The following is a 144,179-nucleotide window of genomic DNA, read 5'->3' on the forward strand; positions in this document are numbered from 1 at the left end:
ATTAAAGCTGCAACTGGGATGTATGAGCAGCTGAGGGCAAGAAAAGGTGTGGCCTCTGGTGGATTTCAGGTGTTAGGGCTGGAGTAGTAGGTGGGTTAACTTTCAACAGGACCAGTTTGAAACCTCAGAAAAATATGAAAAATAATTCTCCAAGAAAGGCAAAATCATGAATCGCATATCAATTTAAAATAAGGATGTGTTGGGGCTCCCGGGAGACTCAGTTGTTAAGTGTCTGACTCTTAATTTCAGCTCAGGTCATAATCTCAGGGCTATGAAATCGAGCCCTACTTCAGCTCTGAGCTGGGCGTGGAGCCTGCCTAAGATTCTCTCCCTTCTTCTCCCTCAACCTTTCTCTCCCTCCTTCTCCTCTCTGTCTCTGTCTCTCTCTCTCTGTCTCATAAATAATAAATAAATAAATAAATAAATAAATAAATAAATAATAAATAAATAAATAAATAGATAAATAAAGCATGTGTTGAAAGTTTTATTTAATTAATCATTGTTACTTTTTAGCTAATAAGAAAAACAGAAAAATATCATGTGGTTAAAAATAGAACTCAAAGTGGCACACATTTATGGTCAGATAAGAAATGCTGAAATGAATTTAACAAAGAAGTGAAAAACTGGCAAAACTAGTCAATATTCTCAGGGCGATAATTAATTGCATTCCATCAGACGCAATTTGCATTTCTATGAATAGAATTTTTTTTGCATTACTTCCAGTTTTCTATAAATTAACATCTATCTCTGTGGAGTTACAGAACAGCCCACTCAAAGACAAAGCCAAAGATGACCCAGATGGAAAATGCTTATCAGGATACCTTCTACATTTCAAAGTCTTTCACAATTTTTACTTATAGGAAGAAAATACAAACAATTAAATCTGAAAGGGATAAAAATAGACTCTTTTGGAATGGACAAAACAAATTAAACAAAATCCTTAAAACAGATGAAATATAATAGAGTGGAGGTTCTAATAATATTCTAAAACTGACAGTATGGAACCATTATGAAGGACTAGGGTGTATGGGGGCAGATTGGTAATTCTCCAAAGTTCTCCTTGGGAGAAAGGGCAGGGAGGGTAGCAGATGAACATATTCTAAAGTGAAGTGAACATATTCTAAAAATATTATCCTACAGAATTGGGAGCAAGTAAGGAAGAATGGGACATCTTGAGAAAATACAAATATCTCAATGGAGTAGTTACTATTTTCTGTCCAAGTCATAGTAGAAACATACATTTTGAATACTGAGAATAGGGACAAGGAAGAAAATTCAAAGCAGCACACATTGATGGTCATTCTAATCTTTCTCCATTACGTCACTCGGACCCCCATGTAGCTATATATTGTCATTGGTAGCCTTAGCTCTAACTTATTGATGAAGAGTCTTTAGACTAAAGAAGGAATGTAGAGCTTGATTTCTTTTATGAAAAACATCTGTTCTGAAGTGCCTTATCGTGAGGCCAGGGGTTTGGGGTTTTGGAGTTTCTGTTTGGATTGTTTGGGTCTTGGCCGAGATTTTACAAATTGTTCTGACATGAAGAAAATGAATAAAGTATGGTTGTCATATCCTGTCTTGATGTTGTTTACCTTCTGCTTACAACTCACACTTATTGGTCTCCAGGTAATTTTAGGAGCTAGGTCTCAAGAAGTGGAACTAATCAGGGAATCAGAGTGACAATCTCACAAAAAAAGACAAAGTGAGTTTGCTGGATATACATGTGAGATTCAGGAAAAAAAGCTAAGAAAAACTCAAGGAATATAAATGATGGCTTTAAGTTTGCAGCTAATGCAAACTGCTATAATTTGAATATAGCTTCTGCTGGTTAAAAGATGCCAATATTGAGTACTATGGCATTTAACATCAGGGAAATGAGACTCAGGCACAGATGGGTTTTCAGGCTTCAAGGGAACAAATCCTTAAATTTAAATAACTGTGAGAATAATTACATAGTTTTGCTGCAAGTTACAAGGAACACATCACATTCTTTCAAATAGAGCTCTTTGTCTGCTATAATTACACCTTCTAGAAGAGTGTTGCAAAAAATACTGAAGCATATCTTCCTCAATCAACATTACCATCATCAACATTGAAGTTTATTTATTAATGTTCTCATGCAGGCTTCTGTGAAAGAAACTATCCCAAGCAACCCAAATAAGAGCTCTGTTTAAAAATTATCATGTAATTATAAAACTTTATATGTCTAAACAATAAGAATGACCACAATTCATATAAATTAGTTAATGTACTTACATAATGCATGTTATATATTATTTATATGACAATAGTATCAATCAACACACATTGACCCTGATATTTTTCTGTCTTTATTTCATAGGGACAGAGTCAGGCTAGGTGTTTACTTTCTCTAGGAAAACGTTGAGCATTCAGGAGCATCTGGAACCCAGATGTGCGGTCAAGCACTGAAGGTCATTCTGTTCCTAAGCAAAGGGAGGAGAAATATCCCCTGAAACTGAAAAATTGGAATAGGCTTCTCCACTACAGTTTCATATAAAGAGATTTTCTTCCCCGTCAACTGGAAGTCAAGTAAAATACCTCCCTAAGTGTTTTGTTCTGTTTTGTTTTGTTTTGAACAATTCTATTTTAAAGAAAACATCTGATCTTTAATTTTCTCAAAGGACAAAGAAGAAAAAGTAAGGATTAGGCAGACAGATCCAGCAAAGGGACCCCCATAATGTATGGAAATGTGCTCAGGGCTGTTTGGGTAGGAAATCCCAAGATCCCAGAACCTGAAGTGGATGCCTAGGGGATAGAGAAAGGTGATATCTGTGTGTGTATTCCCCATGGCCATGCAGATTCCTCAGCTTCTGGAGTAATTTGTAGCCAGTGAATTGACAAAATGTGGGGTACAAGGAAGGGACCCTTTTACAGAGACTATGGTTGGTAGTGTTTAACTACAGTTCCTATTGGATTCAATAGGCTCAATGCAAATATATATATATTTATATATATAATATATATATAATATATATAATATATGTAAAAATAGATTTTTAATGAAATTTAACTAAACCAGAAAATTTTAAAATTAAAACAACTGTCATTTAATAATTACTTACCTACTTTACAAATTAAGAAATACATTCACTCAAATACATTATTTGAGTGAAAAAAAAATACAATAGAAACACATTCGGCCATGTATCTGGGCTTTCATCAGAACATTGGATTGGTCTAATATCAATAACATCAAGCTAATCAGATTGTATGAGCTAGAAGTACCCAAACACTAATAATGTTCTTTGATAAGCACATATGCACATGTGCCTTTGAGAAGGCACATATGCACTCTATGGGTCGGGAGATAAAATGGATGAGGATGCGAGGACTCATCAGACCAGTGAAGTTTTAGTGGTCTGGGACATATCTATTCATTGGAAAGCTAAAAAATATATATTGCCTATCCCCTTTATACTTTGAGGGGAAAAAAAGCACAATGCCTGATGGTTTCCTTTAGGTTCTGGCCCATTTACTGTTATATGGAAGACAGTTATCTTTTAGTGAACTCAGAACAGGAAAGGACCCTTTGGTAGGACCAGGCTGTGGTCCAAGCTGCACTGCTATTCCGCCAGAGGAAAATATGGATGTGATGTAAAAAGATGTCACATGGAAGTCATGGCAAACCCCAATAGGAGAATCACAACGTAGATGCCTAAGATTTTGTAGCTAGGCCAAGTAGTCCACAGCAGAGATTACGGCATTCTAAAAATCAACTCTTGACTTGCCTCTGGGTCTTAGTAGAAATACAGCTCCTGATCCTGATACATGAAGAGATGATATAGCCAGGACTGCCCCTAGAAACTGGTTTTTGCCAAACCTATAAAGTTCTAAGGTCATGCAGACCCAGTAGCAGTTCATCCCAAGATAGGGGCTGTGCACTGTGGGATCAGGAACAAGACACAAAGCACAGGAAAGCTGCATGAGCAAACAGCCCAAGCACTTTCTAACTACCATTCACTCACTGCACCAGTAGAAAGGCGGTGCCTCCTCTCAGCTCACATTTATGGCCATATGGCTGTCCTTAAAAAAACAAAGAATTAGGGCCTAGCAGTCTGAGCTGGATTATGGAATTAATTGGCTTGGCCTGTGATTACCAATCAAAAATTGACTTGTGGCTGCCCTTTGGCCTCCTTCCTCTAGGGTGACCCTGAAAGGCAACAATGAAGACCAATATTCCCAGTGAGAGGGGCTTTTATCATTCCACCTGGTAGAAAGTAAAGTAGCCTCAAGGAAAAATATATTTTGACTCAAAGGTAGTGCTTAATGACCTGGCTAGTTGGGCAGGGGCCTGTCAGAAGATTCGAATATTGAGGCAAGGAAATGGTGGGAGACACAATGGAGGATGGAAGTAGGTATGTGGACATGGAATGCAAAGATCTTGTATCACTGACCAGAAGGCATCCACAACCAAAGAGGTGCAAACCACCACATAAATGGAATGACCAGGCCAGTTGACATCACCTGCATATACCATGGAGCTCCGGTGTTGGCACAAGGGGTGTATCATGGAGTAGCCATGGTGGCGAGAATGGAGGCTATGCACCCAGTCCAACTCTAACTCTCCTCCGTCTTGCTCCTCTCACCCCTCACCACTGCTGCTGGCAGCATTCCTGGTGAACTCCCTGCAACCAAATCTCCATCACAGAGGCTGTTTCTCAGGGAACCTGGACCAACAACAATGCTCTTCTGTTCTCTTGTCCTCTCTCTCTCCACCTCTCCCTCTCTGGCTTCTTTCCTTTCTTCCTTTTGCGTGTGGGCCAGCATCTTTAGACTCTGAGGAGCGGGAGCCTACTGGGAAATGTTTAGTCTGCATTTAGCAAATAATGACATCAATCACTTGGTGACCTCACACTGTGGAGAAAAATGTTATTCTGTTGAGAGCAGGACTGGGCAAACTTTTTCCTGTAAAGACCCAGGTTGTAATATTTTAGACTTTGCAGACCGCTTATTCTCTATTACAACTACTCAGTTCTGTCATTTTAGTGCACAAGTAGCCATGGAGGCTATGCAAACAAATAAACCAGGCTGTGTTACAGTAAAGGTTTGCCTCTAAAAAGAGGTAGAAGCTGGATTAGGCCTATCAAATCACAGTCTCATTTTAAAACACTGGAGATAGAGTGGGAGTGTAACTGCCTAGTGGGGGCTGGTTGTGGGAGTGTATCCAACTAAGATCCAAGTTCTAGAAGCTTCTGTACCTATCATTACACAAAATTTCCTTGGTTCCCTCCTTTCTCTCTAGAACTCAAGTCATCAAACAAAGACTGTTTCATCACTCTCTAGACTTTATCTTTATTGCCCTTCCTCGAGGCTGCTGCCCCTGAACATCTCTTCTGTTGTAGGGAATAATAGCTTTTCTAATATGAGTGAGGCTGACTTAGAACAGCCCAATTCCTCCATTGATCAACACGCGGAAACCAAGAACCCAGTGTCGTCACCATAATGAACTTGCCAACAGAAAGAACAGCAGTGTGAAGAAAGAAAAGGTCACATCTTGTCAGACAGTCTGGCTTTGCTTTAACTCTTTTAAATATTTGGAATGGCTGGTACATTTATATAGTTCCAAATCCAGAAAATATAATCAGGTACCTCTACTTGATTTTTCCCTTTCTGTGTGGTTATCTTCCCATCCCCCACTAGGCAACCACTGTGTCCTTTGAGTGTTTCTTTGTTTTGCTTAGGTTTTAATTAGCTTGCTATTGTATGTTGTAGTCACTATTTCTAAGGTAATGAGCTTTTCATTCTTCTCATTGCTGAGACTTCATTTTAAATTTACAATTTGGAAGTTTCTGTTTCACTTACTGGAACAAAGGATCCTAATGTGAAATGAGAACTAAATAAACACTTGTATAATGCACTTGTAAAATGCACATGTGAGAAGCAAAGTCTTAAGTTTTTTTATATTCATAAGTCATATTTACATGAAGATGGAAAGATCATTCGATTTCCTATGACTTGGGTAAAAAAATGACTTAGCTCTGATATGCAGAGAGCCTAGCTGAGAAAATCCTATGTGAATGAATAATTACAGCACATATGGCTGTCGAGTTGTGGGTTCTAGAAGCAAGTCTATACACTCGGGTGAAATGGATCTAGACAATATGAAAGAAGAAAGGCAGTCAGGAAGGTGACTGTCCAGAACATATGAGGTGTGACTCTCCCTGAGCACTGAACTCAAGTCTAGGCAGGAAAGTTGCCATGCACAATGTCTTTAGTTAAATAAATCTTGGAAAGGGAAGAAAATCATGCTAGTTACTATCATTGCAGTATAAGACCAGCCCTAGATCCACAGACTTGAGGACAACTATGTCACTGAGTATAGAATGTTTTTTGCTTATACTACATTTTCTAAAGTCAGTTAATTTATTTACTGAATGGAAAACAATCCAAGTTAATGATGGTTGATAAATATTATTTATATCTCTCTTGGATTTTAAAGTCATCTGATCCAAATTTCTATTTTAAATACCCCGAAATTATGCTCTAGTTCTGAGAAAATAAAATAAAAATAAATTTAATAAACTAAAAAGAAAATGATAGTTTTCAAGAAAGCCTATAAGAGAGCAAGGCTTACCTTTTCCAGGACCCAACTCTTAGACCTTATCATCAATCCGGATTTGCCCTGATGAAGTGGTGATAGAGGTAATTAGCTTGATCAGGAAATTCAGGCAAGTATTAGCCCGGGCCAGAAAAAAAATGTGTGTACCATATTATATTCAAGAAAATATGATACAATCTGATGATGAAATGAACTAAATTAAGGTGGTCAGAATTTTTTTGTTTAGTTTTTTTTAAACACAAATGAGTTAGTTACAGGGATATTTAAAACATGTCCTCTCTCCATGCAGGTCTGGCTGGGAGTAAGTTAGAGGAATGGCTTACTAGCCAATTAATAAGAAAAGAACATATCTATGATGAATTGCTAAGTGAGGAAATTGTATTATATATTATAATAATATATAATAATATAATAATATTATATATTATTATAAATATGTATAGGCTCGAATATGAGATTTTTTAAAATATCTAATTTCTTTTTCATGCTGTATACATTTCCTATATTAAAAATAGAAAAAAATGATGAATTATTTCAAAAAGGTCAAAGCATACCAACTGAATTGGCTTTCATTAATGTTCCCAGAATCAAGTTAATTCATTGTAGTACCCTCAGAAAGATTGGCACCGGCAGAGGGTAAAGAATTCTGAAAATAATCTTAAGAGTTTTCATTTTGTTAATATTTGACAATTCAGGAAAAAAAAATTACCCAGCATCTCTAGACCATTCATGTAATTGCACAGACCTGATAACACAAAAATTTCACACTAAGTCCTATTATCAAAAAAGATGAGCTTGCCTTCTGAAACTGATTAATAGATTTTTCTTTTCATCTGGAAGATACTGTGTGTTTGGAGATTAGATAATAAATCAAACCTTCTTTAATTTCTGGTCTTGATGACACCCAATTGGATTTGGAGGGAATTTCCAAAGATTTTAAATATGTTGGGTGAAAAGGAAATCCTGACTCAACTTTTTCTTTATCACATCATCTCATGTTCTTATACGCTTTTCCTGAAGATAAACTGTTTTGGGGCCAGAATGAATTACTATAAACATCTCCCCAACACACAATTTTAATGAAACATATTCCCTTCCCAGCTAGCACTGAGGCAGTCCGGGACCTTTTGTTTCCCTGCCAGCTGTTTGCTCATCTTCTCTTACTTCCTAGGCAGCTTTCTCTTTCCTTCCCTCCCTCTAATCAGATTGCCATGGGTGCCATAAATCCTTAGCTTTGCTAGTAAAACTGTCTCCATATTAAGTTGTGCAATAAACTTGTCAATTGATTTCCTTTAAGTATAATTGATATAAATGTCCATTCAAACAACAAACACTAGGGTACATGATCCACCTAATATATAATATTTTTCTCTAAATATTTCTATAAATTTGTACACTAATTAAATTATGTAGTCAAAGTCATATATGCCATATTAATAGCATGTCCTTTCTTAATGGAGAAATGTATAGTCTAATGCACCTTCAAAAAAGGCTATGAGCTGAGTTCAAAATATGAGAAAATGAGGTAATTTAATGTATTATGACACCTTCAGTTTTTTTCATGAGGTGAGTAGGACTAAGAACAAAATAAGTAAAATAAGTAAATAACTATATTAAAATATTTCAAGAAAACTCTTTAATACTAGGATATTTGCTTAAGTCTAGTAAATGTTCTCTAATCATACAAATTTGAATATATTTATTAACTCTATTTTCAGCTTGCTATACTAAATTAACATTGGTTTGATGTTTTTGAACTGCTTCTGGCAAAATTCATGATTTGGATGAAGAAACTTCAGATGTCTCAAGGCAAGTGGAAAACAGCACTTTGCATCAGTATCTTTTGTAACATTGTTTAAAATTTTCTACACATTACTTAATATTTCATAATAAAAATTGATCCATACATTTCAAAAGAACTCTAAATAACAGGAAACTGTCTATTATCTCAAATAAAAGTTACTTTTTAATATGCTGATAGGTGAAAACTATAATAAAATTAATCTTCTATAGTGTATATTGAGCCAGCCATCTTTTCTAATCACACACACACCCATCCTAATGGAACCCTACTCTCCAACTTAATCTTTTTTTTTTTTTTTTAGATTTAATTTATTTATTTGACAGGAAGAAAGAGAGCACCTGAGCAGAAAGAGGAGCAGAAGGAGAGAGAGAGAGGGAGAGAATCTCAAGCAGACTCCTTGCTGAATGTGGAGCCCTTCTCTGGGCTCGACTTGGGGCTTGACCCTAACATAATGACTAGAGCCACGATCAAGATTCCTGTACTTAACCAGCTGAGCCACCCATGTGCCCCTCCAACTTAAGCTTAACTGCCATTCCTCAACTGTAAATAAGGCCTCAGGTTGCCTACCCACATCTCTTCCCACTCTGCTCCTGTGGATTAGGTCCCCCAGCCATATTACCCTCCTGCTTAGGCGGAACAGGCACAGTTTCCCCTTATACTTGATTAGCAGTGTTCAGTTCCCTTCCAGCCCACACAATTATACAGTCCATCACATTCTTCTACTGGAACCGGGGAGCACCCACACTCTACAAATTACAAAGACCGCTTTCCACATTCTCTGATTGTTTACCCCATTCCCAAGTTCAGAACAGTGTGGCCTCGTGTGCATGCAATAGTCTCTTGCCCAGGACTGTGACTATATGTGACCAACAAATTACTGTCAATCTTGTCTATCCAGTGTCAGGTACCATGTGTTTGGTCCTCCCCATATGCACAGGGCAAGAATCCGCCTCTCACCAATGGTTGAACAGAGGTACTTATAATGATCACAGAAAAACAAGTGTGCAATAGAAACCTCCTAAGCAAACTGGGACATACGATCAACCTACTCAGAACATTTGCCATTGGAAATTACACTGAGAGGCCAAATAAGGACTAGCTGAAGAACAAGTTCCCAATCTGTAGCACCAGACAGAAAGATTGAGTTATTTAGACTACAACTGCAAAAAATCACATTTTTGCCTGACTGTTCATTCATGTATTTATTCACTCATTTAATAATTTCTCTATTCCCTAAACTATATTTTTGAACATACAGCATATATTAGATACTTTACTAGAAATTGAAAGTGCAGAAATGAACACATAGATCCTGTCTTTGAGGACTGTTTGAACAAAGGAAGGAAAAGAAAAGTTCTTGCCATGGGAATCTGAAATTCTTGACACATGTTCCCATAGCACTTTTTATTTATGGCATTTAGGAGTCTAGAACGCTTTTGTCCAATAGAAATCTACATAAGCCACAGAAGTAATTTTACATTTTTTGATAGCCGCATTTTATAAAGGGGAAAAAGGAGTGCCTGGGTGGCTCAGTCAGTTAAAAAGAGGGAAAAAGGAGAAATTACTTTTAGTAGTACAGTTTATTTAACCTAATATATCTAGAATATCATTTCAACATTTAACCAATATAAAAATTATTAATGAGATATTTTACATCCCACAAATCATACAAGATCTTCAAAGTGTAATACACATTTTATATTTCATGTTGTACATACATACATTACATGCATATCACAATTCAGGTGCTAAATTTTTACCGAAACTACTTAATCTTCACTTAGATTTTCTTTTTATGTTAGTTTATTTTTTATTTTTGAGAGAGAGAGAGAGAGAGACGGGCAGCAGGGCTGAGGGCAAGAGAGAATCTTAAGTAGGCTCCACTCCCAGCTCAGAGACCAACATGTGGCTTGATCTCACAACCTAGAGATCATGACCTGAGCAGAAATAGAGTCAGACGCTTAACCAACTAAGCCACCCAGGGGCCCCTGCATTTAGATTTTCTAACATTCACTGTTGGAAAATAGGTTTAGATACTCAGCACATTCCAAACATATGTAAAGTAACATAATATTTTAATAGTTTCTCTAATAGTTTTGATATTTCTAATAGTTTTAATACTTTTTCTAATGCTGAATTGAATACAACTCATTTTCCTTTAATATTGTCCTCCATATTGACAAAACTGATTTGTCTTTATTTAGAATTGATTAACCAAAGTGAAAGCACTTCAGATTCAGAATAAGCCTGTCCAAGTATATTAAGAAATTCTTGTGTCAACTCAGCATTATTAACACAGAACCCAAATGGGAATTGCAAAAATTGAAAAGTAACTTTAAATTTATTAATACCAATTAATTGTCTTCAGATGTTTCTTGTAGTGTTTAGAAATTTGTATAACATTAACTACAATGAATTTTTTTTGTATTCATGTTAGAAAAATGTGTAATATAATTATTACTGATTTGTATTACGGAAAGTTTCATACCTGTCAAGCAAAGTCACAAATAAGCTTTTCTTTTCCCTTGAGATTTCAAACTGATCTCATTCAAATGCAGTATATATTAGAGAAAAAATGAAAATCATACTCTTAGTTTGTCTTTGATTGCTAAACATTTGGCAAACATTCCTTTTGTTTAGGAAAATCCTGAACTGGAGTGATGATACAGTGTATCTTTGTGAAACTCTTTCATAATCAGACCAACAAACATTAGCAACAATACAAGATCATTATACCCATTGTCTTCTATTTCTTTCAAAATTTTGTATGTACTGAATGATTCTAACGACTCTATCCATGACAGTGTTTACAGAATCTGCTTCAGGAAACTGAGGACAATTTTTCACAAATATTTTCAATTTGTATCATACCATTGAACCAAACAATAGAGGGAAAATCCATTGTTTACTTTAAAATTTGATTTTTTACCTGACAAGCTAGACCCTGTTCTACTATGATTGAAACCAAGTCTTTCATACTTGCAAAAAAAATTTTCTGTGATGAATATATAGGATTTTGAAATATCTGTGCCACAGTTGAGTGTTTTAGGCCACAAACTAAGAGCATTCCTTCACAAATTTGGAAGTCTTTTAAAATAAACTGTGTCCAAAGTATTAATCTCACAATGTCTCATGTCATACAAATCATCTAACAGTAAAGAAAAATACTTTAAAATTATCTAACTATTGAAAGAATCGATATTTGATATTAGTAGAAAATTTTTGTATTCTAAAGGCAAGTGCTTGGTGGCTAAAAGATCTTTAATTTTTTTGTAAAACTCCACATAGTTTTCCTCATAATTTTCTACCAGACTTTCTATAATTGAAAAAATAATTTATTTACCATCTTTATATCTAAGAGTAGGTTTCTTTTTTTGGTGCAATTAATCAAATCATTTTATAGTCTAACAAAGTATAGCTTGTGTCTTATTGAAAACTATTTTTAAATGTTTTCTAGCCATTTAATTCTGATTTCAAGTAACTTATTTTGTTGATTCTTCTTAACTGTTGTCTAATCCATTATATAGTTGTTGAAATCTATTGTACATGTTATTCTATTAATTTTTTTACACAACAAACACCTTTTTAATTTTGCTCTGCCATGACAAATTGCAGGTGTTATTCACCGTAAAATTTGCAACATAACTTTTTCTAGTTTCTTTTTTTCTATACTGTCTGGCAGTAGTACTAGCTTCTGTATTCCTACTCAGTTCTGCACCAATAAGGTACTTATATTTTTAATTTAAAACTTTGCCCATGCTTATTATTTTTAACTAGCAGCATAATTTAATTATGTTATAATCAAAATCATAATTAATTACGTTAATAACAGGCGAAAAATCATTCTAACTAATTTAATCCATTTACTACAACCAGACTGGAGATGTGTTTATGTGTAATAATAGAAATAATGCACACACCTAACACATGTATGCTACAATAAAATATCTCAGATAATGCAAAGGTAAAGGTGAAATGTATTCCACCAAAAAAAAGTTTCATGTAATGGAAAAATATTTTATAGCCCTAAAGTTTTATATTTGAATTTTAATTTCCGTTAATTAAAATTAAAAATTTAGGGGGATCCCTGAGTGGCTCAGCGGTTTAACGCCTGCCTTTGGCCCAGGGCGCAGTCCTGGAGTCCTGGGATCAGGTCCCACATCAGGCTCCCGGCATGGAGCCTGCTTCTCCCTCCTCCTGTGTCTCTGCCTCTCTCTCTCTCTCTATGATAAATAAATAAATAAATCTTAAAAAAAATAAATAAAATTAAATTAAAAATTTAATTCCTCAGTTGCAATAGTTACATTTCATTGGACAATACAGACTAAAGACATTTCCATCATTGTAGAAAGTTATTTTGGACAGCACTGGTCTAGAGTATGAATAATAAATAAATTATAGGTTATATAGGCTTTTATGGAAGTCCTGGAAATGGAACACCAGGAATAATGTTATTTCAATGGAAAATGTACTCCAGCTCCCACACATCTTGTCCATGACTTGAGGATCGCCTGGATAATCCATATTTAATAATTTGTATTGATAGGATTACTGAATATAAGAGTAATATATTTTAGGTCTAGAAAACCTGAATATAAAAATAACTGGATATGCTTTTGCATCATGTTTCATTTAACAGTAAAATATCATTTTCTCCTGATATCAAACATTAGCAATAATTTTTAAATCACTATCTTGTCAGTTAACTTGGGCTTGGAATATCTAAAATAATCCATTAAAATAACTTCCCAATATTTTCACTCTGAGAAAACCAAGACAGATTTTGATCACTTCTTTCCTTCCAAGCCAACTTTTTCTTTTCTTAACTTTTTTTTTTTTAAGATTTATTTATTTATTTTAAAAAGAGAGAGAGGTAGAACATGAGTGGGAGGGACAGAGAGAAGGAGACAGTCTCAAGCACACTGGGAGCTGGGTGCAGAGCCCAACTGGGCTGGATCTACAACCCTTAGATCAAGACCTGAACCTAAACCAAGAGACTGACACTTAACCAACTGTACCACCTAGGTACCTCCATACCACCTTTTTGTAAAAAACAAACAATAATTAGTTTTTTATTTGTTTGTTTTACTCAGACTCACATTTCTTTCCTTCTTGGGAGGGTCTCGTTTCAATTTGGTTGTGTGTTGACATTTTATAAAACAGATCAACGCATTAAGAAGGGTTAGACTTCACAGTTTAGAGTTCTCTCACAAGACAGATTCATTTCTTTCTCCTAAATTATCATATGCCTTTCAGACCACCAGGCTTCTTGCAATTTCTTAGCAGGATGCTAGACAAACCATGCATTATTTTTCACCATGACAGTCTCTGCAGGCAAGATTGTGCCATTATCTACATGGTTATTTATCCTTTGTCATATTTGAGTGATTTTGCAAAAGAAAGGGCTTATGGGAAGGGATTAGTTACCTCCTACTGACCCTGGAGCAGGCAGGATGGATGGGAAGAAAGAGGCAGTAGGATGGAGATGCAGAGTGGTAACTTCAGCTGCAAAGTGAAATGTGGTGATCTTAAGCCCTTTTCTCAAGGTTCCGACAAATGGTTGGTGTTTTTGCTGGACAGAGGAGAACCCAGTTGAGGAGACTTTGTTCTGGGCTACTTCGACTGCTTACAGCACAAGCCATCATGCACCTTAATATTTCTGTCTTTTCACCTGGCCTTCACTCTTTCAACTTCCTCAATTCCATCTTGAAATCAATATTTCCATGTCCAGATAAACAAACTCCCTTTACCTTCTAGTGTGGCAGATCCTATCTTTTCATTTTTAAAGTTGTTTGTTGTTGGAAGGATAAAACCTTCTGCGCTTCATTATCAATTAGGAAAAAAATTAACTTTCCGTTGTTGACAAAACAGTTTAATTCCTTAACTGGTATGTAGGTGTGTCCTTTATCGTTGTCTAAGTGGAATGAGAAAAACTTATTTTCCAGGTCACCATACTTGTATTTTGACCCTGAGCAGTAGGTATTTGTCAAAATTAATGATGACCTGAGCCTAGAAGTATAAATGAAAGAAGGCAGGAGGGCTAACATCATTTTTTATTTTTTTTTTTTTTTTTTTTTTTTTTTTTTATTTTTTTATTGGTGTTCAATTTACTAACATACAGAATAACACCCAGTGCCCGTCACCCATTCACTCCCACCCCCCGCCCTCCTCCCCTTCTACCACCCCTAGTTCGTTTCCCAGAGTTAGCAGTCTTTACGTTCTTAACATCATTTTTTAAAATGTAAGGCGTTCAAAAGGTCTGAAAAGCATTGTGGGCTTGTACATTCTCTTGGAATAAAAGGAAATTCATACCTATTTACGTACTTTGTTTCTCAACCTTGTCATAGTTAGAAATAAATTCAGGGTTTTTTTTTTTTTTTTAATGGAAAGAAAGTATATTTAAAGTTCTGACAGCTGATAAAACCATGACACAATGAAAGAGGTTTCAATGTATAACTGTTTAGTTGTCTCATTTTACCCTGTATCTTTTTTTTTAAGACTTTTATTTATTTATTCATGAGAGACACAGTAAGAGAGAAAAAGCAAAGACATAGGCAGAGGGGGAAGCAGGCTCCATGTAAGGAGCCTGATGTGGGGACTCGATCCCGGGACTCCAGGATCACGCCCTGGGCCAAAGGCAGGCGCTAAACCGCTGAGCCACCCAGGTGTCCTTATACCCTGTAACTAGATGAGTAAATGGTGCTGGATAGAGGGACTCATTCTGAGTTTGTCAATTGTATCAACCTAAATCACAGATAGACATGAATGGGAATAAATAAGAACTCTCAGAGTCCTGCAATTCCTTTCCCTGGATCATGTTGAAATTTGTAATTAAAGCTGTTTCTTACCTGTCAAATCTGAAAGACATGATGTAGTAGTCTGCTCAGGCTGCCATAACAAGACATCATAGATGAGGTGGCTTAACTACAGAAATTTATGTTCTTCACAGTTCTAGAGGTTGGGAAGTCCAAGACCAGAGGACCAGCATAGTCCTCCGGTGAGAGGCTTCTTCCTGGCTTGCAGATGATCACCTTCTCTGTGTCCTCGCATGGCAGAGAGAGAGAGGCAGCAATCTTTCTGGCATCTCTCTTTATAAAGACACTAATCTTACCATGAAGGGTTTGCCCTCATGACATTGTCTAAAATCTAATTACCTCCCAAAGGCTGCATTTCCAAATACCACAACACTGGGAATTAAAGCCATTACACATAAATGTGAAAGAAACAATTCAGTCCAATTCAAACCTGATATGGTTTCATTCATTTGTTCTATGAACATAAGCTTTCGTGCCTGTGAGTGTGTGTCTAAGTCTAAGGGGTTTTAACGATAGAGGATAATCTGGATCAACAATTTGTTCACTAATTGAAAGAATACATTGCTTCCCAGTTTTAGCCACCTATACAAGCATTTTATCTGTTTGAGTCATTTAGCACTAAGAATGATGACATTCTAATTTTTAGAGTTATACTAAAATAATCTAAAATAATGTGTAGCATAAATTGTTTACAATTTACAGTTTCAAGCAGGAATAGTGCCTGAATAGATTTCTCACCAGGTGAAAATCTAAAATCTATAGAAACTGCTGGAAGCTCCACGTTTGTAACCTTTTCAGGATTACATTCCTTCTGAATTATATTCATCTTGCGTGGAGGTCTCTCCTCCCACGCTGAGTTATGTGGCTTAAAAAAGGAGAAATACAGCAGCCCCCCTCATACTGTTTCCCTTCCTGCAATCTCAGTTACCTGCCCTCACTGGGGTCTGGAAGCACATGCTCCTCCTTCTGACTTATCATCAGAAGGTCAACACTAGCCTAACACCACAGCGCAGGGCCTACATCTTTCCCCTCATGTCATCATTTTATCATGTTGAATCATTACAAGAAGGGTGAGTATAGTATAAGATATTTTAAAAAGAAAGTCAGAGACAACATGCACATAACTTTTATTATATATATTGTTACCATTGTTCTCTTTTATTATTAATGTTTTTTAATTTTTTTATGGTTATTGTTGTTAATCTCTTACCGTGCCTCATTTACAAATTAAGTTTTATCACAGGTATGCATAGGAAAAAACATAGTGTATAGTATAAAGTTTAGTATTAATTATGGTTTCAGAAATCCACCAGAGGTCTTGGAACATATCCTCCATGAATAAGGAAAAACTACTGTAAGCAAAGCAAAAACTAGTATTTTACCCGCAGAAACTTCTATTTGGGATATTAAATTTCCCAATAATACTGGTGAGCTATTTTGTGCAGTAACATTTGGAAGTCTTAATTTTTGTTTCCAATGGATGGGTTTACTTTCTCTTTTATTTTAATCATATATTGTGATACGAATTTCATCATTAGAAATTCTTGGTCTCCGAGCATGTGGGTGGGGCTCTGTGGTTGAGTGTTTGTCTGCCTTTGCCTCAGGCTATGATCCCAAGGTCCAGGATCTAGTCCCACATCAGGTTCCCCACAGGGAGCCTGCTTTTCCCTCTGCCTATGTCTCTGCCTTTCTTTCTGTGTTTCTCATGAGTAAATAAATAAAATCTTAAAAAGAGAGAAAGAAAGAACCTCTTGGTCTCACTTCTTATTTAAAAATTTGTAAAATGTAGAAAATTAATTTTCAACTAATTTAATTGCAATTTATGCTGATTTATTTTTTTAAGATTTTATTTATTTATTCATGAGAAACATGAGAGAGAGAGAGAGAGAGAGGCAGAGACACAGGCAGAGGGACAAGCAGGCTCCATGCAGGGAGCCCGACGACATGGGACTTGATCCCAGGTCTCCAAGATCACGCCCTGGGCTGAAGGCGGCACTAAACTGCTGAGCCACCTGGGCTGCCCTATGTGGATTTCTTTACCAGGGTAAATTAACTTCCTTTTCTTCTTAAATTGCTGTGTAATGATGATCTTTTAGTGTCTATTCCTTGATTTGTGTGTCTCCTTACGCTCTTCAAAAATAAAACTTCCATACATCACAGTGCTGCCAAATCAGGCCCTCACCTAATTTCAAAATAGTAATACAAAAAAAAAAAAAAAAAAAAAAACACCATTGGAAATATGAATAGTCCTTTTCTACTGAGAAATCTGGTAAGATACTTTGTGAAACTCTCATATTACATGGCTTTTGTAGTGTATGATGTAGGCCTGTTTTTGAATGTGATATAAAATCAATCATGGGGCCTTGAAAAAAATTAAAAGAAGAATTACACATTTCTGCAGCTTATTACTGTCAGAAAAAAATGATAAGAGTTATCATATAGTTTAAATTGAGTCAACAAACCTATGGCTCATGGGTCAAGTTCACCTACTATCTGTTTTTGTAGGGCTCATGAGCTAAAAATGGATTGTTGAATAGTTGTGACAGAGACTGCATAGTCCATGAAGTCAAAAATATTTGCTACCTAGTCCTTACAGAAATGATTTTGTTGGGACAACTGGGTGGCTCAGTGGTTTGCCACATGCCTTTGCCCCAGGTTGTGATCCTGGGGTCCCGGGATCGAGCCCCACATTAGGCTTCCTGCATGGAGCCTGCTTCTCCCTCCACGTATGTCTCTGCCTCTCTCTGTGTGTGTGTCTCTCATGAATAAATAAATTAAAAAAGAAAAAAGATTTTGTTGATCCCTAAGTTAAATAAATACTATGACATATCAGTGGTTTTTTGGTAAAAATATAATTCAGTAACATATTTTAGGATGTGAAGTTTAATATACCTATGTTTAGAAACATATTTACTCCTATATTTTTAAAAAATGGTTCTTTCAATCTGAAAAAATAACCCTACTTTGCAACATTTCATGTGCATTTTTCTTTTTAATCTAGTTAACCACGTTTATTTTCCTAGTTATCTGTCAAATTTTCAATTAACATTATTGTCAAATTAACTATGACAAAATATTTTTAGAAACTTGTGCCAGGGATGATGTTATAGTATATTGAGAACAGTATTCACCAACTCAAATTGACCATTTAAGTAACCAGCAATCAACCATAACAAAACCAATGTTTAAGTTACTTATACATAAATTTGTGTCTGAGAAATGTAAAGTAAATATAATGTTAAATATTTATTGGTAATTTGTTTTATTTTTCCAAAGCATAAAAATAAACACTAGAAAATGCTCCCTTGAACCTTTCTTTGAATCTAGCTTGTTACTTTATAGTAAAGTAAGATATCAGAGCAGTCTAATTCATAATATTGGCTTGGAAAATGAGAAGATTCTATATTTATAAGAATGGATTTGGCCTACAATAAGGGGTTGTTAGGAGTATTTTTAGACAAGAAACATATTTTCAACTATGTACTACCATAAAGGTGTATAATGAGCTGTGAAAACTATAGTCATATTTGCAAAGATTCAAACCAAATGGGGATGTCACAATTAACATGAAAATGGTGGAGAGATAGGAAGAATAATCTAGGCTGTCTCAACCCACCCTCTTTTTCTCCCCCAAATTCCTTTATCTGAAAAAGAAAAGTCATCTAGGATATTTTATACAAATGTTTCTTCCTACTTTGCTAACATAGAAATAACCACGAAGGGGCTTTGATGTAATTAATTAGATAGATTTTTACATGGATTTTTGATGTGCATTGAGTCCAGATCGAACTTCAGTCATTTGTGTGGTTCAATAGAATCATGCAGTACTTAACACTTGAAAAATGAAGTGGCTCATTCACTGGACATATAGACAAAAAGGAAAAAAAAAAAAAACAGTGAAAAAACATTCAATAAGCCAGAGTACAAAATTTCCATGTCTAAGCATTTTTTGCATTAAGACAGATGCCACTAAAAAAAGACAGTGTTTAGGCTCTCCCTGGACAATCACACTCTGACCCAAATCATCTGTCTTGTTCTATAGTGAACAGAGGAACAGTGCTGGGAATCTCCAGGCATCATCCTAACAGGGAGTATGTAACACGTCAAGACCCACCCCAATCTGACTTTAGGGCTCAGATCTTTTGATAACAAGGAGCTTCTATCCAGAGGCAAGACAATTTATCCCTTCTTGGTCCCTCTTCCTCTAAGGTAGTACTTCGTAGTTTGCCAGCTTATCTCTCCTTTGATTACAACCTCCTTAGAACCAGAGGAGGATATGAGTGGAGGATATGGGTGCGTGTGGTGTATGTTGCAGAGAGTTCTATCTAATTATTTTTGGTTCAACATTGCTTCTACTGAGGAAAACAAGCTTAGTGACCTGGCTGTGTCATGTTGATCAGTGCAAATTTATCATTCAGCTCATGATATGTCATGACTAAGAGTAAAAACAGACTAATTATTTGTACCTTATATAAACTGTATAGATATAAAAGCAAATATAAACTGGTTTTGTTTTCAAGAGCAGAAAATCATCTTCAAAAGAAAAGTCTCAATTTTCCTGTTTCTTTCTATTTATCTTTCATAACAAACTACAAGATTAGCTAATCACAGCAGTGCAAAATGTCTTCCATAATACAAAAGCCATATATTTGAAAATTATTAGAAAGTACATCCATGTGAAATCAAATAACCAGAATTTTTAGAAATAATACTAAATATAGAAATACTACTATTCATTTAAACACAATTAATTTAATATGAAAATATTTTAATGTAAAAGATGGTTAAATTGAATCTGCAAAGAATTTAAAGTTCCCTTTGTATGATATTCAGAAAATGTTAATCTAGTTTCATTTTTTTCCAGACTCATAAACAGACAGATCAGGCCATCCTCACATTAAGAGAGCCAGGTAGGTCCAAGAGCTGCCGAAAATTGTAAAAGTCCTACTTAGGAGCGCATGTGATAGTTTGTCAAAAACCATTTTATCAAAAGGAAAGTAGACAAGGAAACTGACATTTTAACTTGCCTGCTCTAAATATACTCTGAAATTCATGTAAAATGCAACACAATCATTTTTGGTTGGTTTGTTTAGCTGACTTAAGAGTTGTCAAAAATCACAGCAGGGTAACATGACTCTTGTATTATGCTATCTTTTAAAAATTGAATTCATGCCTAAAGCAATATAGTCAGTGAAGCATGTGCAAGTTTGAATAGTACATCTCATTAACAACATCTTGATATTGTGGCCAAAAATAAGAATACTCGTGAGACACTGACTGAATTCTCTTTGTCATCATCCACTCACATAGCATGACCCTCTGGTGGTTTGTTACCATTTGGAAAACAAGTCTGCAAAATGTCAATGTCACCAAATTGTAACAATGGTCTATAATTCTGAAAACTAAGGTTGGCATAATCAGCTTATTTTTAAATATTAACTACATATTGAGGTATAAATATATTCCAGGTAAAATGATCCAATGAATAAAACATCATAATTAAGCAATATTAGGAACATGATCCCTTATGATATCTTCCCCTTCTTTCTTGGTTGACATTTAATTGGCGTTTTTAGATCGCAGCCATAAAAGCTTATTAAAAATATAAAGCATTCTCATTGCATTTTTACAGAGTTTTTAAATAAAGAATATTTTGAAGGAGATGGGAACTACATTTTTATATTTAATTTTTAGAGGGTACTCCAAAGTTAAGGGACAAGTTGGAGGGAGGAAGGAGACCACAGTAGACATATATTGGAGAGGTTGGAGAGACTGGCTGAAAAATTACAGTCACCTTGGGTGGCTAAGGTAGACATGCCTAAGCCTATGGGAAAGAACTTAGAAGAATTTTTAGAGAAATGCATTACAGTACACAGTAATTCAGATATCATAGAAAAGTCAATGCCTGAGGTCATCTAAAACAAGAGTATTTGACAATAATGGTACTGCATATAACCCAATTATTGCCCATAAAACCCCTGACTGTGGAAAGAGAAATAGCAAGTGGTGTAGACCACAATGTGCCAACAAGTAATGGCAGACCAAAGATAAGTGTCCCACTGAAATGACTCATCACTTACATTAATGTATAATGGCTTATGTGGGATATCTGATAATAACCCACAGTCTCAGTCAGCTCAGGCTGCCATAACAAAACCCCATAAACTGGATGCCTTAAGCAATAGACATTTATTTTCTCACAGTTTTAGAGGATGGAAGTCAGACATCAGGACGCCAGCGTGCCCCAAGGTCGGCTTCTGGTAAGATGTCTCCTCTGGTTTGCTGATGTTCACTTTCTTGCTATATCCTCACATGGCCTTTCCTCTGTGTGTGTGTGTGTGTATGTGTGTGTGTGTGTGTGTGTGTGTGTGTGTGTGAAAACATAGAGATCTCTCTTCCTGTTCTTATAAGGCCACCAATCTCATCACATGGACCTACTCTTAACTCTAAATATCCCTCAAAGGATCTATCTCAAAATACCATCATACTGGGGATTAGAACTTCAACATATGAATTTTAGGAGGACACAAATATTCTGTTCATATACCCGTGTTCACTGAAACTGATGCTTATCGATTAAAATTAAATTAGTGAGATCAACATACTAAAATATTTTTTCCCAGTTTGTATTTCATGCAAGCTGTTTACAACTTTTATTTGGCTACTACTAGTATAAATGTTGCTATCCATATCAGAGTTTTTTGGGTTCCAAATAAAAATCCCTATCTTCAGTAAAAATGTTTAGTTAAATTAAATAGTATTATTTAATTTCTTATTGCTAATGATTTTATTGAGACCATTGTCAGACATTGTAGGATTGCATTAAACTACTACACAGAAGCTAGATTTATGTCATATTTTAAAAATCTGCCTTTGAAAATACATGCATTTCAAGAACATTCCTTAAAGTTCCATAGTGTCTTTAGAGTAGGATTCCAAACTAATTTTAAAAAGATTATGTGTATCTATGACATCCCTAGTTTAATCACACCTGCCCAGTTGGAGCACACAAGTAAAAAACAAAACTGTCTTAAAATTTTAGAGTATTGGTTACTTTAAAACAAAACTTTTTCAACAAAACATTTTTTCAACAAAACAAAACATTTTAAATTATTAAGATTAGTTTCAGTTGTGAATAACAGAAAGTTCAAAATACAATCACTTTAACAAGTCAGAAATTTGATTTCCCTTTATGTGTAAGTCTGGATTTTCACAATTTCAGGATGGTCAAGGCCATCTACAAAGCCCTTCATAGTCGTGAAAGCCAACAAAGTTCCATGAAGACCTTAGACATTCAGACTCCTTAAAACTTTCTCTTTGCTCCTTTCTAAGTGTGGCCTTCATAGTTATAGTCCAAGATACAGCTTCAGTCATTATATCCATCTCCTGTTGGATAGAAAACTTTTCCCTTCTTCCCTTCTAGTGCTTTGGCTGATCTAATAATTAAATTGACATAATACATATTTACAGGAAAAAAGAGAAATTTACTTACATATGTATGAGAGTCCCACAAAGACATGAGACTCCCAGGCACTTAGGCAATTGAGGCTTATACGTTATTCCGAGCTGAAGAAAACTGGGGTAGGGGTCTGTGGCTTCAAAGAGGAGGAAGACAATTCACAGGAAGATAAGAACAAATGCCTGCTACATAAGTGTTTGCCATGCCATGCAGATAAGTCTTTTTGATATAAAAAGTTATCTTTGGGGGCACCTGTGTGGTTCAGTGTTTAAGCATCTGACTCTTGGTTTCAGCTCAGGTCATGATCTTAGAGTGGTGAGATGAAACCCCACCTCCGGCCCTGTGTTTAGTGTGGCATCTGCTTGAGATTCTTTCCCCCTCCTTTTCCCTCCCCCTCTGCTCCTCCCTCTCCTTAAATAATTTCTATGTTGGCAAATTAAACTTAAATAAAAGAAAATATGGAAATAGATAAATAAACAAAATCTTTAAAAAAAATTATCTTTGATAATAGACCTATCTCTTCCTGGCATAGACCCCCAATCAAAATTATTTTAGGCAGTTAAGGGGGAGATAAAAAGCAATTCCTGACCCCAAATGTCTGCAGCTTAAAATAATCCACATGTGCCAAAGTGGCATATTTTGGGGCAGCTTACCCAAAAAACCTCACTTTCCAAATTACAGAATTGAAAAAAGAGAAGACAAGAAGGAAAAAGTGTCCTCCAGGTGTTTCTGAGGGGATGCTCTTAGAAGCTACCTCAGCTCACTTCCACTATAACTCCAGTGGCCAGAACCCAGTCATCGAGACTTGCCTAAGTAGTGAGACAGGTTGGAAAGTGTAGTCTTTATTATTGAAAGCCAAATTTTCTGCTAAGTTTTTTTGAAGATTTTCTTATTTGAGAGAGAGAGAGAGAGAGAGAGAGATAGTGAGAGAGAACACGAGTGGGGAAAAGAAGGAGAAGCATGCTCCCCACTGAGCAAGGAGACCCACGTAGGGCTTGATCCCAGGACCCTGGGATCATGACCTGAGCCAAAGGCCGACACTTAACCAACTGAGCCATCCAGGCACTCCTAAAATTTTTATTTCTTTGGGAGTAAACAAAAGATATTGGAGAACAGCTAGATTAGAATGACTTTTCCCATATTTTCAAGTGAATGTTTTCTCCTTTTGGTAAGACCATCATTTCCTCAGCCTAAACTGCAGTCTTATGCAGAAATAGGAACATGAGATTGCTGAGCTGGACAAAGAAGTAGCACAACTAAAAAAAAAAAAAAAAAAAAAAGGAAGAAGGAGAAGGAGAAGAAGAAAGATAAAATTAGTCTGACATCCGTTTTAAACCAAAACAGCTCAATTGGCAATTTTTGCCTGAGGGGAAGTAGGCCAAGAGCCAATACTGAATTTCCTTTCATCTATGGAAAACTTGGCCTTCACTCAGGGCACAGATTTGGCAGCTTATAACAAGTCTTGAAACCACATTCCATTATTCTACCTGCCAGATCTTTCCCACTGGCAATCACTACCCTTCCAGAGCATCGAGGCAAGCATGAAAAGGGGAATTTCAGGTGTGGAAGCTCTGAGGGCTAGAACCTTGGAAGTCACTCAAGGATGCATTGTCAAAATTAAGGGTTAAAGAGCACACAACTTCTGCTGAGCAACTAACTTGGTTATTTTTAAATTGAGCGCCAAAGTCTATCACCTTTGGTATAATTATCAGAAATCATTCACCAGCTTCTCTCTCTTCCTGGAATGTACCATAATTTTACCACTGATTTTCAATGCAATTTTGAAGTTTTAAGGAAAACATTCTTTCTTTGATAGAGTATGTACTTTCTAACCATTCAGCTCTAAATCTGGATTAATCCTTTTCATTAGTTTACAGTAGCATTTAATTAAATCTCACCGATGACTTGAACATGATGTCCATATTCAGCAACAAATAACGTGAATATTTACTACCATCTTAGGCAGAAATAAGGTGGAACTGTGTATGCATCTTCCTTTCCCGTTTACCTTCTGCTATGGGAACAAGAGCTAGAGTGGCTGTTTTCCCCCATTACTATCTGGTCATAACATGAGCTAAGCATCAGAACCTGCCATTTGAATTTAAAAATATTAAATTCTCCTTCCTAAGTATATCCAAAGAAAGCCTGCTAGGAAAAAGAAGCTCCATGGATCCAGTAAGGGCAGTCAAACAACATGGGATCTGATGTAAAAGCAAAATGGGTTCTGACCATGATTAAGCAAATAAGTATTTTCTTGAATGACTGAAAATTATATCCATGACAATCTCAAAAATTCATTGGCAATGTGGAAGAGTTTAACCCACCCAAAAACGGAACATATATTGGGATGGAGGGGGAAATCCTCCCCCAACACAGAAAAGACACAATAGAAAAAATATTCAGCATTCCTAAATCAAGTATATAGTTTCATCTGCACTAATAAAACAGTTGGGATCAGGAAGGGTGAGATTTGTTAGAAAGATGGTACGATTTGCTGTTTATTGGATATTTTTCTTCACATGAAATATTCTCCTTAAAGTCACACATGTTACCCACAATTTCGTGAATCTGTTGAATTATTTAGTGAGCATTCAAAATAGTTCACCATGACATGCCTCCGTCTTCTGTTTCCTTGTTTTCCTCCCATTGCCATCATATAGATCTTTTTTTTTTTGTAAGATTTTGTTTATTTATTTATGAGAGACACACACAGAGAGTCAGAGACACAGGCAGAGGGAGAAGCAGGTGCCCTGCAGGGAACCCGATGCGGGACTCGATCCCAGGTCCCCAGGAATACGACCTGAGCCGAAGGCAGACGCTCAACCACAGAGCCCCCCAGGCATCCCATCACACATACCTTTTTATAATAATTGCAAATATGCATCATTTCTCTCTTTATCTACAAGGTAAGGAGACTCACACTGCCTATGAAATTGAATAAAATATATCTTTCTCTTAATTTTGATTCACCAGGTTTTACATTTTAAGTTATTTGGCTATTTTCTCATAGGTCAGTAGTTTTCATCTCTGTATGACATCAATAGCAGGGTTCAATTTCTTAAAGAATACTGAGCCCATCTTGAAGTTTTATACTTTGGAACTATTTCTATGAGAAACTAACACGAGCTCCTGAATCCTGTTTTGCAGGGACCTGAGGTTTTAATAATAGTGACTGTGTGAAAATATACCAGGTTAATAATACTCTGGGCTTTTCCTGAGGCAATTTAAAATGAGAACATTTATTTTTATTCTTCCTGTTGGGTCCAGAATGGCAGTGGGTAAACAGCTGGAACATTTCATTCTCTCTTGTTCTGACAGTGGGCTGACAGTGGCTACTTATGTCCCAAGCAAACATTTCACTGGACACTAAATGAGCTAACGAAGTCTTGCTCATTAACAGCTTTCAGTCAAGGAGAATCAACCTGATGCGCCCTAATGAGCCAAAAGTTGGGTGGGAAAGAAAAGTGTACCTTGGGGGAAAACTCAGCAAACAATAATTTCTAACCAGCACAACCACCCGGAAATAACCAAAGTAAGCAGATTGCCTCCCAGAAATAAAGGAGACAAAGTGAAACCTGTAACTTCCCTAGAAGAAGAAATGCGTTTGCAAATAACTCATTGAACTTTTGCTTTTATGGCTTCTTTATTTCATTTTTTAAATTGATAAAGATGATCAAAGAAAATCCTCAGAGGATTCTTGGGACAATCAAGTAAGATAAAATGGTAAAGTACCTTGCAAATATTAAATTCATTTTATCAAGTTAAGAATATGAGGATAGAAACCTTTTTGCCAACACGATGAACACAGTAAGCAGGTGGTATGTTTTTAAATGATTTGGTAGCAAAGAGCCTAATTTGGATGCTTTCCTGAAAGTCTTCCTATTCCTTACTTTTGAAAAATCAACCCCGCCCTTGTGATATTCATTATGACCAACTAGAAATATTCCCACTTGACTATCCCTGTAAGTGTATTTATGTTTCCCTCTGACTTGTATTTAGGTTCCCAGGCCATACAAAAACTTCTCAAAATTGAGAAATATTGACCCCCTTTATCATTTGACTGAACAGCAGGCACAAAATCAATTCACATTCTGTCATTAAAAGCATGCTGCTCAGCAGGCTTCTTTAATCATATATATTTATTCCAAAATCTAAGCACTGTAGCAAAAACATAACTAAGCTATAAATGATGGTCCTCTTCTTCCACCCTGATACACTATCAGCTTCACCTTGCCCAGCCTTGACTCACAGAAAAAGAGAATATGTGTTGTGTGTACAGCAGTAATATGTTTCTCCTTACAAAAAGACATTTCAGTATTAAAAGTGGCTCCTAGCGATGAGAAGACCATTTTGAAACCACGTCATATTATGCCATTCAGATAACTAAAGCTCTCACTCAATGATATTCTAGAACTTTTGGTTATAGAGAACGGGTAGAGAAATAGGACATATGGATTCTGTTCTCTTCCTAACTACCTTTCCTATTATCCATGTGATTTTAACGGCCTATGTATGATGCACAATTGTGTCTAGAGAGCTTTTCATAGAACTGATAAGACTCTGGCCACTTCCGTCCACAGTGACTTTACCCCCACTCCATTCTCATCATCATCATACCACAGCACTTATATCATAACTCATTTGACATTTATTACTTACTAACATAGATTACATTTGTATATTAAATTAACATAGATACATAAAGTAGACTAATAGCCTGATTGTCTAACTAGAATTCTGTTTGTTGAACGAATAATAGATTCAGGGACCTATTGTAGTTATCTTCCCATAGGAGACACTCAGCGAACATTTGTTGGTAAAATTCATGATGCTGATAATATGTTCCAAACAAAAAGAAATATATGAATTCCACCAATCAATAAACTAACATAGTCCAACCATTTTTTACTTAAATTTAAAATAATATAAAAATACTATATATGCATTTCAGCCTCCTTAAAAATTCAGTTACTGGGACACCTGGGTGGCTCAGTGGTTGAGCATCTGCCTTTGGCTCAGGGCGTGATCTCTAGGTTCTGGGATCGAGTCCCACATTGAGCTCCCTGCATGGAGCCCGCTTCTCCCTCTGCCTGTGTTGTGTCTCTGCCTCTCTTTCTGTCTCTCATGAATAAATAAATAAAATCCCGCCCCCCAAAAAGAATTTAGTTACTAGTTTTATTTTCCCCTTAATAATAAAAAAGATAATGAAAAAAAAATAATAGAAAGATAATGTTACTCTATCTACAACTCTTTTAGAAGACCACATAGTTTTGATGGCTCTGCCTTGAGTAAATATTAACCAAAAGAATCTAAATCAAAGACAAAAATACTTCCTGATTATATTGAAATTTATTTCACTTTTGAAATGCAAACTCGCTATTAACTGCTATATAATCTTTCTCCTATACTGTTACTATCAATATTTTTGTGTCTAGGAAGCAAATATTGCTTTATTTCTTTTTCTGCTCCCTCTGTGTCCCCCACAGCCACAGATATAATAGATTAGAAATTAGTTCATTCTGTCAATTGTCCTCAAGCAAAAAAAAAAAAAAAATGTATGAGGAGACAAGCCTTCATGAAAAAGCTTGAAAGGCACCTGATTACTCATCTCTTCACAAAATAACAGTCCTGGCCATGTGTTATCATCATACCTAAAATGTTATCACTATGGATTGATTTAGTGTATCCATTGCCTTGTCCAGGAATCTCCTATTAGGGAAAACAAATTAAGGTATACTTTTATTTCTCCTATTTTCTCAAAGAAGATCAACTTTGCCACCTTCATGTGATTCTTAAAACACATGATTTCACCCTTAACTGTCATGCTGGAGACCTGCACACAATGCCTAAGTTAAAGAGTAAAACATCCAGTTGGCCACCACTGAAATGTCATAAAACCCAACTAACAAAAACAATATGAATTGGAGGTTTTTAAACAAGAGTTAGAATCTACATAGCCACTATTATCTTCAGGGCTCAAATCAAGCCATGAGAAACTTGCTTAACTGGACCCTATTATATTGGCCGCTCTGGAATTACTCCCCAGTAAGGTGTGTGTTTAAAGTAGGCTCTGAGTTTCACCAGGGAAAAAATACCAAAAATAGCCTATCAGGATTGGTATTTCCATTTGCTGAAAAAATTTAGATGTCTAGGTTTATTTCACATAATTCTATTAAATACCAAACCAAACAAAAACACATTATTTTAGAATAAATACTAGGAGAGACTTTGTTTCCCTTGAAAAATGATACACATTTTATTCAAGGACATGGAGAACTATGTAAACAGTCATTTTTTTCTTACTGCTTTAAAACTTCCTAAATAACCAAAGCCAAATTCTCAGGGCAGCAATAACACCTGTATGAAACCTCATGTATTGAATAAAAATGCATTTCATTTTTCTTCTATGTCATCCTGATAATCCATTCTGCTTTATATTTTCTGTAGTGTTTTTCACTGAATGTACCTTCAGTTGCCTCATATTTTCTGTAGAATGAGGTGTTACACATCTTTTAAAAAAACAAAATAGAATTATTTGTTTCTTGATAGAAATTATGTGGCCAATTTTTGGTTTGTTTTTTCATATTTTCTCATAAGGATCCAGTATGTAAAGAAATCAGGAAGCAAAGAAGTGGTGGATGCAGGAAAGGCACCTGGTGAATATAACTTCCAGTATGGTCTTCAATGATACCTCTTACCTCCTGGTATTTATGTCCTCATGTGACATCCTCCACTGAGTGTCAGTGGGACCTACTACCAATTGAATATGGCAAAGATGGCAGGATATCATGCCTGTGATTAAGTTACATAAGATAGTGACTTCTGCCTTCCCAGCAGGCTGTCTCTCTCTTATTGGTTACTTATAAGTTGCCGTCTTGGAGAGGAACTGAGGGTGGTCTCCAGCTAACAGCCATCAGGAATGCAAGCCCTCAGCTTCACTATCCTCCAGAAACTGAATCTTGTCAATAACTATAAAAGTAAAGTTGGCAGCAATTCCTTCCTCAGTCAGTTCTTCAGATGAGACCTCTCTATTGGACAATGTTTTTTTGTTTTGTTTTGTTTTGTTTTCCCTCTGAATCAGAATGGAATTCTAAGCTATTATTTTACCCATTTTTATGTAATTAATAGTGAGATTATTTCTTCTTTGTTTTAAACCATGTGTTAGACTATGCAGTTTAGTAGGATTGCCATTTTAAAAACCATGTTTGTAAATAGTTATTTTCCAGATATCAGTAGGATCTTTGAACACATGGGTAAAAAGGAGATAAAGCCATTATGTAGTGACCAGAGAACTGAAGGACAAAAAGTAAATAAATATGAAATGGATTGATGGCATGCTTTTTTTTCCTCTACTTTTACAGACTTTCTGTAAAGCAAATGAGAAAGAGTTTTTTTTTTTTTGAATGAAGATACTATCCTATATAAATAATTATATTTCCTTGGTGATTAATAAGGTCTTTGAGCCCTAATTCCATCATTAGAAATTATTTCTTTTTTACAATCCAACATAACTGAAGTGTGCATCATATTAAATTCCTAGGAAGTTACTTATTTTATTATTCAATATCGTTCATCATATATAACACTGCCAAAAAATGTTTCTGTGTTCTTTTTTCCCCAGGAGCAGCCAAGATTTATTAAACTCTATTCATTGCAGTCAGCTCACTGTGTGTCACAGAAATCCTACTTTCTAACTAGTTCATACTATTTTACTGCTTCTCTCTGACTTCTTCACTCTCTTTACAACAGACCTCAGATTGCAATGCAGTTAAAATTAATGACTTAGTCAAACATTGAGAAGTTTGACTCTGTGTTCTTTGCTCTCCTTTTCAGCCTCTGTGGGAGATTTGATAACTTCTGTGCTCTAGAAACTTCTAATTAAGCATGAAGAAGGCTGGTAAGTCACTGTACTGTAGCAACAGTGATCCAATGTTTTTTTTCTGCCTAATGATCCTAAAACACATTCAATATATGTTCTTCATCTGAAATCTTAGCATTGGTCCAGGCATATTCATTGGTATTTGGAATGAATTTGCACAAATTCTCTTTGCTCCATTTCATAGTTTACTTCAATTCCTTTCTTTTTATATAGATCAGTGAAACCCTAGAAGATTTACTGTGAGTAAATACTCTAGATGTGGGATTTGTTGGATTTTAATGCCAGGCAACTGCTGGTCATATAATCAGAATTATCTACACTGAAGTAGAAACAAGTTTACAAATTATCTTTCTTTATATAGTTTCAAACCTCATACTCATTTATACCTATATTTCTAGTTTGATAGCAGTTTCTGCTACTTTAATTTATATCCTGCTACTTTCATAAAAATGTTTAATTTACTGGAATGCTCTTTGCAACCAAATAATAATAAAATAGAAATATACACATTGGACAGATCATGAGGTTACTAAACCCTCATAGAGTCCTGGGTTACTTATCCAGCCTCAGTCCTCCAGTTATTTGCTATCACAGCCCTTGCAAGTTCTTTCTTGTCACTTTTAAATACTGATAATTAAATTATGGGGAAATGAGAAAAGAGAAGACAATTACTTAGGTAAATGTCAGTTCCATGAAGAAGGTCCTGAGGCAGCTGATTCCATTGGAGAGGATTCATTGAATCAAGCTTTCTCAAAACGGTGGTCTCAGCACCTAGAAAAGAAACCAATTAAACAGAACACAATGTGGTATATGTGGTTTGAGAGATGTCACCACAGACCTCACAAACACAAACACCACACACTACCACTAAGGCATTAGTGATACATGTTGCCTGGGACTCAGATTTAATGGAAGTGCATTAAGTGACAATAAAAAAAACTTTCATAGGATCACATCTTGAATCTCCAAGGTTAGTAGTGGAAGGTGAGTCACAACATGGGAATTAAGATTTTATTTTTCCAAATAGACACTTTGTGACTCATCTGTTCCTACTCTTTCCACTGAAAAGATTAAAATGCTTTAGGAAATAATTAGATTTCATAACTGTGACTTGATGGTTAAAATATTTAGGAAGTAATCAGATTTTATAACTGTGACTCCGTCATGGCCTAAGAAATCAAGAGGCTCTAAAAGATAAAGAAAATATACAAATTATGTTTTGCATCACCTCAAGGCTTATGTCTTCCCTAATCTTTAAGCCCCAATGAGAGAGCTTAAATTAAAGCATTAAGATAGAGCATTAAAAAAATCAGTGAGTGGGGTAAGTTTTATACTTATCATTGTTTGTACCCTGACTATATGTCCAAAGGCAGGAAAATATACCTGTCAGGAAAAAAAGGGAAAAAAAGTGACATCAACACACATGTTAAGTTAGATACAGAAGGTCAGAATAGAGAGTAGGGGTGGAAAATAAAATGTAGTGCCATCAGTGGTTGCAATGCACGTATGTTCTCTAACCTTTCTATCAAAAAAAAAGTACCCTAGATTTTTGAGAAATAAAAATAATCAATAAGAAAAAAGTTCCTTCCAAATAATTTTATGTAAAATATTCATGGCAAGGAAGGAGAAAAAAACCAAATCTTACCCACAGCTTTATTTATTGGCCTACAATTGCTTCCATTATTCCTATTTTTCTTCCAATTAATCAACATAAAACTGAAGTAAATTGACAATTACTGCACAAATTTGACTTACCTTAAAACAATGTAGGCTAACGAATAACTATACCAAACTTTCCTCTTACATAACTCTCCCGAATAACTATACCAAACAATATTTTGTATTGCTCAAAGAAGTTTTTGAGTGATTTCATCATGTTGACCTTTGAGATCCACAAAATTCAATTAAGCAATGAAAAAGTCCACTATCATGTTATCATAAGAAAGTCAGTGACTTAAATAATCAAAAGAGGTCTAGCTTTACCTTTCTTTTTGATTAACGGTTGCACAGAAATAAAGACATTTTTCTTCAAGATTTTTCAGTCAGTACGAGCTACAAAACTTTCCTTCATTTTTATAACTATAATAAAAAGTATGTTTGGAATCTAGTTAAAATATCAGACAGCAGGTCCTCCTCAAAATGGATAGATGTGAGAAACCTCAGAATTTTTTAATTAGATTCAATAAAAAAGAATCACAAACACAAATTATTAATTCAATTTAATACCAGTTAGAATGTGGGCAGGAGGTTGGCATGAAAGGAAGGTAATATAAATTGTTCACCCAAATACTAAAGCAATCAGAGCCATTTTGATAATGAATACGCCATTACCGTTTTGAGGCAAGACCATGGACCTGCATGCTAGTATCACCCCTTTTGGTCTTGAATAATGTTAAGAAGAGGCAGTGTGGTATTGTGATGAGGAGCATAAGGTCTGTGGCCGCAGGGTCTAGTTTTGAACTCTGGCTCAATTAGCTGTGTTATCTTGGATAATTTAATTGATCTCTTTGCTCCTCAGTTTTCTTATTTGTACAATGAGGGTAATAGCAGTACCTTATAAAGCTGTCAAAGAAGTCAACATTTATAAAGAACAACTCCTACTTTAATAATATAGTGATTATTTCCATTAACTTGCTCTTTCTTTTAGTGTGTGTGTATTGCATACATACATTGCTCCCAAAAACATGTACCCCCTCTGCACAAAGAAACATAATTAAAACTCCTTGAATTGTATAAATACAATATTTATAGCTCATCGTTGATATGATTTTTCTTTGTAGAAATGATATTAGCGTAGTGGAAAATACCTAATTGTTGTCTTATCATATGAATAAATACAGTATTACTTACTTTTGAGTTAATTTTGCAGGGAACCCTACCTCCAACACACACACACACACCCACACACACACACACACACACACACACACACACACATTCCATCTTTGAGACCACTTATGTAAAGGGAGCAAGAAGGCTTCTGAATTATAGTTGGTTCAGCTTTATTTTTTTATTTTATTTTTTATAAATTTATTCTGTATTGGTGTTCAGTTTGCCAACATATAGAATAACACCCAGTGCTCATCCCGTCAAGCGCCCACCTCAGTGCCCGTCACCCATTCACCCCCACCCCCGCCCACCTCCCCTTCTACCACCCCTAGTTCATTTCCCAGAGTTAGGAGTCTCTCATGTTCTGTCTCCCTTTCTGATATTTCCCACTCATTTTTTCTCCTTTCCCCTTTATTTCCTTTCACTATTTTTTATATTTCCCAAATGAATGAGACCATAAAATGTTTGTCCTTCTCTGATTGACTTATTTCACTCAGCATAATACCCTCCAGTTCCATGGAACTGGTTCAGCTTTAATACTACAATGACTTCATTCAATATTTGACAGTTTTGCTCTGAATACTACATATATGAGCTACGATTCTGGAATTTTAAATTCATAAAATTTTCATTTCATTTTTCAATAAAATGTTAGATTGACATTTGAAAGTTGTAGAAGCTGTAAGTTTGAGGGAATTCTGTCTAAATATATATGTGACTGCACTATTAAATTTCTTTTGCATATTCCAATTAATTTGTCATATCAAGTGTTTACATATTCCAAATTCTTTAGAGAGACAACTTCAGCAAATTACTGGATGTCAAACACTCCTGTTTTATCCAGTAGACTTGAAATAAAATCTTCCTTATTTTTTTTTTCAAGAAAAGTTGCTATTTTAGAAGCTTAGGACAAATCACTAACAAATAATAAAGATAAAGTATCTCTGAAATGTTTATATGAGTCAATAAAAAATATGATTCCATTTAAAATAAATCAATTGACTGACATCTTTTGAAGAATACAGATACAGCTTAAAACTAGGAATACATACAGGTAAATTCCTTTCTATTCTGATTTCTTCCTGAATTTGAAACAGACTGAAAAATCTATTAACACTTTTTTTTAAGAGTGCCCAGCAGCATCTTAATTTTTAAGTAATGGTTGCCTAAAAAGTGCAAACATATAAACAGTTTAAATGCTAAAGACGGGAACTGCAATTTCTCCCTACCAGTGCAAGTCTTTTCACCAGATTCCTTTCTAAACCCTAACAAAATGCCATCTTTATAAATCTCTCAAACATATGCTGTACTAAAAAACAGATGCCTTGATACTAAAAATACATTTAGAAACAGAAATTTCTGAGTCTTAAGGATGATACAGTAGAACATCTCAGTCACAAAAATGACTTGTACCTTGAAAAAAAAGGAAATCAACCATTTTTGTTAAAATATAGAATCCCATCTTATTTTATGTGGTGAATTTAAATCACTTAAATCAATAGAGACTCAGTTGCTATTGATGACCTGCTAATTTAGAGTAGAATAATTAGGCCTTTGAACTATTCATCAAGGGGAAAAGCAAAAAATTTTTTTAAAAATGTTTCGACTCTGTAGGACTCATATTCAGACTTTTATTAGTAACAAAATCACCAGAGAAAATAGTTCAAAATATAGAAGCTACGTGGTTGCAAACCTACGATTGCAGCCCATTTCACTGTATTTTTTCAACAGTTTGATAGATTTTCAGAAATCCACTTTGTATGATTGGGCTTTGCTTAAAAAAAATGGAAAAAGACCCTTGTAATTCTCAACTTAAATGTATTTTTACAGTCCCTATAATTCATTCTATAAAACTGTGAGAATGTCGGTTTCAATTCTTTTCAGGATATGTTGAAATAATCTTCTCCCTCCCTTCAAATCTTAAATGAAATGTCATTGCATTATAAGGCATTTTCTTCTTTCTGATTCTCCCTGTGTCTTCTATCTTTCCTTCCTTATTTTAACTGTGTGTGACTTACTTGGGTGGGAGGGAGTGGGGGAGAGAACATTCTCTGTTGAGGACTGTTTTCTACCCAGTACGCCACTGCCCTCTCGTGGTTCAGAGTCTAACAATTGGAGGCTCTCACCATCTGGAAGGCAAAAGACACCATTTTACCCTCCACCAAGAGACAAGGAATATTCCTGCTGAGTTATCACAGTGATTTCTCCTCACCAGGAGAAAACATGGTTTTGTATTTAGCCAAATTTTTTATGCTTTTTGTCCAATCATTTAAAAGTACTTGGATTCTTTTATTACATGACTTACTCTTTACTGCTTTCCATTTTTCTTCCTTCTTTCCTCCCTCTCCTCATCCCTCTTTGTCAGCATAATTCTATTTAGTGAAAGAGGACTTGTGAACTCTGGGTAATTAAAATCATAATTAGTTATAAATTGCTTGTAAGTAATTTCAAATTCTTCCTCACAAAAATTTCAATTGGCATATTCAATCTAGACGTTACGTTGGACAAAGTCCGAGAATGCAGTGCCCTGGGTAAAATTTTAAAACAATGAGTCACCTCTCTATAAGAAACTCATATTTGTGTTCTGATTATTTCCATAAAAGTAACCAGAAGATCAAAGGGCAAAAATACACCCCATTTTACCAAAGAGAAACTCATACAAAGCCTCTTATAGGGTGTGATTTTTAATAACACTCCCTTTTGTTCTCAAAGTGAGTTGATTTTATGTAAAAAATTGTGTGATCACTCTGATTAGCAACTCTTAAATCTTACTGCTTAAATCCCTTAAGAGCAAACAGTGCTTTTCCTTTTTTACCCTCTGAGCATTAATGAGAAGTAGCAAAAATACTAAGACAAAGAGAAAAGCAAATTAGCAAACTGTCACCAGCCATGGTCATTTAATTTGTGTTTCACTGTTCTATATTTAAGTGTTCATTTCCAAAATATTTCTCTAGACTAGGATAAAGGACCCTGGAATTGACACTTTTAACAATATATAACATAAATCATCACCCTATGATAAGCAATGTAAACTTTCATCTATATAAATCAGTGCTCTCTAATGAGCAATACAGATTTTCATCTGCACACCCTTATTTTTGGTAGGCATGTTTGAGAAGTTGCGTGTGAGAGGGATAGGCAAGAGCTACCACAATGACTTTATAGGTTGTTATGTGTCTGTACATTGCACTGACCTTTCTAAATTCAGTTGACTTGGCATTTACGTGAGAGAGCAGGACCATCTCTCACTCAGTACTGTCACTTGCTCCCAGAAATTGAGTGTCCCCAAATAACTAACTAAGAGTTTAGAGCCTCATTTGAAAAATAGAATCTAAATATTTTGTTTCTTAGGGACACAGACCAGTTGTGATGTTCTCAACACCATCACCATTTCTCTACTAATGAGAAGACCACACTTCATAAACTCTGATGTGTTTACTGAGAAGCCACTCTTACAGGAACCAGAAACCCACAATTTTTAACAGCAGCTTATCTCGTCTCTGCTGCAGAGTGGTATATGTGATCTCAACCTGCACTTCTGAAGGTTTGAACCCTTTCTGGCTTGAGAGGGACTTGGTGGCACCTATTGTTAGAGCCCATGGTTCTGGCTATTCCCTTCGGATCATTAAGTTCCCATGCATCACCTCTTTCCCACTCAGGCCTCTGGGTTTTCATGGACTCTCTTGTACAGCAAATCCTTCTTTTATTTGCTGGAAATTTCTGAAGTCCCTTCACATTCCCTGTAAAGAGCTAGGATTGGGCTGCCTCAGGTTCATCTGTTTAGGCCACCAAATCAAATACCATCCTTCCCTTCAGTGAATATAATATATATATATATATATATATATATATATATATATATATTTTTTTTTTTTTTTTTTTTTTAACTGCAGAGAGGAACTAAACCATCAATTAGTAAATCTGGCATTTTACCATGCAGATTTTTGTTAGCATGAATGTGGAACAAATGGCATTTGCTATTATAAACAGATTTAATAGAAAACAGAAGAAGAAAATGCAAATCAGAGGCCTAAATACTGTAAGTTCACAATCCAAATCCACATGAAGACTTTGCTCTTTGAAACAATCAGTTAGAATATAAAGATGGAATATGAGTTCAAAATAGCTTGGAAGTACATTAACTCTTCATTATCTTTCAGTTACTGATATTTGTATGAGAAGGGAAAACAGAGAATTATGTTCTTACTGACTCAAACTTGACCAAGTTTAATGCCTTTAGATAGACAAACATGAACTATGACAGCCACAAAGCTGAATGAGATTAAATTGAGTTTGTAGAGGAGAAAGTTCTTCATAAATCCAATAAATAAATTAATGGAAAGAATGGTGAGTGTGCCAATATTGAGTATGTGTCAGGACAGATTTTTTAAACCAAAAGGGACATGAATTTAAGATGTCTTTCAGGTTTTATATCTTCTCTGATGTCAGTTTGTCATTAGAACAAATTGTCCTTAGGCTAATTATACTCTTACCCCTTGCAAAGAATTTTAAGATCAATTTTCTGCTGGGCTGAAAAATCCAGAGTCAGAGACTAAATGAAAACAACAGCTCTCTAACCTGTAAATGAGAGCACATTTTATAACATTAAAGAAATAATACATTTATATGCAAGCAGCTATTTAATAAAACTTTGATTTAATATACAACTACTCACTTGTATTTAGACATTTTATATGTAATGAGCTTTTCAAACTATAAAGTAATACAGACAACAAGTGGCAATCAAGTAAAGCAATAATTATTTGCAAATACCAAAGTCTTTCTTCCTGCCTTTGATATGTTTAGAGCTGAAGTGGCCATTATGTAACTCTGATGGAAAGGCCCAGAAATACTGGTTCTGACACACTGAGTCCTACAGCAGAATCAGGCCCTGCCCATCTCTAGGATTCTGTTATTTGGGGAAAAAAATAAAATGATTTCTATTTAATCTGCTATGAGGAGGCTTTTCAGTGACTTGCTGCCAAGCCCATTCTTCAATGATGCCCAACTTCAGGGTAACTTAGCAAGATAAAATAGAATTTCCAACTACCTGATATTAACATAAGAATTGGAAATCTATCCAGGGATAGGCTGTAGTCTAAAGCGCAGGAGAGGAAGGGCAGTTTGACATCAAGGAAGTATGTTGGCAAAGGCCCAGACTTTGGACTTCACATCCTCTACAAGGAAAGGAGAAAATAGGAGCAAGCGAAGCAAGAGCTGGGCAGGGTCTCCTGTGGCTCTAGAAGAAAATGCAAAAGTAATTTCATTATCAGATCTAAACTAAAGGTCAGAGTCAGGGGAAGGGAAGAGTGCTTCATGTGTTTGGCCACAGAAGCCTTCAATGACCAGGAGAATTAGAGGTGATGAGATATAAACCTAGAAATTCTAAACCAGTTTACATACTATGGAAATAATCAGTGATACAAAGCATAAATCCTACTAATTTGAAGTGCAAACAACTAAAAATAGTAGTTTTGGCATTACTACTATTGGTTTTATCAGTGATCAATGAGCAATAATCCATTTTGTCCATTAAATAAGTCATCATTTTAAATCCTTTTAAAATTTTATTTATTCATTTGAGAGAGAGACAGAGACAGAGAGGATGAGCAGGGGGAGAGGCAGAGGGAGAGGTTGAGGGGAACCTGACTCTCTGCCAAGTGGGGAGCCTGACACAGGGCTCTATCCCAGGACCCAGAGATTGTGATCTGAGCTAAAGTCAGATGCTTACCCAACTGAGCCACCCAGGCACCATCATTCTGAAGTTTTGTGTGCTTGTATTATCAGTGGGGTGGTTGGATGACTTGAGACTGGTTTATAATGCTGTAACACATTCCTTCAGTAATTTCAAATCTCCACATCTTTCCTCACACTGTTGCTTTCTTAGAGATTGGTTCCCCGCTCTACCTTCCACAATATACTTCAATACTATCCATCCAGCATAGATAGTTTGTGATCTGTTCATTCTCTAAATAATGGTAAACGTACCCTCTAGTGTAAAAAATGTGGATGGAATTGTGATGACTTTGATATTGCCTTAGCCTTTCCAGAAGGTCCTTTAGCTTTTCATATGGGGTTCCAATTGCTCTTACTATGTGTTCAGAAAGGAACCTACTACTGTTAGCACCTCTAGCAATCTAACAGGAAAGTATTAGAGACACGGAGAGCTTTTGTTTTGTTTTGTTTCCAGTGGGATGTCATGCCACAAAACTGAAATTGCAATGCAAAGTATATAAACAGCTTACATTCTAGTCTAGCTGGTAGGAGACAAAACAAAACAAGACAGGGAATTACATAATGGAGTGGCAAGTGCTACAAAGTGGGAGCACACAGTGGCTCTCTGGGAGTTCACAACTACAAGACCTAACCCAGCTCTGAGAGTTCAGTAAAGATTTCTGGAAAATATTACATCTAGGTTGATAAAGAACACATTCATTGATGTCAATCACATCAAAGGGGTTTGGGAACAGTGAGCTGGGTAGAGGAATCTGTTCCCGCAAAGGCTCCTTGGTCAGAGAAAGTACAGGATGTTGGGGAACTTAAAGATGCAAGAAACAGGAGCACTCAAGCTTACCTCAATCACCAGAAATTTATCATAAATGTAAATAGAAAGTGAAAAAGTTAACAAATATTCTTAAGTGTCACAGGTCTAGCTCTCATAAAAAATAATATAACATGGTTTAGAGAGAAGCATTTGAACATCACGGATTTATTAACTTGTTCCCATCTCTATTCTGAGTACCAGAGCTACAGTGATGACAAAAGCAAACAAGGCTATATACTCCAATGGAACTCACTTTATATTAGCTAACAACCAAAAATGATCAAATCATACACACAAAAATTAAGTGAACAAACACATCTAGAATATCAATGGTGTGCTGGAGACTTAAAATGGGCAATGTGCCAGACAGCGAATGGATAGTTACTTAAGACTGGGTGTGTGACTGAGGGAATCTTTGAGGGGTGACATTTAAGTTGAAAACTAAATGACAAGATGGATCCAGCCATGGTAAAATTAGAAGGAAGAACAACCCAGATAAAGGAAATGGGCAGAAGTAGTCTTGGCAAGTTAGAGAGACAAGAAGTAAGCCTTTGTGGTGGCCATAAATGTCACAGAGTAAGAAGGGCCAAGACTCGGTGGTGTAGGCAAGGAGTGTGGATTTTATTTAAGTGTGATTAGAAGCCTTGAGAGGGGTCACTTATTTAATTTATTTATTTTAAAGATTTTATTTATTTATTCATGAAAGACTCAGAGAGAAGGGCAGAGACATAGGCAGAGGGAGAAGCAGACTCCGTGTGGGGAGCCCAATGCAGAATTCTATCCCAGGACCCCTGGATCATGACGGGAGCCAAAGGCAGACACTCAACCATGGGCCACCTAGATGCTCTAGGAAGGTTTTATGAAATAAACAGAATGATCTGACTTACATTTTCATAACGGTCACTTGCCTGCTGAATGGAGATTGAATTGAGAGGTGAGGGGTAGGGGAAGTAGAGGCAGAAGTTCTGTTATAATGCTATACATAGAAAATAATTGTGGGTTTGGAAGAGTGGTAGTAGTGAAGAAGAAGAAGAGAAGGGGGTTGTTTGAGACTTGTGCAGAGTGAGCTCTGGTGGATTGGATGGAATAGGAGAAAAAAGAACAAAGAGTAAGTCCACAAGTTTAAATTTAGGAAACTGGTGGTTGGTGGTACCTTTACCTGGGATGGGCAGAGTGATGGAGGAGCCCAGTGTGGGATGGAGAATGAGAGACTGTACACACAGCTTTGCTATGTGGTTATCTTGAGCTCCAGTGTGTTTAACTTGAGCCTCTCTTAACCATCAATCAGGTGTCTGTGGAGCTATAAACCCATGGTCACCTTGGAAATATAGCTGTAGAATCATGTGTTTCATGATCTTGATGATCCAGCAACTCTGCAACTTCTGCTGTTAAATTCCTTTTAATGAGCAGATTTCAACATTTCTCTGCTCTGTTCTTTGATACCTGGTTGCTCATGGTTTATTTTACCCCATGGCTTCTCCTCAATTAATACCTTTTTGTCTTATTTCTTCTCTCCATACTGTCTGTTGAATCATTCTGAAAAATCCCATTTTAATTCTTTGAATGCATTTGATTGGTGATAGACTCGCATATAAAAGAACCTGTATTGGACAGAGAATTTATGAACATCAACCTCATCGCAATGGCTTTGATTTCAAGACCTGATCTCTGGTTCAGTCATGTGTACCCAAGGTGGTACAGTTAGATGGCGGAGCACATGGGAACCCATGGGAAGCCATTAGCTGCTTTATTCAGAGATGTCAGACATATGAGTGCCAATTGCTATGAACATCAGTATGGATAAATCCTAACACTCATCTCAATGACTCTTCCTTTTGTCCTCATGTTCCTAAGCAAAAATCACCTTCCTCTCTTCTCCTCTAAACATAATAACATTTGATTTGCCATTTACACAATAGAATACTATAATGGAAGTAATTTAGTCTCAGCTTCTGCTGAAGCCACAAGACAACTGATTTCCACTTTCCTTATGAGATTCCAGTATTAAGCCAGAGAGAATGCATCACATGCATCAAAGAGCTACAAATTCCCTAAGAGAAGTGAAGTGAGCTTCAAACACCTCACAGGCCCATACTACATAATGCTAGCTCATGATACTGTTAACCCAGTAAGGACTTTTCTGCTCTTCCTTCTGTCTTCCCAGTGTCAAACACTGAAAGGGTCAAAAAAGGGTTAGAAATACAGGTTCTTTTATATGGGATTCTATCACCAAACTCATTCAAAGAATTAAAATAGGATTTTCAGAATGATTCAACAGACAGTATGGAGAGAAGAAATGAGACAAAAAAGGTATCACCGTGGGGATCGGGGTGTGTGGGGGAAGGATTGAAATAAAAAAGAAGCCCAATGTGGCCTCTGTCTCACTGAAGGAAGCCAAACTTTAATAGGCCTAAACTGGTAAAGTAGAGCCATTTTATCTTCAAATAAAGTTTAACGTTTTGATTATTAATTAATAATAATGGGCATATTGATTACTCATTGAGGGATTCTTATTAATGAAAATGAGTGAGAAAATATGGTGACTTGACATAATTTTCAGACAGTGGAAGACAGGCTCCCTGGAATAAATGTAAAGGAAGACAAAAATAAAGTTTTATGATAACATCACATGAGTCCTGTTTGTGCGACACACAGATACATCTGTTTTATCCCTGATCATATTCAGCCTTGATTTAGTATGTTCTTCTGTCTCTTTCCATATATATATAGCCTATATAGAAAGGATATATATATATATATATATATATATATATATATATATCCTCTCTGTACTTTTTTTTCTCTCTGTACTTTATTTTATTTATTTTTTATTTATTTATTTATTTACTTATTTATTTATTATTTATTTATTTTTTGAGAGAGCAAATGAGTAAGCAGGGGTAGAGGGGCAGAGGGAAAGAGAATCTCAAGCAGACTCCTTGCTGAGCATGGAACCCAACTCAGGGCTGGACCCCATAACCCTGAAATCATGACATGAGCCAAAATCGAGTGTTCAACTGATTGAGCCACCTAGGCACCCCTGACTCCCTTTATTTTAAACTCCTTAGGAGCATAAGGCTACTACCATGCTTCCTATTTTACTAAGAAAACAAGCATTTAAAAGAGTGCTTCCACAAGATCCCATCTCTTCATCTTTTCATAGAATTTCAGCTAGGTATGTCTGACCCTCCATGTCACCTGTTTTGAGGGAAGAATTTTATATGCTCCTTGTGAATGCTAGATTCTGTGGTTGTTCAAGATCTTGTCACCTCTCCATGACTGAAGGATGTGACTTCAGCAATCTCCTCTCCCCTGCTTCATCATTTTGTCTCCTTCTGCTGGATCATCTTTATCAGCATAAAAACATGCAGTTGCTTCTTCCTTAATTCTTCCCTTCTTATTCTCTCTTGAACCTATTCCCATAAAAGTCTTATCCTCTCCATCAAAATTATTCTTGAAAATGTTACCAAAGAGCTTCCTATTGCTAAATGCAGAGCTCAATACTCAGTCTGCATCTTACACCAGCTGTCCAAAGCATTTGGCAGAGTTGACAACTGCTCCTTATGGAAACTCTTCCAGGATGGCATGCTGACTTTCCTCCTCCCATATTCACTTCTCCTTCTCAGTCTCTTTTGCTACCTTTTCTACCTCCCCAAAACCTTAACCTTTTTTTCTTCTAAGTACACTCCTTAGTACTTAGGATGATATCATGCAGTCTTAACTATTATATGAATATGCAATTCCCAAAAATTGTATTTCCAGAATAACTCTAGTTCAGACTCTCCTCAAGTTCAGGTTCATATATCCATCTCCCCACTTTACATTCCACTGGGAAGTCTAATAACCATATCAACATGTTCAAAATCAACCTAATAACCTTTCCTAAAGCTTGATACACTCATTCCTTCTTCATTCCTGTTAATGGCAACATCATTTTTACAGTTGCTCAGGCTCTAAAGCCTGGATTTATTTTTATTTTCTCTCTTTCACATGCCACACTATTTCAGTAGAAAATTTTATAAGAGGTATCCTCATCTATTACAAAGCCTGGTCATATTTTACCATCTTCACCCCTAGCAAGCGTCAATATCAACTCTTGACTGAATTATGAATAGCCGCATAAGTAATCACCTCCTGCTTCTATGTTTTCTTCCCCTTGGTCTTTTTAAAAATTTTAGGTGAGTCAATTAGAAGAAAATATTCACAAACTCCTACTTCATTTTTCTTTTTTTTTCTTTTTTTTCTACTTCATTTTTCTTATTAAAAATTAGCCATATCATGTCACTCCTCTGCCTAAAACTTTCAATGATTTTCCGTATCATCCAGAACGAAAGTTAAAGTTCTTTAAAGTGTCCACACGATCTTTTATCATACTGTTACTCTCCTTTCCAACTCTGCTTTAATTGCTTTGGCCACTTTGCTGGACCCAGAATCGGGGGCATTCTCTGGCCACAGGGCCTTTGTACTTATTGTCTACTCTGCCTGAAATGATCACTCTTCAGATATTCTCCTAGCTGGTTCCTTTAACTCCTAGGTTTTTAACCCTATGCCACCTTCTAAGAGAAGCCTCCTTTGTTTACTCTATTTGGAATTGACTGGATTCCCAATCCCCTTGCCCGCTTTATTTTTCTCCATAGCACTCCACCATCTAGCATACTACACTTACTATTCTTGCTTATTGTTTGTCTCTCCACTATAATGTGAGCTGCATCAGAGAAAAGATTTTGTTAAATGATGGCCTGGGTCCCCAGTAGGTCAAGCACATGGGTGCACTCAAAAAAAAAAATATCTGAAAAAGAAATCTGTCCATTCCCTTATCGACCCACTTCCCATACACACAGTTACATAGATGATTCCTAGAAAAGTATTTTGTACTTAAAAGATGCTTAATGAACGATAGTTGACTTGTATATTGAAAGTAACAACATACTATAGGATATATATTATGTACTTCCTTAATTGAATTTATACTGACATTGAGAGTAAGACAGCGGGTCAGAATCCAAGAGTCACTATGATTTTATTCCTTAGGCTTCTGCCCTCTCAGAAAGTATTGAAAATTGTGGGAGTTTTATATATCTTTCAAAGCAATAAATCATACAGCACAAGTAATAAACTACATGGAATCATGCATTGTATTCATGTCTATCTTGATTTTGTCTATTTTGGTAAGCTTTTTTGTTTAGTTCATTAACAGGCAGTTTAATCATCATTGTACATCATTATGTGGCAAAACTAGGAAAATATCTACCACAAATGTTTTCTTCTGAGGGCTTGCCAAGGATTTGTAGGCAGTAGATAACTATTCTTACCACATTTTCAAAGGAGCCTTAACTCCTGTGTATAAATCTACAGCAGTCAGTTCAATAAAAATATGGAGAGAGAGAGAATGTCTTCTTACATTTTCTCTCATTCAAGAAGAATGTCACTTCTTACAATTGAAGTTGGGAAGGAAATGAGGCAAAGTAATGAGTAAGAGCAATCCATGTGTTCACAATACCATTTTCTGCTTATCCCTAGAATCATAGTGCATTTTTACTCTAGGGTAGCAACGTCTTTTTACTTTTATATCTTTCTTAGGACTTTTTTCTTTAAGTTCTATTTTCTGCTGATGTATTCATCTGTATAAATATGTAAATGGGTGTTCATACATTATTAAGTCACCTCTTCTATGTTGCTTTTTTTTTTTTAATAGTAATTAGGTGCCTCCTAAAGACTCAAATATTTAATGCAAAAAATTTTTAAAAAGAGTGTTTTAGGCATATTGTCAGGGAGATGATTGGAAATTTTGTGGCAAGGATCATCTTTCAACCCTCTTTTAATCATTACCTCATATGACATTATCATTAATAAAGCTGCAAAGTGTCTTCTATATAGCTGCAGGAGAAAAAAATAACTCATAGGAGTCAACCAGAGGGCATTCATTTGTTTGTTCGTTTCAGTTAATACCTGAAAGTTCTGTGGTTAAAGTGCTTTACTGATTACAAAGCAGTTTTATAGACTTCTTATTTGATCCTCACAATCACCTAATTTTTGAGGAAAACTATCTTGCATTAGCAAATAAGAAAGTTGAGACCCCGAGAGTTTAGGGAGTTGACTAAAATCACACAGTTTAGGTATAATTGTTGATACACAAACTTGTATATTCTAATGCTAAATTATTGTCCTTCTCACTATATATATTTCAGATTAGCATTTTCAATACACTAATATGGTGGAGTATCAAAGATGAGTAACCATGGTCCCTACTTCCAACAATTTATAGATGAGTGGAGTTTTTTAATTCATGAAAGAGTATGATTTTGCAAAATCATTGTCAATATGAAGTTGAATGATATAAAAATCTAAAGATCTTCATAATCAGAATAAATGAAACAAGACTATTGTGATTACACATGTAGAAGAACTTCTTTACCATATAAATTTAACTAAAAAGCTAATAGCGAAGTAACCTTGTCAAGTACATGGAATCTGTCCTTGAAAATCATGAAGAGAAGAATACAGAATTCTTCCTGGAATGAGAGTGATATTCACATCTTGGAGTCAAAAAGCTTCCTGTGAAGTTTAGAGAGACCTAGTCTTCAACAGCAATAAGTGTTTTATTAACTTACAATAGCCCCTTTCTGCACATGCTAGATCACTTGGCATGCAGGCTCAATAACTCTTTACGCTTAGGGACGAACTCTGTCTGAGATAAAGAGATATGAAGACTCCAGTAAGTAACTCAAGTGAATTCTATACCAAGTCATCTTGCTTTTAGTTCTGTGCTGACCTCTTGTCCCTTGACTAACAAGGAGACAATGTCCTTTTCTTCATCCACTTGTGGATATCAACCATAGAAATGGGTCCTTGTCTTATTTTCGTTTCCTATAAGGCTGGAGAAGAGACTGCTTTTGTCCATCCTCTCAGAAAATAGGGCCTGCTTTCTGAATTCCAGCTGACCACTGGGATCCTATTCTCAGTTTTCACTCTTGCCGGAAACTACTGCCTCCCTGCCTTTGTCTTTACTTAAGGAAAGCCTGAAGGACTTTTAGCACAGGACGTGGCACACAGTAGGATGATGGGTATTGAAAGAGGTTATACAGCAAGAACTATGTCAAGATTAACATGTCTTCAGTGCAAGTTAGATTGTAGTAGACATAGACAAATTGTTTTTAAAAATAAATTAAATGTTCCAGATTCTATAATGAAAGGAATAGAGTGACCAGATTTTGGAGCAAGCAAGTATAATTTTTTTAAGCCATGATTTCATACCTGGATGACTGAAGACAATTTTGTAAAGTATCATGTAGGAGAGAAAATCTGAAACTAGCCAGGGAACAAGGTGTTTAGTGTGGTTGGAAGCATCCTGCATTGATTGGCAGTTAGACAATATGATTTCTAATTCTCCCTGCACTCCCAATTAATGTGTGAACTTGGTCAAGGAAATTTGCTTCTGTGCCCTCAGTTTTTTAACCAAAAAGGGGACTGAGCTCAGTGATCACTACCATCCTCCCAATTAGTTTGAGAGGAACTTAATTTTACACTTGTGTTGGAGGTGACAGTGAAACAAATGACCTGTGTGCAGGAGACCACTAGAAATGCAGAATGGGAATGAGAAAAGCAGTCAGGGAGATAATTCTTAAGGCTTGAGAGAGTAAGAACATAGAGTGAGAAATGGAAAGACAGGACAAAATCTTAAGAGATGCCCACTTTAAGAGAAAGAGAAGGAGGTAACAAATGAACCATAGATGAATATTTCAACAAGGAAAAACTAGAATGGTGGAGGTGTAAGTTTCAAAAAATAGAAGAGAAAGATAATTTCAGCTATTCATTCATTTGGTTTTAAAACAGCATGAAAAGTTTGGTGGTGTTGTGAATTCAACAATGACCTCTGAACTTAAACTAGTACGAAAATTTCGATAGCGGGCCCAATTAAGATAAAAGCTTTAGAATTCACCGAAGATAAGCTTTGCTTTACTTTTTCACTAGGTCATTTTAGGCATCACATTATAGATGTTACCGTTTGAGGCATCTGTGTGAATGAAGGTGGTCTTTTATTTATCACCTTTAGAGACGCGGCAGTGATTGAAATCTTGCCTGAGACCATGAATTTTTCATAACAGCCATGTGGCCATTCAGCCCAGAACTCTAAATCTATAAGCCTCAGCTGTGATCCAAGCAAGGTTAAATGGAAATAATACTGGACAATATTTTACCAAGCCCTATCATGCACGCACATACCACCTCTTTTCATTTCTTTTTTTCATGCATAATTATTCATCCTACAGTAAAAGCAAATCAGTTACACAAAAATATAAACTCACTTTTCATGTGCAAGTGGTAAACCCTTTTCTGAATTTTACTGTCTTCACTTTTACATACTACTCTTTTTTATACTTTAAATTCTATATTTTATGTGGCTGAAAACATAATTATTATCATATGAAATCTGTATTTTTTGTTTTCAATGACAATATGACACACAATTATGTACATAAGCATATATATACATATATATATACACACACAGATATACACACATACTTTTATAAGAACTTCTCAATTTCAGCCATATTATGCATCCTTAATTTGTAATTTTGTTTTGTTATTTATATCAAAGTTACTAATATCCTTGTAAAAATACTGGGACTTCATTTATATTTTCTGGTTACTTTCTTAGGTAATTATTGTATCTAACATGGTATTATTTGGTATAAAATGCGAACATTTTATATGACCCCATTAAGTGTTTTTATATTGCTTCCATCCCTTGAAATCGTATATCAAACTACACTTTCGTTATTTTAATAAATTGGAACATTATTTCTCTTTTCAACAGTTGGTCAGTTATGGTGAATAATCCCTCCAATTTACTCCTTAGACCAGTGGGGTTAACCTTAAGGCAAGGTAGATGTTTTGCCTGTTGGAAATCTTTAAAGTTGGTTTCTTATAAATACTTAATTCAGCACAATAATTACATTAATTGGAAAAAGATTAAGTAGATTTAAGCAGAAAAAAAGTGCAGTATGGGTCAGTAGAGGGCAGCAAAGATCAGAGAAAAGACATGAATTCAAATGCTGATTCTTAATCCAGGGTAATAAAAGACTGAAAATTCTAGAGATAGCAAAGGACCAGTGTTTTCTCCAGATATTTCTGTGAATCTTAAAGTCTTGGTCTTGTATCATCTTGGAATAAGGAGTTGCACTACCCTGTCACCTTTTGGAAAGTTGATTGCCACTTCAATTTGGTTGTCAGTGGACAATGAACATACTCAGGCATTCTCAAGAAATGAAACTATACTTTTATGGGTATTTTCCCAACAAATACAGCAGTTCCAATTTTTTAAAGAAGGATTGAGAAAAGGGTCAATTGAGAATTTCTGTGGGTTTTCTGCTTCTTCAGGGATACCAGATATTTCCTAACAATTGTTGCTTCCCCATTTACAGCAGTAAAAATGAAACAAATTCATATCTCTTTAAATATGGAGTTATTCTCTGCATCCTTAAGAAACACAAATGTTTATAAAGGCAAAAAAATGGGGCATCTGGATGGTGCAGTCAACTGAGTATCTGACTCTTAATTTCAGTTCAGCTAATGATCTCGGGGTCATGAGATCCAGCCCTGTGCAGGGCTCTGTGCTCAGCTTGGACTCTGAGATTCTCTCTCCCTCTGCACCTCCACTGCCTCTTCTCTAATATTAGTAAATAAATAAATCTTTAAAAAGTAATAGTAGTATAGGGAAAAAAACCCTTATAATTTTAGTGTCTATTTCTATTTAAAGAAACTATTTTCTTTTTTATCTTTGAAATGTATCAATAGGAAAACTCAATAATAATCTAACTTTTCCTTTTTTAATTCTCAATTTGATGTATATACATATTCACAGATTTATTGAATAAACATCCTCTCTTTCAACGTCAGAAGGGGATTCTGAAATTATAACAAATTGTGCTTGTGAGTGATATGCCCTATTCCCATTCTACATTTTGATATTCATACTAAAATGCATTGGAAGTCCTAATTCTTTAGTATTAATCAGTGTTCCTTCTAGTGGTTTTAAGATCCCAGAAAACATCAAATTTCATAGGTGTTTCTTTGGAAAATAAAACTCAAAGAATAACCAAACACTAGAGTTGTCAATTAATAAAATAAAATTGTATTTGTTTTATAATATCACCCTTCTAATATTGATTTTGGCTGTGTAATATTGACTTTGTTTAATGCCTACAGAACACCTTAGTGATGTTGTAGCTTTTTTCCTTAGAATTTATAAATTAAAGGAGAAACAAAAAGTACTTAGATGCAAGTAGATGTGTTTGAGGCCTAGAACTGGCTGGTCCATTTGGAAATTGAGAAACATAAAAATTCAAAAATAAAAATCTCTAGATATCATTACAGGTTTTCAATTTATGCATGAGGAGATAGAAATAATATTGATTTGAAGACTTCTTTTTTTTTAAAGATTTATTTATTTCAGAGAGCATATCAGAGGGGTGGTGGGAGGCAGGGAAATAGGAAGAGATTCCTCAGGCAGACCCTCCTCCCCACTTAATATGGAGCCCTGCCCTATGCAGGGCTCTAACCCAGGAACCCTAGAACATGACCTGATGGACCAGGAACCCTAGAACATGACACTGAGAATCAAGAGTCAGAAGCTTAACCAACTGAGCCATCCAGGCGCTGCATGAAGCTTCTTAAATAAGACAAACTAGAACTCAGAGACTGTTTCTTCCCCTCATGTTCTCAAAAGACCAATCATCAAGCCCTGATACTTTTATTTTATAAACATTTCTTGAATCTTTCCTCACTTTAAAGAGACCTAATTATGTCATCTGTAGTAACAATGGTCACCTGTAGTGACTTCTAGCAGTCCTCTTGAAAATGCTATCAGAATGCTAACAGATACCATGATTTTATTCCACTGCTTATGTACCTGTAATAAATCTTTATCCATCTACAGAATGCAGTCCCAATGCCTTAATATGGCATATAAGATTATCATTACTTTTGCATTTGAAGTGTATTCCCATTGATTGACCAAAAAGAACTCAATGCCCAGTATTCTTGGGTTTAGACAGTGTCAGTACAAAAGCAGAATTATTATTGGGAGTTATATCAAATAATTTAAAGTCATAATTCTTTTTTAATATGTGAGTTTAATGTATGTCTTAGCATCAGGGGAAAATCTAGTAAAAAAAAAAAAAAAACAGAGCAGAGTAGACAGTGGTCATGAAAAAAACTGATGAGGAAAATATCGTCCAAGTTTTCACCAGAAGCAATATAAAGGGACCTGTATTGGAGATTCGTAGATTTAAATACAACAATGCGGCCCTCAAACGGTATTTCTGTCTCTTAGCTACATTCCTTTTTTCTCACATTTCCTTTTCAAAAAACAATCATCAGCTCTGAAAAAAACTAATTCCTTGAGACTTTTATAAACAATGAACAGTCATGGTTGGGCATTTCCTCCGAAGAAAAGATGGGAACCAAAACAAAGCTGCTTTCATCTTCTGTTTGCGCTTGGTAAACTAGCAGTATTAGTTAGAAAAGATCTATCATTTGTTTCTTCATCTCCTCATGTGTCCAAGCACCCACAGAAAGTGTTTACAGAACAAAACTGCTCCAGAAAATCAAGCTATTGCAACTGGTAGGATTAATTAAAACAGCATGAGTGAGGAAGAAAAAGCAACTTGTTAGCTTCCCAGGAAAGACGCAAGGCCAGATTAGCCAATCTTCCATAAATCTTAAAATGATAAAGATACTAGCCTTTTGGTGGACCCCGGGCTTCTGAATACATTTTTTTTTCAACCATGCTTGATTTTCACTTTGCATGAAAAAAATATTCTTAATAGTAGAATGGCTTTTAGTTGGTACAACAGCAAAGAACATTTCCTTTCTGTTATTTTATACATTTTAAATATTTAACTGAACAAGGTTAGTTCTCTCCTTCAGTTTGATCATTTGGTATCACATGTGATTATTTGACCCATGACATATGCCCCCCAAAATACTAATTTATAATAATTTAATATAATTCTAAAAGATACTAAAATAAACCAGTAAATAATATTAAAATGAATCAATGCAAAAAAAAAAAAAAAAGGCTCCGTGCTAGGTATAAGACATGATAAAGAAAATAAATTATGAGGTACTAGACTTCAATAACTTAAGTATAGTTATTTAATATAGTATGAAAAGACATGAGCATGTGAAAAGTCAAATATTATAAAACCCCGATATGAAATGTCATAAAGCAGTGGAACATTAGGTGATAGAAATCCTGTTCCTATTGAAAATTACTACTGTAGTCTTGAGTTGAGACCCATGCCATTCACCAGCTTTGTCTTTCCTTGATATTTAATATATTCATTCAGTACAATGATCTCAGCACTTGATTATGCTTATTTCCATTGAAAATGCTACCATTTTGCCTCTCTTCTATTGAACATGAGATGGCTACACTCACTTTCCTTAATAAGTAGATACATAGTTATAAATTCCTTTTGGTTTCATAATTTATATTAAAAATTCTTAACTCTTTATGGTTCCTAGTTTATTAATTTTACATTTTTACCACTGAAACTCACAATTAATGAATTTGAGTCCTTGTTAGATGATTTTCAGGAAGATTTGAGGAAATGGGTCTTTGCTATGGATTAGATGCTAACAGGAGGCAGGAGTAATTCTGTGATTTTTTTTTTTTTTGAAAAATAATTATTTATTCTGATACATTTATCTGGAAGGAAGACTAGACTGAAACTGAATATGTAAGTGGAAAAGAAGCAGCAGATACTCCTCTTGGCCAGGAAAAGGGAATGGCCTGCTCTTTTATGGCTTAGATAGTGTTTATGTTTTTTTAATGCTCAGATATGATTACTAGTGATCTTGCTTTTGTCTTGATTTATCCTGGTCACAGAGGGGTTTTGTCTGATAGTGATGTTCTGTGAACAAAGGCCTAATTGCAAATGTCAGACCAGCTCATGGCACCAGCCTAGAGGATAGTACCAGGCCAGTTCCAGATGTCAGGGGCTGCTTTCTTTTTCTCAATTTCCCCTTTAGGCTAAGTGAGGTTTTTCTGATCAGAGTTTTTTTTCTGGAAAATTTAGTAGTCATAGTTGGTCCAGGATTAGTCACTTGCTCTTTCTGTTGCAGAGTGAGTTGTTGAACAGTCTTGTGTGACAATTGCTACATAGCAGCATTTGAAACAGGTCAAATATACCTGCCAACTGTAGTATAGGCAATTATTAGATACAACATGATCATCAATCCTTGACAGACTTCTTGAAGCCAGGGTTCTAGATTATCAAAGCCAGGGAATAGAGCCACATACGTTTGTTTTAGAAAGAGGTAACTTTTTTCTTAGCTTAGTCATGGGTTCATGCATTTTTCTTGTAGTATAAGAGATACAGCAAGAACTTTTCCTGCAGTAATTAAGAGAAATCTTGGTTAATTAAGAGAAAAGGGAGAATGATATAAATTTTCCATGACCCTTACTAATGAATTTAGACTAGCTTGAAGGGCTTTCAGAGTAGTTGTATTATTTATGGTTTTGCTACAAAGTCAAATTCTGCACTGTTTTGCCAGTTGTGTTATCTCAAATGTGAACATTACAGTTCACATTTGTCTGAAGGAGTCAGTTATTCCTTCTGAGAGTTTTTTAAAGAAGCATGTATTCACCTTCTTTTGGAGACTTATGGGCAATTTTTTTTCCCCAGGGAAACATAATCTGATAGAGAGATGATAGTCTTCAATAGCTAAAGGTCTCTAACAATAATTTTGAATATAATAGACTAGAAAGTATGTGGAACGCCCAATGAAGTCACTTAGGGGAGAATGTAGCTAAAGAGAAGACGATCCATTACAACATTTGAAAGTCAGATAAAGAGGAAAGAACATCAAAGTACATAAAAAGAAAGTTCCTGCTGAACTAAATTTTTGAAAATCTGAAGAATATGATGCTCAAGAGGCCACAAGAAAAGGCCAAAAGGAGGACAGATTGGGCATATGGTCAAATGCTGCTCGGAAATCAAAATAAAGAGAGAATGACCACTGGGTTGTACACAAGAGAGGCCAAGTTTACCTTGTCAAGAAACATTTCAGTGACTGGAAGGGACAAAAACCATTTGAGTGAAACAGTGATTGGAACAATAATTAGCTGGAAAGTATAATTCTTAAAAATTCCAGGTAGCATCAAATTATAAATGAGTCTAACAAAAACTCCACAAAATCCATATATTAATAAAATATTAAGTAAAACTACCGAAGTTATAAAAGACAAATTAAACAAGCTATAATTTCTAGTGTGTTTATTTTTTTTATGAAATGACTCATCATAAATATATCAATTTCCCTAAGATAATTTATTCATTTAACTTGGTCCTAATAAATTTGTTCCAGAACTGTTCATGAAATTTTGCAAATGGATTCTAATGTTTTTTTAGAAAAAAGTTAACTCGGGGGCTCCTGTGTGGCTCAGTCAGTTAGGCGTCTGCCTTCAGCTCAGGTCATGATCTCAGGGTTCTAGGATTGAGCCTGGGTTGGGCTCCCTACTCAGTGGGGAGTCTGTTTTTCCCCCTCCCTCTGCCCCTCCACCCACTTGTGCTTTCTCTCTCAAATAAATAAATAAAATCTAGAAAGAAAGAAAGAAAGAAAGAAAGAAAGAAAGAAAGAAAGAAAGAAAGAAAGAAAGAAATTAACTTTCAACAATACCCAGGAAAATCTGAGTCAGAAGAATGAGCATAGAATACCCATACATACATACATACCCCCATACATACCCATTTTATAATGTGTAAAACACATTATAAAACAACAGGAAGTATTAGTACTGTCAATAAGTAGTCAATATAACAAAAAACCATAATAGTCTTAAATATATATGAACTGTTGATTACTGGTGAAAGTAGCATTCTAAATCAGTGAGGTAGGGGAGCAGAGTAGATATTGATTAAATGGTGCTAGGATTGGAGCACAATCAGTTAAGCAACCAACTCGGTTTCAGCTCAGGTCATGATCTCAGGGTCATGAGATCGAGCCCCATGTTGGCTCCCTCTCTCAGCTCAAAGCCTTGCTCTCTCTCTCTGCTTCTCCCACACACTCATGTTCACGTGATCCCTCTCTCTGTCTCTCTCTCAAATAAATAATCTTTAAAAAATGTTGCTAGGATAACTGCGTAGAATCTGGAGAAAATAAACAAGCTGGATTCTTTCCTTCAATCTTTACACTAAACTTCAGAAAAAGTTTTTATAAGTAAGAAATTTAAACCACAAAATATGGAATAAAAACACTGAAAAATTCTCTTTTATCCTTGATTTTAAAAAGTCTTTCTAAGCAGGGTGCAAAACCTTTCTAGGCATGGTGCAGAATCTATTAAAGAAAATATTGATAAATTTGAGTTCACTAAAATCAAAAGGTTCTCCATAGCAAGAAAAAAATTTTAAAAAGCAAAATATAAACTCAGTAACTTAGATTTTTAAGTAACACATATGCTAATCAGCTAATTCTCTTCATGTATGTACTGTCGAATCAAATCAGTTGGAAAATTATCAGCAACCCACTTTTTAAAAATTTGTACACATGAATTCACAGAAAAAGATAAAATTTTGAAGATCTCAAACTCAGTCATAACAAAATAAATGTAAATTAGAATTTATATTCTGACTGCCTACTGAAACTTTATACGCACTGAACAACTCCTATCTGCAGTACTACCTGGTGCTTATAGGTAACAGTACAGTACGATGTGCTTCAAAATTTGTTAAGAGGGGAGGTCTGATGTTTAGTGTTATTACCACAGAAAAGAAAGGGATGAATACAGGGACACTTTGGGAGATGTTGGATTTGTCTATTAACCTTATTGTGGCGATGGATTCCAAGTGTTTGCATATATCCAACCTCACCAAGTTATACACATTAAATGTGAGCAGTTCTTTGTATATCAGTTATACCTCAATAAAACTGTTCTTAAAACCTACACTTGGCTATCAAGCTTTCAATTAATGCTCTTGGCAAAAAGCAAAGCTACCTAATACACTGAGTGAGGAAGGGCATGGGAAAAAAGACTGTCTCATACAGCATCGGTACAAATATGCATTGGTACGAGTCCCTGGGAGGCAATTTCAGAACATCTATCAAAACTGTAAATAAACATATCCATTATTTGATAATTCCACTTTTAAGAGTTTATCCTATAAACATATGCCAGAAAATATAATTACAATGATTTTCAGAGTGGCATTTATAGGATAGCAAGCCATGAATTTGTTTTTTGTTTTGTTTTGTTTTTTTTCTTTTTTTTTTCATGAATTTGTTAAAAGGAATGAGGCATACCTACATACACTTCCACAAAAGACTTCCTTGATAAATCATTAAGTGAAAAAGCAAAATGTGCTATACTTTGTCCAAAATAACAAAAACATAATCATTTCAAGAAAAAGAAACCAGAGCATTGGAGATCAATGATGGAAAAATTGCTTACTTTGGTACTGTTTAACATTTAGCACAACTTGAATCTTTACCACAGTCATGTGTTACTTTGTCAAAAATTTACATTAAAAGCATTTCGAGTAAAAAAAAAAAAATCAATGGAAGGTAATGGTTTGATGGCAATGAGTAGGAAATATTACCTGTAGTTTGTTGAGAAGGATACAGAGAAACTAGATTAATATGGGTCAAAGTTTTGTTTTTGTTGTGATCATGGTTGCTCTTTAAAAACAAATAGTTTTCCAAGGGTCTGTTGTATACCCATCAGAATAAACCTGTGGGTCTGATTATATATTCACGAGAATGAACCAACTGGGTGGGAAGAAAAGGTGCCTCACACAGAGGCAAGAGGCAAGCCCTTGAGAAGGCCCAAGGGATTCAATTCAGGTGAGCAGAATCATCCACCTGTGGTCAGAGCAGGAGTGCTTCCATTTTAACGAGCAGAATGAACGAATTTGTTAGACTTGTATGTGTCAAAGTGACAAAACTCTGGTGGAGATGTTAGCCTGGATGGAGCAAGGAGACATCTCCCATTTTCACAGGTAGAAGGTAGAATTAGGGATACAAATCCCAGCAAAGCTTTTATATCTTTAGGAGCAGAAGAAGAGGTTCTAATAGCCTGCATCTAATCAATCTATGAGTTGGAAACTAATAAATCATCATCTGAAGATGAGTCTTGCTGGAGAAGCTGGCGGAACTTTGTGGAAAGAAGATCGAGGGTCACGTCCTCATCTCCAGTCATGGGAAATTGAGTAGGACTATGAGACTGGTTGAAAGTGTTCTGGGAATTGTGGTTAACTTAGAGTGAAATGACAGTTATTACAAGGGATGAAGATGATAATAATGGAGATTAATCTGTTTACAAGGGAATCTGATGATTCAGCTTGTAATCTAAACTAGGCTGAACTAAGTGAAGATGGGGGTGAGGAGGCCAAGATGATGTAGTGGTAGGATAAGTGGATTGAAGACGTGAATTAATTCAAATAGCTGTCCTGGGAATTAGTAGAGAAATAGAACCAGAAGGCTAAAAAGTCAAGCTAGAGTGAAATGTTTAAAATAGAGATCTTAATCACAGCAGAGTGGGTCCGCAAAAGTAGGTGGCTGCTGTGGATCAGTGGAAAAAACTGGAAACAAAGAAGGATTTTTCTATTCCTCATGTTCTAATAGATTTGACAAGTAGTGTATACTGAATCTTATCAAAATACATTTTTAGTCTCTTTTGAAATAAGCTCTTTTTGTCTCATTGAATACATATTTTCTTATTGAATATTTATATAAAATATTTTATGTTGCTACTTTTTAACCATCTTTCTGTGAAATAAAAGTATGTGAAAATAGTGATTACTTTCTTAACAATCTGTTTTATATAATTCTCTAGGATTTTATTTTGAATTTTCACATTTACAAACATAAAAATGATTATGCTTTCAGAACAATATTACTTTCAAAGGCTGTAGATAATTTTCTATCCTTTTCTATGCTCCTGACCACATGATTTGGCATGGAAATGTTAAATCTGGACGTTGTAAATTTGTAATAAATCATCTGTTGTTATTTAGCTTTATGTGGAAATAATTATTCAATATGTATTTTTTCATTTTACTTCCTATTTCTTGGCATAATTTAGAGGTTTATTACTGCCCACAAGATCATTTATTCCATAGAATTTTTTTTTTATTCCATAGAAATTTTTAAAGATATTAGTATTGGGGAGTATACGGTATTATCCTATAATTTTAATATCCTATTTATATATTTTTGTATTCCTTCCCTCTCATGAAAATGTCAATTTTATGATTACAGTTTCTAGAAATTTAACATTCTATTTTTCTCCCAAAGAATTAAGTTATGTTTCCTTTGCAATTCCACTATTTTTTCTTGTTTTTTAACCCATTTATTTGAACTCCTTCCTTCCTTTTTTCTTTGCTTCCTCTGTTCTTTTTGTCTCTTTTTTTTTTTTCTTAAGTGTGACTTTAAATTGTTTTCTGGACTATTCTGTGTTAAAGGCTCATTTCATTTTTGTGTTATTGTTTAATCATGGACTCACATCTGGCTTTGAACCAATTATATCAGTTTTGTAATGTAGGGTTCTCATTTTTATGATTTTTCCAATGGCTTATCATTATCTATAATGATTATTTTATTTTTAAATATTTATTTATTTATTGTAGAGGGGATGGTGGGACAGAGGAGAGGGAGACAGAAACTTAAGCAGACTCCTCACTGAGCCCAGAGCCCCACGTAGGGCTTGATCCTACCTCCGCAAGATCACAACCTGAGCTGAAACCAAGAGTCAGATGCTCAACCAACTGCGCCACCCAGGAGCTCCTATAATTTTAAGGAATTTTTTTTTTTTTAATTTTCAAATGTCAGATTTAGAAGAGTTTGAATTTTTTATTTGCTTCTTTTGCTTTGCAAATTATTTACTTTTTGAATTTTGTATTACATGGTATCAGAGTTTTATTTTTATGTGTGTTAAAAGAACTGACCTGAAAATTTTATGTGAAGAAGAGCCTGCAAGTCACTGTAATTCTTTTGATGTGCTTGGCACTGAGATATTTCACTAACACAATCCTAGTTCACGGATAGTCATAGTCTCTAACTAGCAGTTTACCTTTTCGTTGAATTGAATTTGAATTCTTTATTATGGTAGAGGTTTTGTTTGTTTGTTTTGTTGTTGTTTTGGTATGTTGTTGGCCTTTTTTTTAAACAAAAACTTAGGGAAAAAAGCACTCTGGGAGCTGGTAACTTTTAATACCTTGGGCAGAAAGAACAAAGGATAGATAAAATATTATTATCACTGAAGCAGGAATTATCTTACTAAAGGGATTTAAAAAATATGCAGCGTGGCAATAATTGTTGCACATAATTGCTGATGTTCTGAGAACAAAACAATACTGCTAATATCTATATAATGCTTTGAATTTTATAATTGATACTTGACAATTATACTGTTTAAATTCCTCAACCAATTATGACACGGTTTGTTTTTAAAGCCTGTAATTATAGTCAAGTCATGAGAAAATAGATCACTATATCCATAAGTGATAAATCCACAAGACAGCTCAAAGATATTACACATCTTCATGCTATCATCTTGAGAAGCTGCAATACAAACCACAAACCCTACATGCCCTTGAGGTCCTCTGTTTAGGGGTAGCCCTGGTTAAAGGAATACTTAGACTGATTTTTAAAAAATGAATTCTAAAAGTCTGAAGTAACTATGAAAGAATAGCAGATTTATGTATTATATGTGTGTTTCTTGTTAGGAGACATTTTAAAGTGTTACTGATAAATAAAAAAACTGGAGTGTCCCAAAATGTTACAGTACTTAGTGAAAATTGAATTCGTACAGACATCCTAAGAGAAACTTGAATAAACTGTCAAATTTTAATATAACTTTTTTTTCCTTAAGAACAGACATGTTTTATTCAGTTCCTGCCTCTAAAGTTGTTTTTATTTGGTTATTAATTCAAACTTACTTCCTTCCCATAAAAAAATCCATTTCTCATTTATTCAGAACCATGCACTACTATGAATGCATTTGAAAATTGCTTAAGTATATAAACATATTCAATTTTGCTGAGTGTTAGTCCATGTACTAGTCTAATGAAGTCACAAAAAAGACTTACTCGTTATCTTCATACATTTTTGCTGTCTCTCATTCTCCTTTATCATCATTTTTTTTCTTTGGCCCTTAAACATTGGTATATCCCAGAATTCCAGCCTAGTGTCTTCCTCTTTCCATCTAATCTATTATCCAGGCAAGTCCATAATTCTGGCTCAGTTATTTCCCACATAACTATACTCTACATAGTATCTGACCATCTTTCAAAAACACAGGTCATATTATTCAACAATCTGAGGCTTTTTTGACCAACCACTATGTAGGCACAAGGCTAGAATGGAGAAAACAGAACCAAGTGAAATATTGATCTCAACATTGAGGAGCTAGAAGTCTACTGGATTATGTAAGTCCCCTGCTTTTAGAAATTCTCAATGATTCTCCATCACTATAAAATATGTCTAGATTTTTAAGGCCAGCACAGGTTATAGTTCACCCTGTAATGAACATTGTGTTCTCTCTCTCTCTCTCTCCCTCTCTCTCTCCTCTCTCTCCCTGATAGCAACATTTTGAAGTCTTTTGGAAATCAACCCCTCTTCACTCAGTGCACTCACTTTATTAGACAAGGAGTGACTCAGAATTAGCCAATCAATACACTGAATTCCCTATACCACAGTGATTAATTTAAGAGTGTAAATATGAGCAGGTTTTGTCAGAAAGCACAATTTTCTCCTCTTGGTCACAGATGTTGATAGAAAATAAGCGATGACCCAATGTGATCCAATAAGAAAGAATCCTGGGACTTAAAGAAGACACAAGCCTTTTCCACTAGACTTGAACTTGGGAAGATGTCACTTGAAGTTACTTTTGTCTAGAGTAAATACAAAGAGAGAACCTATCTGAATTATTAGGGTTTGACCAGGAAATGGAAAAACTATAAGCAACATGTAATAAGGGATTTATTATTAATATTAGACATTACACAATTGTGAGGGGCTATTGAAGAAATCTATGGGAAGGACAGTGCCTATGTGTCTGGTGAAAGGCTTAAAATTGACATTTAAGAAGTGAAACTTGGCATGAAATGAGGAGAGAGAATGAGAGAAAACTGGAACCCATGAATTCTTGTTGGAAACCACAAAGATAAACTAGAACGCACAAGGGCAAACTGGACCCTGAGCCTCTCTCTCACCCAATCTTGACATCATAGGTTCCCTGATGAAGCAGATGATGCATTTCTTAATGCATCATATGCTCTACCTGGATGCAGAGAAGCTGAAGGATGAGATGCAGCAATAGATAAAAGAGTTATAGGGCACATGGCTGTCCCATATCTGCAAGGTAAAACAACAATCCACATGTGCAGTCAGCAGCACTGCTTGGCACCCTACACTGATTCTCAAAGCTTAATGCCTACAGCTTCACTTCCACTTTCTAAATCTTATGCATTTCACTTGTGGCACACCCTAACCCAGAATCATAGAGAAAAAAACCCTGTGGTTCCAGTTAGCAAAAATGGTACAAAACCAGCACACTATCTCAAAAAGGAATCAAGGGGAACCTGGGTGGCTCAGTCAGTTAAGCATTTGCCTGCCCTCAGGTCATAATGCCAGGGTCCTGGGATGGAGTCCCATGTTGGCTTCCCTGGCGTTGGCTTTCCTGCTCAGCAGGGGGTCAGCTGTTTGTCCCTCACCCTCTGCCCCTCCCCCCATTCATTCTCTCTCTCTCTCTCTCTCTCTCAATCTCTCTCTCAAATAAATAAATAAAATTTTTAAATAAGTAAACAAGTAAATAAAAGAATCAACATAGAAAACATGAATCTAAAACATGAATAAAGACAGCTTGATTATGTTAAAATCCCCCAAGATCAAGCAAGTCCTGGACTTTTCATTATGAGTTAATACACTTCCTTTGTGATAGAGCACTCTGCACTGTATTTTCTCTCACTTATCAAAAGATACGAAAGCTGGCACTACGAATGGAAGGTTGCCAACAACTGACACCAAATTCAAAACTGACAGAACCAAGGAGAAGAGAGAGCTCTCACACTTCTACTGGGGGAAGATAATAGTATTTGAGGGTTCTAGAGGTTCTAGAGGGTAGAAATGGTTAAATATACACCTGTTTGAGCATGGTGCTCAGAAATTTCCCTACAGAAACAAAAGCATTCCTGGTTTCGATATGAAAAATGTGAGATTTTGGAATGTGGGTCTTGTTCCTATGGTTCTCTAGAAGTCCTATAAGAAGAAGACAAGTTTACATTGAAATTGTTGCACTTAAAGGCAGACAGGAGTCTTCGGCCCAGGGTGTGATCCTGGAGACCCAGAATCGAGTCCCGCGTCGGGCTCCCTGCATGGAGCCTGCTTCTCCCTCTGCCTGTGTCTCTGCCTCTCTCTCTCTCTTTCTCTGTGTGTGTCTCTCATAAATAAATAAATAAAATCTTTTTTAAAAAATGCAGACAGGAAAAAAAACATGTCATTACCAAGAAATACCTTTCTCCCCTGAGACCTATTCAAGGTCACTGAGAAATTTAAAAGATTAGAAAGCTGAATTCTGTCTTCCAAACTACAGTTACTGCCAACAAAAGCAGGGATGTAGGAAACATAGGAGGAAATAATATTAAAACCTGTGAGAAGCCATTTCCATCAGTTTCCTCCAAAGAAGTTCCTATTTTAAACGACTTAGAAAAGAGAATGGTTACCCCACCTCAAAGATGCCACATGACCTATATACTTAGGAGCAGGAGTCAGAGAGGTTCTATCTTCCACCTCAGTCAATGTGGTAAATTGTCCCAAGTCAGAAGCAAGGTTTAGACAATTAGATGAAGGGGATGGGCAGGGCAATGTGGCTGGAGAGGATGAAGAGAAAAACATGGGAACTACATGGGATTCTACTACAAAGACTTGCTTGAAGGGGATGCCTGGGTGGCTCAGTGGGTTAAGTGGCTGACCCTTGGTTCTGGCTCACATCATGATCTCTGGGTTGTGGGACTGAGCTCCATATGGCGTCGAGCTCCCCACTCAATGCGGAGTCTGCTGGAGATTCTTTTTCTTCCTCTCCCTCTCCTTTTCTAAATAAATAAATAAATAAATAAATAAATAAATAAATAAACTTTTAAAATCTTAAAAAAAAGAAAGATGCACTTGAAGACATTTCTGGCCTTTGGTGGTAACTCATGGAATAGTTTGGAACACATAGACAAGAGAGCCCATTAAATTTTAAGAGAGTTGTCCTGTTAGCACTGGAAAACAATAGGCTCTAATTACCATCTCTAAGGCACATGCCAAATTCCTAATCCTGTCCCAGTGGAAGGGGGTGGGGCGAACTCCACATGTACATCTTCCATTTGACCACTGAGGAAAACCAGGAAGAAAGAAAGAAAGAAAGAAAGAAAGAAAGAAAGAAAGAAAGAAAGAAAGAAAGAAAGAAAGAAAAGAAAGAAAGAAAAAGAAAGAGAGAGAGAGAAAGAAAGAAAGAAAGAAAGAAAGAAAGAAAGAAAGAAAAGAAAGAAAGAAAAAGAAAGAGAGAGAGAGAAAGAAAGAAAGAAAGAAAGAAAGAAAGAAAGAAAGAAAGAAAGAAAGAAAGAAAGAAAGAAAAAGAAACCAACCCAGAAAAGATGAATCAGGCCAACCGATTCAGAACTACTGACAAAACAACTCCTTCTAGCATTAAAGCAAACAGGGTAAAGAACCCTGTTTGGGTTTTTTCGTTTCTTTGTTTCTTTTTCTTTTTTAGCTAGGTATTACATAGGGTATGAATTCTTAGCCACTGTATTTTATTTCTCATTTGCCTCATCCAACAGAAGTTTTATTGCAAATATTTCTTTTCTCTGTCATTGTGCTTTGCAAATGATAAGTTATTGTATTCTATACAGGTATATTTCATACAGGTAAATTCCCTGTTAGTTTGCTGGACCTTGAGGAGCTATATCCAGACCTAATGAATAAGAATTGAAATTAACCAGAGGCATAGATCTGGACCTGGATACAGTAACTGGGAACAAGGAATTTAAGAACAAGATTGTGTTCATATGAGGTGGCCAAAGGGACAGACTATTTTGGACCTTTGTTGTTTTTCAACTGCCATAACCCATGACCTCTGTTATTCAAGTGGGGCTCTATCCTTAGTGCCAGGAGTGGGGTATCACCACACGATTGGTCAATAGTATACTGATCAGAAGTGGGAACCTGATGAGATGGATCCAATCAGAATGAATTACAAGGATGGGAGGGAGTGATCAAAAGAGGTTTGATCTCTTTCCCTCCAGATCTGAACTGGGAAGAAGGACAGAAAATGCACACCCACGGTAAAGAGAATGTCTAGAAAAATATGAACCCAACAGAAGCAGAGCTGAGCAATACAGAGAAAGAAACTAAATCCTACTAATCGAGAAAGGCCCTGAATTGAGAAGAAACTGAAAGCTTCCACTTCTCTAACCCTAGATTTGTCAAGAACACAAGCAAATTATCTTTTCAGCTAAAGGTACTTGAGATTGAATTTACTTTCACATTTAGCAGTAAAAGAAATCCCAACTAACCTTTTCAATTTGCTTCTCCCTCCCCAATCCACAATTTTATGCCATAGTCACCCAAAGCATAATCAAATCTCACATTTTGATTTTGAAGACTTGGCTCTCGGAAGGCTTTTGACTGGAATCTCCATTTTCCTTTCCTGTCTGGAAAACTTCTTTCTACCCATTAAGGCTAATGTACATGTTGCTTCCTTTGTGGAAGTCCTCCCAGACATTCTGAATGGATTAATGCACTTCCACAGCCATTACCATTTCTAAGTTGACGCCTAAAATGACTGGTGTATCTGTTGTGTGTGTCACTCAGATACAACAAAAAAATTTTATTCATTAGCTGATGGGTTCCTGTTTCTGATACCCTATTAGTTGCTTTGGCTTTCTACAAAAAATTACTACAGGTACCCCCTCCCCAACACACACACCCTGTTTTCAAAAGTCAGCCTTATATTACTTCACTTTTACAAAGACCTATATTTAGTACCTGTTTTCTCTAACTAAAAGAAATCCGAAGAGGATTTTGGCTTTTACAAAAAAGATGAAAAGCAAAAATACCTTTCAGCATTTGTTTTGCTGCCAGCCTTTATAGAGGCAGCGTGCATCCCAAGCAGCAAGTGTGGCCCCACCGAGCTCCTTCCCTGGGAACCTGGCATCTCAGCAGCAAGCTCCACAGCTTTGAACTGTATCTATGAGTATCTGTGCTTTATCTTGATTTTTTGTTTTTGTGCATCCATTAAAAAGATGTGTCCCATGGTATCAGACAAGCCTAAGAGGGTTTATTTTTTTAGGTCTGGTAATGCTCAGAAGTTTTTCCATATAAATTAGTGATAATTTCTTCTTCGTCTTATGCTTGAACAGTTTCCTAGGAATGCTCTACTTTGGGATAGCACAGGGGGACCCTGCACGTAGGATTGAAAATAATTTGTAACAAGGTACTGGCAGTCGCAGTTAAACTGTCATTTCCAAAAACTATATACCGTTGGTAAAATCATTTTCTAAATGAAGTGTATCACTTTTTTGTTGAGTAGGAAAGTTATAATTCTTAAATAACACTAAACTTATTTGTAGTATTTTTGCATGAAGTAGAGACTCAGTGAGTGTCAAATCCTAATTATATTTAAATGTGTCCTTTTCCATGCTAAAGTCCCTCCAGAATTGTTTCTTTTCTTTTTATTGACTCCCATTTCAGTAGGTACTTATGTTGGCTGAAAATAATAATTTCCAAAGGCCCATAAATAAGAGTATTTTAAACCTGACAACACTATTGCTAAGGTTATATTTTAGATGCCTTGTATTATGTGGCTGTCCTATCTGATGCTCAAGGGGAAAAGTGACATAAATACAAATGGTGATTATCAAAACTATTTTAGGCATTATCTTGGTGACCAAAACAAAGAACATTTATTTTTAAATGGGGATGTTACAAAAAATATCATATCCTTTGTTTCCTTTCATTCAGTAAGTTCTAGTGTGGTGTTTTATAAGCTATTTTTCATATGTTTATGGCACAATGCTGTTTTTATTAGGAAATGGCCTGCTGGCTGAATGCCCATTCATTGTATCCCAGCATTTTCCCTTGGCTATATCAGAGCAACTTCTTAGTTCACTACTTCCTCATTAATTCTGGAAAACTCATACCATGAATAACATATCATGAACCCATGAACCCTTTTATAACTTGACAATTGCTGGAAGTGTTTTATTTTATAACAGCATTCAAGAATATCCTATTTAAATAGCAAATTATGGATATTGTGGAAGCCCAGTCTATAAGTCTCCTAATTTTCTTAAAGGATAATAATTGGGACTTAAACCCTGTGAGTTAGGTACTAATAACGTGCAAGCCTGTTTCCTTTTTGAATGGTTTCTCATTTGTTGGATATATTACCATAATTTTTTATTGCGAAAGATAACGTAAGGGATCATTTTTAAAGTTTGATGGTTCCTATAATTTATGAGGACAATTCAAATCACCCAAGTCCTAAAGGTAAAACTGGAAAGCTTATGAATATTTAGGATAGAAACAATGTCAAGAGAAAGAAAAGTGTGGATTAACAGAAAAATGAAGTTTTAGCCTATTTATGCATAGTTCCTATCCATTCACTCCCCCATTTTCTGCCTTTGTATCAATTTGAATCCCATTCTTTGCTGAATATTTACAATGCATAGTAAGAGAATGACCTTGGGCCCTGGACTTAGACAATCTAAGTCTGATTTCTGACCTCCTGCCTATGTAACTTAGTTTGATTAATTAATTTTTCTAAACCTTAATTCCATTTGCTAAAAGATGAGAAATTGACTTTGCTTACAAGCCTATTATGACTCTATTAGAGAAAATAAATAGAAAGTACATTGTAAAAATAATGTCTGATGAAAATCAACAAAGAGGAGGTGTTTGTAATAGGCCCTCAGCCAACAACATCAACAACAGCAGTATTTTTTAAAAGATTTTATGTATTTATTCATGAAAGACAGAGAGAGAGAGAGAATGGCAGAGACACAGGTAGAGGGAGAAGCAGGCTCCATGCAGGTAGATCCCAGGTCTCCGGGATCACGCCCTGGGCTGAAGGCGGCGCTAAATTGCTAAGCCACCCAGGCTGCCCAACAATAGCAGTATTTATCAACCATGAGTATACTTAGAGCTCAGACATCTTTACGAATGTTATCTATTTCAGTTATCACATAAGGTCTAGTAGTTACTATGACCTTGTGTTGTTGCTGCTGTTTTGTTATTTGCTATTATTACCCCAAGTTTAGAAATAATATACTTCACTAAATTAATTTGTAGATTGGGAGAAAATCTCAGTTATTCAGAAAGGAAAACAAAACAAAACAAAACTTAGGAGGACCACACACATTCCCTCCCTTCCCCTCAAAAATAAACTCCCCAGCTCATAAGCACCTGTCCTAGTATAGGTTCCCCCCGCTGTCCAGAAGAAAAGCATATCTATGAAACCTTTGTAAACCAAAATAGCATAAGGCTAAGAAGCAATTACCATGAATTCATATAGCAAATTTTTTTAGCATTCCCAGATCCCCCAAAATACCTTCTCTTAGGCTTTTCTGATACTGTAGGACACGTCTTGCTAATGGATGCACGAAATGGAGATAAAGAGATGCTTGTACAATTCAGAAGTATGAAGCTCGATGCTGAGATGCTGAGTGTAGCTCCCAGGGAGGGAGCTTGGCGGGGAACACTGGACACACCTTTTGCTTTTCGCCTCTTTTTGGTGAAAGTGAACATCCTCTTCAGATTTCTTTTGGGTTAGCGAAAACAGGCACTAAGTAAGTAGGTCTTTCATAAAAGTGAAGTGGCATAGTGCCAACTCTCAAAATGTAGGAGATGCCTGTATCTACACCTGGCTCTGTTACTGCTCGTTCCATGCAAGGTACACATCGTCTCCTGGTCTTCACTATTCCCCTACTTTGTCCCTTTCAAATCTCAGCTACTCCCGCTTAATACATCTCCCAGATGAAAATCAATATTGGTTCTTCCAGACATATATTTATTTGTTTTGGTAGAAAAAGCTTCAGACTGACCATTAGCCAAAGATTACAGAGAGATTCATTGGCTCTCTCCAGGCATGCCGCTGTGGACTTTGGGGAAGGTCGTCCAGTCGATTTGCCATTTTCATCCATCAACCTCATCTGTTTACCGCTGACCTACAAGGGCTATAACCATGTCAGAAGTGCCACAAGAAATATTCATCCCTGGAGACCCAAGAAAAAAAAAAGCAGAGAACCCATTTCTTTGGAAATCGATGAGCCCCATTCTTGGTCATCAGTTTTGAACTTGACACAGCAGAGAAACAGAACTGTGGCTCAGTTTTTCAGCTACAGCCCTGCCACTTGACAACCCAGAGGGCAAGTTCACCCACCTCACTGGAAGGGTTTGTGCCCAGATCCCTCCATCCTCAGTGAGGATTCAGAAAGGTCTCAGAGAATCCTTGGTACCCCGGGCACCAAGCCTCATGTGTTTTACAATTGACATTAAAATGTCAGTGAACTTGACTGAAGGGAAATCACAGGACACACGTGTCTGTGCATGTAAGTACACATAATACCAAATTAAATAACTAACCATTCTAATTTATAAAGTCCAAAGAGTAGATTTTGTCCAAATTTGCCAGGGGAGTCGGTTTCTACTGTTGTTAAGAACAGACGGTTTAGCCCAGGCTCTATAACTTAGTCTCTTTGAGACGTTGGGCAATTTACTTAACTTCTTTGTGCCTCATGATATAGGATAATTATACTCAGAAGTTTGTTTAGAGAATTAGCTTTATCGGTATGAGTTTTGAAAAATGTTGTAAAACTTTCGAGAATTGTTAGACAATATTACTTTGAAAATATCCAAGAAATTACTATTATTCTATACCAGTTTACATTGTTAAGATTTAGAAATTTTAAAAATAGATTTTCTTTACATTTTAAAAGACAACAGTATTTAATTGTAGAAAATATAAGCCAACTGTTTGGCTAAATGCAGAAATCTCTTTTGAGTTTGCATTTGAATATGTTCAAATAGGATAATACATTCAGTCTTCCAATAATTCATTCAAATAAACATTTATTAAGCTGCACAGGTGCTGAATTTCAACTTTTCGTATATGCAAATTTTGTTTCTGATTCAGATTTTCTGCAGCTAGGTTCTTTTCATAATTCAGGTATGAACTCAGATTTCTCCTCCTTAGAATGGCCTTGCTTGATTACCCAACCTATTTTTGCTCCTCTAAAATTCTCTAAAATATTGCCCTGTTTCATTGTCCTTACATTCTCAATTACAATCAAAATATATCTAAATTATCTGCTACTGATTTAATCTGTCTTCCTCTTTCCACTCTTGCTATTTTTATTTACTGATACATCACGGGGGCCCAGAATAGTTCCAGACTAGCAGTAGTAGTAATAATAATAATAATAATAATAATAATCAGCTTACATTTATGCTTTTTGTGCACAACTTACTTTGTGCTCTTCACATTCTTTGACAATTTAATCCTGATAACAACCTTGCAAGATAAATGCTATATTACACCCATTTTACAAATGAGGAAAAGGAGGCAGACAGTGGTAAAGCAAGTGCCCATAATCACACAACTAATGACTTCTTAACCACTATTCTAGTTTACCTCTGAGTAGGCATTTAACACATAGTTGTTAAAGAAATGACTAAATATCTTAGGTTTGGGTCAAAGAGCTTTATATGCAAAAGTCAGGCCATGGGGCACATGAGTCTACAAGAGGAAAATGGATATAACAAGTTAATGAGCAAGATAACACCTTAAACTTATACAGTGATATGTGTCAATTATATCTCAATAAAAGTGAAAAAGTAAGCAAGATGGATAGACTGATTCAGTGAATCCTATAGATGCTCTGAAAGAGGCTTTTACAGGGCACATAGAGAGTATAAATAAGAGCATGGCATTTCCTTTGGTGATAACCTCCAGTTCCTAAGGAAGACGATGGCTAATTCTATTTTGAGGGAGAACAGTGAATATGAGGGTCTTAAATTGTGCAGCATTGGGAATCTCTAAATGAAACATTATAAAACATGGTAGAAAATGCCTGAAACATATAAGCTATCTTGACAACCCCCAAAAAACACCACATGAGGTTTGTTCACATTGCTGCACCTCAGTGGCTCTAGCTGAATATGGTTCAGCTGCAAGCCAAGCTGTTTCCATGGATATGTGAACAAATGACAGTGTGGAGATGGTCTGGAACCATTGCTAAATTCTTGGAGAATAAATGCCAATGAGCATTCCTCCATTATAAGAGATGCAATCTTTGTAAAAATTAAGCATAGGAAATTGCATCATTTATTTCAAGAAAAGTAACGAATTTAGAATTTATAACCATTGGTCGTAGCTGTCACCAGAGAGTAGAATTTAAAATGTTCGCTGTCATTAAAGCTTACAGAGTTACTATAATCTCTGGTTTAAATATTGTTCTTTTAAAATTTAGGGGTTTGGTTTTCATAATTTCAAACAGCATTAATAAGTTGTCAAATTTTGCAAGGTACTTTATAATGAAAAATGTGTATATGTGTATATTCAGTTTGAGGACACTAAGATGTTAATATATATCAACCATTTAAAGAAGAAATAAGGAATAGCACCCTGGTAACCATCAAATTTTTATCCTCTTTAATCACTGACTTTTAAGGCCTTAGTTGGCATCTTATAATGTATTTCTTATATAAGGTAATTTTGTCTATAAATTTAATTTTATTTTCAAATTTCATTTTTACTTTTTAATTTTTAAATTAATTATCAAGTTTACTTTGGATCACGTACTTTAAGAATATTATTCTTAAATAATACAGAGGACTTAAAGTGGTTATTTGGAGAGGACTCTGTTTACAGACTGATACTGTAAACTTCTCAACTTCTTCAAAGCCTAGGAAACTAGAAAGCTACTGTGCATACTGTCACCTAAATATGTTAGAATATGTTTAATTAGAATATGTTGAAGATGAGAAAACCTTTTACATGTATTACAATTTATTAGGTAGAATTTAAACTGTCTGACATTATGCAAATATGAATTTACTGTGATTTTTTAATGTAATCCTTGAGAAGCAATCTTGAATTAAATTGAATTGAGTTTTGGAGCATCCAGGGGCTCAGTTGGTTAAGTATCTGACTCTTGATTTCAGCTCAGGTCATGATCTCAGGATTGTGAGATCGAGCATGTCAGGCCCTAGGCTGGGCTTGGAACCTATTCAGATTCTCTCTCTCCCCCTCGGCTCCCCAACCTCCAATCCCAGCCCCACCCTGCTCATATACACGTACATGCACTCTCTCTCTCTCAAAAAAAATAAATAAATAAATAAAATTGAATTGAATCTCAAATTGAAGTAATCTTTAAGGGGTGCCTGGGTGGCTTTTGGCTTAGGTTGTAATCTCAGGGTTCTGGGATCAAGCCCCATGTTGGGCCCCTGCTCAGCGGGGAGTCTGCTTCTCCCTCTCCCCCTACTTGTGATCTCTCTCTCTCTCTCTCTCTCTCTCTCACACACACACAGACACTCAAATAAATAAATAAAATCTTTTAAAAAATGAATTAATAGATAATTTTTAAGATACTTCAGGAGGAAAATATTTTTTCATATGAATGTCATTTGCCTTCCTGTCATTAGTAGTAAGTGTTACAGCTTCATAATTTGTTTATTTTGTCTAATACAGTCCTAGAAATTTTCCATCCTATAACCAATCAGAAAAAATTTTTTTTTGATTGAAGGATTTTTTTTTTGACAAATCAAAATGACACAGCAAGTTAGATTATCATGCTGAGCTTGGCAAAGTTGAAGATTTCTTGCTCTTAGTAAGCAATAAAAAAAAATGTATTTTTTCCTGCTGGAAGTTGTCTGGGTTAACATTAGGATAAAAGAATCTATAACCTTAGAATGTACTTCCAATTATTCCAAAAGTTTATATTATATTAAGGAAAAATTCTCTGGCATAAAAGAAACAATTGTCACAAATACATATAGTATCCTGAAAATATTCCATTCAAATTCCTCATTCAAATTTGCTCACTTATGTATTTTCATTTTATTCTTTAATTGAAGTTACATTTTAAAAAATATTTTAATGGAAGCTATACTTTTTCTGTCAAATGTACTTTATTTATTTTGTCTTTTCATAAACACAAACTTCTACTTCTGTTATTTTTTCTTTTGTAAATTGAGCGTATTTATTTTTTAATTTAATACATGGAGGTTTTAAAATTCTACATAGAATCATTGCTGACTTGATTCACCGATACCACTTTTTATTTTTTATTTTTTTTAATTTTATTTATTCATTCATGAGAGACAGAGAGAGAGGTAGAGACACAGGCAGAGGCAGAAGCAGGCTCCTCACAGGAACCCCGATGTGGGACTCGATCCCAGGACCCTGGGATCATGCCCTGAGCCAAAGGCAGACACTCAACTGCTGAGCCACCCAGGCATCCCTGATACCACTTTTTAGAGAGTACCACTCCAAGTTCTTATTATTTTTATTTAGTCACAGTGGTGGTTGCCATAGGTGACATTTTTGATAGTTAATATTGAGTAATGAAAAATTGTTGGCCACAAAACTTTAGGGAATTATTAGTAAGATACTCTTTGAATCATATCTAAACTATAGACTTAACATTTTTAACACTGTTTTCCATTCATTTAACAAAAATGTACTTTATGTAACTCTGCTAAGTAATAATTCTGGGTGCTTTGCTTCCACAACATTGTCTGAGTAATAATAGTGACTATTTATTATTATATCTTCAGTAACTGGAACTATTATTATGGTTTATTGCCATATCCTTAGGAATGAAGAAAAACTTAAAAGTATAATTAATAAATGCTCTATGGTCTACCTCATAATACCACTAGGAATAGTTCTAAGTTGTAAGTTATTTATTTTGATAGATGAAATTTTTGTAAATTAAAACATAAAGTTTATACATATGTATATGTATTGTTTTTAGTTATTTATGTAATTAATTCCCCTATAACTAGACAATTTTTTTTTTAAGTAGGCTCCCACCCAGTGTGGAACCCAATACGGGGCTTGAACTCACAACCCTGAGATCAAAGACCTGAGCTGAAATCAAGAGTCAGACTCTTAACTGACTGAGCTATCAAGGTGCCCTCACTAATTTTTTTTTCATTCTTGGAATTACTTTTACAAAGCAGAAAATAAACAACCTAATATATATTCATGTAATTATTGAATATAATTACAATCTCAAAATATTAACTTTAGAAAGCATGAAACCATCAAACCTCCAAGTAATCTCAATGTCCAAGCCTTTATTTTGACTTGAATTCCTTTTTTTTTTAGTAAATATTTTATTTATTTATTCATGAGAGACACACAGAGAGAGAGAGAGAGAGAGAGGCAGAGACACAGGCAGAGGGAGAAGCAGGCTCCATGCAGGGAACCTGATGTGGGACTCGATCCTAGGTATCCAGGATCACGCCCTGGGCTGAAGGCGGCGCTACACTACTGAGCCCCCTGGGCTGCCCTTCACTTGAATTTCTTAAAAGAAGATGAAGCTTTTCCTAAATCTCTCAATACTTGACAAAAATAAAATAAAAATTCAGGTCTCCTACTTTCAGAACATATCCTCTTTACTGAAACTTTTTTTTTTCTATCAAGGCTTTTTGGTTAAAAAAAAAAAAAGTCCACAGTATCCACAATATAAAACAAAATTGACACTATATTTTAGATTTAAAGCAATGAACATGAAGGAAATGGGATTGACTGCTGGGCAAACCCCATAATTGGAGTATCTTTTTAAACTTATTTTCTCTCAATCTAACTGTTCCTGTGAAATATTAATGCTAGCTAGAGATGGTTAGTTGTTTGCCAAAGATTCTGGGTGGGGTTTGGTACTTCCGTGTAAGGAGGATTAGTGTTGTTCCCCAAACCGGCTGACCCTTCATCCAGGGGCAATCACATGGCCAAGAGACAATGTGAGTAGAAATGATAGTAACTAATCCTTCTCAAACTTTAGTTTACATTAAAATCACCTGAAGAGCTAGCTGAGACATGTTTCTGGACTCTGTCTATAGAGTTTCTAATTTAAATATATCTAGAATGAAGCCTGCGAATTTGCATTTTTAACCACTTAGTAGGTAACGGTGACGTTGCCTGCCTATGACCCACATTTTGATGTACATCCCTACTACTTTGCCCATGTCCAGAAAAAAAAAGTGTTTTTTTAATGAAGTCTTTAGTTTTTAGTTATAAACAAACAAAAAGTAATTGCCCATTGATTTACAATATGATGTGTGAATACATTCTCCGCTACCACCAATGTTAGTTATAAAAGTTTTGGACATTTACAAATTCAGTCTTAAACATGGATATTTCAGAAAAGGAGAATCCTGTTCAACCAGGGGATAGTTTCATGGAAAACATTGTAGGAAGGAGATGCAGAATAAGAGCGATGAATTTAGGGCATGATTTATCATCAGAAAGTTAGGCCTAGGAAAGCCTAGCCAAAAGAACGAAACGATGCAAATAGAGTGAAAATATATATATTTTATGGACCTTGGAAGATCTCTACTGACCACCATGATGATGGTAATTACTTTTGGATGTAAAATACAACAACGAAGCCATTCCTAGTACACTTTCTCTGAGCTTCAGAAAATCACAAGCATGTGAACCCAACTAACCAACTTTAATGCAGACTCTCATTTTCAATATAAAAACAGTAAGATGTACCACTGGCGTGCCAAGAATAACACTTTGGCTTAGGAAACTCTCCTTCCAGGGTCATATAATGCACTCAGTCCACTTTCTAGTTTATGTGTGACCTGCTCAAGGCTCAATGGCCTCATTCCGCACCTTATCCTTTCACCTCTGGCAGAGTGTGTAAACAGCTTATCCAACCCGTCACTCCATCTCCATGGTTTCATCCCATCACTTCAATATCCTTAGGAAAACAAGGACTCCTAGAGTAAAATTTGATTTCACAATATGCTTGCTATTCCTAATCTCCTTTATCTGCTTAAACCTGTAACTTTTCAAATTAGGCCCACTCGGGTAGCTCTCCCTTAATTAACTTGAGATCACGGATTAGACGCTCCTATGTAATAATAATTGAAGATGGACAAAGGCAGTTTGTGTATGTCTTCCTTGCCCTACCACAGAGCTGAGAAATCTATCAAAAACTTAACTCATCATTTTCTCCCGAATCTGTGGTAGGTGTATCATCATTTTGTAGATGCGATATTTGATATAAAAAGTAGTTGCAACTTGCCTAATAACGTAGTCAAAATTTTTAGCAAAGCTAAGGTTAAAATAAAAGCTTCACAAATCCAGTGTATATATTTTAAGGTATTTCTTCTTATGGAAATGCTTACATTGTAAAAATTAAAGTGGACCCATGGCACCCAAACCTGTGTTTGCAATGCATACAAAATTAACAAACAATTCATTTTTAAAGATCTCTCTACAGGGATCCCTGGATGGCGCAGCGGTTTAGCGCCTACCTTTGGCCCAGGGCGCGATCCTGGAGACCCGGGATCAAATCCCACGTCAGGCTCCCGGTGCATGGAGCCTGCTTCTCCCTCTGCCTATGTCTCTGCCTCTCTCTCTCTCTCTCTCTGTGTGACTATCATAAATAAATAAAAATTAAAAAAAAAAAAAGATCTCTCTACACATTTCAGGTGGCAGACATGCATATGAAAACAAATTAATGAAGACTCTTATTTTCTTTTCTTTAAGATTTATTGATTCATTTTTTTATTTATTCATTTTTAGAGAGAGAGAGAGAGAGAGAGAGTGAACGGGGCGGTGGGGGAGGAGAATCTCAAGCAGACTCCCCATTGAGCTCAGAGCCCAATTCGGAGCCCAATCTCACAACCCTGAGATCTTGACCTGACCTGAAATCAAGATTCAGATGCTTAACTGACTGAGCCACCCAGGTGCCCCCTGCAGACTCTCATTTTCAACAACAACAACAAAAAAAACAAAAGATGTTCTACTTGTTTGCTAGGAAAAATTCTTTGTCTTAGGAAACTCTTCTTCCAAAGCCATATTATGCACTTACTTTTAGTCCACTTTTTAGTTCATTGTGTGACCTGCTCACAGCTCAACAGCTACATTTGTGTATTATTCACTATTATAACACCAGTATAGTACCTTGAACCTAAAAGGCATTTGAAAAATATTAATTGAATGAATGTTGGAAATACTAATAAAATCATAAAGTATACTTAAAGAAACCCTATCTATTCCTGGCTTGTTTTTCTTTTACTTATCTTAAAGAAGCTTCTGGAATCAGACTGTACACCGCTGTTAAGCTACCTCATTTTTGCTCAGTTTTCTCAGCTGGAAAATGGCATAGTAACACACCCTAACTCACAGAATTTTCATGGGAATTAGATGAAAACATTGCCATTAGTCTTTTGGATCAGCATTGGACACACTGTAATCACTCAGTAAGTATACATCATTATAGGAGTTTCCATTTGATACTGGTAAATAGCTGGAGCTTTTTAAAACTCATGATAAATGTACTGATCATAAAGCAATATAGAAGATATAAATTAGATTGGAGAATATCACAAAAAGATATATTCATCATAAAACTAGTAAAAGGCCTCATTATTATTTTAAAATAATCCTCATAACGTTGTCTAATATGCATTCCATCCTGATAAAGACCTTAATAGGTAAATGGAGGTTTTATTATCCTCTCCCTTTGTTCCAAGACAGGAAAATGAAGATATGCTGTATTTCAAAGTTGTGCAATCCCTAAGGAAACACCTGCAATTCAACTTTAGCTCCTCTGAAACACATAGCAGACCAGGCTAGATAATTTATTCAGTTAATACCACCGAGTAGAATACCTACACATTTCCCACAGTTTTATTTCTTTTTCTCCTCCTTTGCTCTCTCCCTTTAACTTTATCTGCTCTTCTATTATAATTGGAATTGGGGGATTCATTTTTGTCATTGGTGGTAGTGGTGCTGGTAGTGGTGGGCTTTGGAGCAACTGTGTTTTCTTTTCTATCTTCTGACTTTTCTCTCTCTTTGACCTAGGAAAGAAAAGTGCCCACTAATACACAAGAGCCATGCTTTGCTAGCAGAATTTGGGATTTAAACTATATGACCTCTATAACCATTTGTTCTACAGAAGTTTTCTTTAAAGAATCATTTAGAAACAAGCCAAGACTTTCAGACATTCTCTGGTGACCGGCAGCGTTTGCCATCCATCTTTCAATGGGTAATTCTCCTGTCAAAGGCCTAGTCTCCCAGATAATTATATACAGTGCAGCATTATTTATTTTCTCCAACAATACACTGGAATCATACCAAATAAATCATGTGCTATGGTAAAATGCTGGTGAACTACATGAACACAAGGCTTTAGGGTGGCATGCCTTAGGAATCAAAAGTACTTATGATTTGACATTTATCTCACTTGCTCAGGAACTGACACAGGATTCAGAAAATGGAGAGTAGCATTACAACATTACAAAAGATAAATATGAACTGCCTTCCACTGAGAAGATTTCCTCTTCAAGAGGATAGTCTCTTATTTAAAGAGAATTAGACTGCTTTCTTGATAGAAGTCGTTTATATAGTTGTTAAGCAATAACTTAGGTTTTTTTTTTTTTCCTGGCGATCCTTCTGGACATATTCAAGATAAAAAAAAGGACACATAATTCTCCAGCCATCAGGATGGCTCCGGTAAATATCATATTCTGGATAACACTGGTATCAAGGGATCACGTGGAAGAGAACTCTCTTCTTAAAAAATGGAATGGGAGCTGCTGTCAAAAATGTTTTAGAAATAGCTTTTTTATGCCATGAAATATTTTCATGTTATAGTAATAGATGCATTGAGTAGAATATGAGCTTGATTTGTATAATATTATCTTAATTATGTATGTAAATCAGACATACACAAAAAAGACTGAAAGGCAATAAATGTCTTTTTTGGATAGTGAGATTGATTATTGACAACTTTTTTTTTCCTTTTTTCCTTTTCTTTATTTCCAAATGTTATACAAATTTTATTTCAATTGTTAGTACATTTGAAAAAATAAAAGTAATATTTCTAAAAGTATTTTAAATGTTAAAGCATAGCGTATAAAGGTATTTTTTTTTCCTACTTTGTTAAATTCCAATCAAGTTTCTTACGCTTCTTTCTCTTTGGCTTGTACCATCGCTGCAGATAATGAACACCAAAGTCTTATTGTGTTAAAATTACTTGAATACTTTCTCTTAAAAAATTTAACGCTAACCTATAATATAGTTCAAAATATAAAACAGGAGCCAGACCATCTGGAACAAAGAGAAGCTCAACTCTAACACTTGCTAGCTGGGTTGATCCTAGGCAATTTACTTAGCCTCTCCATGTTTTATTTTCCTAACACATTAAAGGGAGATATTAACAGAATCCACCTCACAGATTGTTGTAAGACTAAATGAGCTAGCTGTTCTATGTAAACATTTAGGACAGCGTCTCACACATGTCAAATGCTATATGAGTATTTGCATTCTTTCCAGATTTTGGTGGACCTATTTGTATTGGCTTTATAACTACATAAATAATAATCATTTCCTCTTGGTGCTTTTCTAATTCTCCTAATAAGGTTCATGATGGCAGAGAACTTGTTAGACTTGTTCACTACTAAGTCCCAACTCCTACCACAGTGTTTGACACCTCATAAGTATTCTAGAAATATTTCTTGAATGAATAGACTCATAATACACATTACAGTCATAAAGCTGTGTCTAAGATGAAATCTGATATTTGGATGTAATCTGTTATCTGAAAGCTATCTAATTTCAGGACTACTCAGTTTTTACCAAGAAGAATTAGAAAATGTTTCAGCTAAACTATTTTTGTGGGCTCCTACACTATTGTTTATATATTTCAAGTGAGATTATGTTGTCACTAATGACCTTGCATTCTTTCTTGATACAAAGCTTATGTTGAATCTAAGGAAAGAGTCATGTTTTCTGAATAAAATCGACATGTGTTTCCCATCTGACTTTTCCCTGTGTTGCTTTCAAAGTGCATATAATGAAGGACAGTAGAAGTCTCCCTATGCCACAGGAAACACTCCATACTGAGAAGTTCCACTGGCCAGGTCCCCTGATCATGAGTCATAGTTACTCAGAACATTGCTTGAGAATAACTTTACAAGGCATTAAAAGCACAAAAGATTTTAATGACTGACCCAAATGGTCTGGAGTTGTAAGTGCTCCCAAGAATCCATGCTTATGCTGTTTTATTCCATGTTCTTGATGTTTAAGGGCATATGAGGGATACATATCATTTCTTTTTACTTGAGGAGACAATCTATAACTCAGTATGATGATAGGTTCGAAGCTCAAATTTGCCTGTCAATCATATTTAATACATCTTGGTAAATTCATTTTCAGATCATTGACTGTATTGTGAAAAGAAAAAGTATGGTATTTTAACCCTTGGATAAAGCTCAGATTGTTGAGAGAACTTTCCAGTTTTGATTGAGTACAATTACAGGATGTGGGAGGGCATTTCAAAATATTCTAGTGGTTCTAGAAGCCTAAGACTGGAAACAAATCACAGAACCACTTTTCATCTTGTCAGTAGCCAGCATCATGCTTAAAGAATTCTTATAGCAAAACAAATGCCTATTTAGAGTATTGGCCATTCTGTTCCCTGGTATCAAATCAAAGCAGTAGTTCCTACAAAGAATGTTGGAAAATATGCAATCATCGCTTTAAAAATATATACATGTGCAAAATTCATTATTACTCAGGATGTTCATATCTCACAAAGATAGAACTACCACACATTTCACAACCCACATGCCCTGGGCCAGAAAAGCATGGTCCAGGCCTACACAATGTTAAGATAATAAAGATATATCTGGATTTCATCTAGCATAAAAGCAGTTATGAATCTAAGCAGAACTATTTTGGTATGTTATTGCTGATTTTCAGATATTCTGGGGAAAAGCCATAAGATTTAGTGGCAGACTAAAGCCTTTCTTCACACATCTAGTCCAATATTTCCTCAGCTTTAGCTGCACTTTAGGATCAGCTGAGGAGCCCGTATAAATCCCTATACCTAGGTTAAATTCCAAACCAATTAAATCAAACACACTACTGGTGTGGGACCCTGGACATCAGCCTTTTTTTTAATAGCCTTCCAAGTTTCCTTATATAAAGCCAAGATTAAGAATGACTGGTCTAGTTATATTCTGCTGGCATGATCAAGAGTGCAGGAGCTATCTTTGGGTGTGTTGGTAAGGAGTGGGTGGCTAGAAGCATCCTTTCCTATTAATACAGGCTGGCACTTTACTAAGTGCTTTTCTTGTAGTGACATTTAATCCACCAGAATGGGTAGAAGCTATTATTATCACCACCATTTTACAGATGAAGAAACTAAAAAAGAGAGAGGTCAGACAACTAGGAATGGTGAAATGGGGGTTCCAATCCAGATATTTGATTACACAATGATATTTATTTAACAACTATGCTTAGGTTCATATAATACACCAAGAAAGGTCAAAATACTTGGAGTCTCCACATGCTTAATGCAATAAACAAGGAGATGCCTTCTACTAATAAACATCAAATTATGAACAACTGCCTTCCCACTTGTGCTGGATTTGAACTGAAAAAAATAATAATAATGCTATCCTCAATAGTACCCTGGAGAAAATGTTAATAGTAACTGAATTAATAGATAAAGTTAACTGAAGATGACCAAAATTCTACTTCCATTGTCCGGTTCCCAAGAGGTCAGTGAAGTAGAATCACAGACACTGTGATCCTGGCAACATTAAACCAAACTGTAATTGTACTATTCACACAGATTCAGCACCCAGATTAAACAACACTGAAGGAACTGAACTCCTAAGAGCTGAGAACGGATTCCACTGTGTAATTCACATTCTCTCTAACCCTCTGGAAATGGAGTACTGCTTAAGACATGCCTTTTGCAGGGGGATTCCCAGGGGCAAGACAGCTGCAATTAAAATATCTTCATTTATGCACAATAAAAGAAACATATTTCTCCTCATCCTACATACTGGTGCTGCCTTTCTGATTTTACAAAGAAAAGGCCTAAGAAGACCACCAAAGACTTCAGGTACATTTTATGATGCTATGTACGTGAAGAATATTGCCTGTATTTAAGAGAATCCACCGGTCGAAAAGCAACAGTTTGAATATATTACATACATTCCTCTGATGTCGAGATGAACAAACCAATTTAGACCCAAATCTGAATTAAAATGATCTTATATAAGTAAAAGTCAGAAATTTAATAGATGTGAGCTTCAAACAAATTCTTGATCACCTACAAGTGTTATTTCAGAGCCATTGAAGAGTTAACGTCACCTTCAAAAACTTTCACCATCATCTGGTAAATCTACAGTGAGATTTCATCTCTTCAGCTGTTTACCATTTAAAAATATTTCCAAAGGGGGTTTTATGCCATTCATGCTTTTCAGTGTGAATCAATCTTTTAAGAGTAAGGTTTCTATGATTTTAGGAAAGAGAACATGTGGGTCCTGAGACCTGGAAAGGGTGGGGAGAGGAGCTGATATCCAGAATGTAAGAAACAGAAAGTGTGCAAACTCTGGGAATGCCAAAGGCAAATGTCAGTCATTTCGCAAGTTTATCTTGGAACCACTTTCAATAAGAAAGCAGGAGACATTTGAGAAGGGAAACTAGAAAAAATTTATTTTCTTTTGTTCCTTGATAATACATATTTCCTATGGCTAATTAAGACTATGATTTTTACAATCCACAGAGAGAGTACAGATATTTTAATTACAGGCAATTCCTTTAGTGCTAAACACAATATGAAAACAAGTATGTTGAAATCCTTAAGGAGGAACAAAAAGAAGAAGAAAAAAAGGAAAAGGAGAAATCACATCATCATCACCATCATCATCATGCCCATTGTCAAAATTTGGCTCAATGAATCACCAGAGAGATTAGGTGTTTCATAAAGTTCGGCCAAATGAAGCAAGATTTTTGCAAATGAGAACCAAATTGACATAAATTTAAAAAGCACTGAACTGACCATATTGAAGTGCAGAGTAACCACACCACAAAATACATGATGATTCAACCATGTATAAAAATTAGATTAAAGAAATGAAACTTAGTAAGCAAAGAATAAAGAGAAAACTGTGATGATCTCCAAATGACAGAAATATTGAAGTAATTTGAAAATACATTACATATAGTATAAAGGTAACTTCAAGTAATCTTATGCTTAAGGAAGATACCACTGATTCTCATCACTATACTGACCCAGAAAGCAATGTATCATATATCTTGCTCTCACTTTCATTTGTGAAATTTAAATCCATTTCTCCCAAAAGAGATGGAAATAAGGAAGAGAAAGAGAAGTGAAAATTATAACCCTCACAAATTTTTAAAAAATGAATTTCTAGCAATGAGTATGAGAATAATGTCAACTCTAGATATTAAATATCCCATTGTTAAGATGATAAGTACAATGTGATGAGAAATGAAATATTCTCATTTATTGAGGAAACATTTGAAGAAATAAATTTGAGGGACACCTGTGTGGCTCAGTAGTTGAGCATCTGCCTTTGGCTCAGGGCATGATCCCAGGATTCCCAGATAGAGTCCCACATCAGGCTCCCTGCGAGGAACCTGCTTCTCCCTCTGCCTGTGTCTCTGCCTCTCTCTCTCTCTCTGTGTCTCAAATAAATAAATAAATAAATAAATAAATAAATAAATAAATAAATCTTAAAAAAAAAATTTTAGAAAGGCTGAAAAAATCATCGTATCAGTTCCTAGTGATGTAAAACAAATTTCCCCGAAACTTAATGGCATAAAACAGTAACAATGCTATTATTTCTCATGATTCTTATTTGTTAGGAATCCATGAGCAGCTTGGCTGGGCAGATGTGGTTCAGAGTCTCTCAAGAAGCTCCAGTCAGATTGTCAGTCAAAGTGGAGCAGCTGGTTGCTGACCAAGCATCTCTCTTTGTATGGTCTCATAGCTTTTCCATGTGCTCTCTGCAGATAAAATAGTTTGGACCTCCTAAGATCATGGTGACCTCAAGGCAGTGGGATTCCTTACACTAAGGTCAGGACTCCAAAGCAAGTGCTTCACTGAGCCAGTTGGAAGCTGAATCTCCTTTTATGACCTGGTCTTGGAAGTTATCTAACAGCACTTCCATCCGACTTTTTAGTCAAACAGCTTCAGAAGTTGGGGCCCCTGGTGGCTCAGGTCGTTAAATGTTTGCTTCATGAAGCAAAAGACCCTTCACGGGGGTCATGATCCCAGAGTCCTGGGATCAAGCCCACTGGAGGACTACCGACTCAGTAGGGAGTCTGCTTCCCCCTCTGTCCCTCCTCTCCCACCCCCTCCCCACCCCGTGCTTGTGCATGTGAGCCCCCCCCCACACACACACACACAGTGTCTCAAATAAATAAAATCTTTAAAAAATATTAAAGAAAACAGTTTCAGCAGTCTTCTCAATTTTGAGTGTATGGGATATGAATCTAATCTCTCTATGGAAGGAGCATGAGGGACACATTGCCAGCAGATCATGCAGGTTGGGAGATATCATGGAGACCATCTTTGGAAAGTACAATCTGTCATGTCAGTGGTTTTCATGCCACATGACCTCTGACAATATATCTTTCATATTCCTTCCTTCAAAAAGTTAATTTTATATCCCATGCTAACTTACTTTCTGCAACAATAAAGACAGTGATATAATATGATAGCAAAATATTTCTTTTAATCCTATTATTACTCCCATCTACAGTTTCATAGTTTCAAAACTGGAGCTTCTTAGAAAGTCTACTTAGCATGCTCAAGATCACACTGCAAATAGCTAAAATAATCAATAATCCTCATAAAACCAGTTTATTACTGACTTCTTATTTATTGTAAACGTCTACTTCTAAAAAAGCAGTTTTAAGTGGAAACTCAGCAGCAGACCCACCAAAAAAAAGATGGGAAAATGTTGAGCTTGCAGGGTTGCAAAGAACTTGTAGGGCTGCAAAAATCAGACTCTTGGCTTGTCCATCACTATTGTTCTACAATATATTATGTAGCTTTGTCCATATCACCTTCCCATCCCATATCAGTTGTTGCAATTTTATTCTAACTCTACTTAATATAATGTCAGTTTTTTCACTCATAACAGACAACCAAGTCTCCAACTTAAAAAAGGAAATATTGTCCGGTATGAATTCCCTCAAATTCCCTCCACTCCACATCAAGTTTATCTTGAACCATGTATCTCTTTTCATTGGATTCCTACTTCTACTCAAAGCTAATCCCTTCCTCTGTACTTTGGATCCCCTCCCTTCCTGTCTGCTCTGAGAATTTTCTGTCCTAATTATGTCTATTTATTTTACCTTCTACCTCTTTTCTCTATTGGATCTTTTTCTTCCTTTTAGAAACAAATTCACATTCTTTATTCTGGAGAAAATAGCCCTGCCCTAGTCTCTCCCCCTGTCATTTATGCTGCTTCCCCTTCCATGTTTCTTTTCAGATCCAAACTGCTTATCACGAGGGTTTACACTGCATGGATTCACTTTATTATCTCCTACTCACTCTATGACTCATTTTGGTCTGGTTTCAGCCTCCATTTCCTTCAAGCAATTCTTTCAAATGACACAGCTCTTTAATGCAACTTTATGACTAAGGATATGATAGTTGCTTATGTATCCTTTTGTAGTCAATATCCTTCTCATAGCATTATCCCAAGGTCAGTATTTGCCACGGATAAAGATTTTACCTGATGCATTTTTTGAGCTCCTCACTAAAATTATTTATTCCCTTTCCTTTGTGTATATCCCCAGAAGTGGAGGTGCTGGATCAGATGGTAGTTCTATTTTTAATTTATTAAGCAACCTCCATTTTGTTTTCCACAGTGGATACACCAGTTTACATTCCCATCAATAGTTTACAAGGATTCCTTCTCCTTCACATCCTTGCCAGTATTTGTTATGCCTTGTCATTTTGACAATAGCCATTCTAACAGGTGTGAGGTGATAGCTTATTGTTGTTTTAATAGGCATTTCCCTAGTGATTGATGATGGTGAGTATCTTTTCAAGTGCCTGTTGGTCACTTATATGTCTTCTTTGAAAAAAATGTCTAATTAGGTTCTTTGCCCATTTTTTAGTTGGGTCATTCAGGTAGTTTGTTTCACTGCTTTTGAGTTATATGAGTTCCTTGTATATTTTGGATATTAACCCCTTATCAGATATGTGGTTTGTAAATATTTTCTCCCTTTTCATATGTTGCCTTTTCATTTTATCAATGGTTTCCTTTGCTGGGTAAAAGCTTTGTAGTTTGATGAAGTCCCACTTGTTTGTTTTTGTTTTTGTTGACTTTACTTTTGTTGTAAAATCTCCCCCAAAAAGCATTGCCAAGACCACTGTCAGGGAGTTTACCCCTACTCTTTTGGAGTTTTGGAGTTTCAGGCCTCATATTCAAGTTTTTAATCCATTTTGAGTTAATTTTTGTGTATGGTATAAGATAGTGATCCAGTTTCATTCTTTTGCATGTGGGTGTCCAGTTTTCCAAACACTATTTATTAAAGAGACTATCCTTATCTTATTGTAATTTTGTGACTTCTTTGTCAAAAATTAATTGAACATACACGCACACTTTATATCTGGGCTTTCTATTTTGTTTAATTGATCTATATTTGTCTGTTTTTATACCAGTGCCATACAGTTTTAGTTAATATAGCTTTATAATATAGCTTGAAATCATGAAGTATGATGCCTTCTGCTTTGTTCTTTCTCAGAAACTTTTTTGGCTATTCAGGGCCTTTTGTAGTTCCATATAAATTTTAGGGTTATTTTCCCCCATTTTTGGATATATACCCAAAAGAAATAAAATCATTATTTCATAAAGATATCTGTGCTTTTATGTTCATGAAGCATTATTTACAAGAGTCAAGGTATGGAAGCTACCATAGCCTGTCAGTGGATGAGTAGACTTTTTTAAAATGTGAAATATATAAATGTAGCCTTATTTAAGAAAACAATCCTGTCATTTGTGGCCTCATTGATAGATGAATCTGGAGGACATTATCCTAATTGTAATAAGCCAGACAGGGAAAAAAAATACCTCATAGTATTATTTACATGTGGGATCCAAACAAAATAAAACATAGAACTCATAAAGAAGGAAGCAGAGAAGTAGTTGCTAGGTCCCAGGAAGGGGTTGGGAATGGAAGAAATAAGGAAAGGTAGGCCAAAGGGTACAAACTTTCAGTTATAAGATGATTAAGGCCTGGGGATCTAATGTATAACGTGATGACTCTAGTTAATAACACGGTACTGTAAAATCGATCTTTGCTAAGAGAATAGAACTTAAATGTTCTCAAAGAAAGAAAAAAAGAAAGAAAGAGTAAATATATGACGTAATAGAAGTGTTAACTCTTTGGTAGGATTGTTTCACAATGTAGACATGTATCAAATTATTATGTACATTTTAAATATCTTACAATCCTATTTGTCAATTATACCTTAATAAAGAAAAATAAAAGCCTCATGACTCTTAAAATATCAGCTGGAAGAATCAGGACAAACATGTTTTCACTTTTCTACTTCTCTTTCAAGCTTACATCGCTTTCAGAGTACATGTTTTGCCTCTAATTAATGTCCAAATGCTTCTTGTGGGTGTTTATCACTTGCCCAACATGGGAAGCTCAGCCAAAGAGTCGGGAACACTAGGAAAGGCTATAATGACATATTTTATCATTAATGTCCTCACAGGCAGGGCTGGCCACTGTCTTAGTCCACTCAGGCTGCCATAACACAACACAATAGAGTGAGTGGATTAAAGAACAGAAATTTAGGGCAGCCTGGGTGGCTCAGAGATTTAGCACCACCTTCAGCCCAGGGCCTGATCCTGGAGACCTGGGATCCAGTCCCACGTCAGGCTCCCTGCATGGAGCCTGCTTCTCCCTCTGCCTGTGTCTCTGTCTCTGTCTCTCTCTCTGTGTCTCTCATAAATAAATAAAATATTTTAAAAAAAGAACAGAAATTTATTTCTCACAGTGCTGGAGTCTGGAAAGTCCAAGATCAAGGTGCCAGCAGATTTGATTCCAGCTAAGAGCTTTCTTCCTGGCTTACAGACAGCCACCTTTTCATTGTGTCCTCATTTTGCCTTTCCTTGGTCTGGGCACACAAAGAGAGAGAATGATTTCTCTTTTTTCTTCTTCTTAAAAGGCCACTAATTCCTTCATAACAATCCAACCCTTATGACCTAATCTAACCCTAATTACCTCCCAAAAGCCACGCATCCTCTACATACTCTAATATTAGGAGTTAGGGTTTTAATATGTGAATTTGGGGATGATACAAACTTTCAATAATAGGTATCCTACAGTTGGTTCCAAAATTACCAAAACTCACAACCGATTTCAAGATTGCAGTTCATCTAGATAGTAGAAAAACAGCTACTGGAGTTCAGTCACTTAAGAACTTATAAATTCAAGGTTGGGTGAAGAGGGCACAAACCCAGTTTGAAGAGGTGCAGTGGGAAATGTAATGAGGAAGGACTCCTTTGGATTGGAGTGTAGGGTAAGCTTTATAATCTGAAAATGTCTTGGAGGTTTTGCTGTCATTCTAGTAACATCACCTAATGAAGGGAATACTAAAAGATGACAGTTTGAAGTTTATGATAAACAGGATGAAAAACAAACCGCTCTTGAGAAGAGTGGTAACCTACAACAAATTGTGAATTTTAACAGTATTTGGGTGACAACTATCAAATTCTTGGCTTTGGAAAGCTGGCGAATGCTTATTAATACTGGTATATTTGAGATACTGCTATGTGGATTTTGACCATTTGAGCATTCTTTAAAGACCCTATTTGATCCTAAAACTTCTGCTTTATGAAAGGGAAGTCATTTCTTTAAGCTGCTTTGAAGTGTGGCAGAAAGCATACAGGACACTTTGTAATTAATGACAATGCTAAGTGGAATGTCTTACCAACTTCTGTAGAAAGTGACTGCAATGGAAAAATCTCCATTTAGTTCTAAACTAGGTAAAATGGTCTCAACAGTACCACCAGGGGCACTGATGAGGCCTATAAATTAGAAACTAATAAAAGAATTTCACAACTTAAAAAAAAAAAAAAAGATTGCAGTTCAATTCAAAATTATGAACTTCCTCATGAGCTCTGAGTATGACAAGAACCATAAATGGTAGCTTCGTGTTACAAGGATAATGTTAGGCTTATGGTAACCACCTACATTCTCCATCATACATGAATAAGTCTCTGGAATTTTCACAATATTGGGTTATGATGTATTTTTATTAGTTTTGGATATTCTTGTGGATTCCAGTCTAGGACATATTGGAGAATAGCAGCCAAAACAGTAGATGCTTAGGTAAAGAGAGTGGATTGAACATACATATTTAATTTGAGCCTTTCCTGAAATTAGACCAAAACTATAATTAGGATTTTTTTAATGTATAGAGGTGCCTGGGTGACTCAGTCAGTTAAACATCTGACTCTTGATCTCAGCTCAGGTCTTGATCTTAAAGTCATGGGTTCAAGTCCCACCTTGAGCTCCACTCTGAGCATGGAGCCGAAAGAAAGAAAGAAAGAAAGAAAGAAAGAAAGAAAGAAAGAAAGAAAGAAAGAAAGAAAAGAAAGAAGAAAGAAAGAGAAAGAAAGAAAGAAAGAAAGAAAGAAAGAAAGAAAGAAAGAAAGAAAGAAAGAAAGAAAAGAGCATATACCAGTAGGCACACAGATCAATGGAACAAAATAAAGAACGCAGAAATAAACCAACAATAATAATTAACTTATGACACAGATGACAAGAATATTCAATGGGGAAAAGATAGTCTTTTCAATAAATGTTACTGGGAAAACTGGGCAGCTAAGTATAAAAATAAAACTGAACAGCTTTCTTACACCATAATCAAAAAGAAATTCAAAATGGATTAAAGGCCTAAATATGAAACCTGAAACCATAAAAATCCTAGAGGAGAACACAAGCAATAATTTCTCTGCCATGGCAATATTTTTCTAGATATATCTTCTGACGCAAGGGAAACAAAAGCAAAATTAGACTGTTGGGACTACATCAAAATTGAAAGTTCTTGCACAGCAAAGGAAATCATCAACAAAACAAAAGGACAACTTACTGAATAGAACAAGATATTTGAAAATGATATATCCAATAAGGGGTGATATCTAAAATATATAAAGAATTTATACAACTCAACACCACAAAACCCCCAAACAATCGAATTAAAAAATGGACAGAGGACCTAAATAGACATTTTTCCAAAGATGACATCCAGATGGCCAACAAACACGTGAAAAGATACTTAACATTACTTACATCAGGTAAATGCAAATAAAAACCACCATGAGATATCACCTCACACCTTCAAAATAGCTAAAATAAAAATGGCAAGAAATAACAAGTGTTGGCAGGATGTGGAAAAAAAGAAATACTCATCGTGCACAGTTGGTGGGAATGTAAATTGGTGCAGCTACTATGGAAAACAGTACTGAGGCTCTTCAAAAAACTAAAAATAGAATTACCATATGATCCAGTAATTTCACACTCAAAGAAAATGAAAAAAAATTCAAAAAGATGTATGCACCTTTATATTTACTGCAACATTATTTACAATAGCTAAGATATGAAAGCAACCTGAATGTTCATCAATCAATGAATGGGTAAGGAAAATAGACACACACTCTCAAACACACACACACACACACACACACACACACACAAGAATATTATGTAGCCATAAAAATGATGAAACCATGACATTTGAGAAAACAGGGATGGATCTAGAAGGCACACATTCAATGATACTGTAATATTACAGGACAGATGCTAGCTATACTTATGGTGAACATAGCATAATGTATAAACTCATCAAATCACTAAATTGCACACTTGAAACTAATGTAACATTGTCAACTATACTCAAATTAGAAAATGCACACAACAAAGTATGTTGACAAAAGAAGATATCAAGAATACCTTTTGGGAAGTGGGAAGACATGGATCATAGATTTTTATTTAGGACATCCTAGGAAAGTAACTCAATCCTTATTTCAAAATCTTCCTATGTCCAGAGTAGTGATAGGACCAAATGCCTTTGTAGCTTGGGATAAGGGGAATACCAAAATAAAGAGATAGCACTGAAAGCAGTTTAATATGTGGTTAGACACCTAGATCCCCTTTCCATTCCAACATACCAAAGGACGATCAGTTCCTAAGACCAAGAAGACTAACTAAACGTTCATTATATGGAAAATAAAGAGTAGAGGGTCTGAACATTTGGAATAATCAGTTTGAAGGGGTAAGCACATACCAAAAATAGAGGATTGAGTCAACATGTGAAAACTAAATGATAAATTCTGAGACCCTATTGTTTCTCCGAGTTTCATAGCTCCAGAAACCAGTGCTTCACTCTCCGGAAAAAGCTCAAGTTCCCAGAACATAAATTCATGTTTCCCTAGAGACTCTGAGTATCCCTAGAGGGGAAGACCTAAAGAAACAGGTATTGAAGTTTTCCCAAAAGGAACCAACCAGGGTCTTATTCCTGAAGTTTTTCCAGATCCATCTTAGATAGGAAAAGAATAGAGTGGAATCAAGAGTAACAAAATGATAGTTCTGTGTAACTTGAAAGCTGGGAATATATGAGAAATTTAGGGTCCTCAGAAGAAATCTCATTCGGTACCTGTGATCCATCCACAGACCACGCTGCCGAAGAGATATAGTTAGTGACTAAGTGTGAGGGCTGTAAAATGGCAGCTGATAAAATGCACATGGATTGCAACTCCAGAGACCAGTCAGGACTTGACAGTGCTGAGTTTCAAAGTAGAAGAAGTTTCAAGGTCTCATTTCCATTGATGGCAACTAAGCATCTTGTGGACACAAGGCCTACTTAGGCTTATTTCCAGCAGTCACAAAACAAACAGTGTTTAATTCCTTAGTGGAAGAGCTAAGAAGAGAATGATATTTTCTCCTTTGTTCCAGCTAGTCCGTTAATCCTCTTTCTTGGACTAGGGATTTGTAGGTATAAATTTATATCATTAATTGAGATCCAGTCCATATGGAGCTCAGCATAAGACCTGATTTACTGGCTCCGTGGGCAAGCCAAGAAGACCTTGGACCTGGCATTAAATCACCTCTTCAGAGATCTAGTAGGTGAGGGTACAAGGAATCATCTTGGAGGTGCGCCAATCTGATAATCAAAGAACGGTAGACAAAAGGTAAGCCGTCAATAGTAATGCATTGGCACACAAGTAGATCAGGTCAGAAGATGAGTTTCCAGCTATGTCATGTCTAACACCTAGAATGAACTAACATAACACTTGGAGGGGAAAGTTATCAAAAAGATAAAGAAGCTTTTCTGAATTATTTTCTGAACAAGGAAAATTGGAAGCCTAGGTCAAATCCCTGGGGTGAATTGTATATCATATCATGAGAGTAATAAAACAAACAAGACATAAGCAGCTTGAAGAAGAAAGAAACAGAGAAGCAGCCATAAATTCAAATACTTAAACATTTCTTTTGTGAAGAGGAATTAAAATTATTTCTGCGATCTCTTATTTTTATTACTGAGCATAGCCCACTGAATCTCTGCTGTAATCAGTCCACAAGGCAGGATCTCTCCTCAAATTTGGTTTCAGATGTAGAGATGGTGCATTATTATACACACACTAAAGAGGGCATGGAAAAGTTTATTGCTCATATAATGAAGCTTTCCAGGGAAAGCAGTGCAGGTGCTCAGGCAGGTCTGAAAATGGCTCGAGGAAGAGCAGGGAAGGGAGACTAGCTTAGCTTTTACTCTAATGAATGGGGCTGGAGTGAGGAGTCCCTCAGGCATACCACGGTTTGTGTGGTTCAAACTTTCTGCTGGTGTCAGAGGAGGAAATAAACTTTTCTTATAAGCTTTCCCAGATTTAGAGTAAAATGAGTGATGGGGTTTGAAAGCTGTCAACAGTCAAATATCAATCAGATTCTTTATTACAATCTAGTATACTGAATTTTGAAATAGTAGAAATTTTACTTAAGAATGAAAGTCATATTTTTGCAGACTGTAAATACTAAAATGATGAAGAATTCATGTAAGGTTGACTATTGTCTTCTTGAGATTCTATGGCTATACCTTTGCATGACAAATAAGGTGCCTTAGAAACATCTAATTATTTCAATTCCTGGATTAAACAAAGAGGGTCCCAAATGCAGAATTTTAGAGGAATATTATCATTGGTTTTGTACAGTATATGATACAATATTGGATTATGAGAGTTAAATAATAACTAAATGATGAATATTTTTTACCACTATTTCAGTTCCAAATCATATAAATCCACAATGAATTGGAAGAATAAATGAAGGTGAACAGAGTTTCATTCAAGTAAAACCAATCTGGATAATTAAAGAAATACACTTGGTTCAAAGATATTTTTTAACTCTGAGAGTCCTCAGATGTTAGTTTTAAGAGAATATTTCCATTCTAATACCTATTTGATAATAATCTTTTTGAATTATGGCCCATTTTTGCATTATATTCCATATACATAAGAAAACATCCCTTTGTCTTAAAGCTATAATCTTTGTTGTCTATAAGTCCTGGGTAAAAGAGTAGCAGTCAGTGCCCAATGTATGACTTTCTGAGAAAAAAAGTAATCACACGTATATGTCAGAAAGAATACTTACAATGAAGACAAGTGAATAAATATCCATGTTTCCTATTTTTATCAGTGTGTATATTTTAGCTCTGAAAGATGCTTTAAACTTAAATATTATGGCAAAATAGATGTTAACCTATGACTGTCTGAAATCCTACAATTGAAGATTAGATCAAAAATTGACAATACTACAAAACAGTGTACAGTTGATCCTTGAACAACACGGATTTGAACTGCACAAGTCCACTTATATGTGGATTTTTTAATAGAGCACAGCAGCGTAAATGTATTTTCTTTTCCTTATGAGTTTGTTAATAACATTTTCCTTTCTCTAGTTTACTTTATTGTAAGGTTATAGGTTATAGTGTCTAATACATATAACAAATATGTGTTAATGGACCATTTGTGCTATCAGTAACAGTAGGCTACCAGGAGTTAAGCTTTTGGGGAGTCAAAAGTTGTACATGGATGAGAGACAGGGTTCATGAAGACTCCTCTCTAAGAACAAAGGGGCTGGCTGGGACCATTTTCTGATCCCACCCCTCAGCATAAACATGAAGCCATGACAGAAAGCCAAGCAGCATTGACACTGGCTGCCTAAGGTGCTTACACAAAACCCCACTGCCCTGTGCTCAGCTGGGAATGTCCTTCTTAGTCAAGCTTGCATCAGTCCCATCGTGGCAGGCAACTCCCATGGAAGGCCAGCACAAACCACTGCCCATATCATGTCTCTAGAGCCTGGAGTTTTAAAGGTCAGCCAGCTTAGATAGATCAAGCCAGGGGAACATTGCACTGCTCCTGAAGAGAAGGCAGGCAGAAAAACCAGAAGCAGGCTGTGTGGAAACACTGAACTGGGAAATACCTGGGCCACACAGAGGGAAGATCATTTGCTACTAGGAGCACTTCCATCAGAGCCAGTGTTCACAGAGATGCCTCCCCAGGAACAAGTTTGCTGTCTGGCACTATTTCCCTCCACTGCCCCTCACCATAAGCCACCTGAGGGAGTAGCTCAGTGCCAACACTGGCTGCCTAACTGGTTTACACCAAGCTCCATGCCCCTGTGCTCTGGGAACTGCCCTTCTCAGTCAAGCTTGCCTCAATCCCAGAGTGGTGGGCCGCCTCCCAGAAGATGAGCACAAAACCCCTACCCACACCACATCTTCCAACCAGAGAGTTCTGCAATGCCTCGGTTATGGTGGAGTTGGTGTCAAGTCTCACTTCACAAGCAGACCAAAGCATACCTAGTTAAAACTTGCCACATCTAGGCCAGGGACCAAACACCGGTCCACTGGAGACAATTGACATAAAGAATAGAGTAGTCACAGCACAACAGCTTAGTACTTGTAATGCATACTGCAGACATACCCTGAATCGTCAGGCCTAGGTACTACATGACTTCTTCTTTATAAGGTGATTATTTTCAGGAGCAGGAGACATAACTGGCTTTTCTAACACAGAGAATAAGGTAGACTTAGGCAAAAAGCCAAGACAAAGGAATTTATCCCAAATGAAATAACAAGATAAGGCCACAACCAGAGATCTAGATAAAACAGATATAAGTATCATGTCTGATGGAAAATTTAAAGTAATAATTATAAGGATACTCACTGGGCTTGAGGAAGGAATAGAAGACCTATCTACATGCTCCCTACAAGAGGCTCATTTTAGAGCTAAAGACACTTGCAGATTAAAAGTGAGGGGGTAGAGTAACACTTATTACATAAAACCCACAGTTATCTTCAATGGGGCAAAACAGAGCTTTTCCTCTGTGGTCAGGAATAAGACAGGCATGTTCATTCTCACCACTATTATTTAACATAATAATGGAAATCTTTGCCACAGTAACAGAAAACAGAAAGAAATAAAAGTGTGCAAATCAGCAAAGAAGTCAAACTTCCACTATTTGCAGATGACATAGATAACTAAAAACTCCACCAAAAAACTGCTAGAATTGATAAATGAATTCAGTAAAGTCACCGGATATAAAATCAATATTCAGAAATCTCTTGCATTTCTACAAACCACTAATGAAACAGCGGAAGAGAAATCAAGGAATCAATTCCATTTACAATTACATCAGAAAAATAAGAAACCTAGGAATAAATTTAACCAAAGAGGTGAAAGGCCTGTACTCTGAAAAGTATAAAACACTTATGAATGAAATGAAGATGATACACAGATGGAAAAACATCCCATGCTTATGGATTGGAAGAACAACTGTTGTTAAAATGTCTATATTACCCAAAGCAATCTACACATTTAAGGCAACTCCTATCAAAATACCACCAGCATTTCTTACAAAGCTAAAACAAATTATCCTAAAACTTGTATGGAACCACAAAAGATTCCCAAAACCAAAGCAACCTTGAAAAACAAATCAAAGCTGGAGGCATCACAATGCTAGACTTCAACTTCTGTTACAAAGCTGTAGCGATCCAAAAAATATGGTCCTGGCACATAGATCAATGGAAGGAATGGAAAATCCAGAATAAACCCACAATTATATGGTCAATTAATCTTTGGCAAAGCTGGAAAGAATATCCAATGGGAAAAAAGACAGTCTTTTCAACAAATGGTGTTGGGAAAACTTGACAATAAAGTACAAAATTATGAAACTGGACCACTTTCTTATACCATACACAAAAAATAAATTCAAAATGGATGAAAGACCAAAATGTAAGACTTGAAACCATCAAAATCCTAGAGGACAACACAGGCAGTAACCTCTTTGACACTGGCTGTAGTCACTCCCTTCAAGATATGTCTTCAGGGGTAAAGGGAACAAAAAAATAAATAACCAAATGGGACTACATCAAAATAAAAAGCTTCTGCACAGTGAAGGAAACAGTCAAGAAAACTAAAAGGCAACCTGTGCAATAGGAGAAGATATTTGCGATGACTTATTTGGTAAATGTTAGTATCCAAAATATATAAAGAACTTATCTAAGTCAGTATCCAAAAAATAAATAATCCAGTTAAAAATGGGAAGAAGACATGAATGGACATTTCTGTAAAGAAGACATCCAGATGGCCAATAGATACATGGAAAGATGCTCAGCATCACTGATCATCAGGTAAATTCAAATCAAATCTACAATAAGATAACAACTTACACCTGTCAGAATGGCTAAAATCAACAATCTAAGAAACAGAATATAGAGAAAGGGAACCCTCTTTGCACTGCTGCTGGAAACGCACGCTGGTTCAGTCCTTCTGGGAAAACAACATGGAGGTTCCTCAAAAAGTTAAAAATAGAACTACCCTATAATCCAGCAACTGCACTACGAGGTATTTACACTAAGAATACAAAAATACTAATTCAAAGGGATATGTGCACCCCAACATTTATACCAGCGTTATCTACAATAGCCAAACTCTAGAAACAACTCAAGTGTCCATCAACTGATGAATGGATAAAGAAGATGTATATATACACAGTGGAATATTACTCAGCTACTAAAAATAATGAAACCTTGCCATTTGCAACTTCATGGATGGAGCTAGAGAGCATTAAGCTAAGTGAAATAAGTCAGCCAGAGAAAGACAACTACCATATGACTTCACTCATATGAAAACTTAACTTAAAACTTAAGTTTTTAAGTGAAACTTAAAAAACAAATGAACAAAAGGGGAAAAAAGAGAGAAAAAGACAAATCAAGAAATACTCTTAACTGAGAACAAACTGATGGCTATCCGAGGGGATGTTGGTAGAGGGGATGGGTAAAATAGATGAAGGGAATTCAGAGTATACTTATCATGATGAGCACTGAGTAATACATAGAATTGTTGAATTAATATACTGTAGCCCTGAAACTAATATTACACTGTATGTTAACTAACTGAAATTTAACTAAAAACTTTTTTTTAAAGTTATACTTGGATTTTCAACTGTGCCGGGGCATCCATGCCCCTAAACACTACGTTGTTCAAGGGACAACTGTACCTAGGTCCAGCTGGCAGAATGATCTTCTATAGTCCTCATTATTTTCAAGAGGAGGATTAAGTCAGCCATGTGTGTGCTATACCCACAAAGCTCTTTGGTACACACCCACTTCACCAATCTTCGTGATAGATCAAAAATTACTTAGGCAAAGGATTTTGACTTTGCTGATCCATCATTCCCATGTCATTACACATATGGTTGCCAGGTGTAACAGTCTAAGGCTGTGTGTACTTGGGACAACCAGATCTCCTATGCTATCTCGAAGTAATCATGGAATCCAATCATATGCTACTAATAAAGCAGCATGACAATATGCAAGTGCACTGCAATTTGACATGGAGCAAGTTCCAGCCCTAACAAATCTTCAGCCCAGTATTGTTTTCAAACCACTGAAAAGAAAATTCTCACCAGGTTAACATTTCAGTTAAGCAATTCCACAATAATGCAGATCTCCACTTAATTTTCAATCTATATTTTTAGTAAAAGGTACATTTGAAGACTAAACCCTTCCAGTAAATGTACCTAGTCCTTTTTATTGATAGCTGCTTAATACTTTTATACTTTCCCCCTTCCATTTCTAAGCAATATGGTTACTTAAACTTTATGAAGGGACATAGTTTTTCCATTCCAATTTCACACATGACGCAGGTGTTTCAGAATGGAGTTTGGAATTAATCACTGGGAAAGAAGAGAAGAGATGAGAAGCTAGAAGTGTGAGTCTGCAATCGATCACTGAAACACTGCATTATGAAACTGAATTCAATAAAATGATCATTGGCTAATCTAATAATCCTGCAAAAAGTATTGGTGATGAAACTAAAATTAAAGGTAAATAAGTATAAATAGCCTCCCCCAATACAAATCCATAGTTAATTTTTTCTCATGTTTAGTTAGTAAAGAAACTGTGGAAAATACTTAAAATATAAAGAGAAAATTAAAATCATATAATCCTCTCATTTAGTAATAACCAGATAGTATTAACATGTTAGAGTTTTACTTCCAGTAATGCTAGTTTTTATGTGTGTGTGTGTAAGATTGTGTCCTAAAAATATTGTTGTATGTTTTGTATCTGCATATAAAGATAAAAATGCATATAGAAGAATGTTGTTAGCTTTCATTTTACTTAGTGTTATACTATAATTTTTCCATGCTGCTAAATTTCCTTCAAAAATACTAATTTTGGGGGCATCTGGGTGGCTCAGTTAAGCGACAGACTTTTGACTTCAACTCAGCTCATGATCTCAGGGTCCTGGGATCCAGCCCTGTGTCCAGCTCCATGTTCAACTCAGAGTCTGTTTGGGATTCTCTCTCTTTCTCCCTCTCCCTCTGCCCTTATTTTGCTAGTATGCATGCACTCACTCTCTCTCTAATATAAATAAATGAAATATTTTTTAAAAATTACTAATTTTATGTAGCTATATAAGTTCCCCATACTATCAACATGCTACAGATTATTTTCCCCCTATTATCAAACATTGTTTGTGTCCAAGGAGAAGGTTGATGATTGTATTTGTCATAAATAATATGTCAACAGTTCATATACTTGTATATAAAGATTTGTATTCATCTCCTGGTATGTCCTTTGGATATAAGAAGTGCTTTTCTGGGTCACAGTATTTTGCCATTGCATACTCATGCACATTTCTTCACAATTGGGTTGCACCAGTTTACAATCTTATCAGCAGTTCATCCTAATGGCCTTTGCACCACACCCTTACCGTCACTGAAATTGCCTTCTTAAAAAAGCATTTCTACAATGTTATATAGGATCATGAAACACTGTTTTACGCTTAAGTTAGATTTTTCTATGATTATAGGCCAGGTATATTTCCTTTCTGTGAACTATAGCTCCATGTTCTTTTCATACTTTTATGTTGAGTTACTAAATAGCTTTTAGTTATTAGTTATTTGTAGGTATGTGGTTTTTAAAAACTAAGTATTTTAAAGTTCTACATTCACTTTCTAAAATCAAATGAATTTGTTTCCAATAAGCATTACTAGCTCTCCTATATTTCTAAATAAGCAAAAGGGTAGACATAGAAAAGAATATATCAAAAGAACATTTCTTGCTTTCTTCTTTCACAATGACCTCTAGGCATATTTTTTGTATTTGCATCTTTAACTTGAGTAGAATACATACATTCGTGTGAGATCAGGAGTCATCATTTTTCTCTGATATCCCCTTTATCTTTTTGAGACCTCACTGTGCATAATGGATGTGCCCACTTACACAAGTACAGTGAAATTTGATGAATTGTGGAAAAGCATTCTTTTGTGGGGAAAGAGTGACACACACGTCTTTGGAATGTAAGGAATTTGACCCTAAGTAGACAGAGTCACATTTTATATAAATAGTGCTCTATGGCAGTAACTTTCAACAACATAAACTATTATGTTCATGTTAGTGAAATAACAAAAGAATCACTAAATTTTTCATAAGCTCTTATTAGAGAGAAGAAGGATGTTCACCAAGCAAGAATTGGTGTTGAAAATACAAATGCAACATTGTGTGAGAAATTCCATGTCCAGAATATGCCCTCTTGACGACAGCACAGTTTTTGACCTTTGACTTGTAACAAATTGTGGTTAAGTTAAAACACTATCTGGAAATCCTCCAGTTAACATCTGCATTATATTGCAACTATGTTAAGAAATGTTAGGGAAAGATACCAAAATGCGAAAATCATTTTGCTCAAAATATTTCAATTTCGTTAAATGGCACGAAATACTTATATAATACACTATTTTTAAAAATCCACTAGCCAATTAAAGACTGACTGAATGGATAAAAACATACATACATAAGAATAATGAAGACCTAAACAATATATTTTTAAAAGTAGGTCTAATGCATATGTGCAAATATTTCCTGATGATAGGTGCAAAGGCCCATGCCATATTCATGAAAAAGATCATATAGTAGGCCATAAAAAACTTCATTAATCTAAAAATGTAGAAATAATAAAAGCATGACAATAATACTACAAATTCAGTAATTAATACAAAATAAGAAACAAAAGTCCTTCCATTTAGAAATCATTTTTTTGCTTAAATTTTTTTTTGCTTAAATTTTAAAACTTAAAATCTTGTTTAAAAACTTTTCTGTACACCAAAATTCAAAATATCCAGAAAGTAATAATAATGGGGATAATATATATTTTGGATATAAACTATAAAAAAGAAGAAGAAAAGAATATATAGAAATAAAGGCAAAAATGAATGAATTAAACACAAAAAATGAGAAAATACAGATTAGAACTAATAACAAAATTTATTCATTAAAGTAAAATAATAAAAGTAATAAAAATCAAAAATAGGTCAAATCTTACCTATTATAATCAATTAAAAGAAGGAAGAAAACCACGTGCACAGAGAGATAACAAGAACAAAATAAGCATAGAAACAGAATAATTTTAAAATATTAAAAAACATCCCTACCTCTAAACATAACAAATTTAAATCTTGGATGAAGTAGTATTATCTGAGAATATACAATATACCAAACGTGGCCATAGAATCTATATAAATCCTTAAAAACAATCAAACTAAAAGTTAAATATAAAGTGATTTTCCCCAAAATAATGCAAACCAGACCTTGACAGTTTCAGAGAGCATTTTTCTAAACTTAAAAATAAATAAACTATTCAAAAATCACACTTAAAATAAGATTGCAAGTTATTTTAATAAAGTATGAGTTACATTGACATTAAAACATAAAAGATTATAAACTGCCAAATAAACAAAAAAGAAATGTTGACCAATTTTCAATATTTTAGAAAATCTTAAATAAAATAGTAGTAGGCCCATCCAGCACCACATTAAAATAACAGTGCATCAAGAACAAGCAAGATTTTACAGGCATTAAAAAAAATGGCTGAATGTTAGAAAATCCTTTGTTACACTTAATTCTCTTTATTGATATAAGGTAAAAAAATTAATGATTATTTTCCTGATTGCTGAAATGGCATTTGATAAATTCTCTACTGATTTTTTACTTACAAAAAAACTCAAAAACTAAAAATCAGTGAAACTTTCACCGATAGATGTGAGTGCACACATGTGCGCACATACACACATCAAGCTCTGCAACCAGAACACCAAATAGGGAAATAACACGGAGGGCAGGACCAGATGAAAACGCTCACCACTAACATGCCTGCTAAGTAAGGTCCTAGAGGTATTAGTCATTAGGATTAGAGACAAAATGTATGTTTATTAGTTTAAAAATGAAAGAATAGAATGAAGTAAAATTAATCTTTGCCGATGGTATAATTGTACAACTGGAAAATCCAAGATAAGTTATCAGTGAAAAAAAACCCCTACACAGCATGAAACCATAAGGTATTAAAGAAACATGGCTGTAGTTTTTGATAACAGAGCAGAGAAGGAAGATCTTTCTAATCATGACTCAAAGTGCAGAAGTCATTAAAGTAAGATTGATAAAATTATCAGTGAGTTTTTTAAAATGCCACTATAAGAAAAATGAATCCCAAAGACACCATAAGCAAAAAGAAAGACACACCCAATACCTAAAAATAAAAAGAACCTGGTTGCAGGCAATGTGTAATCCCCAAAAATGTAAATACCTAGAAATCAAGAAGAAAAAAGCCAACAGCTCAACAGAAAGTTAAGCAAAGATGTGGATAATTCATTGAAAATTAAATAAAAATATCCCCTGAGAAATAAACTATGCAACTTCATTCATCATAGCTGAAATCTTCATCAAAACGCAATAACATTTTTACCTATCATATAGGTCAATATTCAAAATGTTTGACAAAATACTCATTGAAAGGTTATATGGAAAAAAAAGCATTCTTGTTCATTCTTGGTAGGAATACAAAATACTACAACTCCCGTCGAGGACAATTTGACAAAATTTGACAAAAATCTAAAATGCATTAACCCTTTTACCCAGCAATTCTTCTTATGGGAATTAATCCTGCAGGAACCTCTGAAATGATTTACATAGAAGGTTATTTTCTTGCAGTACTTTTGTGTGAGCAAAAGAGTCAGCGACAACTGGCTAGAGGTATCTAAAGAGGAATTATTAAATATACTGGTATCGTTAATATTTGTGTCCTATCAGTGAACATTTCATGTGAGTGCTGAGTCTCTTTAAGTAATGCTGTTTCAAATCTAAAAGCATATGTCCTCTTTTGAATACATATTATGTGAGTATTAAGATACTGTTCAAAAAAAAAAGATATTGTTCAAATATACATATGCACCCCGCATGCAAAATATTAAGTGCTTCATTCAAAAGAAAGTTTGAGGTGAGTAGCATCATTACTTCACTTGGCATTTTCAGTCATAATAAAACTTGATTCAAATTTTTAAAATTCGTTTCCAAAAGTTCTATTTCCATTCAGTTTGACTGCACGCTTAAATGCAGTTTAGCCTCATTCTTCATATGATGCTTTATGAGAATATTAGAAAAATGCTCCATTTTTCAGATTGGCACTATGCATGTGTGTATGTAGAAATACAAATGATTATATTTTTATTACGGATACTAAAGAAATTTACTCACAATGGAAAAAGTGAATTTAAGGCAGTATAATGCAGTTTGAGCAAAAGACTCAAAGTAAAAAATTACATGTTTTTGAGAAAATGGGGAGTTCCACGGGTGCATCAGCCCAACTGTGATTCTTTGCACAGGGTGAGCTCCAGTAGGTAGTTCCTGGCTGAGCCTTAATCACACATACAATCAACTGCTAACCGACTCCGGCCGCTTATGGGGAAGGCTGCAGGTGCAGGGGGGACGGGCCTCTATTCTGCACACAGCACACTCTGTCCAAAGAGCATCGCAATAGGTATGGGAAGCAGCTAACACTCAGATCACTAAACATGTGAGTGTGTGAGTGTTGCAAGCTCTTCAAGCCTGGAACCTTCTCCCTTGACTGGCAGGGGAGCGAATGCAGAAATGATAATGAGGGGCACCTGGGCGGCTCAGTGGGTGAGCATCTGCCTTTGGCTCAGGTCATGATCCTGAGGTCCTGGGATCGAGTCCCACATCGGGCTCCCTGCATGGAGCCTGCTTCTCCCTCTGCCTGTGTCTCTGCCTCTCTCTGTGTGTCGCTCATGAATAAATAAATAAAATCTTAAAGAAAAGAAAAGAAATGACAACAAGAGAGGTCAATGGCAAGCATGGACAAGATGCCAGGCAGGGCTTTGCCAGTATTTTATTAACTCAGGTTTTATGAGAGAATCCGAAGTACCTGTTCGAGGGGAAGGTCAGCAGGTAACCATTAACATGGGCGCAGTCTCGATCAACAGCAAGTGACTTCATATGAGGAGTGGAGGAGTCCTCGATATGCGGCCCAGCAGTGTCACCCCTGTATGGACAAGCTGGCTCTAGGGTTTGGTGCTTCCCGTTTCCCACAAGCATGTTCCTCGTGATTGTCCTGAATCTGAGCAGACATTGTATGTGAAGCATATGCAAGGCAAAGAGCTCTGTAAGTTCATAAATCTCTGAATCAACGGATGCCAAGCTTGGACTTCATGGAGCGACCCCCCCCCCCACCCAGCAACATCCCGTGAGGTGCAAGTCTGGCATAACACTGGGGATCTGGTCTTACTGCTGTCACTAGATCTGATTGTTTAGGATTGTTTCCCTTAGAGAAGTGTTATATTTTTAACATTGATCTTTATTCATTTTATCCTGAATGAATAAATGAGGTGGAGATACTCTGGATCAGAGCCAGACTCTCATTATTCATTTAAAAAGTAAAAAATGACATTGTGGCCCTTCATACCCTGACTCTCACCTCAGGGGTGACATGAGAACACTCAGATAAAATGCCTTAGCCATACAAACCTCAAAGTCTGTATCTCCAGGGAAATGGAAAACAACGGATTTTCTTTGCTTATCTCCAGAAGGAAAAAAAAGCACAACTTTTACGCCTTTGAGAGGGGGTGGCAAGGATCCTGGATTTTGACCCTAAACTTTGACAATGTAAATATATCTTTCCAAGGACCAAATAAATGCTGGATGTCTCCTGCTTTTGTGACCCAGAGTTATTGCCAATTTCTGGACTTCATAGATTTGGAAATGTAAGTACCTAAGTCACTCTGGCATCCTGAAGCTTAACCTAGGGACCTAGTGCAAATGGCCATAGAAACCATTTTCATGATATGTGAAGAGCAAAGTGCTTCCAGGAAAAGTGAAAGCAAACATTTCCTAACTCAAAAGGCTGGGCCTTTCTACAGACTCCGCTGTTCTCAGTGAACTCCAGGGAGTCGTAGTTACCCACAGGAGGGAGAAAGTGTATTTTTATGCAGCAGGGAGAAAAATAAGCTCAAAATGGGTGACTAGTATTCTCAGCCGCCCTAATCATTAGCATTGTTAGCTAGTATTTTTATTACGATTTCTTGCTCTCCTCTTTCAGGCATGTGGTAAAATTTGCTTAACCGTCCCTTGAGGTTAGACATGGTCATGTGACTCCTATTGGCTTAATAACATGGGAGTGAAAGGAATATGTATCATTTGCAGGTAGAAAGCTTGAAAAACCAGAGCACTATGATCTCTTCCCTAAATGATAGACACGGTCCAACTTCCCCTTCCCTGCTGCGTGCCCAGGGGCTGACTTGTAGGCTCATTTTTTTTTTTCAGGTCCCATTTAAGATGCATATTTTTATTTAAGTCAAAAAAAAAATTCGTAACCAGACAGAAAAAGTAGACAGGAATGTTATAATCTAAAAAAAAAAAAAAAAAAAAAAAAAAAAGGCATGTTATAATCTGACTATATAATATCCTCTCATTCTCAGTGAATCACTAAATATAACAAAGGATTGTTCTCTATGCTAATCTTAAGCTTGTCCAGTTAAACCATTATCTGGTATCTTCAACAGAGCAACCTCTTTACTATTTAGAGTTTCTTCTCAGAAACAGTCATGTATTATACAGGAAACATTCATAGCATATTTGGGACACATTCACATTTTATCCAGAATGTACAAATTTAAGATGAGACAATAATAATAATTTTAAATCACACAATTGTAACCACAGCACTATCCTAGCTGTGTTGTGGGGATTCTGTTGAGTCTGCTGTTCACTGTATACAACTGGATTTAATAGTGTAGTTTACAGAGGGGCCAAAAGCACTCATCTAAGGTAAAGGCGCTCGGGTTTAATGTGCACTTTCATAGCCCTGTGAAAACACAACCATTATATACGCTGTAAACACCACAGGGCATGAAATCCATCTCCAACCACAAACTTCGACCTCACAGATCAAGCATACAAGTGCTATGGGTAAAGGGCTGACTTGTCATTTGTAAGCATTCCTGAGTGAAGATGATGTGGGCTGTAGCCCAAAGCTAATCCTTCAAATACACATAGAGTGAGCAGAAAAGTAAACCCTTGATGTTTTGAGTTATTCAGATACTGTGGTTGCTTCTTATATAGCATACCTGGCGCCGTCCTTTCTGACGTGAATACATATAAAGTAGTTGAAAAAGTGTTATTGATCTAAAGTTCTAAAAGTTGGTACACTTTGAGCTGTTTTCTCCTCTGGGATATGTCACCGCCTTCCTCGAGTGGCATGAAAAGCTCAAGAAATTAATTTTTCAGAGATTGCATCTCTGGGGTCAGCACAACCCAAGGAGTCTGATCCATTTCTCATCAAAGTGTATTAGATATTCAAGTTGGGATTTGAATTCTGGGAGAGGCCGACGTCAACCAATTTCTAGTCATAATATACACTTGTATGCAGTAGAATTCGAACTCTCTCTAAGAAACTTGCTTGGTTTAAGGAAACCAACCTTAGTTCATGTGCATGTGAAACTTGGCAACAAATATTATCTTTAGCTTACTGAAACACAAAGAGGAATTTATTTCAACATACCAAACAGTAAGCGTGAAGAGTCCTCAGAGTATTCCTCTACTTTTCAATACCTCACAAACACAGTAATTTCAAAAGAATAGTCTGAAAAATGTCTTTTAAAAGGGTTGTTTTGGGGATGCCTGGGTGGGTCGGTGGTTGAGCATCTGCCTTCAGCCCAGGTCATGATCCCAGGGTCTCAGGATCGAGTCCACATCGGTCTCCCCACAGGGAGCCTGCTTCTCCCTCTGCCTGTGTCTCTGCCTCTCTCTCCGTGTGTGAATAAATAAATAAATAAATAAATAAATAAATAAATAAATAAATCAAATCTTTTCTAACAATAAGTAAATAAATAAAGAGGAAGGTTGTTTCCTAAATTTTCTTGAGCCAAGACTATTGTTTCCTACTGTTAACCCTTCTTTATTGAGTTTTCATTAGTGCATTTTATTTACTATCTTGTGATGTCACATAGGTAATTAATCAAAAGAATCCTTTTAAATGTCTATCATATGCCTACACTTCAAATGTTGAACAACTGATATCCATGGATTGTTGTGGCAATTCAAGCAATGTTCTGCATTAATAAATTGTTTTCATGACAGTCTAACTGGAAGCCAGGAAATAATTTACTAATAGATTGACTTCTCATATTATAATCTCAGATTTCAAGACTGTATTTTTCATTTAAAGAGACAGTTGTACCTCAGGGGAACAACAGATAATTGTTCATTATATATCTGAAGTATAGGGGGGAGAAACAGATAAATTACTGCCTTTAAAATTATTACTTATTAAAGATTTCAGTTTAAACAAACAGAGTAGGCAATTACTTATACAATTCAACACAAAGATACTTCAATAGAAACACCCAGACATTTAATTTGAGCCAGTAGTATCTGGAAAGCCTCCACTTATAATATTACTATTTACCTTTGCTGTGCCTTTTTTGTTTTAAATGAGAGAAACTGGGTCCTTTTTCTGATGGCATCAACTAAGTAAGCAAGTTTTGTTATTTTTATCCCTTCCCCGGAAGAAATAATCTTTTTTTTTTAAGATTTGTATTTATTTATTCATGAGAGACACACAGAGAGATGCAGAGACATAAGCAGCAGTAGAAGCAGGCTCCTCACAGGGAGCCTGTTGTGGGACTTGATCCCTGGACCCCAGGATCACACCCCGAGCCAAAGGCAGACCCTCCACCGCCGGGACACCCAGGTGTCCCAAAAAGTAATTTTATTTGAGACCTTGCTTGATGTCAGCTCTGATTATATTAAGCCTCTTTCAAAATCATTATTTTCCCAAAATTATTTACTTTCTGAATATATCTGAGGGCCTAAAAGAATGACTTTATTAAAAATTAATAAGACACGAAAGGAATAAATTTGTTTCTACCTAAAATGACTTTTGATAAAGATCCTGAAGTTTTCCAAAGATACTGATAGACCAATCAATGGTTCTTGTTCTGTTTTTGTTTTTATTAAAGTTGGTTTTATTAAGTCATAGATAAATCAAAATGAGGAAAAAAAGACAAAAAGAATTTTAAAAATAGACCTGGTGAAAGACATATCTATTATTAAAGATGTAAACTTGGGGAAAAGTTTTACTTTTATTTCCAATATACTTTGACAGTTGTTTTAAACATTTATTTTAATGCATCAGGACTAATTTACCTTCGTAGATACAATTAGAGGTAAGTTAAGATTTAAGAATATTAATGTTAAACTTTTTCAGTGTTACTGCCACTTGTATCTAATCACGGAATAGATCGAGATTCATGATAGACATTAAATGCCCTGAATTATTTGAATAAGTGCCATTACTGAATTCTTTTGTGTCTAGATAAATTCTGTCCCTTCAATCAGTGTTTGAAGAAATTTTTATTCAGGTCTAATTAGACCAGCTCTCGGTCAACATATAGGCCAATCTGCTGATTAACGAGTTGATGTTTTTAAAAAAATAACATATCAAATCACATAAATATGCTTTTGTACACAAAAGCAATCCAGCGTGGGAATAACAGACACTCTGGATGTTAGTATCAATCTCATCTTAAATTTTAAAATAATCTAGCCTAGACCAAAATGTGAGAGAGAGTTTGGTGTTTGCTGTCTAAAGACCATGGATCATTTATTCCAAGGACAATGAGAGAAGGAAAACTGAGAAAGTCCAACACTTTGCTGTTTCAGAAAAGGAGGTGAAACCCCAGTTTCAGCAAGAAGCTGAGAATGGCAGAGGAAACGGATGCCATGCTAGAAAGTTCTGTTATACAGTTGTCAAAATCTAAAGAAAAAAAAAAAAAGCTTTTTAATTCTAAAGAATTAGAATGCAGTCAGCCAGATATGTAATTTGGATTAATTTAGTTAATCTCTTGGGAACTCCGTTAAATTATCAGAGATTAAACAACAACAACAAAAAAGTAAAATACTTTAATCTCTAAGTAGGTTTTGGACCAAGTGATCTATTAAGTTTCTTATGTTAGATCTTTGATTTTATAATACACAAGGCAATAAAAAAGTTTGGATTTTTCTCCCCCTTTAATATCTAAATTGCCTTTTTCTTTTTTCTTTTTTTTTTTTTTTTAATCTCAGAAGAGTGAGTAAGAACAGACCTAAGAGTTGAGTCCCAACTTTCTCAGCCCTGGCTCCCACGCCATCTCTTGGGAAAGAGCTTCCTCTCTCAGTGTTCAGTGAATCAACTCCTCCAAGGGCCTTGGTATTCGAGTGGAAGTTTTACACTGATACTCTGAGGTTTTGGCTCTGAGGAAGAAGAAAACAAGACTTTCCAAAGTTTTGACATATTATGTATTATTTTGTCCCTGTTCTCACATAAGTTTAAAAAAAAAACTATTCAGATGAAATTTTTTCCCAAATACCTTGATACCAAAGGCAGCCCAGATACCTTATGAGGGACTTTAAAAGAATACCCATCCTTGTGCCCCATCCGTGACATGGTCTCAGGATACTTGTAGTAAAGAGCATTAGAAGGGGGGAGAACTTAAAAGTAACCCAATACTTCTGCATTCCAGGCAACTGAGACTTGGAATGAGACCTGATTTCCTCACAACATTGCAAAACTGTACCTCTCAACCTTCTAAGGGACTTGGGATATTTTAAGTTATTTCTGTTGGCATCATATAGCACAGAATAGAAAGTCTATAATAAGAAACTAGAGTAATTCTGTCCTCCCTTCACCTCCTTTCCTCACTGCTTCTCAAACCAACAACAAAAAGTTTTTGGTGATATTTCAGAAAAGGAATGTGACAAGGCCTGTTTCATTTTAAAACAGTAACTTTTGAAACTATTTCCTTTGACTTAAGCATTATGACGCCATGTTGCATTCCTTCCAGAGAGAGGAATATTAATATTATTAATATTATTTGTTAATCAACTAAGTTACATCTCTGAAAAAAACATATTGAAATAATGGATATGAAAATGTCTGGAACAGTGCCTGGCATTTAGAGGCCAGTTAGTAAACATGCACCATATGAACTAACTGACATGACTGCATTTATTTATAAAACCAAATATTCTTATTTAATAGATTTTATATACTTTGAAATTCCACTATCCACATGGCTGAGAGAACTAGCTGTTGAGGGTCAAGGCCTTCCAGTGTCATATGAATTTTACATCAACAAAAGACTATGAAAATACGACATATCTGGCTGCTAATCTATATGGCAAAAGTACATATAACTTATATGGTCACTCTAAGACATGGCTTCACATAGTATTGGAAGTTAAGCTATTTTAATATAAGTGCTTGCCTATTACACAAATATGCATCTTAAGTATAATTACAGTAAGTAAAATACTGCCTTTTCTAATAATTTGTTCAGAAACAAAATGTTTATTTTGTGTCAGAAGGACACAAGATTGTTATAAACATGAATGCCTAAGTAATTCAATCATATAATGGTGAAATCTAACCCCTGAGGATGAAGTAACACGCAGTATTAATTAAAGCATGATTCATTGAGTGATGGAAATATAGCTTACCCTGAGTTGTATTTCATTAAAAGTTGACTGGCCATTAACAATTTCACCAAGATAAATAATTCTATAGATGAGGGACAAAGAATATACAGTAAAATACTTGGTGCACTGTGTTTCTATTTCTCAAGAAAGCACCGGTGACAATCTCCAAGTGTCATGTCAGTGCCCATCGGATATCAGAGAGGGTTCTATGTACTGACTGCTATTAGGGCACTAAGCTGTTATCAACGTGATGTGATCCAAGGATGCCCAGTAAATCAGAATGCCCTTCTTAACCCTGCATATATGCTAACCAACCATTGACATTCCAGAATGCTTTATCTCTCAGACCAGAGGTTATAAGGAGAAGTGTCCTTCAGTGTTTTAAAATACTCTATTTAAAAGTACAAATGTCCCACCAGACTTACTAAATCAGAATATTTGGGGATCGGATAAAGTACGTGCAAAACTTTGATCTCTTATAAGACCTATCTCTCTCCCCATCCTAGCCACACTTCTAGTGGAGCCCTCACTTAAAGCCATTTGCACACATTTGTATTTTAGTATGAATTTTCTGAATGCAGGTTTTGAAGAGGAAAAGAACAGTTAGTCTATCAGTGTAACTGTGGAAAGATCGATGTAAAATCTTCAGAAAAGGATGGACTTAATCTCATGTATTATCTCCAGCAGAAATTTATGAGAGAATAAAATTTTGCAGGACTTAATGTGAACAAGATTTTCGCTTCTTCCTTTTCTTTTCCAAAAAAAAAAAAAAAAAAAAAAAAAAAATATATATATATATATATATATATATATATATATATATATAAAATGGCAAATTTCTGGAATAGTTTGAAAAGCTTTCAAAAATTTACAAACTAGAGGAAAATTAAGTAGGAAAATTGCAAAAAGACTCACTACAAATGAGCAACAATTAATAGATAAATAATATTTTACAGTGCTTATGAACATTTATGAAGCACCTTTCACATTCTGTGTATCATTTAAGTATCAAAACAACCTTATTGCTTTGTAGATTTAAGTGTAAGTAGATAGTGATTAACACTATCTGACAATGAAGAAACTCAACTTCTCAAAGGAAAAACATTCTTCTTGTGTCCTTGAGCAAATTGGAGAATCTTCTTGCTGTTTCTTAGCTAGGTTCCAAACCCTTCTTAAGGAGCACGGAGAACATTTGGGTGCTCTTCTAAAATTTCTTGGCATTGCAGGAGTCTATGGAGTATGGCAGGCCCTCTCTGTCTACTGTTCCCATGTCATTATGTTATAGGAAATATCTGTTTGACTAACATGACCTGGTATTCCAAATAAAACGTGAGACACTAGTGGCTTCCAATTTTGGATTTCCAAATTTATCTTGGGAGTCCCACTATCTGCAATAATACCTGACAGAGGTAAGATCAAGGTCAACATCTAATGTTGTTGTTCTGCTCTAGCTTCTATCTCTCCCTCTTTTATTTTTGTTAGTCTAGCAAAATACCTATTGACTGTGTTGCTCTTTACAAAGAACTTTTAGTTTCATTGATTTTTCGCTAACGGTTTTCTTTCATTGATTTCCACTCCGATTTTATTATTTCCATCTTCCTCTTATTGGCACTGGATTTGGTGTTCTTGTTTTCCTAGTTTCTTAAGGTGGAAGCTGAGATTATTGATTTTTATCTTTCTTCCTTTCCACTGGAAGTGCTTAAAGTTACAAAGTTTCCTCTAACCACAGACTTCTTTCTGTTGTTCATTTCCAATTTAATTCTGTTGTGGTTGGAGAATACGGTTGGTATGATTTTAATCCATTTGAAGTTACTGAAACTTATTTTATGTCCTAGCATGATATCAATCTTGGACAATGGGTCATGTGCACTGAAGAATAGGTGCATTCTGCTATTGTCAGGTGAAAAGTTCTCAATATGTCAAGTTGGTGATGGGGTCCTTCAAATATTCTCTAATCTTACTGCTTTTTTTTTCTAGTTGCCTCGTCAATTATTGTGAGTAAAGTACTGAAATCTCCAACTATAATTATTGAATTGTCTATTTCTGTTATAATTATGTAAGATTTTGCTTAATTTATTTAGGGACTCTTTAAGTACATTTATTTAGGTGCAGCTGCTAACTCTTTTTAGTATATTAACAGTTTATTGGAAAAATCTGTTTCTGTCTCTAATAATATTTCTTATCTTAAACTCTATATTAATATAACTACTTCAGGTTATTTAGAGTTACTGTTTGAATGGAATGTTGCTTTTTCCATCTTTCACCTCAACTATTTATTTCTTTGGATATAGTAAAGTATTTCTCTTGCAGAAAGCATAGGGATGAGTCTTACTTTTTTATTCAGTTTGGCAAATACCACCTTTGATTACAGTTTAGTCTATTTACATTAATACAATTACTGTTAGGGTTAGATTGCTGGGGGTTTTCCTATATCATATCTTTCACATTCCTCTTTTACTGCCTTTTTTTTTTTGGAATAACAGACATGCACATACATACACTGTATATAATATTTAATTCATCATTGATTTTCTTTTTCCTCATCAATATTTTGCATAGTTCATTCCACACTCCCTTTTCATCTCCACTGTTTCCAATTAAGAAATCAGTTACTAATCATATTGTTGCAAATCATTTTTTGTTTTGCTGCTTTTAAGTTTTCTTTTATGTCTTTGTCTTTCACAGTTTGACAATGTGTATAGGTGCTGTTCCTTTTATGTTTATCTTTCTTGGGGTTCATTGAGTTTCTGAGATCTGGGGCATCATATTTTTCATCAAATTTGGCATATTTTTAGCCAAATGTTATTTCTTCAAATTTTTTTTTTTTTGTTCCTGTATCTACTAGTTGGAGATAGGGGATAGTTAGAATTCAAGGTGATTCCTACATTCTTGGTAATTCTTTCTTCTATCATCTCAAATCTGTTGTTGGTCCTCTCATTCTAGTTCTTGTTAACTTTCTACTTTAGAATTTATTTCCTTTTATACAGCTTACATTTCTTTACTAATATTCCTTATTTACTTATTGTCATCCTAATTTACTTTTATTTTTTGAACAGCATTTCCTTTACGTCTGTGAATATATTTATAAAGGCTGTTAAATCAAGCAGATGAACCCATACAGTTTTTATTGAAAGCTTCTGCTTCTATAACTAAGTATGAGTCACACTTTATTATTTCTTTGTATGCTTTTTTTTTCTTTTTGAAAGTGTTCATTTTAGATTATCTATCATAACACCTCTGGGTTCTTTTTTTTTTTTTTTTTTTTTCTGAGGCTTATTAGACTTTTAAAAACTATTTGCTCCTGAGCCACTGATGTCTCTGCTCAGGTTTTTCATTCTTATGTTGATTTTTTTTAGCCTGGCTTCCTAGGTGTTGCCTCCTAGGAAGGGAGGGTAGCTAATGCTTTAGACAGAGGTTTTGCTCCAACACCTTGACCATGTAATTTTCATCTTTATGTGTATGTGGTTTGAGAAATGCACTCGATGTGACAGCCTGTTTTTATGTATTCCTAAGCTCTCTTCTTCCGCTTCCTCATCTTCTCCTTCTCTCCTTCTTTTTCTTCCTCTTCCTCTCCCTCTCCCTCTTCTTCTTCTTCTTTTTTTCTCCTCCTCCTTCTTCTTCTTCTTCTTCTTCTTCTTCTTCTTCTTCTTCTTCTTCTTCTTTTCTTTTCTTCTTCTTCTCCCTCTTCCTCTTCTTTTCTCCTGGGCCCTGATTGACCTCTTGTTCACATGCATAAATTTCTAGTCAGCCAATAGGCACATGAAAAGCTTATCTCAGCATTTCTGGGGCTTCCTTATCTTCCCATGAAATGTCTGGCTAGAAGATTTTCCTGCCCATTCCTAGTTGACTCCATCACCACTGCTAACCAGCAAAGCATGAGGTTTTTGCCTCTTACCCTCAACTGGGACAGTCTGTCCTCTTTGGTAGCAAAGCCCCAGGTTCTTGCACCCAGTCACAATTTGTGACTCTTGTTCAAAGGGACTGGGGGTGTGAACAGTCTCAGGGAAATGGCCAGAGACTCCTGACATTGTTACCCAAAACTCTCACAGGTTTTTAGGAATTAATACTTCTCAAATTGTTATCTGCTTTTGGTCAATTTTCTGTGTCCTTATATGATTGTTTTTGACAATTTGGTCCAGCTTTATACATTTTTTGTGGAAATGAATTGCCAAGCTATTCACACAACTATCATTTTATCTATATCTCAATCTGCAAAAGGCAAAAATCATAGGAACAAAAAAGTAGGTCAGTTTCCAGGCACTTGGGATTGAGAGAAATTCTAAATACAAAGGAGGTATAAGAACTTACTAAGGTGTTGGAAACATATCTTCATTTTGTTTTTGGTTTCATGACTATATTTATCAAAACTCATAAAATTGTGCACTATAACACAGGGTAAATTTACTATTGGTAACTGATAGGACACCTGGCTTTACAAAAACAGTAATATAGTTACCTAACCTCTGTTTCTTATCCCATCATTGCCAAATAAGTATGATAATTGCATTAGTTTCCCATTGTTTCTGGAACAAATCACCATGAGCTCTGTGGCTTATCACAACACAAATGTATTACTATACAGTTCAGGAGTTCAGAAGTCCAAAATGGATCTCACTGGGCTAAAATTAAGCTGTCAGGAAGTGTCCTTCCTGAGGCTGGAGAGGAAAATATGTTTACTTGATTTAACAGCTTCTAGAAGCTGCCTATCTTCCTTGGCTTGTACCTCTTCCTCTCTCCTCACAGCAACAGAGCATCTTTAATCTCTCTCTGACTCTGACCTTCTGTCTCCCTCTTCCACATTCTTCACATAAGAATGTTTATGATTACATTGGACCCACCTAGATATTCCAGGATGAACTCCATATCTTTTTATGATCTCTTTATTTTAAGAGATGATTAAGATCCTTAATTCCATGTAAAATCATTGTGCTTGCCATGTAATTTAATATGTAATATAACATATTCAAATATTCTGGAGATTAGGAACTGAACAACTTTGGGATGCTTACCACAATAATAACACCTACTTCATGGGTTTGTTGTGAATATGAAGTGATTTATAAACACAAAAACACCTAAACCAATACCAGAAAAGAATAAATAACTCGATACATTAGCTCTAGCATTGTTAATCATTATTACTATGTAGCTTCTCACACTGGGGTCAGGCATGGACAAAAAGGGGAATGTGGGAAAAGGTGAGAAAGAATAGATCAACAGAATCCTGCCATACTCTCAATGAAACTGAAAGTAGAAATGCCAGTACAATAACTTTCACTCAAAGAGTTTTTATTTAGACCTGTATCCCTCTGGCTTTCTGTCCTAGTGTCAAACCTATACATAACCAAATCGGAAAATAAGCTTCCCAACTAATTTTATGGGGGAGAAAAAAACGTTAAGATCCCATCTCCAGGTCCTCAGGCCATCACCAAGGTGAATGAAGTAACTGTATACCATGATAAAAGGGCTTATTCTCAAAAGTCCCATAAAACTCAATTTAACTACTTTTTATGAATCCATCCATAGACATACACAGCCTTCAGGCACTAAAAAGTCCTTTGTTATACCACAGCAAGATACGTCATTCTGAAGCCTGTGGTTACATGTAAGCTGGAACAGGAGCAAGCCAGTTGTATTTTTCAAATTTCTAAGAGGTTGGTTAGAATAGAAGTCATTATCCTCAGTCTGGGATATGCAAACCAGTTAAGTAAAAGAGAACATGATTCAAGCTTAGAACCTTTATTTATTCATTTTTTATTATTGCTAATCCATGCACTAGGAATGCTTAATTATTTCGGATGAGGAAAAATATATTTCCTATGTATGTACTCAGTACCCTATCATGTTATATAGATATATTTTTATTTAGTAATCAAACAGAGCCACTCCAAAGTAACTAACACACTTTAAGGCTAACTTGACCCAGTAAAATCAAATATTAAAAGTGTATTTGGCATAAGGAAATAACTTCTGGAAAAAATTCAAGTTCACACCGGAGTAGCAACTTTGAACAAACATAGATAAGAGAACTGAAGCATTGTCAGGAAAGTCTATAGTTTCAAATATCATATTAATACATAAAATAGTAAAATTAATAAAATAGTAAAATGAATTAATAAAACATTTATCTGGGATCCCTGGGTGGCGCAGCGGTTTGGCGCCTGCCTTTGGCCCAGGGCGCGATCCTGGAGGCCCGGGATCGAATCCCACGTCGGGCTTCCGGTGCATGGAGCCTGCTTCTCCCTCTGCCTGTGTCTCTGCCTCTCTCTCTCTCTCTCACTGTGTGCCTATCATAAATAAATAAAAAATTAAAAAAAAAATAAAAAAAATAAAAAATAAAACATTTATCTTGAGAGGTCATAAAAAAACAAATCTATGAAAAGATAAATAGAAGAAATTAAGTATAAACAGATTTTAAGGAGCACCTGGGTGGTTCTGTCTATTAAGTGACTAACTCTTGGTTTCAGCTCAGGTCATGATCTCATGAGTCATGGGACTGAGCCCTGTGTCAGGCTCCACACTCAGCAGGGAGTATGCTTGAAGACTCTCTCCCTCTGCCTGTCTTCCAATTCACATGCAGTCTCTCTCTCTCTCTCTCTCTCTATCTCTCTATCTCTCTCTTAAATAAATAAATACATCTTTAAAAAAAACAAACAGACTTTAATAGATTAAAAATCATTAAACTAATAGAATAAAAAATAAATCCAAGAATTATTTTCTGTAAAATAAAAAAATAGATAAACCATTAATAATCTCATTGAGGACAAAAGAGTAAAAGCACAAATACAAAATACTGAAGTGTTTTCGTGGAAACAACCATAAATAGCAAAGACACAGAAAGAATTACAAAAGAATGTTTTGCTCATTACTCTGCTCAATGACAATAAGAACTTGTATGAAATAAATTATTTTCTGGGAACAGGTACGTTAAAATTAAACCCCCAAACAGTATACCAATTACTCTAGAAGATGACACTTATAAAGCTATTGTTTCCAAAGATTAAATGTTCAAATAGTTTCACAGGGATTTCTACCAAACCTTTAAGGAAAAAATAACTATAGTGAAATGCATACTGTTCAAAAATACAAAGAAAAAGAATGGGAAGAACTCAAATGCTCTTTAGAAAGTCATCAGAATATGGATCCAGAACCCAAAAACAATAGTAGAAAAGCAAAACAAAGTAGAAATCAATTTTATTTAATGATTATGAGTGAAAAAAAATAATGAACAGAGTCCAAGGGCACATTAAAATAATAATACAAGAAGTGTTATTTATTCTAAAAATGCAGGGAAGGTTACATGTTAGTATGTCTATGTAAATTTGCATATTAATTAAGGAATCAATGAAGAAAAATCATAATTTCCATACATAATGAAAAGTCATATAACAAAAAACTAACATAATTAGTAGCATTCCCAGTAACATAAGACATTTCAGTTAGTTAAATCATGCTTAACTGGGAAACATTAAAAGCATTTTAATTAAAATCAAGAATAAAACAAATATGTTCTTTATGTATGTTCTTTACCATCATTATAATTAACATTGTTTTGACTATATTCATGCAATTAGATCAAGAAAAAACATAAAAATCAAAAATCTTATCATTAAAATTATTAATTTTATTATTTACTTTTAAAATTATTAAATTATTAAAGTCCTATCATTGAAAATTTATTATCATTAAGTTTAGATTACATCTTTGTTTTCTGGGGAAAAAAATAAAAGAATCAGCTAAAAAAAACTGCAAGTAGTAAGAAGATTTATTGAAGTTTAGTGTAAAATTAAATATACAGAAACCAATGATTTTCACATCAACAAATAACTGCCAGTTAGAAGATGTATCCATTTAAAATAACACAAAATTAATAAAATATCTAGAAATAAATTGAAAAAGCATGTACAATGTACATAAAAAACAATTTAAATCCTACTGGAGGATGCAAAAAAAGGTTGAACAATTATATGGCACAACTTATCATTGAACAGGAAGATTTCACATAAGAATATTCTCTTCAATTAACTTACTTTTTTAAATTACAACAAAAACACAATATTGATTTATATTTGGAACTAAACACACTGACTTTAAATTTCATAATAAAACAATAAGAATATAACACCAAAGGCATAATCCATGAAGAAATATTTGATAAGCTGAATTCCATTATATTTAAAAACTACTGTGAATGAAACATCAAAAGAATGAGAAGACAAGCCACAAAATGAAAGAAAATATTTGCAAAATATTTTCTGATAAAGGACTATTATTCAAAATATACAAAGACCTCAACAATAAGGAAACAAACAACCCTATTAAGAATTGAACTAAAGCCCTTAACAGACACCTCACAAAAAAAGGTATGTTGATAGCAAATAAGTATTTGAAAAGACAGACGTCTCATATCCTATAGAAATGCAAATTAAAATGAGAATGAGATACTACTATACCTCTGTTAGAATATCCAAAATCTTGAATACTAACAACACCAAATGCTGGGAAGGATGTGAAACAACAGGAATGTCCATTCATTGCTGATAAGAATGCAAAATAGTACATACTACTAGTTTGGAAGATACTTTGGCAGTTGTGAGTGTGTGTGTGTGTGTGTGTGTGTGTGTTTTAGAAAACTAAACATAATTATTACTATAATATCTAACAATCATGCTCCTTGGTACTTACCCAAAGAAGTTAAAAATTTATATCCACGGACAATATACATGGATGTTTATAGCAGCTTTATTCGTCATGGCCAAAAATTTGGAGGCAACAAAGATATCCTTCAGTTGGTGAATGAATATTAAACTGTGGTACCTCAGATAATGGAATATTTTCAGTGCTAAAAAATTTATTTATCAAACCATGAAAAGATATGGAAGGAACTTAAATATATATTACTAAGTGAAAAAAGCCAATCTGAAAAGGCAATGGTTTCAATTATATTGTTCTAGAAAAGGCAAAACTGTGGAGACAGTAAAAAGATCAGTGGTTGTTAGGGGTTAGAATGAGAGGGATAGATGAATAAGTGGAGCACAGAAATGTTTAGGACAACAGAAATTGTATAATGTTATAATGATGAGTACATTTTATTATATATTTGTTCAAATCCATAGAGTATATAAGAACAGGAGTGAACAATAATGTAAACTATGAACTCAGTGATAATGATGTATCAGTGTAGGTTTAATAATCGTAACAAATGCAATACTCTGGCAGGGGTTACTGATAATGAGGAAGGCTATGCATGTGTGGAGGTAAGGAGAATATGGTAAATCTCTGTGTCTTCCCCTCTCAGTTTTGCTATAAATCTAAAACCATTCTAAAAATTAAAATCTTAAAAAAAAAAATCAGTAAGAGAGCTTTCCTTACACCTAGGCAATGGAGAGCTAAAAAGAAGGCTTCCCCTCAACAAGAAAAAGCCAGATAAAATCATACAAAATCATAAACTTTCTCAAACTATCAAAAAATTGATGTCACAGAGTAACACCAGATAACCTGGAAATGCAAAAAGGTGCAGGCATCCATCAGAGAAAGTGCAATATGAACCATCTCGTCTTCGGTAGAACATAGAAAGAAGGCAGGATCATCTGAAATTATACTATATTGCCAAAGACTGAGAATGGGCTAACATAACAGTATAAAACTGCTGATAGTCCCAGACACAAAAGGAATTTGCATTTACTCACGAACTCTTTTTTTGGAAACTTCCAATGGGTAGCAAGTGAAAGAGGGGGACAGCCTAAGAGAACTGCTGCTGCTGGTAGACACGGAAGAGGGGATTCACCGCCATTGCTGGAAAGGCAAAAATCACATTACTCTTCCTTATTTTCTGAGAAGCAAATGCCATAGGGCAAGAAAACTGTACTTGTCAAACTCGGGGCATGAGTAAAGATCTGCTGAGGAATTCCTGCAGCAGGCTCAGCAGTAGACCTGTCCTGGTTGAGGAAAGAATCTGTGAACTTGAAGATAGGTCAGGAGAAATCACCAAAACACAAGGGGGAAAAAAAGAATGAAAGCAAACAGAACAGAGCATCAAAGAGCTGTGGGAAAATATCAGATCATCTAAATATTTGTATTTGGAGTCCCAGAAGGAGAACAGAGAGATCACAAGACAGAAGAAATATTTGAAAAGATAAAGACCATAAATTGTCCAAAAATAATGAACGACATCAAAATTGAAATTCAAGAGACTAAAAGAACCCAAGGCAGTATTAAAATATATATATACACACAGACATATCACATTCACACTGCTGAAAAAAAGATAAAAAGAAAATCTTGAAGGGAGCTAGAGGGGAAAAAAAAGAAAAAAGACCCATCACATACAAAGGAGCAAAACCAATAATTAGAGCAGTCTTTTCATTAGAAAACACATAAGTGAGAAGATAACAAGTAGCATCATTATATTCTGGAAGAAAATCTGAAAATCCATCATCCCTTATCTATACCTAGAGAAAACATTTCTCAAAAAAGGTTAAATGCTTTTTCAGACACACAAATGATTGCCTGAAGAATCCACTGAAAAACAGTTCTTTAAGCATTAAATTGTTATGATGGGACAGAAGAAGGTCCCAAATCAATGATCTAAGTTTCTACCTTAAGAAACTAGGGGGGAAAGGAGCTCTTGAGTGGCTGAGTCATTGCACATGCAACTCTTGGTTTTGACTGGGGGGGGGGGGGGCATGATCTCATGGTTTGAGCCCCGAGTTGGAGTTGTGCTCAGTGGGGAATCTGCCTGGGATTCTCTCTTCCTCTCTATGTCCCTGCCCCTGCTCCTGCTCACTTTCTCTCTCTCTTTCTCAAATGAATAAATAAATCTTTAAAAAAAAAAAAAAGAAAGAAAGAAACTAGTAGAAGAAAAGCAAATTAAACCCAATGCAAGCAGAGGGAGGAAATAATAAAGAGCAGAGCAAAAATCAATTACATTGAAAACAGACTAAAATAAGAAAAAAAGAAAACAAGTGAGTGAAACCAAAAGCTTGTGTTTTTTTTTGTTTTTTTTTTTTTTGTTTGTTTGTTTGTTTTTAATTAACACAATTGATAAACCTCTGGCAAAATCGTTGAAGAAAAGAGACAAAGACAAGTAAAAACCATATGCAGGCTCTGCTTATATTAAAGGGAAAAGGAAAAACATGTAACTGGATTGTAAGATGTACAACATAGACTTAAAATAAAAGCTGCGTGCTGTGAGAACAAGCAGCCAAATTAGGAAATGGAAAAAGGGACCCTTAAAAACTGACATAGCTAGATAGAGCAACATGGTTTCATGTGGAACCTCAAAGAAGTGAGCAAAAGAATAATTATTTAAGAAACAGTGGAAAAATTAAGAACTTCATGGAGAAAAATAAACTTCTGCAAATGAAATTTTGATGTGTTCAGTGTATGAAAATGTGAAATGTAAGACTCTAAAGTTAATTTTAAACGGGGCATCAGAAAGCATCTGGCATAAGGTGACATATTGATGAACACATCAAAATTAAGGTGTTTTGCTTTTTAAAGTTTCAAGAGAACACCAGGTGAAGATATGGCAAAGAAAAAAACCAAGACAATGTTATCTAGAATATAAGAGTCTCTTACAGAATTGGAAAACACTGGACTCTCTCTCTCAGGTGATAACACATAGAATTATATGTGAATAAGAAGTGAAACTTTACAGATTGAAAACCATATATTTCAAATCTCCCTAATCATCAGAGAAATACAAAGGTAAATAATGATTTATTACCTTATATCCAATGATTAAAATAATTAGAAAGCTATGTGATACCAAATGTTGACGAGGACGCGAGAAAATAGGAATCCTGTATATTTCAGATGGAAGCATAACCTGGCACAGCTAATGTGTAGAAAACTTGTAGTACACAGCAACCACCAGGATGGCCCAGCACTGCTGCAATGCCCAGCAGCATTGGAGGTAGAAACATTCACGTATAGATCCATTGTGGAATTTGTATGCATATGTTTATTATAGAATTATTTGTGATTGTGAAAACCAGAAGCATCCTATGTGTCAACTGCTGGGAAATAGATTTGGAAAAAAATAACAAACATGTTTAAAAATATCATGCAGCAATTTAGAAGTAATGACCATAAAGTAAAGAATGGATCAATAACACAATACCATCAATATGATTTTTAAATACACACATGCTAACCAATAGTTTGTAGTTTACAAAACTATATCCAAGAAAATACCACACCTTAGAGCAATGCCTGTTGTAGAGAAGTTAAGAAATGTATTCGGTGACCAAGGACAAAGGCAAAGGTAAAAATGGAGCAACAGAGGATACTCACATAGTCCAACAGAGTAGTACGAGTGAGCTGAGTTACGTGGCTTCTGTGTGTGAGCCCCCAACACACACTCATACACATTCACCACACACATACTGGCATAGGCACAGACACACAAAAAGTAAAACAGAAAGCCAGAAAATTAGATAAAATTTTGGTATGGGAGCTGGTTAAAAACACAGTTCACTCATCTCGTGGAATATTACTAAGCTGCTAAAAATAATGAAGAGCTGATAGGAAACCATTTCAAATGTATGGAACTGGAGGGTATTATGCTGAGTGAAGTAAGTCAGTCAGAGAAGGACAAACATTATATGTTCTCATTCATTTGGGGAATATAAATAATAGTGAAAGGGAAAATAAGGGAAGGGAGAAGAAATGTGTGGGAAATATCAGAAAGGGAGACAAAACGTAAAGACTGCTAACTCTGGGAAACGAACTAGGGGTGGTAGAAGGGGAGGAGGGCGGGGGGTGGAAGTGAATGGGTGACGGGCACTGGGTATTCTGTATGTTAGTAAATTGAACACCAATAAAAAAAAAATAATAAAAAAAATAAAAAAAAAAAAAAAAAAAAAAAAAAAAACAAATGTATATTATCAAAGTAAAATAACTAAATCTTGACCTGTATGAAGAGCCTGGTACTATTTGCATCATAATAAAGATAAAAAGATGATAGATGGATAGATAGATAGATAGATGATAGATAGATGATAGATAGATGATAGATAGATAGATAGATAGATAGATAGATAGATAGATGATAGATGATAGATAGGTGATACATAAGTAAATGCTTACATTTGTACAGACTTATTCTGGAAAGGCACAGAAGAAAATGGGACAGTGAGTGCTTCTATGAAGATAGAAGGGAGGACACAGCAGTGGGAGGAGAGAATGACATTTTATAGCACAGCATTTCTTTTCAATTTTGTACTCCTATTTGCATGACCACTTCAAACAAATAAATGAAATGCATCGTTAAAGAAAATGTAGAAGAGGAAGAGTTTCCCCTTTTTCCTTTCTAGGTCCTTTGGCTGTTCTAATAATTAAATTGGTGTAAGACAGATTAATGGAAGAAAAACACATTTAATTTTGTACGAATGAAAGCCCCATAAAGGTATGAGACCCAAAGGCAAGCCAACGATTGAGGCTTGTATAACATCCCAGGCCTGAGCCAGAGAAAGGGGTGGGGGTCTGCAGATAGGAAGGAGGGGAAGGCCACTCACAAAGGTGAGAGGCAGGTGGTGTCTGAAAAACAAAGCCTGCCCTGTTATTAAGAAAGTTTCTTAGGTAAAAGATGTATGTGGTAGCAGCTCTCTTCCTGCACAGACCCCGTTTCCAATGTAAATTTAGGCAGTTAAGGAGAGGTAAAGAGCTCTTCCTAAATCTGCTAGATTTTGATTACTTCTAGCTCTAAATAATCCTCGGGCCAAAGTGTCATATTTTAGGGTCTCCTCTCCTTCTGCTCTCCTTCAAAAACTTGCACCAATAAAATAATTGTCTACTTTCATATTAGCAATGAGATTATCGTAGACTAAATTATTGGCAAGAGTTAAAAACTTAAATATTTGTGAGATTTTGACTGAAGTGATAAATGGGAATACAGAAGCGGGACTGCTCTGAGGCCAGAAAGTCTAAAAAGTGCTCAAGCTTTATTTAAAATTTATTTTCTATCCAAACACAGCAGTCTTAAGCTAAACCTACAACTCCATGCTTTTGTAGTGTTTTTACTTTATCACAGTCCTTGCCGTGAAAGCTATACTTTTGATAAATCAGGATTTCATTTAGAATTCAGAATAATTTGTAGGATGGTAATAATCCCCCTAGGACATACACCAGCATTTTCTATTTTAAATAGCCAAGGATCTCTAGATCCTAAGGGCCTTAAAGAATTATCCATGACAAAGCCGAATGTATTGATCTGTAAAAGTGCTGGAAAGCTTTCCTGTGAAAGTTCCTTACTGGTGTAAGGATCAATTCCAATTCCTGTCTCTCCTGGAGTACTTTCACTCAGATTTTCAGCACAATTTCAAAGCCATTCACTTAAATGTCCTTGATATGCTTACTCATCACTTTCTGGTACACTCCCAAAGGCCCATCAACTTGTACTCAAAAAGCTCTGATTCCTTTAAGTGGAAACAATATCTTTTCTAAGTCTCTATACGCCTCACATAACTGAGAAAAGCCAATTCCATCCTTCAACCATCCTCCAAAGACTTTATCAGTACAGTTGTTATTTCTAGAGCAGAATCTATAACTAGTGGAGCCAGCAAAGACCCAAGAATTGGGCATTAACTATTCTGATCATATCATGATCTTGTCAAAAACAATAATATTTCCCATTGTGCTCTTAAGGAAGGTACAGGAATGGGGGCGAATACAAAAAGAGAACTTGAGACCAACTCTATAGCAGATTTACACTTCCCAGATCTGGCTACCAGAGAACTAAAATTATTAGAAAGATTAAATAGTCAGCTAAAAGAAATTAAGTTTATTTAATCTTAAAATGTTAGTAAAGGTATTTCAATATTTCCTTACTTAATAATTAAAAAAGTAATTACTACCATGGATAATCACTAGTACTGTAATTTGTATGGAATTCACAAAATTTGGGGAGATGTTCGTTACCATTAACAACTTTGGTAACATTTTCAAGAGGAAATACTCTCAAGGAAATACTCCCAGGTGTTTAGGTAGATAAATTGGCAACACAATGTTATTCTCAACTTTCGCACTTAATAAAAACAATAAGAATTAACACAGAGCCAGATAAACAGAATGAATCAGTATTGATTTTTCTTCCACAGAGAAGGGAGATGACGTGAGCTGTTCCATTGTTTGATTTTTATTTCATTTATTTCAGGCATCAGCAGCTTTTCCTGTAAAGGGCCAGGTAGTAAGTATTTTAGGCTCTGTAGGTCTGTGTTACAACCATGCCACTGTAGTGAAGCCCCTACACCCAACATGTAAATGGGGATTGTTGTGTTTCAATAAAACTTTATTTACAAAAACAAGAGGCAGGCCAGATTTGGGCCTGCAGATTGTAATAGTCTCCTTACTTCTAATCTATTTGTTAGCAAGATTCATAAAGATATAGTAAGGAACGAATAATAGTCCAAAGAGCCAAATCTCATCAGCTGTGCGCCTTTTGTGATGATTTCGAGATGTCATGAAGTCATAAATGTACTCATCTGATACTAGTGGACATCATTTCAATCTATATGTTAGTCTTCCTCTCCCTTCAGGTATACATTGGTTATAAGTGGAAGAATTTGTGGATTTTTTTTATTTCACAATTTATCTCTTGAACTATTGTGAATATTTCATAAAGAAAGTTGTATCGTTTTAGCAAATACTCCATAGAACTCCAGTTACGTTATCAGACAGAATATTATAATGTGAAGAGTAAATATATGATAAAAGAGCTGAAGGAAATTTGTAGGAAGGGAAGTACTTTCAACATGGCTAAAGGGATAGGTATTAAATACATATGCTTTGATATGCTTACTCATCATTGTCTGGTACACTCTTGAATACCCACTAACTTGTACTCAAAAAGCTCTGATTCCTTTAAGTGGAAACAATATCTTTTCTAAGTCTCTATACGCCTCACATAACTGAGAAAAGCCAATTCCATCCTTCAACCATCCTCCAAAGACTTTATCAGTACACAGAATGGGATTTGATCCAATAAAATTAATAAATTAAATTCCTGATTGCTCCATTGTACCAGTTTGTGTGAACGAATGATACTTAAAGATAGCATGCATGCCGAAATTAAAAGAACTAGTCATATCTGCAGGAAATGAAATGCAATTTTTTTATTTTCCTCTCTTATAACTTCCTTATTTCAGATTTTTGGGGAAAAATAGTCATTACATGTCATGAGTGGAAAAGAACCTTAAATCTGCCCCTATTTAATTTTTCATTGTCCAAAACAAAAATAATAACCAGGAACAAAAAGTCAAATAAATGAACAAAAGATCAGTGTCCACATTGTGTATTTTGAATTTTCTTCTTAAGGAAGGCCTTTTAATTCCATTTTCTTTTTTGAGCTTACAGGCAATACAGGCAAACTGTCTAGGTAATAGGATTGTGAGCAGTACATAACAGACAAAACTGTGTGCTAGCTTTATTCTACTCCTCCTATTTCTTCACTCTGTACTTTCAGCCTCTGTAACAAATCTCTGTGTGTTCTATTTATGCAGTCACAAAAATTTTCTATATGCCCAGGATAGCTAATGAACATATCTAGATGGTCAAGGGATACATTGAGAGAATTATAGGCAGCTCATATATAGGATTAATATTTTGTAAGAAAAGATCTTTTAAAGATAGCAGTAATAATTATATGGCCCAGTACATTGTATTTATGTCTCTATCTATTCCAAACTGCTGCATAATAACTGATTAGCAGTGGAAAGTTCAGTCGTATTTACATAATATCTCTAAATAGCTTTACTATTATTAACATGCTTTGTTCTTTCAAATTCTCTGAGCAGTTAGAGTAGGTAGTAATATATTCATTTGCAGAAACAGAGATGGGCTCCCAGGGGCTAAGTGGTACATGCAAAATCAGAAAATTAGTTAATGATAGAACCTAAATTAGGCCCCAAATGTTCTTCCTTTCTTATTGGATTTTAATCTATGAAACTTTACTACAATTAATACTCTTGAGATGGGCATACCATAATACACAATATAAATGTGAATCTTTAACACAGCAAATTGAGGTGGTGCGTAGGTGGCTCAGCCAGTTAAGCATCAAGCCCTGCATTGGTCTCCATTCTCAGGAGGGAGCCTGCTTCTCCCTCTCCATTTGCCTCTTCTGCTTCCACTCACTCTCTCTCTCTCTCTCTCAAATAAATAAAATCTTTTAAAAATATAAAATAATCACAACAAACTGAGGTATCTTTCGAAGGGTGGGGGAAGAGGCTCATTCAAAAAGCTGGATTGGAATACAGCTTTGTAGTCCAGGGACGGAAATGGTGGAAACATAGTGGAATGGTGGAAACATAGCCAAGAAAAGAACTTTTAAAGCAATTTATCTAATAACATTTTTAGGGAAAGAAGAAATAAGGTCTGGTTTTTCAAAACAAGGCTGACAAGAATGAGACTGGTCCCAGGCATTAGGCTGGGGGCAAGAGGAGATCTCTCTTCTTTGCTTCTACGTACACTGGAAAGAGTTGAGACAGCACCATGACTTCTCCATTAAGGCATTCAATGAGGTTGTCCTACCTATTCTTTTTGAAAAACAACAACAACAACAACAACAACAAAAAATGAGGCTTCAGTTTTCTAGTGGCAGAAAAAATGAATTTATTTTCAGCTCATACTGCCTCTTGGGCAAAGGAACAATGACATTGATACGTACTTGCCACCCAGGTTGATTTGTTTAGTCTCAAGAAAAGGCAGGGCAGTCTGCCATTGTGTGGGGATTTATCCCTGACAGTTAGAAGGGAGCTAGGATAGTGCTACAAGAGGGAATAGTGGTTTATTAATGTCATTATTAGCCTTCCATAAAAAGGATTTCTATTTTGAAATAGTCTTATCTAGCATATGCACCAATGTTTTCCAAACAAGTTATCATCTTAGTAAGTGGTCATTCTTCACCCAACATTGGAGCTCCATTAGGTTGATTAAATCATGGGCTTAGCAACTTTTTTTAAAAAATCAGTCAAAAAATAATTTTGAGCAAACATTTGGTCCAATTCTTAATCACTGTTTTAAATCATATAATTTTAATCTCGTCACCTTATGGTGAGGTTTATGCTCATTTCCCAGATGAGAAAACTTAGTTTTGAAAGAGACTAAGTACCTTCAACGTTTTACAGTTATTAAGCCAGAAGAGCAAGGATTCAAGCCTGCGTCTATCGAGCTCTAAAGCCAAAGGGTTTGGTCATTCTTCTCCTAATGACATTTATTTAGAAAGTCAAGATTTAGATACACAAAAAAAGAAGCTAATAGTGCAAGCCAGTACAGATATCAAATAAATACCACAGACAGGAAGCAGTATATAATTTCTGAGTAAGAAAAAGAGGACTGTAGTTTTAGAAAGAGGAGAGGGGATTAAGACAAAATTTATCTCAGTTAAATCTAGAAAGTTAAGAAATAGACAGGTAGGTGGAGAGAGTTGAGGCATTAACCAGAGGGAACTGTGGGGAGAAAGGAGGTAGGATAAAGACACAAAATGAAACCAAGAAATAGGAATGTTCAAATGCTCATGTTCAAGAACAGACAATAGGCATGTCTAGTGGAAATAAAGTAATGAAATTGTACAAATACACACAAGGCTAAAATATATATGAATGAACATGATCACATTTCCCCTTTCACAGTAAAGATGCTGTGCCTTACTACTTAGAAAGCATCTGTTTCTCCTATGAAAGTCCAGAAAATAATAATTCTTAGACAAGAATAAAGAAGAGAACTGACAGGTACTAGGTTAGGGTAAAGTTGCGTTCAGCATAAGAATTAAAACAAATATTATAATCATAATGAACTATGCTGTGGCACCAATTGAGCTCAAGACTTCAAACTGTAAGGTGGGAGTTAAAAATGGCAAAGAAGTGGGGCACCTGGGTGGTTCAGTATGTTGAGCAACCAACTCTTGATTTCTGCTCTGGTTATAATCTTGGGGTTATGAAATTAAACCCCCCTATTGAGTCCCCCATTGAGTTCCGTTGCTGGGTATGGAGTCTCTTTAAGATTCTCTCCTTCTGCCCTTCCCCCCTATAAAAAAGTGGCAAAAGGTCACGCTGGCAAGAGATCAGGGCTAGAGTCAGAATTATTTAGTGAGCACAGGGCTCTGGAACCTTGAGTTCTTAGCAAGTTTACTCTTAGTGTTGGCCAAAGGGAGGATGGAAAGGTTGTAACAGGCACGCGCTTGTCTTCATCAATACACATAAAGCAGGGATTTTTTTAAAAAAAAATATTTATTTATTTATTCATGAGAGACACAGAGAGAGGCAGAGACATAGGCAGAGGGAGAAGCAGGCTCCTTGAGGCAGCCCAATGTAGGACTTAATCCCAGGACTCTGGGACTATGCCCTGAGCCGAAAGCACTCAACCGCTGAGCTGAGCTACCCACACGTTCCTAAAATGGGGATTATTATCACCATTCCTACCTCAGGATCCTTCTCTCTAATACATACTGTGGAGGGATTCTTTTTATGTATTCGTGGCCTATCTAGGCACTGACAAGGCACAGATACTGCACCTGTAGAGGAAGGAGGGGGAGCAGAGTCAAGGCATGGAGAATTCATATAAAAACTGTCCTCTTTCCTAGCTATAGACAGGATAAAATAGAGACTCATTTCTCTTTCAAACAAGGTTTTCCATTTTCTATGCATGACTGTTTATTAGAAACAAGCGAAAATATTTCCTTTCCATGTACAACAGGAAATTATATGTAGAGAAAAATAAAATCTGTTCTCTATGGAAAGAATTTTAGCAACAATGGAAGTTTGACTTCTTTCCAATAAAACGTGTGTATGTATGTATTTTCCCCATGAACAGGTGTGAGGTTGGACATTGAATCGTGCTCACTTCTGTATATCTTCTCAGATCTCACTCAGATCTTACAAGGAGAATATGAAAAAGAAATTCAACAGCCACAGCTCTTTACAGACACCCTGATGCATTATTACAAAATGCCTGAGGTAGAACATTGCCTTCACCAAGGCTACACTACACTCAAATAGTTCATGCAACTATGTGGAATAAAAGCAAGACCATAATGGTTCAGCCTCACTTTCCAGTTTAACCATGAAGAAGCCTATAGGCATCAGCACTTGTTCACAGAAGGCCCATGTGTGTAGGCTCGAAGGAAAGAAAATGGCTCTGTATGAAAAACAACAAAATAAAACCATGCAGCAAGCCATTCCCTTAACACCCAATCTGCATAGCACCCTGTATTTTCCCTGTGTGTTTTTATGTTATCACATCGTGCCCTGGACCTCTCCACATGGATGGGACACTAATACCTCAAACTCATCAGGTTCACAACCAAACCATTCATCTCCCCCACTATCCCCCAAATCTATGCCTTCTCTCTTCCCAATTCAGACAATGACAGCAATATCCTCCAAGGCTACAAAATTCAATAGAATCTCTGCCTTCTTCCTCTTGTTCATTCTTCAAATTCAGATCATGGATACCTTCTCCACTTTTTACTCCTTCGGCCATGACCCTGATTTGGGCTCTCAATATCTACTTCTTGGAAAGTCTCATTAACCCCCTTATTTAGCCTCCCCATCCTCTACTGTATTCTCATTTTGTCATCAAGCAACAGCCACAGTTGGTTTTCTTAATCTTAGATTTGATCACTTTAATTCTGTTTGGAACGTCTCATCAATTCCTCATTTCTCACAACATCATTCCCTTGTGAAATTAGCTTTGCCTTGTGCCAAACAATGGGGGAAGGAAGGAAGGAAGGAAGGAAGGAAGGAAGGAAGGAAGGAAGGAAGGAAGGGGAAGAAGAAGAAGAAGAAGAAGAAGAAGAAGAAGAAGAAGAAGAAGAAGAAGAAAAAGAAGAAAGAAAGAAAGAAAAAAGAAAGAAAGAAAGAAAGAAAGAAAGAAAGAAAGAAAGAAAGAAAGAAAGAAGAAAGAAAGAGGAAAGAATAAAAATATTTCAAAATCTATAAGAATAATTTTACTTAAAAATTGGCTTTGCATTTCATTTGTTTATATTTAATGGACTTTTTGTAGAAGCAATTCTATTTAGGGAAATAAGAAAACATGTACAGATCTGCTTATTTTTGCACAAACAACCAAAGAGAATAAACTAAATACTAACGTAATTAGTCACGTACAAGGGGAAATGTAGATTAGATTGAAGTGTTAACTTTCCTCAATATGTTAACTGCACTGTAGCTATAAGAGAATATTCTCATTCTTAGGAAATACAAACTGTAATATTAACTGCTACAGGACCTGACATATGCATCCTACTCTCAAATAGTTTAGGTAAAAAATTAGAATTGTGTGCATGTGTCAGAGAGAGACAAGACAGAAAAGAGAATAATAAAGCAAATTTTACAAGACGTTACAATCAAAGTATAGAAGTCACTTTTTTTCCTGACATATCTTTTTTTTTTTCTTTTGCTACTGAAAACCAACTAGAAGACTTTCCTCCAGTCCTAATATTTATTTCTCATCACTAAAAGACTTGGAACCCTGATAATTTGCTACTAATTCTGTAGCAGAAAAATGGGCAGTGTTTATCTGAAGTTCTTCATCTTTGGCCATGAGTTTAAAGCATATGTTTAGCAAGTGGCTATTTTTTGCATATTTTCCTTTTGGTAGATATGTGATTGTTACTGTAATCTATTTTCAGAGTTATTTCCTCGTCTCTCAAGTTTGTTCTTGTGATATGAACATTTTTGGGCTTAAATCTCCTCCTCTGCAGAATAAGAACAGTTGAGTAATCACTAGATTACATTTCTAAGGTCTTTTCTCTCCCAAAAATCTTTTTCATATTTTACTTTCTCAATTTTTTTAATGCAGAAAAAAATTATCTTATCTCCAGTATCTTCATATCACTAGGGAGGAAAAAAATCAATCATTTGTGCTCTTGATCAAGGTGAAGTGAGGTTCATTGTCAGGCTTGTTCCTTTCTGTACAATTTTAATTTCTTAATTGAGCTTAGAATTGAAAGAAGCTTGTTATAACTAACACTCTAAAAATACTAACTCATGCCTAAGATTGCTTGCATTCTTACAAGTGAAAGAAAATTGTTGAAATCATTGATTTGTGTCCAGATGCTTTCGGTTTCTATTATTTCTCAGTATTTCTCAGCACTGGCTGGTAGAGTCATTGTTACACAGCTTTGCGGCAGTGTTAATTTGGCATTTGCCAAAAATATTCAAAATCCTGAAGGAATGATGTGCAGCACAAACGCTTTGAAGTTGTCTACAATCTTTTCAAGTATAATCAATGTTTATTTGTTTGTAAATCATCAGCTAAATAATATGTAAAAGGTAAATGTATTTCCTTTTTCCTTTTCTCCCCAGGGAGAATCTGAAAAGAAATGAACCAAAAGCCACTGAGAAGCTGTGTGTGAAGTAGGGCTGTGACCTGCAACAGACAGTGGCTCCAGATGGACTTCTCACGGTCTGAGAGATTAGCTGGCCAAAGGCTTACAGAGAGCTTCTCCAATAGCCACAACCCTGCTGGAAAAAATGCATAGATACAGGTTTGATTCTCCTCTTCATCAATAACTCTTCCAGATACCCTATGTCATAAAATTTAATAAAGAAAGTCAGAAGGAGGACCTGCTATTTATTTTATGGGTCCCTGAGTCTGCACCCCTTAAGAGCAAAGTGATCTATGCCATCTCCAAGGAGCCCAGTGGTGATCAAGCATGAATTATAAGCAAACTTCAAGGTGGCGATCAAAGACCCCCTCACTCTGACAGAGAAGCTACCGGGCAGCGCCCTGCTCCCTGGAGAGCAAGTCTGTGTGAGTCTCTTTCCTGTCCACCTGCCTGGAGCATCTGGCAGCCCAGACTTGTCCATAGGGGGTGCAGGATGAACCTCCCGCCAGGGGGGCTAAGAGGTTGCCAGTATGGAGAAGGCAATCCCTTCACGCAGTTGCCAAATTATCCCTCCTTCCCACAGAATTTCCTCCTTCCTTAATCCCTGAAATTCTTGGCCTTCCCAAACCACTTTTAATCTCCTGATTTCTCTTGGGTTGAAGCAGACCAAGTTCCCCCCAGGCACCCTCATTTGTGGTAGAGGGGAGGAGCCGTATTTAATAAATATAAAATTATACTGATGCTTTTAAATAAACTCAATATTATATTTTGAGCCAAAGTTGAATGGGATCTACATTAACTACATGGAAATCTTTTATTTTCTTAAGTCAGTTAAAACTCACCAATTAAAAAGTAGCTTTAATCCGCTCATTCAACAAACATGCATTAAGCACTTATTATATGCCAAGTTCTGTGGTCCACAGACCAGGTTCTCTGGACTCAAGAAACTTATAGGTAAAAGCTTTAAGAAAAATTTTAGCTATATGTAAGGATTTTTAAAAGACAAAAAGATACTAATCTGGAGTGTTTTAAGTTTTTTAATGAGTGTTTTATTATGAAAGATGAGTATAAATGATGAAAATGCCAAATATACAACAACAACAACAAAAATACAAATAACAAGTAACATTAGTCTTAGAGACCCTTTGAGAATGGTCTCAGAAAAGATATTAATAATGCTGCTTTCTTCTAAGCCACTTTTTTAGTATTTTCATACATATTATGAAATTGCCACTCTACAAAGAGTTTGCATGTTAAAAATAAAATATATATTTCCAGGGATCTACAGGATCAATATGTTAGAATACTGATGTTCGGCAGAAAATATTTTTATTTCCTGCTATAACATCCGGCCAACTTCAAGCATTTAGAATTCAGACATGTAACTAGTGTGGACACTGTTAATCTTCCTATGCAGATATTCAGGAGAAAATTACCAAAGCAGGATAGGGAAAAGTTAGCGTCATTTAAAAAAATGACTTCTACTCAAACAATACTGTCATTGTCTAAATGCCAAGGTCCTCTTGGAACTGTAAAAGTTTTCATATCAAGTTCAATTGTTTATTAGCCAATAAGTAGTTCTTGCTTTCTAAAATATTCTTGATGTGTTTTTTCCCCAAGAAATGTTATCTTAAAAAATGTTATCTTTGAAGAAAAAATAACATTATTTTAAAAGTATTGCTAATTGTTCTGCTATTATTGATTTTTACATAAAGTATAAAATTTTATTGATACTTCTTGGGTTGATACTTTTATATAAAAATCAGTGTTATATATTAGGCTTAAGTAAAACAGACTCTACAGTAAAAGTGGAAGTCATTCTTTATACAGTCAATTAAAACTCACCAATTAAAAAACAGCTGTACGGAGTCTTAATTAATTAAAAAAAAAAGTCTATAACCAACCACAAATTGACAACCCAATTAAAAACCGGGCAAAGAATCTGAATAGGCATTTCTCCAAAAGAGATACATGATGGTCAATAAACACAAGAAGATGTTCACCTTATTAGCCAGAAGGGAAATACAAATCAAAACCAGGAGATACCACTCCATAGCCCTTATTAGGATAACTATAATCCAAAAGGCAGACTATAACAAGGACTGGAAAGGACATGGAGAAATTGGAACTCTTATAAATCTTTGGTGAATGTAAAATGTTGCAATGGCTTTGAAAAACAGTCTAGTAGTTTCTTAGAAGGTTAAACATTGAATTACCATATGACCAGCAATTCAACGCCTAGGATGTATCTGTAAGAAATTAAAACATACATCCACACAAAAATGTCTACGGCGATCTTCTTCTTCTTCTTCTTCTTCTTCTTCTTCTTCTTCTTCTTCTTTTTTACCATCATATCAAATGTATTATTCCAATGGCACTAATACAGCGGGAGGCACTCACAGTAACATCACACAAAGTCTCCTGCCTTTTAGCTTTTGCCCAAAGAAAAAGGTCTACTCACTTGTTCCTTCCCCCTTTGTGGGGGAAAGCCCACTGTGGGCCATTTACCCAAATTAAACCTCATAATGCATTAATTGGGTTTTTTTGGATATCAATAGAATTATTCGTAAGAGCCAAAAAGTGGTAATAACTCAAATGTCTAACCATTGGCAAATGGGTACATATGTGAAGTGCCACCGTACAATGGAATATTACTCAGCAATAAGAATGAGTAAAGTATCTCTACATGCTACAATATGGATAGCTTTGAAAATAGTATGCTAAATGAAAGAACTCAGTCACAGAAGATTATATATTGTATGGTTCTATTATACAGAAGTTCCAGAACAGTCATATCTTTATGAATAGAAAAGATTACTCTTACAAGGAGGAAAACAGAGCTTTCTCTCTCTCTACCTCCAAGCACAAAGAAAAGCCATGTCGGCAAGGCAGAAAGCAGGCCCCCTCCAGAAACTGAATTGCCAGCACCTTGATCCTGGATTTTTCAGCCTCAAGACCTATAAGAAATACATGTTTGTTGTTTAAGCCAAGCACTTGATGGCATTCTGTCATGGTGGCTCAATCGACCAATACAGGTGTTTGATAAATACACTGATTCAGGGGCTTCAAAATCTATTGATTCAGAACCTTTTAGGGGTGAAGCCCAGAAATCACTACTTCTAATAAACTCCTTGAGAGATTCCTATTGAAAACAAAACAAAACAAAACAAAACAAAACAGATTAGTAATTGCTTAAGTCTGAAGCTACAAGTCAGATAATTGACCAGTTATTACTAATGGGTATAGGATTTCATTCTGGAGGAATGAAGAAATTCTAAAACTGATTGTAGTGATGGTTACACAATCCTGTGAATATACAAAAAGCCATTGCATTGCACACTTTAAATAGATGAATTATATGGCTTGTGAATTATATGTCAATAAACCTAATAAAATTATCTGAATTGTAGAAAACACAAAAAATACAATTCATTTTTTCCTCATACATATATTACCTCAAAAAAATAGTTGGGGTAGTGTTACTAGATAGAAGTGATACTGGAGTTGCTTTAAAATGTACAGATCCATTTAAAATCAACATACTTCTTGAATAGAAACCATTCTCCTGGGACACCTGGGTGGGTCAGTGACTGAGTGTCTGCCTTCGGCTCAGGGTCCTGGGATCAAGTCCTGCATCAGGCTCCTTGCAGCGAACCTGCTTCTCCCTCTGCCTATGTCTCTGCCTCTCTCTCTCTGTGTCTCTCATGAATAAATAAATAAAATCTTTAAAAAAAAGATTCATTAAAAAAACTACTGTGTTGAGAACCTAAAAATTTATTCCTTAAATAACACACATTTCCTAAGTTAAGGTTGTACATTAATTTTTATATGTATTTTTTCTCAGAATCATTAAATAATTATTAATTTAATAAATCCAGATTTGGCACACATTTTCATGTAGTATAGTCTATATTACTAAAGTTCTATAGGAATAATTTTTTTAGTTTGTATTTAAGTATTAAATTGTTAGTATACTCATTCTCTAATATCAGTATTAAGCAATTAGAATACTACTACCTAAAGTAGTAGAATATACTCAGATACCTGGATAAAATTATAAATATATATATAAATTCTTTATATAAATTCTGAATATATATACATATACATAGGTAACTATATACCCTAAATATTTTAATAAAAATAGATAGTGTGAATTAGAGAAGTTAATGTTTTTAAATACTTGATTGAAATACTTTGATTAGGTCTTATAAATAAGAATGATTGCTGACTTAGCTTCATTATAAGTTTGTTACAGAGAAAGCGGAACGAAAATTAATTTCATATCAAAAATTATTTAAGAGATAGAGGAGCCAGAGGTGATGTTGAAAGCACATTTGTCTATTTGCACCACTGCACTGAATGAAATGTCAGATTGAGAATCGTCTCCCTAAGAGCACACAACATCCATTCTCTACTACCACATAACTGAAAGAGGAAGCAAAGAAATTTGCAAGAAGCAAGTGTAGTTGACAAAACAAAGATTAGAAGCGTGCAGGTAACTAAACAAAGAACTAAAACCAACAAAACTAAATTGGGCACTTAATTTTAAGGGGAAAGGTTCTGAAATATTCACCAAAAAAAAAAAAATGGGTCATGAAAGGACTTAATTCATCAAAAGTTTGCTTGATCAAGGACTACAAATTATTCACAAGCATCTAATTCATGGATAGTTTCCATGGTGATACAGAAGGTCCAAGATGGAAACAATTTGTGTAGGTTCTTAACCCACATAATGGCCCAAACTGCCTTGAATAGTGGTTGCAGCTCAAGATATTATGGCCACAAATAATTCTATAGAAAATCAATTTTATTAACAATAAAGGATAAATCACAATATTCTTAAGCAACAGACTACAAATACTGAAACATTCATGAGTCGCTGTACAGAATAACACTTGCACGTTTCTTTAAGTGTAGACTGTATTGATAAAATTGTTGAGTCTGTTCCCCTCCTTCAATATATTTAATATGACCCTCTGTGGTTGAATAAGACCAACATAAGCGGTTGCTATGGTATTTGTGTATTCAGTACACGTTCACCACAAAATAGTTTATGAAACTCAATTTATATGAAGAAGTTTGGCTATACACACAAGGAATACAGGGCACTGATGAAATGCTCTTTGACTTATTCTTAATCTATATTAAATGATCACTACTGCTCTTGAGACGTCCTTCCTCTTTCATTTAATGGAAAGAAAATTGCTGGGCTATTGAGTGCCACCAACATAGTCCTTCCTAGATGAGAGAACTGCTACAATCATTTTACTTCATCTTTGGATTTCTCCTTTCTATACTGGAAAGAAAAGACAGAACATAAAGAATGGATTATTTGAGTTGACACACTGTGCTTCTCTTTTCTTCCACTTCTAATACCCCTGTATGAAGTAGGAGAACCAAAATGCTGCTTATATTTCTTATTCAGCATCCCAGTTATATGACCTACGAGCAGATAGGATTTAGTAGTTTATTTCACTCTTTCTTGCCTTAGCCCAGAGTGAATAAAAACCAAAAAGCTGAATTATGAAATAGCTTACCTTTGTCCCGTCATTATTTTATCGTGCTAGACATAATCAAAAATCTCTTTATCTCTAATTATTTTTATTGATTAGAAAGACAGTGAGTTCAGTCCTATTATTACTTTGTACAATTTAAATGTTGGGTTTCTTAATATAAGGCTGGTCAATCATATAAAACACCTTTAAGAGAGTTTATGGGAAGCAGGCACATTTTTCATCTATTTTGTGACAAATTTCTTCATCCAAAAAATATTTATTGGGTTGATTTTTTTTTTAATCCAGAGACTATGACACTATCCATTGTTTTCTCTGACAAAGAAATCCAGTGGTAGCAAAAGAAGTAGACTTCCATAGCAGCAGGGCTGCATCATTAGAGGAAAAGTAAAAGTAGAAGTAAAAACAAACAAAAACCTCACAGAAGAAAGAGGATGAAAAAATCATTGAAGGTGAGGAGAATGGCTGTGTGAGAAATTGAGTAGAAAAATGATAAAACTCTGGTATAGGAAATCTTCTAATTCAGATGCTTTATTAATATTGAATAATTGTAAGAATTTGCTTATCATACTTTTTAGGACTTTTCCTGTATAAATGCATTTAATCCTCACGGTTTATCCTGAGTGATGTATGTACACACCGGGAAACCCATCACCACAACCAAAAAATAATAAATATATCCACCATTCTCAAACTTGCCTTTTCTTTCTCCCTTCCTCAGGTAAACATTGATCTGCTTTATGTTACTACAGACTGTATAGATTACATTACTAAAGACTGGTATTAGTGACTACAAATATAACTAAATTTACATATGAGTGGAATCATAAAGTACGTTCTCCTTTTCTGTCTGACTTCTTTCCCTCAGAATAGTTATTTTAGAATTCATCTATCTTGATGCTTGTATGAATAGTTCATTACTTTTTATTACCTACTAGTGCTCTGTTGTATGGATATAGCACCACTTGTTTATCTATTCACATGGTGATACACGTTTGGATTGTTTTCAATTTCCGTTCATTACAAAATCAAGCTGCTGTGAACATTTGGGTACAAGACTTTTGGTAATTCTTTTGGGTGAATGCCTAGGAATGGAATGGCTAGCTCGTGTGCTACTTGCATATTTAACTTTCAAAATATTTCCAAACAGTTTTCCAAAGTGGTTGCATTACTTTACATTCCTATCATCAGCTAATGGGTACTCTAGTTCCTCCATATCCTCGCCCACTTTTGGCATGGTTGGTCTTTTAAATTTTAATAATAATTTTAATAATTTTATACAGTCTACAGTGACATCACATTATGGTTTTAATTATCATTTGCCTAATCACTGATGAATCAACATCTTTTTATATGGTTATCTATCATCCATAATCTTCTTTTGAGAGCTGTCTCTTCAGATCTTCTGCCTATTTTTTATGGGTTGGTTCTTTTTTTTAAATTTATTCAGTTTTGAGAGTTCTTGAAGTCACAAGTCCTTGAATTTTCTCCTAGTATATAGCTTGTCTTTCCATTTTTATGAGTGTATTTTGAAGGGCGGATTTTTAAAATTTTGATGAAATCCAATTTATCAATTTATGGATTATGCTTTTGCTCATGTATCTAAGATAGCTTAACACAAGGTCACAAAGGTTTTCCTCCATATTTACAGCTAGAAGTATAACCATTTTAGGTTTGACATTTAGGTCTATAATCCATTTTAAGTTAATTTTGTATATTGTGAGATAGTATGGATCAAAGTATTTTGTTTTTGTTTTTATTTTTGCATATCAATTATTATAATTAATTAATAATTAATAATTAATTATAGTATTATTATACTAGTTGTTGAAAAGACTATTCTTTTTCCATGAAATTACTCTTTCATCTTTGTCAAAAATCCATTTTCTATGTATGTGTCTATTTCTGGACCCTCTATCCTTTTCATTGATCTATTTGTATATCTTGGGTTTTTGCTTTTTTTTTTTAAGATCTTACCTATTTATTTGAGAAAGAGAGAGTGGGAGGAGGGGCAGAGGGAAAGGGAGAAGAGGGCTCACCACTGAGCAAGGAGCCTTTTATTTGTCTATCTTAATGGCAATACTACCTACACTATATGATTGCTGATAGCTTTATTAGAGGTCTTGAAACCAATTAGTACTAGCCTTTAAATTGTGATTTTTCAAAGTTGTGCTGTCTATTCTAAATTTTCTGTACTTCTAAAAGAATTTTAGAATCAGCTTGTCAATTTTTACAAAATACCTACTGGGATTTTGATTGGAATTTGTTTTGTGACTGGAAATATGATTTATCTTGGTAAATATTCCATGTGCAATTGAAAAGAGAACATAGTATTCTCTTGTTTGGTAGAATATTCTATAAATATCAAATAGATCAAGTTGGTTAATAGTGTTGATAAGTCCATAGTCTTGTCGATTTTCTCTCTACTTGCTCTATTATTTACTGGGAGAGGAGTACTGAAATTTCTGACTACTGCTGAGGATATTTCTATCTTTCCTTGCAGTTTTATCCACTCAGTTTCATGCATTTTGAAGCTCTTACTTGAGGCACAAATGTTTAGAATTCTTATATGCTTTTAATAAACTGATTCCTATCTGTGGAATAGATTTTCATTAAGTTTGGAAAATTCTTGGTCATTATTTCTTCAAATATTTTTTCTGCCCCTCCACTTCTCTTCGTCAAGAACCTGAATTATAAGTACATGAGACTGCTTGAAGTTTTTTTTACAACTCACTGATGCTTTGCATTTTAAAAATCCTCTTTTCTTTGCTTTTTATTGTGTATAGTTTCTGTTATTATGTCTTCAAGTTCACTAATGTTTTTTTCCATCAATGTTCATCTATTGTTACAAGATATTTTTCAGGTCATACATTGCAGTTTTCATCTCTTAAATTTTGAGTTAAATCTTTTTCTGTGCCCCTAGACATAGAACATGTTGAGTATATGAAATACAGTTAAAATTGTTTCAATGTCCTTTTTTGCTAATTCTATCACTGTGGCAGTTATGGTCAATTTTGATTTTCTGAATTTTCTCTTCATTATGCATTATGTTTTCCTACTTCTTTGCATGCCTGGTAATCTTGTTTAATAACAAACATGATGAATTTTGCCTAGTTTGTTTGCTTTATTCTGAGATGCAATTAAGGAACTTGGAAATAATTTAAACTTTTTGGATCTTGCCTTCCTGATTTTTTTAGGCAGAAGCAGAGAAGCATTCATTCTAGGGCTAATAATTTCCTAGTACTTGGGCAAGACCTTTCTTGAATTATGAGTTTTTCCATTCTGGCTAGTAGAAATGGGACTCATTCCCAGGCCTGTGTGAGTGCCAGACACTGTTCTCTCTAATCCTTTTGGTTGGTTGTTTTCTCAGCCTTAGATAGTTTCTTCTTCACTTGCATGCTCTGATCAGTGCTCTGTTGAATATTCACAGGGGCCATCTTAAGAACTCCAGAGATCTAACTCTGTGCAGCTCTCCTGTCTCCAGTACTCTGTCCTAAGAACTCTAGTCTCCTATTCTCCCCAGACCCAACTCTCTCAGACCCAACTTCTCAACTCAAGGAGTGCATTTGGCTCTGCCTGGGTACCCAACCCTGTGCTGCATCTGGGGTCTGTAAATTGGGGAAATGAGCCTCACTTTATCTGTGTCCCTTATCTTGAAACGAGTTTTTATATACCAGTTTCATTTGTGTGTGTGTGTGTGTGTGTGTGTGTGTTTGACAAGCAGGAGGGTATTTTCAGTACTTGCTACTATGTCTTGTGCAGAAGAGGAACTTCCCCCCTACCTATTAAAAAACAATTAAAGGACCAAAGGAAAAAGCAGTAGATAGAGAGCAGGGAAGAATTCCTTTTCCTAACTTGTTTTGATAATGTGCAATAGCTGATGGATTAGCTTTCCACTGCTGCTGTTACAAATTACCACAAACTTAATGGCTTAAAACAATGCAGATTTATTATTTACAGTTTTGTAGGTCAAAAGTCTGACTCAGGTCTCAGAGGTCTAAAATCAAGATGTCAGCAGGGCTGCATTTCTTTCTGGGGGCTTTAAGAAATAATCCATTTTCTTGCATTTTCTAGCTTTTAAAGACCACCCACATTCCTCTACTCATGGCTTCCTCACTCCATCTTCAAAGCCAGGAAATTTGTATCTATCTGACTGTTCTTCTGTAGTCATATCTCTCTGACTATAGCAGGGAAAAATTCTCTGCTTTTAAGGACATATGTGATTAGAATGTGTCCATTTTGATAATCTGCTATATTCTCAGCCACCTTTTAAAGATTCTTAACTTAATCACATCTGCAAAGTCACCTTTCCCATGTAAAGTAAAACATTCATAGAATCTAAAGATTCACTTGTGGATATCTTTAGGGGATGATTATCCTAACTGAAATTTGGTGTCTTAAATTTTACTTTTCTAATTATTTTTAAGCAATGAGCATGATATTCACCGAAATCCTCTGAAAAACATTTAGTCAAATAGAAAATTTTAAGAAAAGAAATTTGCAAGTTGTTCTTTTCCACCAAGTTGATGAAAAAAATTAATTGGACAGAGACTTTTCTTTACAGAACTCTCCTGTAAGCCTTTCTTTCTTGGTCTATGATACTGGTGTCTCTACCAAGATTAAAATTGTTGTCTAATATGCAATGAGCTCCATATGTTTCAGGGTTCAATGATGCTTCTTAGCATTTATCCCCAATAGTCTTCTCTATTTCATACTTACATGTAAAATTTTATAGATATAATATATGTTTTAATTATTAATAATTTTATAGATATAATATATGTATGTATATATGTATATATATTTCATGTATATATAAAATATATGCGCTTTAAGATTATCTGGTTAATGTTTTATAACCAATTTCATAAGTATTATCAGTAACGTAACAATAGCTAATATTTATTAAGCACTTACTATAAGCCAAGTACTTGATTTAACACAAATAACTTCTTTGGCATATAAAGTAGCCACTACCAAGAGTGCCTGGCTGGCTTAGTCAGTAAGGCTATGTGACTCTTGATCTTGAGGTTAGAAGTTTGAGCCCCACTTTGGGTGTAGAGATAGTTAAAAAAAATTTTTTTAAATAAGAATTGGGGCGCCTAGTGGCTCAGTTCATTAAGCATCTGCCTTCAGCTCAGGTCATTATCTCAGGTCCTGGGATGGAGCCCCTCATGGAGCTCCCCGCTCAGTGCGGAGTCTGCTTCTCCCTCTCCCTCTGCTTGTGCTTGCTCTCTCTCAAATAAATAAATAAATATATACATACATATATATATATATATATATATATATATACAAACAAAATGAAATCTTTAAAAATAAATAAAGTATCTACTATCATTAACCTCATTTTATGAATGAAGGAATGAAACAGAGAAAGGATAATTTGCTCAATGTCTTAAAGACAGTATGAGTGAGGCCTGTCAAAGCCAGAGCAATCCGATTCCAGGCTCTGCATTCCTAATCTTTGTTTTCACTCCATTTTAAGTTCCTGGAAGGCAGGAACTATCCTTTTATATTTTGTTATTCCTCCAATGCACTTGTCACAGTGCTGATATTTAAGTGTACAACACTTGGTAGATCAATTTATACTTATTCTTTTCATGTCTTTATTAAGCCATTTAGATAGATTGATACCCCAAAGATGTCCCTTGGTTTTGGGGGGTAGAGGTGAACTTGGAAAAGGTGACGGGAAACATTATATATACCATTACATGCCAACAGAAAAATAATGTGATATTATTGCTACGAGAGCTAATCAGCCATACTGGGAAGCCTCATTGTAGCTCACTGAGATTTGTTGTTGTTTATCCTCACAAACACACACATATGTATACCTGGATATTTGAATCTTGAACACTAGATATGATTCTTTATCTTTTTTTTATTTTTAAAATATTTATTTATTAATTCATGAGAGACAGAGAGAAACAGAGACACAGGCAGAGGAAAAAGTAGGATCCCTGCAGGGAGCCCAATGTGGGACTCTATCCCAGGACCCTAGGATCATGACCCGAGCCAAAGGCTGACACTCAACCACTGAGCCACCCAGGTACCTCTAGGCATGATTCTTTAAATCTTGAGATAGTTAAACTTTGAAATTGTTTTTACAAAAATAAAAACAGGAGAGTCTTGCAGATTTTACAGATTGGTATTTCAGGGCGGTTGTTGAATAGAGCTCCTAAACACAGATGAAAAGACTCCCTCTCTAGTCATCAATTTAGCTGATTAGCAGGGCTTATTTCTATCACTGGGATGTGTTTTAGGTCTATCATTCAACACAGAATGACTTGGAAGAAGTTGCCTACCTATGCTAGGTTCCTAGAGCTGCCATAAATTATCACAAACTGGGCAGATTAAAACAACAGAAAGTTATCCTCTCACAGTTCTCAAGGCCAGAACTTCTAAAGGAAGGTAGCCCAGGCACACCAGGGTGGCTCAGTCAGTTAAGCATCTCAAGTCAAGATCCCAGGGTCCTGGGATCAAGCCCCACATCAGGCTCCCTGCTTACCGAGGAGCCTGTTTCTCCCTCCTCCTCTGTCTCTGTTCTCTCTTTCAAATAAATAAAAATCTTTTTTAAAAATAAAATAAAGAAGGCAGTGGAAGGATTAATTTCTTTTCAGGGTTCTGTGGGAGAATCTATCCCTTGCCTGTTTCCTAGCCTCTACTGACAGCCAGCAGTCTGTGGCGGTCCTTGGCTTGTAGGTGTAATCACTCCAAACTTCGCTTCCATCTTCATGTGGCCTTTTCCTGGGCCAGATTCCCCCTCTTCATGTGAGGACATCAGTCACATTGGATTAATGACCTCATCCTACATTGATGAAATCTACAAAGACTGTTTCAAAATACGATCAGATTCACAGCCACTGGGGGTGAGGATTTCCACATATCTTTGGAGAAGGAGACACGCAATCATAATATTACACTACCTGTTGAAGAATTTAAAAGTTATGTTAGGAATC

At 35.4% G+C, this 144,179-nt stretch overlaps 1 long non-coding RNA gene across 1 annotated transcript; it reads left to right on the plus strand.

Moving 5' to 3' along the window:
* Positions 1–21,323: 21,323 nt before the first annotated feature.
* LOC140602254 (uncharacterized) lies at positions 21,324–68,515 on the plus strand. Its single transcript, XR_012005225.1, has 5 exons — positions 21,324–21,459; positions 30,492–30,555; positions 36,718–36,910; positions 64,207–64,421; positions 68,047–68,515. It is a non-coding gene; the product is annotated as an uncharacterized lncRNA (long non-coding RNA).
* Positions 68,516–144,179: the final 75,664 nt, after the last annotated feature.

This window comes from Canis lupus, chromosome 13 (assembly GCF_048164855.1).
Source record: "Canis lupus baileyi chromosome 13, mCanLup2.hap1, whole genome shotgun sequence".
Classification (NCBI taxonomy): Eukaryota; Metazoa; Chordata; class Mammalia; order Carnivora; family Canidae; genus Canis; species Canis lupus.